The sequence below is a fragment of the Leptodactylus fuscus genome, chromosome 2 (assembly GCF_031893055.1).
Source record: "Leptodactylus fuscus isolate aLepFus1 chromosome 2, aLepFus1.hap2, whole genome shotgun sequence".
Lineage (NCBI taxonomy): Eukaryota > Metazoa > Chordata > Amphibia > Anura > Leptodactylidae > Leptodactylus > Leptodactylus fuscus.
Window position 1 is genome coordinate 180,064,008 of NC_134266.1, and position 123,092 is coordinate 180,187,099.

Below are 123,092 nucleotides of genomic sequence, written 5' to 3' on the forward strand. Positions count from 1 at the left end.
ATCAAAACATATTTAGGCCCTGCTACACACTACAATTTTTCAACAACATCTAACATTTTCTTTTTTTTTCACTTTCAATAAATATGCCAGTTCCATTGGTTCTTTTAGTCTATGTTCACATCTGTGCAAGTCTTCATCGTTCAGGTCCAATAAGGGACCCAAACAATGGAGAGCCAGGCCGCTAAAACAGTGGTTACTTGCAGACTCCAGAGTTGTGTTTCTGCCATTTTTATATTGAAACCAGCTGAGAGATAGGTCCTCTATGCAGGACTTGTCTATCCACTGATATTCTGTGGCTTCTGTGGCAGTACAACAGAGACTCTGGCGCAGATGTGAACCTGGCCTTATTCTGTTGTTTTAAGTGCAAGTTTGCTATGTATACTATAGGTTTTTACTATAGCATGGGCATGCAAATATACAGGTTAACATATACATATAACAGTTTACATACATATGTTATATACTATAGATATACAGTATACCCGTATATCATATTGAGAAATCAAAATAAAATTAAAATACAATATATGTACAGCATTGTTTAGAATAATGTTTTTTGGGTTTTTTTAAATCAGATCATTTTTATTCAAGAAAAACACAAACCATTTTCCAAAAATACTGAAAAAACAATAGCAACATGCAAAGCAGCAGTGCATAGAAACCAAAAAACCTACAATAAGGAGAAAATCAATTCTAAGTGTCTCTGGCACCAACATAGAGAGATAGAGAAACAAAAAAAATTTAATCCCAAAGTATTTCTCATAGTAGGGGTAAGGACAAGTGTACAGAAGGTCACCTCAAAACAGATGTCAGAGGGATATACATCTAACAGAAGCGCCCTACCTGGGCTCAGAGTAGACAGGGCTTGCTAGATGCAATGCGCCAGTATTGGTTTCTGGCCTGGTATAGTATTCTATATCACCTTCCACCAGCCTCTGTATGCATTATTTTAGATTCCATCAGAAACCTAATGCCTTATAAATGAAATCCAGCACACCTTTCGAGAAATGATCCAGGAAGGCGCACTGCCAGACCATATGGAGCAGATGTGGTGCCTCCAGCCCACATATGGGACATCTGTCAACAGACCAAAGCCTAATCTTCCACACAAGTTAGCTGACCTATATAATCTGCATACAAGTATGTGGTGAGACAAACACTGGGCCTCACACACTGCTAACCTAGGGGCAAGTGACAAATTGCTTTTCCATTGCTCCCCTGTGAGTGATACCAGGTCCTGCTCCCATTTATCTTTAACTGAGGATGGATGAGTGCTTTTGCAAATGCTCATGGAGACGTTACCTGCATAGGTATGAAATGAAACCCCTAGAGGTCTCCTGAGTCAGCAGCACCTCCAACATATCTCCTAAGCAAACTAGACAAAGACTTTTGAGCAGGGTCGGCATTTTAGTGTTGAATGTACCTGCAGAAGGAGGTATATGTTTTCCCCCTGGATGGAAACAACATTATGAATCCCACTTGTCTTCCAAAAGCCAGAGTCAGTACCTGAAATAAAGCCAAAGTGGGCTAAAAGAAATATGGCCCTCCAGGTCTATGATCTCCTTTTCCCACTCCCAAACCCTGTATATCAAGGAAAACGTTGGACATGAGGGTTCACCTTTCAACTCTGGTTTCGCCTCTGCAACACACACAGTAGCAGTTCAGTCAGATGAAAGCACTGGAAGTGACAGGATGGCAGTACAGTGCGGGTCTACAAAGAAAATGAGGGATTTGGAGTATCATTCTTAATGAAATTCGTTACCTAAAGAAGGATTGCTGTATACGGTGATGATGCACCTTCCTACTACTGAGTAAAGTTTTGGGCCAAGCAGTTTAACTCCTTAGGGACATGGCTAAAAGGTTCCTTTAGGACCAGGCATTTTTCACAACTGACGTGTTACTTTATATGCCAATAACTTTGAGGCTCTATATCTTATGAAAGTGATTTGGAGACTTTTTTTCACGACACATTGTTTGCCACTAAAATTAAGTACAATCAATATTTTTGTATCTATTTATAAAAAAAAATAGGAAATTTGATGGAAATTTGGAAAAATTAGCATTTTTCAAAATGTGAAATCTCTTTTTTTCAGACAGTCATATCACCAAAATACATTAATAAATATTATCTACCATATTCCTGCTTTATATTGGCATCATTTTTTAATCATTCTTTAATTTATTTTGGATGTTAGAAGGCTTACAACTGTAACTGTGACTTGTTAGGGAGCACTTCAGTTCTGAAGGGCGTTATAAAGCCTACTACACTTCTCAAAAAATTATCAAAGTGTATAGTGAGCGTTTTGACCCCACAACTGTTTCACAGATTGTATTAACATCAGGAAGTAAAAATTAAAAATTGCATTTTTTCCAACAATCAATAATTAAGCCCCAAATTTTTCATTTTCACAAGGTTAAATCTGACATAGCACCCCATAGTTTTCCTAAAAGTGGCAATACCCCAAATGTGGTCATAAACTATTATATGGGTATATGTCGGGGCTCAGATTGAAAAGATCGCTATTTGGTTGTTGGAGGGGCTATTTATTGGAGGTCATGTTGCACTTGCAGAATCCCTTAAGTACCAATACAATAGAAATCCCCCAAAAATTGACCGCTGTTTTGGAAACTACACCCCACAAGGAATTTCTCAAGGAGTAGGATCATTTGAGACCAAAATTGCTTCTCAAAAATTAGTGTGGAAAATGAAAATTTACATTTTCAAAGAAACATGCCATTTCAGTGCCCAATGTGTTCCGCCCACTTGTTATCAACAGAGACATGCACTTTTAAAACTTTTAAGTCGGTTGTCCTGGGTACAAAAAAAAATCTAAATGATGGCGTAAACTGCTTTTTGGGCACACAACAGGATTCAGAAGGGAAGAAGCACTGCGCATTTTGCTTTTGGAATATAGATTTGGAAGGACTGGTTTCTGGGTAGCATTTTTTTTTTTCAGGTCCCTGGAGGTGCCTTTAAGAAGAATTTTCCCAAGAAGTGACCCCATTTTGTAGGAACAATTTTAGGGTCTCAGCATGGTGTCCAAAAAACATTCTAAATATCCGCTCCAAAAGCACATAGCGCTCCTTTATATCTGTGCCCTGCTGTATGTCTGAAATGGCAGTTTATGCCCACATATACGATAGTTGTATCCAGAATAACGTACTTAATGTCATATGTGGGTATAAACTTCTGGGCATAAAAGGGAAGTAGTGCTGTTTTGGTTTTTGAAGCACAGATTTGGATGTTATGCCTCTTTTTCAAGAGCCCCTGAATTGTAAAGTGGAAGTTGAAAACACAAGACCCCATATTGGAAACTACACCCCTCAAGGGATTTATGAAGTCGTATAGCGATCATTTTTAACCATGGAGTACTGGATTAATTTAGTGTCTAGAAATGAATATGCAGCTGATAACCAAAAGTAAAAAGTGCAGTTTTTCCAAAGATATGCTATTTCATCGCTGTATGTATTGTGCCCAGCCTGTGTCAGCAGAGACACACACTCCAAGAACTGCTTAGTGGTTATTCTGGGCATAAAAGCTTTTGGAGTGTTCGTTTCTGACACAAGTTGGGCACAATATACTGCACACTAAAATGATGTATTCCTGGAACAAGTAAATTAATGCAGCACTTGGGGGTTACAAATGTTCACCACAGCGCCCTAAATAAATTCTTTAGTGGTTTAGTTTCCAAAATGGGGTGACAACAACACATGCATTATATGGAGTCTAAGTGAGCTGCTGAGATGCCGTAACAATTACAGGCACGGTGTGAAGAACAACTTCAGTGCCAGGCCAACTTGAGAGCTGCCAAACCGCCGGAGCAGGCGGATCATCAACGCCAACAACACACTTATTATATGGTGTCCCAGCAAGCTGCTGACATATCGCAACAATCACGGGCACAGCGGGAGGAACTTGTTTAGCAACAGGCCAGCTTGATAGCTGTCAAAACGCCGGAGCAGCTGGATCATCAACGCCAACAACGCGCTCACTATATGGCGTCCCAGCGAGCTGCTGAGATGCCGGAACAATCCCGGGCACAGCATGAGGAACGTGTTTAGCAACAGGCCAGCTTGATAGCTGTCAAAACGCCGGTCCCAGCGAGCGGCAGAGATGCCAGAACAATCACAGGCACAGTGCGAGGTACAAGTTCAGCAGCAGGACAGCTTAAGAGCTGCCAAAACGCGTACTTAGTGTAGGTGCGCCTTTTTAGGCCATGTGCACTTTGCCCCTTTAAAAAAAAAAAAAAAAAAAGGCACGATTGCCCCTTTTTAATCCTTTCTAACCTGACGGGTACTTTTACACTGCCCATAGACTGAAGCCCCTTTTTTTGCCCCTTTATAAAAAGGCACAAGTCATAAATACAGAGTGAAAAGGGTCTCCCATTTAGGCCATGCACCCTTGCCTCACCAAAAAGTGGCGAGAACAGCATAATATCTGGAAGAAAAAAAAAAAGGCACAAATGCTTCAAAAAAGCATAGGACAGAAAAGGCGGCGCAATGTAAACCACAAAAACGCACCGGTAGCTTGATAAATGTGCCCCATTTTGTATACCTTTGCCGTATGGCCAAGGAGCATACCCGTCTTATTAGGCTGTTCCCACCATGACGATTTTGGAAATCGCAGCATTTCCGCCGAGGGTATTATTCTGTAATGTCTGGATGGGATATGCTTGAATCCCAACCACTTTGCAGGGACTGTAAAACACCACATTTTGTGCTGTGGCGTTTCCACCCCATAGAGATTCAGCCTTAAAGGGAAATTTTTGTGACATGTTACCTCCTCTCCACTGGTTGGAGTCCAACCTTGGATCATCCATTGATTATGAGGAGTGTTTTTTTTTTTTTTGGAGTGGTACTAACACTCCATTAATTTCAAATGTGGGATATTACCAAAGTGCTCAGCTATCTCTGACAGTTCCCACTGAGATGAATGGTGGTGTGTATTGCCAACCTACTGCTCCATTCAAACTGGGTTGCAAGGCACACCAGTTCTCATGGTCAGTGGAAATAAACAAGTTACTTCCTTATTTTCTGTGACCATTAACAAAACAACATTAATGTTAATAAGTAGTATGACAAGGGATTCCTGAATGAATTATAGTTTCACTGACAGAAAAGTCATCCTATGAAACAGAACAGGTGAGGTCCTGCTTTACAATATATCAGCAAGCTGCAATCCTTGTAAATCATTAAGCGGATCTTATATGACACACAGAGCACAGTAATCCTATTACTTTGTTCAGAGAACCTGCTCCTTACTACTTGGGGTGTAGTTTATGCATTGGCAGCTGCAGAGGAAAAAAATACACATGACACACCAGGATGCAGAACATAATCTCTAGCTGTCAACTCTCACACAAGTAAATCTGAGCAAGAGAATTTCAAGCATTGCTGTATGATGGAAACCGGCTTGTTCTCGTTATTCAGAATGTCATTTTAGGCTGAGGCCCCACATTTAAAAAATGCAGCTTTTTTATTGCATATTTTGCTGGGGGTTTTTTTGTTTTTTTTAGTCAAAACCAAGAATAGCTACAAAAGGAAAGGGAAATGTAGCTTTTTTTGTTAAAAATTTTGCCGCTTTCTATACATTTCCACAACATGGGACCTCAGCCTAAAACTTACAAGGAACTGGACCAACCCCTATGGAGCCCATATATACCTGTCCCTGGTGTGCTTTTGTCCACTCTTTTGGTGCATCAGCGGTTGCTGGAAAGGAATCGGTGACATATGTGATGCTGGGTTCACACCAGCGTTTGGGTCTTCGTTTTCAGTTTCCGTCTTCTGCATGCTGAAGACGGAAAACTGTCATGCAGAGTGCGGGCGTGAGCGCCGGTAAGCGTTTTATGACTCTGCGGCTAAACTTTTTTTTTTTTTTTTTTAAACCAGACACAGAGTTCTGCATGTCCGACTCTGTGTCCGGTTATTAAAAAAAAAAAGAAAAAAAAAAAAAGAAGAGGTTTCGCTGCTGAGAGCATAAAACACTCACCGGCGCTCACGGCTGGACACTTTTCAAACCCATTCCGTCTCCTGCCCAGTTACGTGCAGGAAATGAAAATCTGCATAATGGAGGCCTGGGTGCAGATGTGAAGTAGCCCTGAGAGACGTCAAGTCAACAGTCCCTCTCCAGCGACTGTGACACTGAGATCACTGCAGATGGGTACATTAAACAAGAACACTTCTACTACTCCTAAACAAAAGAAAACTCCTTACATTATCAAATCTATCCAACAAAAGCCACCCAGAGCGTAATAATATTTTAAAAAAATAAATATTAGCAATAAATATAAATAGATCCTAAATACATATAAGCGACAAAAGCAACAGAAAAACCTCCCCACAGAAACAGTGTGACATCGGGTTCACATCTACACCCCGGCCTCCGCTTTCAGGTTTCCATCTTCTGCCAACAGAAGACGGAAACCTGGCAGACAGTGTCCTGCCGTGAGCACCTGTGAGTGTTTTTTCTTCTTTAACCCCTTGAAAAAATTTAAAATATGGTAGGAAAAGGGCAGTTTATTGGGGTGGAAAAGTAAAGTAATTTTTACAGCCCAATGCTAAAATGCCATTTCCATTCCAAGCCCCGTCATGTCCCATACGTTAGATTAGGACCACATATGGGGTATTGCTGCGTTCATGAGCAATTGCTTATCAAGCTGTCAGGTGCCTTTTCTCCTTTAACCCCTTGTGAAAATGAAAACTTTGGTTATAAAATTGTGAGAGACTTTTAGAAATTTTTCATTCACATAACCCAATGTTGATAAAAATTTGTGAAACAGCAGTGGAGTCGAAAAGCTCACAATACAACTCAAATTCTGTGAGGAGGTAGTATCCAAAATGTCACCTACAGGGGTTTCCATTATTTTGGTACTTTAGGTGCTCTGCAAATGAGACAAGGCAAGTGAAAACTAGCCCAACAAACCCTTCTTTTCAAACGCCGTCGCCTCTTCCCTTCCATGCGCTGCCATGTGCCCAAACATTAGTTTATACCTACATGTGCGGTATTTCTGTGCTCGGGAGAAATTGCATAACAAACTGTGATACATTTTCTCCTTTAACACTTTGTGAATGTTAAAGGTTAGCATTATGGCTGGGCAGTAAGGAACACATTTGCACCAAATATGAGTTTTCATTTTATATACCGTATATACTCAAGTATAAGCCGATCCGAATATAAGCCGAGTCCCCTAATTTTACCACAAAAATCTGGGAAAACTTATTGACTCGAGTATAAGCCGAGAAGTGCACCTTTTCTGCAGTGTTTTTTTTTTTTTTTTTTGTGTAATTCACTTTGCTTAGACAAAATGGCCATTTAAGATACTAGGAAGACATGAGAAAACCTATGGAAGTTCATCCAGAAGGGTCAACTTCTGACTTTGCACATAACCCAACTTCACCCACCAAAAAAAAAAAAATAAATAAACCAAGTCAAACAACACGAACCTTTGTATTAAGTATCGAAATTCTATAGTAAATTTTATATATATATATATATATATATATATATATATACATACATACACACACGCATATATATTGTGTGTGTGTGTGTGTGTGTGTGTGTGTGTGTGTGTGTGTGTGTGTGTGTGTGTGTGTGTGTGTGTGTGTGTGTGTATATATATATATATATATATATATATATATTTTGGAAGCCCCATGTATAAAGTTACACTGTGTATATATGAATGTGACTGGGCACGTTTAATAGCAAGTACAAGTAAACTTTACAAAAGCATAAAAAGTTCTAGAAACAATTTACATATTAGAATACCCCTTTGAAAGCAGTTTCTAAATAAATGACCATTACCAAATTTCTTTGAAATTAAATTCAAAAACAACTCTTTAATGCCCATGCACTTTTTATTAATAAAACTAACAGTGCCAAGTTAAACAAATCATTTATAAGTCTCTGTATAGTTAATAAAATTACATAAGTGTATGTATGCTCCAATAAAAAGAATATCGTATTTCAGCAGGCAGCTGACAGCATTTGTGCAGTTAACCATTTTGTGAATTTTTGTCGAAAAACCACTACAGCTTGCCTTTGAAATTTATCATATAAAATATGAACTGCTAAAAATGATTCACAAATCCAGAAGGGCAAGGGAGAGGAAAAAAAACAACTGCTTAAAACTCTATAATTTCAACATTATAATAGATTACAATGCAAGTTTAGGAAACAAATACAAAACATTTGCTTCAGAACACATTTAAATGATAATTATGTAAACTATATATAACAAAATAAAATCAAAGTTTACCTGGAAGAATTCAGGCAAATTATACTATAAGCAATATTTATATTTATATACTGTAAATAGCAACCTTCAAGACATTTCACATAGCTGCACCAGCATCGCAGAGAAATCCTTTGCCAGAAAACATCTGTCATTTCCCCCAAATGTATAATAGAAAGCAGAAAAAATGGCTAGAGTGAATTCCAGATGCAAATTGACAAGTGTCTTTGGATGTTGCATGATTTCACAAACCATACTTTACCCCACATTATTGAAGTACTGTAAAGAAAAGCCAATTGGAAATTTTTTTAATTTTTTTTTTTCCTTTTTTTTTTTAAACACAGAAGCTTAACGTTTTATTTTGCATTTAAGGTGGACAACACATCAGTAACAAAATGATGCAAACTTAAGGGACAGAAAAAAACCCATTTATAATAAAAATAAAGTGTATTCAAACATCCACTGCACAAAAATGGAAATAGGGGGAAAAAATTACCTAGCTCAGAAAAACCTTTGCTTTGTTACGATGAATTACCTCAACAATTTTTTTTCTCAGCAGTGATGTTAAACAAGAGGAAAGGAAACACACGAAACAAAGTTCCTGTAGATTTTTTCTTTACTAAATACATTTCACATCAGTCATCATCATCATTCTCATAGTCATCGTCATCATCGTCTTCCTCCTCACCAACATAAGAGACAGGTGTCTCCACCCTGGAACTGCTGTATTGTGATCCATTGGAACTTGTTGCCAACATGCCATCAGTGGTTAAGTCACTACAAAACAAAATTGAAGAATTATGTGCAAATATTCTATAGCAAATTTCTTGTGAGGTGCAGAAATAGTTGTGTAACGTTGTCAAAGTTGTAGTTTTAAATTTGTCATTTGATGCTCCTGTGATCATTAAAGGGGCTCTATCATTGGGAAAAGTCATTTTTAACTAATCACATCCTTGCATAGGCTTTAGAAATGCTATTCCACAGGTACCTTTTGTATGTAAATTGCCTGGTTTCTGAATAAGTCCGTTTTCATTCATATGCTAATCAAGACTGGTGCACAATGCATCGTGCACCCCCTTTGCTGTGGTTTCCTACGGGTGTATACAGCACAGGCTGCTGCTGCCTCAGCTTCCTATTTGCACACATAGGAGATAATAGAGACTAGTGCTGCTGGGAACTTAATGTGCTGGTTGGAAGCTAATTAGCATAGGAATAAAAACAGACTTATTCAGAAACCACTGAGACAATTTACATACTAAAGGTAGGTGTGGAATAGCCTTTCTAAAGCCTATGCAAGGATGTGAGTAGTTAAAAATGACTTTTCCCAGTGATAGAGCCCCTTTAAGTTTTTTTTTTTTCCTAGGTTGTCACAATTTAATGTATCAAAGTATGGAAACTTTTTGTGGGTTGAATTTGCAAAGCAAAACCCCACTTTTTTTGTTTTTAGTAAGATTACCATGAGGTAAAAAAATAAATAAATTGGTTTTAATATAGCACTACTGAACTGCGGAATAGTTTGTAAGGTTTTACTACTTTTACTTTATAAAAAGGAGTTTATTTTTCATTTTTAGTGTTTCTCTGTATTCTTGACACTCATAACTTAATTTTTTCCTTTAACCCCTTCCCGACATGCGCCGTAATAGTACGGTGCATGTCGGGTCTGTAACTGTGACAACCGGCTCTAATGCCTCCAATCGGTCCCCGGACCGATCGGAGGCATTAACCCCTCCGGCGCCGCGGTCAAAGGCGCCGGAGGCGCCATTTTCCCGGCGGCGCATGGGCGCCGCCATTTTGCCCGGGATTGCCGGCTCCTGGAGCATGCTCCAGGGCCGACCCCCCTGTTGCCATGACAGCCGGGAGCCTGAACAAGGCTCCCAGGCTTGTCTGCAAATCCTCTCTTTTGCAGGCTGGTCTATGCAGCCTGCAAAAGAAAGGCTGATTTTTTGCAATGCATTAGCATTGTAATGCATTGCATTAATGATCAGACCCCCTGGGGTTCAACACCCCTAGGGGGTCTAATAAATGCAAAAAAAAAAAAAAAAAAAAAAGTAAAAAAAATTATAAAAAAATATAAAAAGTATTAAACGTTCAAATCACCCCCCTTTCCCTAGAACACATATAAAAGTAGTTAAAAACTGTGAAACACATACATGTTAGGTATCCCCGTGTCCGAAATCGCCCGCTCTACAAATCTATAAAAATATTTTTCCTGTTCAGTAAACGCCGTAGCAGGAAAAATAGTCGAAAGTGCCAAACCGCCGTTTTTTCACTGTTTTGATTCTGATAAAAATTTGAATAAAAAGTGATCAAAGCAATAACATTTCCCGAAAATGGTAGAACTAAAAAGTACACCCGACCCCACAAAAAAAACCACCCTATGCATCCCCGTACACTTACGTATAAAAAAAAGTTACGGCCGTCGGAATATGGCGACTTTTAGAAAACTTTTTTTTTTTTTTTTTTTAAATGTAGATTGTGAGCCCCACATGGAGCTCACAATGTACATTTTTTCCCTATCAGTATGTCTTTTTTGGAATATGGGATGGAAATCCATGCAAACACGGGGAGAACATACAAACTCCTTGCAGATGGTTTTTTGCCCTTGGCAGGATTTGAACACCAGGACACCAGCGCTGCAGGGCTGCAGTGCTAACCACTGAGCCACCGTGTGGCCCCAGAAATTTTTTTTTTTTTAACACAGTTTTGGAATTTTTTTTAGGGGTCAAAATGTAAATAAAACCATATAAATTTGGTATCCCTAGAATCGTACCAAAACACAGAATATAGGGGACATGTCATTTTGGCTGCACAGTGAACGCCGTAAAACCAAAGCCCGTAAGAAAGTCGCAGAAATGCATTTTTTCTTCAAATCCACCCCATTCTGAATATTTTTCCTGCTTCCCAGTACATTATATAGAAAAATTAATGGTAGCATCATGAAGAAAAATTTGTCCCGCAAAAATTAAGACCTCATATGGCTCTGGGAGCGGAGAAATAAAAAAGTTATGGGGTTTAGAAGGAGAGGAGTCAAAAACGAAAAACGAAAATCAAAAAATGCCATTGGCGGGAAGGGGTTAAGGAAGAAAGGTGTCCCAAAAAACTGGACTTCTTGTGTTTTTTTTTTTTCCTCCCAAAATGCTAGCATGAAATTAGGTAACAGAGTTATCCACCAATGCATCTAAGGGTTTAAATTGCCAGAATTTTAGCTCTCCCCAACCCTGGCTGTTGCAGGGAAGAGTCATGTGAATAAGTAAGCCAGCACTTACAATGTATCTACTCTTCCACTAGGAGAAAAGCAGTGCTGCTATGACCGTGCCAAACACTCAGCACAAGAGGGATGGGAAGAGGTGAATTTGTATAAAGGGTTAACCTATTCAGAAGCAATACCTTATGCCGGGCAGGTAGATTTACGTATATCTATAAAAAGATCACTACCTTTGCATCACTTGTTTTTCTGGACACAAAAGCATGTTTCTGTTCCTATTAAAGGTCACTACACCGCACTATTCCTGATTTAGGAAGAATTCTGAAGAGAGATCTCTTTAAAGCTCAACTGAAAACTTTCAAACAAAATTTTAGATTGTGAAATTCCATTCTGAGATCCACTTAGTCTGATATTTACTCTTTTTTGTATTTCTATTGCCAGCAGAAATTCAAATCACTGGTTCTCATTGGATTATTGGGGAAGCAAGCTAAGCTACAATACACAGAAGTTGGAGCTGTAGGTGGGTCATTTGGGGTATTGCAAAACCTAGTGGTGCCTCCGGAAATATATGTAAAAATTGGATCTATTTTCATATGAAAAATTGAGATTCTCAAACTCCATATGGCAACAAGATCACATCTTCCAAATTATAGAGGGCTAAAAATATAACTGCATGACACACACTTTTCTCTCCACGTTTCATGCGGAAATCACACAGACCTCATTATAGTCTATGGGGTCCGTGTGGTTTCTTAGGGAACTGTTTTTTTTTATTGTGTATAGGTTTCCATTTGGGTGGTGCCATGGCAGACTCCCTGAAAGCTGATCTGAACTGGGCCTTAGGTAAATCCCTATACACAGCTCTCCCACCATCTGCTTTTCTGTCAGTAATAAGATACCTTAGCACTGGTAAAGTGGGAGAATTATAATGCAACCTGAAGTCAACTACTTAAAGGGGTTGGCCACTTTCAGACCAATATTGACAAACAAATGTACAATAAAAAGATATACAATTTTCCAGTATACTTTCTGTATCAATTCCTCACGGTTTTCTAGATCTCTGCTTGCTGTTATTCATTCTGTTACTTCTAGTGGATAAAACTCTGACCATGGTCATGTGATTTACGGTCCATGGTCATGTGATTTACGGTCTATGGTCATGTGATGAGCACACAGGTGCACAGCTGATTACCAGGCAGATGTCCGATTATTGTGCTGTGACTGTAACGAGCGACACCTGTGTGTACATCACATGACCATGGACCGTACATCACATGACCACGGACCGTAAATCACATGACCAGAGTTTTATCCACTAGAAGTAACAGAATGAATGACAACAAGCAGAGATCTAGAAAACTGTGAGGGATTGGTACAGAAAGTATATTGGAAAATTGTATATCTTTCTATTGTACATTTGTTTGTCAATATTGGTCTGAAAGTGGCCAAAACCTTTAACTAGTAGACCAGCAATCTTCTACACAAGAAGAATTTTATAAAATGCAAGCTGTTACCTGGCAGAAAACCTTCGGCCATTCGACACTGCAGTAGATGACACGTACACACTGCTGATGGATCCCTGAGCCATTTCTAAAAAAGGATAAAAATTAGTTTAATAAAAAAAACAACTGAAAACCGCTTTAAGCAGGATTCATATTTGTATAGATTATTTTGTCCTACACAGAGCAGAACCATTGAAAACAACAAGTGTCACATACAAAAGAAATCAGCTGGAGTGCGGCTCATTGGGAACTTCATAAAATGGGATTCTAAAGGTCCAGAAGATGAACAAAAGCTGCAATATAAAGCTGGAATGGTGTAAAGCAAACAAATGTCACGGTCGATAAAAGACATGATCACAAACGCTCTTTGGGCCCACTGAGCAAACATTTCCATACCGTGGAAAGCATTGCTAGAACAATGGAGGCTATTACAGCTGCAAAGGAAGGCCTCAACTTCATAATAACCCCAGTAGTATTGGAAAGGGATGGTCAACAAGTTCATACATATGTGAAGGCCATGTTAGATCACAGACTTCAGTGGTTTACGATTTTAAACAAAATAGTTTTGGAAAAAAATGGTTTTGCCTTGCAATCACCTTAACTATTTGGGGACTTTATAATATAATATAAAAAAAAAAAAAAAAAAAAAAAAAAAAAAAAAGATAGTCACAGTATTGGTTAAATAACTTCGGTATTCCTGAACCCATATTAATACAATACACCTTTATTCACCAGCCATTTAGAACAGCGATCACATGACCGATTCCAAACGACAGACTATGGGACTATGCACATGTCTTTTTCATGAACTATGTGAAAGGGCCCAGAAAACATAAAACATAGACCTGATTCTACGAGATGAGCCAGAATTAGGATCTGAGGAACCATGAAAAACTGGTAGCATGAAGATGAAAACAGTTTAATCTGTTTGCACAACCTCTTTATCACAGTCACAAAAATATAATCTAATTTATCAAAAGTGAAAAAATTGGTCGGCACTACTTATTGTGGATTTGATCGTGAAGTGCGTCGCTGATCACTCATACCGAGGTGCTCTGCCTTGTGACTCCACGGACAGTCCATCAAAACACACGAGGTAGAAAAAAAGCAAAATGGCACTCATGATTATATGGGTCCAATAGGTTATTTTTATTGGCATACTGCAATATGGCGTTTGTCCTTCTACGAGCCACCAACTGTGAAGATTTTGAGCATCACCGTGAGTGCGGTTTTGTTTTTTTCTACAATGTACAATTTCAGCCCAGGAGAACTTGGTTTACCTCATTGCAAAAGATGGCTGATAGATCCGTGGCTCCTTCCTGAGGTAAGAGATCTTCTCTTCCAGAGGCTCTTTAGTCATCTAGAGAGAGGCTGAGTTCAGATACTCCCCTCCTGACTAGGCCTATTCATTTGGGCCTAATCTGGAGCGGAATTCCACGACTGGATGTCAGTGCACTGCATCAGCATCCAGGCACGGCTAGCTGGTTTTTTTTTGGTCCGGAATCTGAGGCAGCCTCAGTGTCAAATTCCAGAACAAAAAACCCAGTCTGAACTCAGCCTTACACTCAGCTTGGATGCTAAAATGCTTATCTTGAAAAACAGAGGTCTCTCTGACAGGGTAGTTTCCACTTAATTGAAAGTAAGGAAGCCCATTACCTCAAGAATATATCTCAGGTCGGAAATGCTCTTCTTAGATTCCAAAATATATATGCTTCCAATCTTGACCTCAATGTTCCACAGGTTCAAGATTTTTTGCTGAAGATTTAGAAAGAGGGTTAACTCTCTCCACAGTGAAGGTCCACATTTCTGCACTGTTGAGTTCCAGGTTAAACTTGCTGAGGTTCCCTGAACAGTCAGGTTTGTTAGTAACTTAAGAGGAATGCAGTATTTCTGTTCCTTAAAATAGTCATCTTGGTTGACATTACATTGGCCCGCAGATTTGATGAAATTCATGCTTTATCCTGCTGCAATAACTCCTAGAGACCCCCAAAACTAATTTCTTCTAAAGGTATTTGGGGGACCCAACTATAAAAGGCACTAGCACATTTGTATTTAAATTCCACTTAAATGTTAAAGTTTCTACTGCGAGATTCCATGCCTGCTATTGTAGGTTTTAAGGTGTTAAGTGCCAGCGATTAGAATTTCCTTGGACATTGCAGCAGGAATGACAACTGTATGTTTAAGCCAAAAACTGCTGCTGATAGCAGCCGCTCTGGATCTTCAGGCTATAAATGTACTACATGGTGAAGGTAACGGCATCATACCGTATATTTAACTATTGGACTGCTGTAAATAGCAGATGGGACCTTAAGCTTTGAGTCACTTTACAGAAATGTCCCTATATAGAACAGATGGATTTTCAGCACAAATACAAGGACAGTTCTAAGTATAAGCACAATCACTATCAGCAATAGTAGCTACTTACCTGTAACATAAGGTTCTAGAGCCTTTGGTACCAAGCTCCTTGCAGTTTTTAAATCTTCTGCTGAACAGCTACCAGATTCCAACCCACACGCCATTCCCATTCTTTTTAGTACTTCTATATCATCATGTATTTCAAATGTGTTGTCAAAATTAAAGAGATATTCAAATCTGAAAAAGAGAAGGCATTAAAAGAGATCCATAGATATGGATGACAGACAAATAAGCAGCACATCACCACATATAGTGCATACATACATTATGGTGTGTCTCTAATTCTATCATAAGGGATAGCTCAAGTGCTCTCTTTAGCAGCCCCCCACACAGAGATCAGTAGGTACAGCACATACAAGACTACCACTTCATTTACACAAAGGAACTTGGGATCCCTATTTTTCATAAATGGTGTGTGTTTTCTCAGCAGTAAGCCTCTCATTGACTTCTACCCAACTCTGTGCATATGGGACAACTTTAATTCATAGTACAACCCCTTTAAGCAGTCTACTATTACAGATATTGTGATCTTAGCTTGAGAGCCACATGTTGCTACTGATTAACACACAAAAGACCTGGAGAAAAGACGTGCCTAAACTCCGAACTCCTCCTTTCTCAGAGAGGCTGGACCAGTAGTCTCCCAGTCATTTGAGATCCCATTAGCCAAAATATACTGGGGTAAATTTTTGAAAACTGTTATAGGAAAAGGTGCCTTTATTGACAAAAACCGAGGTGAAAGGGTCAAAACTGTACGGCCCCTCTACCTGACCCATCTATCAAAGTTAATGGAACCACATTTATCCATGTCCCACGGGTCCGTTGCCTTGGGATAAACTTAGACCCTGACCTGACCTTCAAGTCACACGTTCAAACCCTCAACACCTCCAACTCAAGAACATCCATCGAATCCGCTGCTTTCTCACCCCTGAAACTGTAAAGATGCTAGTCCATGCCTCATAATCTCCTGCTTAGATTACTGTAACACCCTCCCAGTGAATACTCTCGCCCACCTTAAACTATGCTGCTTGCTTAATATACCTCTCCTCTGCCAATCCCTTCACTGAGTACCCATTGCCCAGTGAATAGAGTTCAAGTTACTAGTACTGACATACAAAGTCATACACAACCTGTCCCCTCCATATATCTCTGACCTAATCTCCCACTACCTGTCCACATGTAACCTCCGATCCTCCAAAGACCTCCTACTCCGCTCTTATCTGCTCTTCACACAACAGTCTCCAAAATCTCTCCTGTGCATCCCCCATAGTCTGGAACTCCTTATCGAGGCACATAAGACTGATCCCTACAATCACAGGCTTCAAGAAGGCCCTGAAGACTCATCTATTCAGGAAGGCCTACAACCTCCAATAACACTATCACCGCACCCCATCTGTACAGTCTCTATCCTCACCTTCCGTCTCTATCCCTCTTCCCTCATAGACGGAAAGCCCTCACGGGCAGGGCCCTCTACCCCACTGTGCCAGTCAGTCATTGTTAGTATTAGAATTGTTTGTATATTTTGTGTAAACCCTCAAAAGTAAAGCACTATGGAATTAATGGTGCTATATAAACAATTTTATTAATGGCTTTCTATTCACTTACTTGTCATTAGAAATGCTACAATCAATCACAGTCTTCTTGCTGGTGTTCACTATTATGAAAGGTAAATGTATGACTGAATTGGCAGGAGGAGATCTATTTGCTTGCTGCTCTGCCTGGCGGTTTCTTTGAACTAGGTTTTTGAAGGCAATTTGCTGAAACACAAGAACAGATGCATTTACTAAATAGTTAGGACAGGATTTCTCTCATAAGGATTTCTTCAATAGTAAATGCTAAGTTCACCAAGACTTTACAATCGTCCAGTTTCATGTTCCAACTCTACATAAAAGTTGTGCGACTAAGTTGTTTGCCTTGCTTAAAAGAGAAGGCTACACCGCCTCCATTAGTCCAGTTCTTTACATCATTTAATAAGTGCTGCGCCACAGATTCTGGAACAGTTGGAATTTTTCTCAATGCTCTTAGTTTTGGTGCCTGATCCGCTATTTAGATTCTGTATGGTGAGAAGGACAGTGTCAGGCAAGGGGCGTGATTCTCTGACATGACACTGGCTGCTTCTGATTGGAGTTCTGAATCACACCCCCTGCCTGACACTGCCATTCTGACATTACAGAGCTTAAATTGTAGAACTTACTTGTTGCTAATAAAGATTTTGCAGGGCTATGAAGAAGATCTTATATTCATTTCAAAGAAAATAATTATACCAAGACCATCATGATAGCTCTTACAGATTCAGAGCGATCTGCTGCTAAAATTCCTGTGGGCAATGGACATCTGAAGATCTGAACAGCTTAAGGGCCATCATGATAATCATGAAAGATTTTAAAGAGGATATTCTCAATTAAAATGAATCCAAGATCATCTTCATAGTCCTACTGGATCCTGAGAAATTGGCATTAGTAGCAGAAATGTTTTACTGAAGTCCTTGGTTATTGAAGTGCCATGTCAGGATGTCTGACATACGTACTTGGCATGGAAAGGTCTTCTTCACAGCCCTAACAGATCCTGATGAATGTGGCTCTAAAGTGTACCCCCCCCCCCCCCCCAACATCCCCTTTAGAAGGCATCTCCGAGCAGCGCGGAGAATGAGGAGATGCAGAAAAGCAGAGTTGCAGACACAATGATAAAATCATTGTCTGTGCAAAGGGGTTGTTCTAGTTATCCAATCTGCTATCAGAGCGCATACTATACTTTTGCTCTCCAATTATCACAGAGGGATAATTTAATACCCCTGTGAGACTACTCCGAGGGGTATAATTAATATTACCAGGAAGTTTATTGGCTCTGGGACTACACATTAATCACCCAGGTCACAGAGCCAAAAGTTGCAACAGACACATAACACATACAAAGTCATCAATAAAGTTTACATTCGACACTGTGCCTATCCTGCCCATACCTGATCTTGCAGCGTAAAATACAATGACCACCTCTCTAGTGATATCCATTACATGCTAAAATAATAGCAGTAATGATTATCACTAGAGATTAACATATAAACCATTTCAAGTGTATAACACAGGTTCACTCATTGAATGGACACTTTTTTTTTTTTTAATAATATAAAGGTTTTTTTTTTGTTTTGCACCCACAGTACAGATGAGACGCCTGGACTTCCAGCAAGTCATCACACCTAGAATAATGGCTCTGCAGGAACTTCAGAAGAAGTTGCATTCATAATATACAGTCATGGCCAAAAGTTTTGAGAATGATACAAATATTACTTGCAAAGTCAATATTTGCCTAGAAAATGAACTTTATCCCCCAAAACACATTTCAACATCATTGCAGCCCTGCCTTAAAAGGACCAGCTAACATCGTCTCAGTGATTGTTTCATTAACACAGGTGTGGGTGTTGATGAGGACAGGGCTGGAGATCAATCTGTCATGATTAAGTAAGAATGACACCACTGGACACTTTAAAAGGAGGCTGGTGCTTGGCATCATTGTTTCTGTTCTGTTAACCATGGTTATCTCTAAAGAAACACATGCAGTCATCATTGCACTGCACAAAAATGGCCTAACAGGGAAGAGTATCGCAGCTAGAAAGATTGCACCTCAGTCAACAATCTATTGCATCATCAAGAACTTCAAGGAGAGAGGTTGTATTGTTGGCAAAAAGGCTCCAAGGCGCCCAAGAGAGACCAGCAAGCGCCAGCACCGTCTCTTAAAAGTGTTTCAGCTGTGGGATCGGGCTACCAGCAGTGCAGAGCTTGCTCAGGAATGGCATCAGGCAGGTGTGAGTGCATCTGCACGTACTGTGAGGCGTAGACTCTTGGAGCAAGGCCTGGTCTCAAGGAGGGCATCAAAGAAGCCAATTCTCTCCAGAAAAAACATCAGGGACAGACTGATATTCTGCAAAAAATACAGGGAGTGGACTGCGGAGGACTGGGGTTAAGTCATTTTCTCTGATGAATCCCCTTTTCAATTGTTTGGGACATCTGGAAAACAGCTTATTCGGAGAAGACGAGGTGAGCGCTACCACCAGTCTTGTCTCATGCCAACCGTAAAGCATAATGAAACCATTCATGTGTGGGGTTGCTTCTCAGCCAAGGGAATCGACTCTCTCACAGTCTTGCCTAAAAACACAGCCATGAGTAAAGAGTGGTACCAGAATATCCTCCAAGATCAACTTCTCCCAACCGTTCAAGAGCAGTTTGTCGATCAACAATGCCTTTTCCAGCATGATGGAGCACCTTGCCATAAAGCAAAGGTGATAACTAAATGGCTCAGGGAACAAAACAGATATGTTGGGTCCATGACCTGGAAACTCCCCAGATCTTAATCCCATTGAGAACTTGTGGTCAATCATCAAGAGACGGGTGGACAAACAAAAACTTACAAATTCTGACAAAATGCAAGCATTGATTGTGCAAGAATGGACTGCTATCAGTCAGGATTTGGTCCAGAAGTTGATTGAGAGAATGCCAGGGAGAATTGCAGAGGTCCTGAAGAAGAAGGGTCAACACTGCAAATATTGATTTGCTGCATTAACTCATTCTGTCAATATAAGCTTTTGTTACTCATAATATAATTGAAGAGCTCAACGGAAAAATGGCCTAAGTCCACATTTTGTCATATTTCAAATTATTACCTAGAAAGCTTCTTTGTACCTCGTTCTATGCATTGGGTTTACAAGGTACCTAGGATTAATGACCTAAGTCCATATATTTCAATGCAGAAGAATTTACACTCAATGGAATAATGGCCTAAGTCCAATACAAACTTACTTCACTCTCGTTGGTCATTTTTTTATTGAAATCGTGACTTCCGGTCTGTTTATATTAGTGTAAAAACTTTGTCTTATTGTTTAAAAGGCTCTAAATCGACTTTTGCACATATTTAGCGCCGAAAAGGGAGGCAGGTAATTATTCTTCATCGTTTAATAATAGTAGTAATTAATTAATAATATTAAATTAATATTTATACATGAAGCTGCAATTTTTTTAATAAATAATACAATTTATGATTAGGATTAACGGTGTTCATTAGCTGATTACATTGGATAGATATATTCCACAATAATGCCCGTTTGCTTTAGGCTAAAACTTTAAATTTCGTTTTTCTCACAATATTGATTTTTGGACTTAGGCCATTTTTCCGTTGAGCTCTTCAATTGCAATTATATTTCTGTATGCGATAAAAACATCTGACAAAAACACAAAAACCATAGGGCAGCAGATCATGTGAAAATATAAGATTTGTGTCATTCTCAAAACTTTTAGCCATGACTGTAGTTGTGCTAAAAAGTTTACATACCCCAGCAGATTTGTTTTTTTGGCCTTTCAGAGAATAGGAATGATAACACAAAAACTGTTTCTCCACTCATGGTTAGTGGTTGGCTGAAGCCATTTATTGTCAAGCGTCTGTGCTTTCTCTTTGTAAATCATAATGACAACCAAAAACATCAAAATGACCCTGATCAAAAGTTCACACACCCCAGTTCTTAATACCGTGTATTGCCCCCTCTAACATCAATGACAGCTTGAAGTCTTTTGTGGTAGTTGTGGATGAGGCTCTTTATTTTCTCATATGGTAAAGCTGCTCATTCTTCTTGGCAAAAAGTCTCCAGTTTCTGTAAATTCCTGGGCTGTCTTGCATGTACTGTGTGCTTGAGATCACCCCAAAGTGGCTCAGTGATATTGAGGTGACAGAGATGGCCACTCCAGAACCTTCACTTTCTTCAGCTGTAGCCAATGACTGGTAGACCTGGCCTTGTGTTTTGGATCATTATCATGATGGAATGTCCTAGTATGTCTGTCTTTTTAGAACAACTTTTTAGCATAACCGTATTTCTATCTGTGCCGGTAGGTAGAGACTTCTTGCCATATGCTATACACAAAATATTGAGAAATCTCCTCCATAATTCTCTCAAAACACACAAGAAGCACAGGACATGTATGGAGAGGTATTGACCTCTATTGTATGTGAACAAAGCGTTTTAGTTGTGATAGATCGTGCCTCTTTAGCTCCAGCATCACAATAAGACTCTCTGCTCACTTCTTACAGATACATATGTGATGGAAGTCATATGACTTGCAGTGTGATCAAAGACAGAATTTTCAGGGTTAAATATGGTATAGCAGAGGGAGGGATAGCAGGTATAAGCCTGATAAGAGTAGAAAGAAGCTGATTGTATCCATGTGAATTTATAGGACAGTCAGAAATTTCTACAAAAAACCTACTGCATATGAATATACTTAGCAGTACAAGACAAAATAAAGGCCTAACTGCACAATACATTACTATACATGTTATGGGCAAGGAGGCAGGTATGGCTAGACATTAGAGATGAGCGAACAGTAAAATATTCAATATTCGTTATTCGCTTCGAATAGCCCCGCTCAATATTCGAACGAATATCGAACCCTATTAAAGTCTATGGGGAAAAATGCTTCGTTTCAGGGGATCCCACCATTCAACTCAGGAGAGTCACCAAGTCCACTATGACACCCCAGGAAATGACGACACCACCTCTGGAATGCAACTGGGACAGCAGGTGAAGCATGTCTGGAGGAATCTAACAAGCCCAAGTCACAGTTTTACCCCACCATCACAGCCCATCAACTACATACTTTCCACACTCAAAAAAACCTCTATCCAAGTGGAAAAATACCTGGAAACCTTCTTTCTTCCCCAAATGGATGGACAGAAACCCAAATTTAAAGCTAAAGAAACATTAACAAGCACCCCTTTAAATCACGTTGCCCATGACAACCAGAGATGGAATAGGCAATGGGAAATCCAAAAGCCCCCACCCTTAACAGAGACAGAGAGAGTGTGTGTGTGTGTGTGTGTGTGTGTGTGTGTGAGAGAGATGCGGTAAGACCTTCAAAAATTCACTTTTCTGGCCCTTAACGTGAGCCCTTCCAAATTAAGTTAGAGGCCCTTAAGCTGAGCTACCAGCAGAGATTGAGGCCCTTCAGGTGACTTCAGCCTTTTACCTGCAGAGTTTTAGGCCCTTTCACTTAGTTCAGCCTTGCACCTGCAGAGATTTGTTGGTCCTTTGGAAGAGTTGAGCCTTTAAACAGCAGAGATTTAGTTTTTGGCCCTTGGAGTGAGTAGAGCCTTTAAATAGCATTGTTTTTGGCCCTTGGAGTGAGTAGAGCCTTGCACCGGCAGTGTTTTTGGCCCTTGGAGTGAGTAGAGCCTCTAACCAGTAGAGTTGGGGGAATCAGGGTGGATTGAGACTAGTAAGAGCAGAATTGTGCAACGCTGATGGTGGAGGAGTAGTAGTAGGAGGAATTGTAGAGGGTGAGCACACACATGAAACTTCATGTCGGGGTGCTTGACACCGGTGGACATGAAAATGATGGGTCTATCCAGTGGCTGTTCATTTTGATCAGCGTCAGACGGGCAGCACTGTCAGGTGACAGCCAGCTGCGTTTATCTGTAATTATGCCACCAGCTGCGCTGAAGACCCTTTCCAAAAGCACGCTGGCGGCAGGGCAGGAAAGGACCTCCAATGCGTACAGCGCAAGTTCCAGCCACAAATCCAACTTGGAGAACCAATAAGTATTGGGCGCAGAGGGATCGGAGAGGACAGGGCTGGGGTCGGCCAGGTACATGCGCTTATACTTATCCCTTCTGGTGACACTAGGCCCCTCAGTGGCGGTAGTTTGGCGAGTGGGTGCCATTAACATGTCCCAGACCCTGGAGAGTGTGCCCCTGCCGGGTGTAGACTGGATGGCAGTTGTTAGCCTGTTAGAGCAACTCTCCACTCTGCCGCCAACGAGAGTTGATGGAAACATCGCCATCATGTTCTGCACCAGTTGCTTGTGGCAATCACTGATGCGATTGGCCCTCCCCTCTACCGGACTAAAATTAGAAATATTTTTATACCAGGGGTCGAGGACTGCAAAAATCCAGTATTCGTTGCTCTCCAGGATTTTGACAATGCGTTTGTCAGTTGAAAAGCACTCCAACATGTATTCAGCCATGTGTGCCAGTGTTACTTGGCATGACTCCGCTGCCCCCACTGGAATGGTCACTCTACATTTCCTCCTCCTTCATTTCGCCCCAACCGCGCTGCAGCAATGGGACACACTGAACTTCCCCGCTAGCCACCTGTGTGACAATAAGATCTGCCACTTCGTCCTCCTCCTCCTCCCTCAATATACGCTGTGAAGCTGGGATGGTTCTGCTCCTATGCCCGACTCCTCAGCATACAATGAGTTATCCCTGAGGCGATGAGGGATTCTCGCATCACACACAGGAGCGGGATTGTGACACTCACAAGTGCGTCGTCACAGCTGACCTTCATGGTTGACTCCTCAAAGACACGCAAGATCTCGCATAAGTCTGCCATCCATGGCCACTCATGGTGCAAAAACTGCGGGAGCTGACTGAGGAACCCTTGGGTTTTGGAGATGGTACTCCATCAAGGGTCTCTGCTACTCACACACTACTCAACATGTGGTATGTCGAGTTCCAGCGTGTAGGGATGTCGCACATCAGCCGGTGTTCTGGCAGATGGTGGCATTGCTGGAGGCTTCGGAGGATAGCAGCAGCTACTGTGGGCTTGTGAAAGTGGGCGCACAAGCGCCGCACTTTCACCAGTAGCTCAGGTAAATCGGGGTATGTTTTTAAATCCGTTGCACCACTAAATTGAACACGTGGGCCAGGCATGGAACGTGTTGGAGGTTGGCAAGCTCCAGAGCCGCTACCAGGTTCCAGCCGTTAACACACACGACCATGCCTGGGCCCAGGTGCAGCAGTGAAAACCATGTCGACGTCTCATCGAGGAGGGCATCCCTCACCTCGGAGGCAGTGTGCTGTATGTCCCCCAAGTTGATGAGCTCGAGCACAGCCTGCTGACATCTCCCCACGCCAGTGCTACAGCGTTTCCAGCTGGTAGCTGGGGTCAATGTGATGGCGGAGGAGGGTGGTGGTTCAGAGCCCTTGCCAGGAATGTTGGGCGGGGAAATGAGGTAGACCGCCCCACTTTGTGACCCGACCCAGCCTCAACTACATTCACCCAGTGTGCCATTTCCGCATGCACTTGTCCATGCATCAGTGGTCAAGTGGACCTTTGTGCAAATCTCGGAACTTAGGGCCCGCCTGATATTGCGTGACACATGCTGGTGCAAGGCGGGGACGGCACAGCGGGAGAAGTAGTGACGGCTAAACGAGGTGCCGCACTTTCCATCAGGTCACGGAAGGCCTGAGTTTCCACAAGCCGGAACGGCAACATCTCCTGGGTCGGGAGTTTGGAGATGTGCGCGTTTAAGGCTTGTGCATGGGGGTGGGTAGCACTGTATTTTTGCCTGTGCTCAAAAGTCTGGGAGATGGTGGGTTGCTGTGAAGAGGCGCAAGATGGTGCAGGAGAAGGAGTGGATGAGTGAGAAGTCTCCAAAGTGGTGGAGGCAGATGTGGAGGTTTCCTGGCTGCTGGTCTGGACTGCAGCGCCAGCACTGGCAACAGTGGGAGAGGCAGTGGTGGCAGCGCCAGACGACGATTGTCCTGCGTTTGCTCTCTGCCACTGAGCACAGTGCTTGCCTTCCAAATGACGGCGCATGCCAGTGGTCGTGAGGATGATCTTTTCAGAGCCCCTACTCAGTTTCGAGTTGCAGAGTGTGCAAACCGCACTATATTTGTCCGCCGCACATACATTAAAAAAAATTCCATACCACTGAAGACCGTGGCCTCGATGTGGGAGTTTTTCTAGGCTGGCTACAAGAGGGAACTTCTTCGGCCCTGCTGGCTGTGGTGAAGCAGCTGTCCTCGGCCTCTGGACATGCCTCTGCCTCTAGCCACCCTCTTTGGTGCTGCACTTCCCTCCACATCTACACTGCTCTCCCCGCTTGACACCCGCCCTGTCCAGGTCAGGTCAGTGTCCTCGTCGTCCACCACCTCCTCTTCCAATTCCTCTGGCGGCTCCTCCTCCTCTTGCACACCAACGATGGCAACAGGCTGCCCTGATGGCAACTGTGTCTCGTCATCACTGAGGGTAGATTGCTGGTCAACAACAACAACAGGAGATAACGGAGACTCCAGTGTTTGGGCATCAGGCAACTCATCTGTTACCTCCGGTGATTCAGGACGTGGTGGGACAGAGAGACGGACAGTGAATGGACCTGAAAACAGGTCCTGGGAGGTAGGTAAGGTGGGATTACTTTGCTGGGAAGATTGGGCATGTTGTGAGGAAGGAGGAATAGACTGTTGGGGAGGAGGAGGAGTTGAGGTAGAGGCTGACTGGCTGGTGGAGAATGTGCTGGAAGCATTATCTGCCAGCCATTGTAACACCTCTTCCTGGTGCTCGGGCCTGGTTAGTCTTGTACCCTGCATCCTACTTAATGTGGCTATCAAGCCGGGGTCTGTGGGGAAGCGCAATGCTTGCTGCCGCAGAGCAGTAGGCACGGTAGACACTGTTGGTTGAGCACAACCTTGCTCCACATCTGCATTTCCACGCCCCCGTCCGCTTGTGCTAGCCTTACACATTTTTTGATGTATACTAAGGCCCTCTTTATGGTCTATACACTGAGAAAAGCTGGTTTGCATGTATATATAGCAGGCACTAACCGCTCTGTATTCCTGCTATTTTGTGGAGGGTCACCCCTTGAAAAGCTGGGTTGGACGTATATAGCAGGCACTAACTGCTCTGTATTCCTGCTATTTTGTGGGGTGGTCACCCCTTGAAAAGCTGGGCTGGATGTATATAGCAGGCACTAATTGCTCTGTATCCCTGTTTTGGGGGGCGGACACAGTCCATGGAAAGCTCGACTCCTCTCCCTGCAGTATATAGCTCTGAAAAGAGCTGGGTTTTTTTTCAGTTTTTCCCTGCCTACTAGAAGCTAATAGAATAAACAAATAATATGTCAGCTCACCTTCGTGTCCAGATACTTTGACGTAAAGGAAAATGTACACTGTTCTTGTTAATTTCAGGTGAAACTTTGCACGAAGGCATAAATGGTATGCACGGAGGTTGTATGCCTTTCAGCCCAGGGTGATAATATCCATTCTTGAAGTCACCATCCAGCACACATTTTTCAAGTTTAAATAAAACTCAGCCTTTATTTCTCCATTTTAGAGTAGGAAAACATCCATTACAAAGTTTAAAAAGCGCTCAGCATGGCCAGCATAGGAAGGAAAAACGGTGTGCTGGATGGTGACTTCAAGAATGGATACTAGAAGCTAATACCTATCTAGCCCTCAGCAGATCTCTCTCTCTCCCTATCTCTCACCGCAAATGTCACAAAGATGGCGCTGGCTATTCTTATAAATGGGAGGTCACATGTTTTCGGCAGCCAATGGGTTTTTTTCCATTTTTTTCAATGCCTCCGTTGTCATAGTTCCTGTCCCACCTCCCCTGCACAGTCATTGGTACAAAAAAATGCACCAGGGAAGGTGGGAGGGGATACGAATTTTTACTGCATATGCCGCGTGGTATTTGATTGGAAACGAATACCTGGAATGGCCTGATATTCGATCGAATACCTATTCGATCGAACGGTGTTCGCTCATCTCTACTAGACATCAAACATGCCTACAAATAGCATCCTATTACTTCAATGGAAAAGTACACTACATTTTTCAGTCGGAGAATAAGGGTATGTGCACATGCTATATTTCTCTAACAATGTAGCAGTAAAAAGTTAGGACAACAGATGAAAAGGTTGCCCTGTGTGTTCTCTGGCACCCACTTAATACACATAGAAGATCTTTCGTTTAGGAGAGTGTCTGCAAGTCCTGTTACATACAGGACGATTGTTTGTATGAACATTATGTTCCCGATCACTGCCCAGTGTAAACTTGCCCAGTGATCAAATGACAGAATCCTTCTTTCTAACCATCTTTTCTTTGGGAATAAGAATTAACATGTCAGCAGCACATCCTATCCTGTAACCAGGGATATGCTACCAAACATAAGTCTATTGTAGGAGAAGAGGGAGGTGTAGTTCCCTTTACAATCATCGGTACAGAAGATAAAAACAAAAGCCAAGAACCCCAACTGACTTCCTATTTTGTCAATCCGCACTTGTTACGCTGGGTTAACACCAGCGTTCGCTGTCCGTACTCAGGTTTCCCTGTCAGACCAGGTCCGGCCGTGGGCGCCGGGGAGCGTTTTATGCTCTCCGCAGCTAAAGAGTGTTTTTTTTAAACCGGACACAAAGTACTGCATGTCCGACTTTGTATCCAGTTAAAAAAAAAAAACCTGGTTTCGCCGTGGAGAGCATAAAACGCTCACTGGCGCTCAGAGCCGGACACTTTTTAAACCCATTCAAATGAATGGGTTTGAAAAATGCCTGCAGGTTTCCGTTTCCTGCCCAGTTTCGGGCAGAAAATGGAAACCTGTATAAACGGAGACCGGGTGCAGATGTGAACGAGCCCCATCAGGCCATTTATCTGCCCATGCAGAAATAACTAAAACTGAATCAACACATGCAGAATTGAGCCAAATGTAGTAATGGATACCAATCAGTAAATACTAAAGTTTAACATGAATGTCCCGGTATAAGGCCTCAAGCATAAGAACTGTTCTCAGGGACAGTGTTACAATTAGCAACAAATAAAATCTGTGCTTTCATGTTGGAACCTACAATGTAAAAATAAGAGCCCAAAAACTGACTGGTTGCAATAAGCATTGGTAACATTGTTAGTACAGGTACAGCCTATAAATTAGGCTATTACAGGCAAAAACAAACAGCTAATTCATATGGAGATTACCTGTAGTATAAGTTCCTGTAGTTGGGACTGTTTTTGTTTTATTCTTTCAAGACGTCTTTGTCTTTCAACCTAGGAAAAAAAAAAAATACTCAGTCACTTATAAAGACAAAAAAAAAATATCAGTATTACCAAATAAGGAAATCCCATTATAATTTTTAAAAAAAAGGGGGGGGGGGGAGTTTAAAAAGGGATCGTACCAAGTTTTGAAACTATCCACAGAATATGGGATAACTTACTGGAACTGGTAGGGGTCCAACCTATGCCATAAAGTTATCACCCATCCTATCAATATGGGATAACTTCAAAACTTGGTACAACCCAATTAAATATGTAATAAGTTAATCTACAAAGAAGTGGAGTGACCACCTACAGGGGTTGGACAAAATAGCTAGAACACCTAGTATTCTATGCAGTAAAGACATACAGCTAGAATTTTTTCCATGAATGAATAGTACTAATGAAGATTTAACATGGTGTCTTGTACAGCATAAAAGAGATCAGGCAGGAAACTTATTTCAGGCCAGAATAGTTCTGTTCATCTGAGTGATGGCTGTTCCAACATATGCAGCCTTTACATAGACTGTATTACTGGGGACCACAGAAAGCCTTTATAGATGGAGCCTACTGAGTGGAAAACTGGCATTTAAAAAAAAAAAAAAAAAAAAGTGATTATTAACCAGGACAACCGAGGTGATTTTATTCACAACCGACCACACCCGAACCAAAACTGCTATTACACTCTTGGGTCTTTTCGATCACAAGACAGACAAAACAAACCTCTAAGTTTTGACATTCCTGAGCAGAGTTTGTTGGTAGACCAATCCACTTTATCTCTTTTTTTTCTTTAGAAATAATGTTCATAGCCATGAGTACATTTAAGGCATCATAAACACGACGTCTTATGTTCTTCTGGTCATATGCCTGCTGTAAATGAGAAATTTACAACAGTTGAAATTTTTGCAGCTCAAATACAGAAATGAAGGGCATTTCTAATTAATGTTATACAACACAAATATCAACTTGGCATTTGACTACAAACAGTTATTGGGGACGTGCAATTACAGACACTTATACCATATTCATAGCAAAGGTAATCAGCCTTAATTTGCAGGTGGTCCAACCACCGAGACCACCCAGTGATCAATAAAACAGGGGCCTCAAAGTCCCCCTGAAGACTCCATGTGAATTAGGTTCCAAAATATGCTCCAAAAACTCTTGGTGAACCAAGAGGGTTGCTAAAGCATCTAGTGAGAAATTCACTGGGGAGTCTATCATTGCTCCAACCTACTTTTCACTGAACCCACATTTGAATAGGCTGAAAAGAGTTGAAAAGCGGCCCATGCACAGTCCGCTCTGCCCAAAGAAGTAGCAGCACATATGTGAGATCTCAATCCCGCTGAACGGAGCACTGGTTGCTTACGCAGTGCAGGCAGATACAGGAGATTGTTAGCTAACAGTTTAAATATGCACACAGCCCCATTACTGGCCTCTACATGGTATTATGTCCTATGGTAACTTCCACTCAATATAATGGAGCATTATACTGCGTGCTTGTTAAGGGAGCACTAAGAAGGCAATAGTTCCCTCATACACAGTATAATGCTCCTGAGTGCCCCCCTGTACGGCATTACCTTTTTTACCATTGACAGTGACCAGAAGAAACTATGTAACTTTTTCCTGCTGGCCATTACGATTATGGCATCATATTTATATTGTTTTCTGCATGGTTTACTGCTTTTACTAAACAAGATGCCACTTTGAGAAAACAAAATTTAATACTATTTTCTGGTAGGCACAATTTACATTTATTTTTATAGCTTTCTTAGGGAGACCGCAACTAAATGTTTCTCCCCTTCCCGCCAATGGCATTTTTGATTTTTGTTTTTGACTCCCCTCCTTTTAAACCCCATAACATTTTTATTTCTCCGCTCCCAGAGCCATATGAGGTCTTAATTTTTGCGGGACAAATTTTTCTTCATGATGCCGCCATTAATTATTCTGCATAATGTACTGGGAAACTGGAAAAAAAATCAGAATGAGGTGAATTTGAAGAAAAAGTGTATTTCTGCGACTTTACGGGCTTTGGTTTTACGGCGTTCACTGTGAAACCAAAGTGACATGTCCGCTGTATTCTGTGTTTCGTTACGATTCCGGGGATACCAAAATTATACGGTTTTATTTACATTTTAACCCCTTAAAAAAAAAATCCAAAACGGTGTTAAAAATTTTTTTTTTCTAGAATTCGCCATATTCTGACAGCCGTAACTTTTTTTTTACACGTCCGTGTACGGGGATGTATAGGGTATCTTTTTTTGCGGGGCCGGGTGTACTTTTTAGTTCTACCATGTTCAGGAAATGCTATTGCTTTGATCACTTTTTATTCAAATTTTTATCAGAATTCAAAATTTGGTACTTTTGACTATTTTTCCCGCTACGGCGTACAGGAAAAATATTTTTATAGAGCAGGCAAATTAGGACACAGGGATACCTAACATGTATGTGTTTCACAGTATTTAACTACTTTTATATGTGTTCTAGGGAAAGGGGGGTGATTTTAATTTTTAATACTTTAAATTTTTTTTTTTTTTACATTTTGTTGCATTTATTAGACCCCTAGAGGTCTTAAACCCCAGGGGGTCTGATAACTAATGCATTGCATTACAATGCTAATGCATTGCAAAAAATCATAATTTCTTTTGCAGGCTGCATAGACCAGCCTGCAAAAAAGTGAATGCAGACTAGTAGGGAGCCTTTACATGGAAACGTGATGTCGGCCCTGGAGCTTGCTCCAGGCGCCGGCGATCACCGGCAAAATGGCAGCGCCCATGCGTAAAGCAGTAGACACCCAGCAGCTATGAAGCCGCCCGGCTCGTCGCCATAGTTACACACCCGGCATGCGCCGCACTATTACGGCGGATGTCGGGAAAGGGTTAATCTGCTGGATTCAGTATTATTCAAAACTCTACTATAGTCAGTACAGATACAGCAGACAGCTCCTTTGTCTGTTACACCAAGCCACTGTACTGTTATGGTACGGAACATGAAGTGCTCCGCTCAATGTAAAAGTACAGTGAAGTGGGAAAGTGTTAAGGTAGAATGCCACCACAAGCCTGGCTTTCTCAATGCAAAGACCTAAATGAGTAAAGGCCTACAGTATATATCCCACTTAAAACTGGTGCCCCACGTGGTGTAAACCGTGGCTTTTACAGTCCCTGTAAAGTGGATTCTAGCGAATCCCATCCCATTGCAGAAAAATACATGCAGTGGACACGCTGCGATTTCCAAAACAGTTGCGGTTTTGGAAAATGCAGGATGTCAATTATATCTATGGAAATGCAAGCGGTTTCCCTATAGGGATAATGGAAGCAGAAAGTCCGCAGAGGAAACCTCTATGGATTGTGAAAAGCACTACAGGAAAAACTGCAATGTGTTGCCACCGTGGGGTCTTAACCTTAAACACTGTTTGCTACTGACACCTATGCCTTTATCCACTGAGACCCCTAGAGAACAATGAAATAGGGGGTTCCCTTGTGCGAATAGTGTTTGTATGGAGTTTTGATTACAGAAGTTTAGGGGCTAAGTGTCTGATCACTAGAGGTTTGCCTGCTGGAACTGTTCTGAGAACAGACACACTCCAGACCTGTATAAGCAGTAAATCTTAGCCACCACTTCAAAAACTCAGCAAATAATGCCGGTCCTGTCAGTCCCATAGAGGTGAATGGAACTATGGGCAAGCAGAAACGCTCTAGGCATCCCAGTAGTCAGTATCACAACAATAAGACACTTTACCCTAAACATCTGAGAGTAAAACACGAGGTCTGTACTGAGTTTTTAGACTATACAGTCAGACATTAGGGCAATTCAGTTATAGTTATATAGTTATGAGGGACTCAAACAAAAAAAAAAACTGAAAAATAGGTTTTTCATTATATAAATGACTACTCACTAACTTTCCATTTTACTTTATAAGTTACAGGACACATGCCTATGCCAAGCTTAAGTGTCAACTTACCGATTCATTAGGTGATATGTGGTTATCTGCTGAACTAAATTCTGCCACAAGTTCATCAGCCACCTCATTGTAAGACGTTGTGCCCTTTTTCTGTACTTTTTCACAAACCTTCATAGAAAAGTGACGCAAGCCCTTGCCATTTTTCTCTCCTTTTTTATTCCTTTTTCTATATAAAAACAAAGGGGGGGGGAAGCAGAGTATACAGTTACTATCCAGCTATAAGAATTTAAATTCACCAAATGAGTACAAATGTGATTTTCCATCATGGATTTTACACAGAACGGTGTTAAAGACTGAATGTGTTACATACAGACTTGATGCACATTTCCCCATTTGCATTGCTCTGTGACTTAGACTACCCTCATGTTCATGAGGGTACTGCTGTCCATTCCAGACTCTCCAGTAATTGACGGCCGAACGTTGGTGGCTTGATAAATGGCAACATTTCTTTTGTGACGTTTGAACTAATGGGGAGTAAGACTGGTCTTAAAGAGTAGCATAGTCAGTAATTCAATGTAAGAGCAGGCCTTTACAATAGTCAGACCCTGTGCCTGCGAGATCAGATGAGGGAGTAGAGCAGGGCAAACTGGGGTGTTTCTGATTATGTGACCCGGAGTCAGAAGGAGATTAGAACCCACAAGTCCATCATCCACTGTCTGTTGGATCAGTTAAGGTAATCCCAACTCCCCAGAAAACCCCTTTAACGGCGGATTCACATCTGCACCCTTTAAGCAATCCTGCTTGATTTCTGTCTTCTACCCCAAGAAATGGACAGGGGATGGAAACCCGGCAGTCAGTTTTCAAACCCATTCAAGTGAATGGGTTTGAAAAGTGAGCACCCGTGAGCGTTTTGTACCTGTCCACGATGAAACAGTTTTTGGTTTTTTTTTAACCGGACACAAAGTCCTGCGTGTCTGACTTTTTTGTTTGTTTTTTTAAACCAGTCACAAAGACAAAAAAAAAAAAAACCTAACTGTTTCACTGCGGACAGGAACAAAACGCTCATGGGCGCTCACTTTTCAAACCCATTCACTTGAAGGGCTTTGAAAACTGACTGCCAGGTTTCCGTCCCCTGTCCAGTTTCTCGGGGCAGCAGTCAGAAACCCAGCAGGATTGCATAAAGCACATAGGTGCAAATGTGAACCGGCCCTAACCAGTTAAAGTGTACCTCCACTTAGATCAACATGTCCTATTCATTTATGAAAAATTTGTAAGAAACTTTGTAAAATATTGTGGGGAAAGGTAGTTCGGTAAAAGCAGTGGTGCGGATCCAACCAGTCAGAGACAGGGACACAAATCTTGCAGCAAAGCGGTTTATTTGAGAAAGAGCAAAATAAAAAAAAAACCTTTACATCAGGCACAAAAATGAACAAAATAAAATACAGTATTAACTTCATGCAAAATGACAAACAAAATCCTGCTTGTCTGAGCGCTAAACAGAAAAGTACTAACTGTACATATGGCTTAATATCAGCCACACAAACAAAAAAAAAAAAACATCCAAACAAAAAACCAATGAAAACAAAAACACACCACTGTGATATATCATAAGGCTTTCAGTGTCAGGACAGACCCAGTCACTTCCTCTCGATTGAAGATAAATCAAAAACTGTTGAATAACAAAGTTGGCTTAGCTGCCCATAGCAACCAGAGTGCTGCTTTCATTTTACCAGAATAGTGTGAGATGTGAAATCTAACCTTTGATTGGTTTCTATAGATAATAGAGGCTAATTGCACACAATGTCATGTGTGTGACGCCCATGTATCCGTTGCCCCATTCATTCAATATATAAGGGCCCTCAAAGCATGGCCACAAAACCAGACAGTAATAGGACTGGCCCTGAGTTTTGCCAGACTATTGGCCCGCAATAACACACTTTGTAACACACAGTCATGTGTATGAGCAGATAAATGAATGGGTATGGTATGATTATCTCCCGCATTGTGTAAAGCATTGTTTTTAATTATTTTTTACTGATGCTGTATAATCAGTTTTTTTGTTTTTGTTTTTTTTTTTAATGTTCCCTGGCTAACTCCATCAGTTTTGAAAATCCTGGAAAAACCCTTTAATTCTTAGAGGTTGAAAACATGTAAAAAAAATTCTGAGTTATAAAAAGTACTTTAGGTCTATGCTACAAAAAAAAACAAAAAACCACAAACAAAAGACACAATGATAAACTAACAGCATTTCGCTTACCCAGCAGACCACGGAGAAGAGTCTGTAACTTGGTTCTGTGAAACAAAGTGCGTGTTGGGTGTATGTGGGCTTCCTAATAAGATAGTATTTGGTGCAGACTGTCTTTGTGGTGTGGTAATAACCTGCAAAGGAAGAAAAAGTAAGAAAAATTTAGTTACGTATCAATTGTGTAAAGTTGACTAGCGTTCATCGACATGTACAAATGAGACACCAAGTAGAAGAAGGCATGTACAATATAAGCAGGTCTCTTTATTGCATACAAACCCTCCAACTAGATAACCGCTTCAACACACTCCTTCCATAACTAGGTCATTCAAACAAACTAGAAAACGCATGTGGGCCTAAAGAAGGGAAGAATCAGCACTACTTTGGTCCTCAATTCCAGTGCTGGATTGGGAGATCCAACATTGGAACATATGAGCAAGGAAAGGTGAGTATTGTCCCTACCCCACCCTGAGCACCCTTTGAGAAAATTCAGGACTTTGTAAGTCAGTGGTCCATGAAAAACCATACCACATATATGGACAGTGCAAAGAATTTTACTAGTATTGGTGTACACAAGAACTTACATATGCAACTCAGATGTTCTGAACTACAGCGCACCTATGGTAGAAACGGGGGTTTTTATACAAGATAATAGACCCATCAGCCACAACTCCCTCTTCCTTTGAAGAGAACTGGAGCACCTGATCTCACCCCCCTCCCCAATTCTACAGGGCAAATGAACTAGCAGCAGCTATAGGCCAAATAGAGAGGTGGCTGCACATCTGCACAGAGCTCTCCCATGACATCTATGGGGCTTATGGAAGGAACAGAGTATGCGTATTTTGTATAATTGCTTAGTACTTAAACAGAGAAAGCCTTCAACATTCATGGCTCAGTCCCATTGTGTGAATCGACTTTCTTTGTAATGTATCTTCCTGTCTGTATTTGAACCCTACAAAATTGTACAGCGCTGCGGAATATGTTGGTGCTATATAAATAAAAATTATTATTATTATGGCTGATTTGCCACAAAGTGTGGAGGGTGTTTTCCCTTCCATGTTTCTGTGTTATTGGCCTATTTCAGGCCTTGTTGTACTTAAAACTTGCAATAAAACTGAATAAAAAAAAATAAAAAAAGTGTGGAGGGCCAGAGTAGGACCCTGCCTAACTCAAGTCCAGAATAATCAGAGATGTTTTCTGAAAACCATATATCTATCTTTTCAGATCTTACTACTCTATAAATGCAGCCTGAAGCTTGGACTGCAATTTTAATTTGAATAGGATCCTTAATAATTTTGTTTTTAATGTCGAGCTAAAACATGACTAGGCTACTTGCTACTGAATGATCTTTAGTAGTGAATACGCCACCAGATTGCTAAAGAAGCACTGTCCCATGTGTATGTATACAATGGAGATTGAGGCTCTCCTTGTGGAGGCTCAGAACTATCACTTCAGTGCTCATGCAGAAGCAAATAGTGTTATTATCATTATAACTTAAAGGGGCGAACCCTAGTAAGAGACAAGTTACTCACCAGTGAATGCCACATCCATGTGGTTACATCCACATGGTCTGACCATGAAGTCTAGACAATATGGTCACATAAAAACATGGCGGTGAAAGCACCAGGAAGGAATGGCGCCTTCCACACTACCTGTCAAAAGCTGAGAGTGTGATGAAGCCTGGTAAGTAACTACTTGACTTAAGGGAGTCATTTCATTCCTGCAGAAAACCGCTGAAACAAGGGGTGTCAAACATCATGGAAAGTGCAGATTGAATGTACAGATTACACAGCAACAAACAAGACATGGGGGCAAAACACAGAATAACCAAGAGCAAGGTTGATATGAAACTGAAGATAATATCAGGAGTTATTTTAAGCTAACCATCTCCTCCTTAACTGGATAAATGCACGACTTACCATGACCCTATTAGTTGCTGAGAGAGGATTTTATTTTTTTTTTTTTATTATCTGCCTTAAGTCCAGGTGACCTCGTTCAATGTTAGCTGCACAAACCAGGTTAACAGAGCATCCAGATCCAGACTTCAATACAAATTAGGAGGAGTACATTTCTTAATTATTTTATGTTTAATAGGCAAGATGCCAAATACTAGGTTTGCAGTTTAAGTATAATACTGTTTATGACAAGCAACATATTTTTTTATTTGTCCACCAAATATTCATACACTGAACTAAAAAAAATTACTTACCACTTGTTGAGAAATATTAACATTAGACTGTCCAAATGTTTTGGGCAATAGCTGTTTTCCGACAGAAGATGGATGAACAGTTAACAACGACACCACACCTAAAATTAAAGAAATAATAACTGCAGTTGACCTTACAGCAAATTATTTCAGGAGACATTTTGGTTTGAACGAATTAGGAGTAAAGGTCAATGCTTTCATAGAAAAGCACTGTTTGTATACACACACTGAACATCCCTAAAGGTATATTCATGCTCTACAAATCTGTTGAGAAATTGCTATCCTAGCTTGTAGAAATCAGACTGGAATCTGCTGCTGTGCTGCACATAAACAAACCCGAACAATCCAAAGCCAATTTTTTTTTTTTCCCTTTGAGGCCCCACATTGCAGAAATGCAGCTTTTTGTTGTTGAATTTGCTGTAGTCTTTTTGTGCCAAAGCCAAGAGCGGCTACAAGAGGAATAGAAAATATATAGGAAGCTCTTATACTTCTACCTTCTGCTCAGTCCCCTCCTGGTTTAGATACCAAAAACCGCAGTAAAATCTGTAACAAAAAAAAAGCTGCTTTTCCACAATGGGGGGGCATTAGCCTTAAAAAGGACCTTTTACGTCCTCATGCATATGCAGCTTTTTATACATTGCATGTCAGCTTTCCTGTTATGTGCCCCAGGACTGGAGATATCTGGGACGTTAATTTCGGCACAGATATCTCCCCACTGTCAGAAGGGCGTTCCTGACAGTCTAGAGTCATCATTAGGCTGTGAGGAACGCCCTCCTCCTTTTCCGGACAGTACTCCTCCATAGCCTTGTATAGTCAGAGGGGGCATTCCTTACCGCCCCAGCTGAGCTCTGAGGAAGGCTAGACTGTCAGGAATGCTACATATCTCCAGCCCCAGGGCACATAACGGGAAACCCAACAGAATACTGAATTCAGCGCACTGACTGCGTTCTAGCAGTATATAAAACTGCATATGCATGAGGACATGAGAGGTCCTCTTTACAGAGAGAACTCGAGCTGCCTATATTTTATGAAGATTATTAACAGCAGTCACATCATCCCTCTGCTGTGCCCTCAGAATTAGGTGAAACTTAGCCTATTACCGTATATTCTCGAGTACAAGCCGACCGGAACATAAGCAGAGGCCCCTAATTTTACCACAAAAAAACTGGGAAAACTTATTGACTCGAGTATAAGCCTGGGGGGGGGGGGGGTGGAGAATGCAGCAGCTACTGGAAAATTTCAAAAATTAAAATGGTTGGAGGTTTTGGCTACAGTAGATGCTGGGGAAGGGGAGGGGGTGTTTTGGTTTTCTGTGTGCCCCTTCCCTGAGCTTGAGGACTGCTTCCCCCCCCCCCCCCACTTGGAGTTCAGCCTGGCTGAATATAGCGTATCTGCAGTACTACTATTAACCCCTTTCCGCAGAAGAGGAGCACTGCAGATACCCTATATTCAGTAGACCGGGCACACTCAGACACATAGATACCTAATGTGTTTGTGTTTCACAGCAATTTTCTACTTTTGTGTCTATTGTAGGTAAAGGAGGGATTTAGAACTTAATTTTTTTTAAAGCTTCTTTTTTATGGGAGATTCTATACATTGATAGTTGATTCTATACATTGATTGCTGGTCAATGCAATCCGGCATGCAATTTTGAATGGGTTTGCAAAGTGCCGCCTATGAGCGCCTTCTGTCTCTCCATGGCAATACTTTTTTTTTTAACCGGGCACTAAGTCGGACATGCAGTACTTTGTGTCGGTTACAAAAAAAAAAAAAAAAAAAAAAAAAAAAAGTTTTACCGCAGAGAGTAGACGCCGCTCACCGGCGGACACTGAATGCCGGATTTCCGTCTCCTGTCGGCAGAAGACGGAAACCTCAAAACAGAGATCGGGCGCTAGTGTGAACCTGCCCTTAGGCTGCTTTCACACGTAGTTATGCTCCGCTCATTCAGACACGTAAACACGTGTCAAAGTGACCGCTTTAAAACAGAATCCCATAGACTTCAATGAGTGCTGGTCTTACGCACGCTACACATTGAAATCAATAGGTTTAAAAGCCTCCCATTCATTTCAATGTGTTGCACGCGTAAAACCGGCACACATTGAAGTCTATGGGATTCTGTTTTACAGTGGTCACTGACACATGTTTACATGTCTGAATGAGCGGAGCGTAACTTCGTGTAAACGCAGCCTTAGCCTACATTTGCACGATATAAGTGCAAACTTTTTGTGAAAAACATCCATTTGGCAGATTCCACAGATCCCTCATACATTACAGTGTATGGAGAGATCTGTGAAAATGGACAAAGATATATTTTGACGGCCCATGAAAAAAGACTGTCAAAATATCAGTCATGTGAAAAGCCTCCATTCGAAGACATTGAAAGTAATGTGGCCGTATGAAGGCTTTTTTCAACACAAAACATTATTTACACAGTCCAAAGCAAAACTGGGCAGTAGCAGCTGTCCCTCTCCATTCAGCTGCACATCAGTGTCCCCAATGCTTCAGTGTCCTCCTTGGGTCTCTTCCTGAGTTCCGCTTAAAGGAATCCTATCACTCACACAGAATTTTTTCTAAGTACCACGTCGGAATAGCCTTAAGCAAGGCTATTCTTCTCCGCGCTGCCGTTCGCCTACAATCCTGGTTTCTCTCGGTATGCAAATTAGCTCTATCACACCACTGGGGGCGGACCTCAGCGATTGAAACAGCACTGGGGTCATCCCCAATGCTGTGAGAGAACTCTCTCCAGAACAGCCTCCATCTTCATTAGCAGCGTCATTTTCTTGTGGCCTGTGGGCATGCGCAGTCTGCTCTGCCCAAGGCCTAGAAGTTACAAGCCACCGCCGCATGAAGAGGACGCGGCTGACGAAGGCGGTTCTGGAGAGAGTTCTCTCGCAGTATTGGGTACGCCCCCAGTGCTGTTTGAACGCTGGGGACCGCCCCCCAGTGCTGCGAGAGCTAATTTGCATACCGAGAGAAACCGGGATTGTAGGAGAACGGCGGTGCGGAGAAGACGACAAAAGGTAGAAGAATAGCCTTTCTTAAGGCTATTACGACGTGGTGAAAAAAAGTGAAAAAATGCGAACAGCCACAATACTGTCAGATATAAAGTACTGGTATAAAGGAAATAAATATAACTTACAATTCTGAGGTCCCGTGTTTTTGTGAAAAAATCTTGTAGTGGAAATACCTAATGTGTGAATCGGATCTAAGTCGTGGGGTGCACGGATAATCCCTTCTGGCTTGGGACGAACAATGAGTAATAAAAATATGAACAAATCCAGCACCCAGGCATACGATATGGTTTACAAATAAAACGTAGCTTTTATTACATGGGAGACATGCTCCAAGTAAAAATAAGCAGTGAGTCCAGAGTGCAGGATGGTACTATCGCATTATTACGACGTGGTACCTAGAAAAAAATTTCATGTGAGTGATAGGATCCCTTTAAGCCAGTGATTGGCCTCTGGAATAGAGGCACAGGACCGAGAAGACCAGGCCGCGCAGGGAGGCACTGGAGTACAGTGGAAAGGTGAGATTTTTATTTTTTCCCCTCACTGCCCTCGGCCTATTTAACACTTAAACAGTTTGTCCATTCCGCCTGGAAAATTCCGTTGAAGAATAGAACTGCAACAGCTAGCCGAGTGCTGTACTTCAGCAGTGTCCAATGATGTGAATAGAGTAGTGGCACACACATATTTTTGACATGCCACCACATTCACGTGGATGAAGAACACCACAGTTCTCATGATCAGTGGGCGTCTCACAGCAAGTGGATGGGAAATGCCTTGCTGTGACCCAAATATCCCCTTTAGGCTGCTTTCACATGGCAGTATTTGGTCAGTGATTTTGAGCCAAAATTAGGAGTGGAGACTACACAGAGATCAGCTATAATAGAAAGATTTGTACCTGTTCGGTGTTTTTAACCCACTCCTAGTTTGGGCACACACTCACTGATTAAAATTACTGACCAAACACTGACTGTGTGAAAGCAACCTAAGACTGTAGCAACAATTTTACTAGTGGAGGGCTCAGTTTTTCATATCTGACAATCCTCAGCCGCCCACTATGGCAGCCAACTTATCCATGTGATTGTAGACAGTGCCCCTGTGTGGACAGATTTATCATGGTTAGTAATCCAAACAAGCAACAGATTTTGAATATGCTGTGCCACAACGCTTGTTATGTGGCAAACAAAAACATTTTTTTCTTTTTTGTAAAAAGGGAGGGAGTCAGCTGTGGCACATGCTTTCTGGCAGGTTCATTATAACCAATATCCTAGCAATTGTCGATTAGATCTGCATGTTTAATGACAAGCACCAGAGCCAGTCAATTTTTTTTTATATCCGTTGCATTAAATTCATTGTATGCGAATGCAATATGACATTTTATTGATGGTCTGTTTAAAAAGGATTCCTTAATACATTCAAATTTATCAGGGATCAATGAAAAAAAGTGCCACTCGGGTGCAATAAAAGGCCATGAAAATTTTACATTCTTCACGGCAGTTTTGTACCATAGCATGTGAAGCCTCAAACAATGTTAAGATGACTAAGTGGCTAGAGCTACTTTGAGGCAGACAGTTAACAAAACTGTACCTAGCCACACAACTAGGATGTGTAAGTGAGCGAATAATAATAATAATTAATAATAAGTACAAAAGGGAAACTACATTTTTAACCTAACTTTCCCTTTAAAGAGTACCTTTTACCACTTCTAGTACCTTGTAACCATCTCCCGTCACATTTTTTATTTTTTTTTCCGTTTTTTGCTCCCAACCTTCCAAAGACTGTAACTTTATAGTTCTGCTCACAGAGCCTTAAGTGGGCTCATTTTTTGTGGGACAGCTGTACTTTGCAACTGTATTATACCACAGGATGTAATGGGAATCTTGTAAAAATTTCTCAATAATTAAATCAAGGAGGCAGCAAGGAGAGGAACTGAAGGGAGATCTGTGAGGGGAATGGCCACAAAAGGGTTACTGCCTGTGACCAGAAGAGACTATCTGCCCTTTCACAGAAATCGGCACAGTGAGCTTTTGTACGCTTGTAGGTTTTGTACTGTCAAATGTGTGGTTCAGAATCGAGCAGACAAGGGGGCACTTCAAGCTCTAACACCAAGTGTTTCTGATTGGAGCTCCTAATCACGCCCCTTGCCCGTTTTCTCCTGACACCGCCCACCAGATAGTACAGAGACGAATAGCATATCAGGTACCAAAACTAACTGTACTAAATGCTCAAGAATGTTCTATTTCTTGTATGAGAAAGTGGGAAAAGAAATCTGCATCTTACCTTTTCCTGGACTAAGATTCTGATCTACAAAAACTTTCAGCTCTCCATTTGCTTCAATTAATCCAGCCTAAGAAGAAAAAAGAACAAACAAAACCAGTTACTGAATATAAAATGAAAATTCTCCTATAAGGCTGTCTTCATCACTGCCATTTACGGTGATTGAGAACAGAAAGAGTGAGCTAGAAGCAGGCACCCTGGATGACAGCAAGATCCCCCTCAAAAGAGCTTTATATATATATATATATATATATATATATAAGATCTATATACACTCAGACAAACCCTTGAAAAACTGGTATAAAAGGTGTTATAAATGTATAGTCTTATGATTTATTCTAGTAGCTTTTGTCTCTGGGCTTGCTTCTCACTCAGGCTGGATTCAAACCTGCACTCATTGCTGTTTGGGGATTACGTCCATCATGACGCTTAAATAAAATGCAGAGTGAAAAGTGCTGCATTTTTCGGGCGGAAACCCGGCGGACCCCATTATAACCTATGGGATCAGAGGCTAACCGCTGTTTTAAGCGGATTAGGTTTCCATTTGTGGCCCCCACGAACAGAAACCCAAACGCAGGTGTGGTGAACCTAGTGTCACTGAAATCCTCCTTCAGCCCCCTCCCCATAGACCTCAATGTAATTTGAGCTGATTGAGCTAAACAGTCTTCACAGAGAAGACAGATTTCTCACTGATAACAGAAGAGAAGAGCACTTGCCTCTGTTAAGACTGTCAGGATTCCAAACACCCACTCACCACACCAAGCATGAGTGACCCTGACACTCGCCTATCACACCAAGCTACAAAGAAGTGAAGCAAGACAATACTAATATTCCCAGACCATACACACCTGCATCCTCTGGCGCACACACACAGGGAGCAAAGCATAATGATATTTACTCTTTGTCCGCGCCTCTAAAAAATTCTCACAGTTCCAATCGTTATTTTACTTGGTAAACACAAGACTACAGTCCATAAGTTAAAAAAGAAAATAAAATAAAAGAACACCCCTCTTATAAGACTTGCTGTGAGCTCAACAGGAAGAGTTGGACAGATCTACAAGCTGGACTGCATCTCCAAGAGTCTGACCAAGTGTCAAGCACCAATTTTTGAAGAAACTCTAATCCAGATCTCTTTCTGGAGCCTCCCACTTGACAGATGACATTTTGGAAATGTGCCCGATGGATACCTCGGGTATGATACGCCCAGTGAGTGGTGCCAAATGTTTTTACAAGTCCAAGCATAAAATACATGCAGATCAATCTCCCTTTTCACAGATCCCTAAATTTGTGGTGCCTAACACTGAGGGTCTAAACTTCAACAACACTGACTGGTCAGGGTTCCCTGGGTGTTTAATTGTTGTCAATGTAATTAACAATACTTTGTGCTACAACCCGAGATCTAGTTTTTTTTTGTTTTTTTTTGGGGGGGGTTTAATCGAAAAAGGGAGAAATACAAACTTCGCATCATAGAAAGATAACAGAAATCTGTTTCACTATTCGCATGCGCTACAATCCATTTCACCCTTATTTTAATTTGCCTCTTGAGATGTGGCTTTTAAAGGGGACGGCCTAAGAAATTCCATTAATCCTACTTGAGAAAATGCCCGATTAATTTTGATTTAAGGGATTGTCAGGATAAATTGATCCTCCCTAACGGTCAGCCATTTTAAAATGATGTGTACAGCATTTTCAACGAAAAGGAGTCTAGATTTATGGTCAAATCTGAATTCAAACTTAACACGCAGCATTCTGCTCTTGTCCAAGCACCATTCACACAGTATAAGGGCTAGTTCACACGTAATTATTTAGTCCGGATTTTGACGCGTGAAGCCGCGTCAGAATCCGAACCAAAATGGGCCTGCCGCGGCTAGCCGCGACTTTCCGCTCTGGACTAGTCCCAAATAAATGGGCCTAGTCCAGAGGGATTGTCTTGATGTGGAGGCCGCAGCAGTTTCCGCCACGGAATACGTGTCAAGATAGGGCAACACAGTGGCTAGCACTGCAGCACTGGAGTCCTGGGTTCGAATCACGCCAGGAACATCATCTGCAAGGAGTTTGTATGTTCTCCCCGTGTTTGCATGGATTTCCTCCCATTCTGCAAAGACATACTGATAGGAAAATTAAAAAAATAAAATAAAATAGGGCAGGTCACTTCCTTTTTTCCGTGAGTGGTAAAATACTACTCGCGGAAAAAGGAGATGACTGGCTTGCATTGAATTCAATGGGAGGCGGTTTTTTTACCTGGATTTTGACACGAACTCCTTGTCAAAATCCAGACCAAATAGCTAGGTGTGAACTAGCCCTAAGACTAAATTCACATCAGCTGTTACTACAGCAAACATACAGTTTCAGATTGACAGAATCTGCAACAGACACTGCCAACAAAACCTCTAGCAGAGATGTCAATGTAGTCCAACAATTATAGCAGCCCTAAGTATAGTTCATCCATATTTTAATCCCTGATAACCACCTTAAAGAGGACATTTCACCATTTCCACCAATTCAGATTCTTAAAATCTGTTCATAGTGGCTGCTCAACTGATATTAGCACAGTTGGAATTTTCCCTCTAGCCTCACCATTCAATAGCTGCAGTTAGTTTTGGTGCCCGATCTGTTATAGCAGCTCGGTAATGTCAAAAAAGCAGCGTCAGGCAGAGGATGTGATTCAGAGCTCCAATCTGAGGCAGCCAGTGTCAGAGCTCAGAATCCCTTGTCAGCTCCTGCCTGACACCACCCTTCTGAAAGCACAGAGCCTAAATAGAGCAGGACAGGCACCAAAACTAACAGCATTCATGGCTTAGGAAAGAAGGGGGTAGAGAAAAAATTCCAACCGGCCAGAATTAGTGGAGGAAGGCCCATTTATTGATGTGAGGAGCTGAACTTGGAGGTGGTGAAAAGTTCTCTCTAATAAGTATCTTTTACCACGACCAAGTTTCATCTTTAAATTGGTGCTGCTCCACTGATTCTGGCACAGTCGGAAGATTTACAAGGTCCTATCTGTCCTGAGCAACACGTTCTATTAGATTTGGCCGTCAAATGCCATTTAGTCTCTCTTTTATTAGGTGGGAGGAGTCACCTAGGAGAAGGCAAATTGTGTGATCTGAACTCCAACACGGATTGGAGCTCCAATTCAAACCTTGCCTCGTCCTAGGTGACAGCGACGATGACTGACTGATAGTATAGAGCTTAAAGAGGACCTTAAAGAGGCTTTCCCGATCTGTGCCCGGTGTAAAGCACTATCGGTCCCGGGACCGTAGCGCTTTAGTGTCAGAAGGGCGTTTCTGACACTTAGCCAGGGACGCCCTTCTGCCCAGCAGCGCCAATCGCGCTGTAGAGTGTGAGCAGGGAGGAACGCCCCCTCCCTCTGCTCACACAGCTCGTCCATAGACGAGTATTATCAGGAGCGGGAGGGGGGAGTTCCCCGCTCCACTGTACAGCGCGATAGGTGCTGCTGGGCAGAAGGACGTTCCTGGCTAAGTGTCAGAAACGCCCTTCTGACTGTAAAGCGCTACCGGGACCGATAGCGCTTTACACCGGGCACAGATCGGGAAAGCCGATAGTGCGCTGAATTCAGCGCACTGTCGGCTTTCCAGCAGTATATAAAACTGCCTGTGCCCGATCTGATGAAAGGGCCTCTTTAAGTAGCATATCACACACCAAAATTACTGTATTTTTCGGACTATAAGACGCACCAGACCATAAAACGCACCCAGGTTTAGAGGAGGAAAATTTTTAAAGCAAAAAAAAAAAAAAAAAAAAAAGTGCTAAAATATTTAATATAAATAACATATGAGAATTGTAGTTTTCTAACAGCTGCAAGGCCACATTGCATCTCCATACAGCTACAGAGCCACCTGCCATAGGGCACATTTGTTTGCAGAGGTCAGGTGTACTTTTTAGTTATACCATTGTGGATAATGTTAGTCTTGATCACTTTCTAATCAAATTAATAGTTTATTAGCAGTCTATGGGAAATTCTACACATTACTATTGAGGCTGCACACAATAGTAATTTTCCTATGACAGGCCTGGGAGCCTTGAGGGGGGCTTTTAAGTAGTAACGCAGGCATTAGCTCCGGGTCTCCGCTGTACATTACAGAGAAGACCCAGTTGCTATGGAGACCGCTCTGCAGCAGAGCAGCTGCTATCATCTTTACAGACCCGTCATCCGCTGTAATAGCACAGCGGAAGCCAAGAGGTTCACAACGCCGGGACACCGTGTCAGGGCCCGCGGCAGCATCCCACTCCTCCTGCTGCAGGAAGCCAGCAGCAGCAGGAGTGGGGCGATGCTGTCACCCTGCTCCTGAGCCCCCCACCAAAATACCCCACACTCGAATTATAAGACACACTCACTTTTTCCTCCCAAATTTTTTTAATCTGTCTTATAATCTGAAAAATACTGTAATTGCAATGACTGCTGAGGAGAAAAAAAACAAAAACAAAAAACAACAAAAACTGCACTGTAGTCTGCGGAGCAGCACCTATTAACAGATGTTAAGAACTGAAGTTGGAGGATGTGGTGAAAGGTCCTCTTCAAGCCACTACTAATCAGTTGTTGATGAATCAATACTTCTGTTTTCTCAATCTTCCTTCCTATTATTTTGTAATGCCTGTCTATGCCAGCATGTCTAACTATATTTAATTAAAAAAAAAAATCAAATAAAATCACAATACAAAGACCATTAGCTTGTTTCTGTAGTATTTGGAGATTCAGAGGGACAGGGTTACACCTCAATATGCAAATATTCCAAGCGTTTTCCCTTACAGATGTACTGCATTCATTAAACAGTAGAAACATTCAAGATATTCTTGACATGTTCTAACTTTGCCCCATGCACATAAAATCTGCTCTGCTGTAGTGCTTAAGAAACATCACATAACAAAACAATGCTGCCTTCTTCCAAAAACAGTGCTACACTGGCCCACAGGTTGTGTGGCACTGCAGTGCCCCCAGTGCTGCGAGAGAACTCATTTGCATAAAGACGGAAAACAGAATGTCTACCGAACAGCGGCGCAGAGAAGACATCTAAAGGTAGGAGTAGAATAGACTTTAAGGCTATTCCTGTGTGTTAATTAGTAAAAAAAAAAAAAAAAAAAAAAAAAAAAAAAGATTCTTTCTAATGATAGGATCCCTTTAAGGGAAGTTTCCAGGTCCACGTACTTGTGCTTTAGCAAAAAACTGTGACAAAAACCGCACCAAAAGTTTTTTAATTCCTGAAGCAAAAATTTTCAGCCTGCAAAAAACTCCATGTGAACATTTACTAAAATTATACTACAAAAATTTATTTATGACACAAATACTGCCAGAAAATAAAAAGTTGTCCAAAAGTTTAGTTGGCCTTTAACATTGGGACATGAAAATAAAAGATTTTTTTCCAATGAAGTGTCACTTCAGCCCCAAAATTTTCCTAAACTAAACATCCTCCCCCGTCTAACTTCTAATTTACTTCAATTAAAGAAAAATAAAAAAAATCTATAATTAACCATATCTCTCGAGTGGTCATGTGACCACCCCAGGGACACTTTATGATAAACCGGTGATGTTCAGTTTCACCGCTTCTGAAACAGAACGTCACCGTTACTCTCCCCTCCCACACTTATCAAGCCTTCCTGTGTCTGGGAACAGCTACTCCCCTCTATCTCTCTGCTAGTAGTGGGCAGAATAGGTTAGCTAGGGAGACAGGGGAGAGTGGGATTGCTAGGCTAGTGAGACGGGGAGGGGCAAGTAGTGGGCGGGATAGTTTATCGAGGTAAGTTGTTTGATGGGGATATGTTGAGCACCATGAACTGTTCACTATTAACACTGCACTGCAATGATGGCATTGTCCCATAGAAATGTTAGGACATCACATTCCACTATGAAACAAATAGTGTGAGATGGAAACCATAAAGGGTCATGGATTTTGTACAAGTGCCACAGCCCTTCAAACTGCTATTTAGTTGTGGTCAGAGTTGGTGGCTGCTGCCTTACTTTTTATGGATTAGTTATCTTGAGCATCTCTACTTCTTAGTATTAATACAGATTTATTGGCTGGAATTAACCCTTGAGCAACAGTAACCAAACCATTAACTACTGTTCTTCCCCCATTTTTTTTTTTTTTTTTAATCTTGACTGCCAGATAATAAGGTGATTGCATTGGTCATTACTAGCAGCCAGTGTCGGGGGAGGGAGCCACTAAGACTGCGGGTTGAGTACTCTCACTTGTGTACAGCTCTACCTGAAGGACAATCAGTTCAGCTAATTGTAGTCTGCTGATAAAGCCAAGTCTGTTATCTTTCCATGTAAAACACAAATATAACACTGAGTCAGTTCCCTAGAAGCATGGCAAGTGTTCTATACAAGCCTGTGTAACGTAATATACATTTACTGTACATATTATTTAATCTGCATTCATATTAGATTTCAGTTTCTAGTAATCATAAATCTCTCATGGTAAAGGCAAAGTCTATACCGCAATACTTCAAAGTGTCGTATTCAGTAAGCTTGGGGAGGTGGTGGCTTTCACTGCTTGATGAATACAGGAAGTGAGAAGTCAGCAGACAAAGCTGCTGAAACAGATCGGAAAAGCCCTTAGGGCTAGTTCACACGTGGACAAAGAGGCTGATTTTGACAGCGGATTTCGCTTCACAATCAACCCCTTTACAATGGAGCCCTATGTGAACAGCTAGCTTTTTTTTTTTTTCTTTGCTAGGTTTTTTCTGCTAGCAGAAAAAAGAAGCGACATGACCTTTCTTCAGGCCTTTCCCGCCTGAAGAAAGCAATAGAAGTGAATGGGAGGCGAAAACCGCGCGGAAAAAAAATGCGCGGTTTTCATCTCCCATTCACTTCTATTGCTTTCTTCAGGCGGAAAACGCCTGAAGAAAGGTCATGTCGCTTTTTTCTGCTAGCAGAAAAAAACCTAGCGGAAAAAAAAAACCTAGCTGTTCACATAGGGCTCCATTGTAAAGGGGCTGATTTTGAAGTGAAATCCGCTGTCAAAATCAGCCTCTTTGTCCACGTGTGAACTAGCCCTTGAGCAATAAGGGTCAATTCACATGTGAACCGTCCGCGCGGGTTTTGACACAGAGAGACGAGGCGAGACGCGTCTCTCTCTGGTCAAAACCCGCCTGCCGCTCAAATGAATGAGCCGACACAGGAGGGTGCTGCCGCTAGGCGAAAGCTGCGGCCCAGCGCGCCGCGGCTTCCGCCTGAAGATAGGACATGTCGCTTCTTTTCTCTGCTAGCAGCATCCCACCGCTAGCGGAGAAAAGAAGCCCGGTGGTCTGTCAAAATCCGCCCCTTTGCCCACGTGTGAACTAAAGTTTAATCCTGAGCAATCAATATATAGATTACCCAGAATTAACCCCAATCTCCCCTTCATCCTTACTGTTTCAACATTGACTGGCAGATAATAAGCATATGCATAGATGCTCCCCAATCTCCTCCTAATAGTGTTAAGATTTAGATCACACTGGTTACCTGCAATCACAGTCTGAACCCCGGAATAAGGAGTTCAGGAGAGATGATCTTTGGCAGTTCAAACTGTGATTGCCAAAAATCAACCACCAAATCTACCTCAATGTTTCAACATTGACTTCAATAAGCATATGTATAGAAGCTTTCCTGATCTCCTCCTTTGATCAATGTCTAAACCACCAGTGGAAGGAGATCGGGAGGGCCTCAGAGGTTAATGTTTGAACTGCTGGAGGAGGAGATTAGTAGAGTCTCTATAACAGGAGTAGGGAACCTTCGGCTCTCCAGCTGTTGTGAAACTACAACTCCCAACATGCTCCATTCACTTCCATGGAAGTTCCAATAACAGCAGAGCTAGTATGCATGCTGGGAGTTGTAGTTTTGCAACATCTGGAGAGCCGTACGTTCCCTACCCCTGCTCTATAACTATGCATAGCTAACAATCAATGTTGAAACAATGGGGGGGGGGGGAATCAGGGGTTGATTCTTGGCTATCAAGGGGTAATCAATAGGTAGAGTGCCCAGAATTAACCCCAATTCCCCCCTCTCCCCTATTTTCAACAATGAGTACCAGGTAAGCAAATGTAGAGGTTTCCGATCTGTCATGATGATCACAAGCCCAATAACCTGCTTAATTATTGTTAGACAAGTGACTGGAAACAAGAGGGAAAATTGCTGCAGTTGCTGAAGTAAATCATCATATCACTATCTCAGAGGGAATCACAGAACCACTTTTTAACAAAAAAAATGGAACCTTGACGGAAAATAGTTAAATAAATGCTAATAATGCTAAGAGGGTACTTACATCTTTTGCCATGTTACCAAAATATGAAGAATTAAATGAGCAGTTTGCCACCCAGTGGAATCTCCTGCAAGTGAAACAAACAAACAAACTGAGGTATGGTTAATAAAACAAGTGATGCTATAAATATGCTTAAAGAGGACCTTTCACTCCCTCCAACAACTCCAGTTCCTTAAAACTGTTAATAGTGGATGCTCCACTGATTCTGACAGTTGGAATTTTTTCTCTAGCTCCAACCCTTCATGAGCAATCAATGCTGTTAGTTATGGTGCCTGATGTGATGTTTAGGTTCTGTACTGTCAGGTGGGCGGTGTCAGGCAGGAGCAGACAAGGGGTGTGATTCTGAAATCTGACAGTGGCTGCCTCTGATTGGAGCACTGAATCACACCCCGTCTGACACCGCCCTTCTGACATTAGAGTTTAAGTTGCACATCAGGTAACTGCTCGTTACTCGGGAACAGTTGAGGCTAGAGAAAAAAAAAAAAATTCCAACAGCACTGAAAACAGCTAGGAGGACATTATGAGCCAACAGATGCTGATTAGAGATGAGCAAGTACTATTCGAAACGGCCGTTTCGAATAGTACTCGCTCATCTCTAATGCTGATCTGAAAAGGTCTTCCATGGAAAAAGGGCGCTTTTAATTACTTTAAATAAATCTTCAATCTGTACATTTTGGATGAATATTGAAACCATTGTTTTTTGGGGAAAATTTATCGGGCTACCAAGGATTTTTTTTTTAATGTATGGCCTATCTTAAGGACAGGCTATAAATAATTAAAAACTGAAAAAAATAAATAAAGCCATGTTCAAACCTGCACTAGAATCAGATTTTTGGGACTTTCTCAGCCAAGTAGTTTTAAACCAACAGACCCCCATTATAGTCAATGGAATACGCCAGGGCTTGGTGTGCAAGAGCTATTTTAACCAACCACCTCTCCATTCTTGTGGTCCTCTGATGGACCAGAACAACAGAGAGACTGCTTAGTGTGAACCTAGCTGAAATTGTAGGAAAAGCCCCACACAAGCATAATGTCATAGGATTCTCCACCATATATTGAGTTGCAACCAACCACAATCTTTTGCAGCACATTCTATGGAAAAGTACTGATGTAACATCTAGAGACAAGTCTGCTGCAGAAAAGTACAGCCATGTTTGACAAAAGCTTAGGCGTGCTCACAATGGCATTAGGTTCTGTCTCAAGGTTACCCAGTGTTTTTACAGATAGAATAACTAACAAACCCATTACACATACAAATCTATTACATCAGTGTGGTACAGGATTTTTAGACTATACCTCCAGCTACATACATCTAGAGCAGGACGCATGACACTTCTTTAGTATCTCTTCCTCCTTTGTTCTCACATACCACCACCATACCCATTGGTCTAAGCGGTACTCATGATAAAGTACTCATTGGGTCTCCTAGAAACTAGATTTCAGGTTTCTAATGTAATCAATAGCTTCAAAAGTTCCTATCCAGAAGGGAATAACAAATTGAAGGAGTCAGATAGCCAGGGCTCCTAAACATCTGCAACAAAAATCTATTTGCCGTCTTGTAAGGAACATTTGGCTATTTAATGAGCACCTCTTCACTTTGTAGACTTCTCTATATTAACCGTTTTAGACCACATGGTACTGGCTCAACTCTACTCACCTTTTCCAGTATGCCAATGGGCAGAAATTGTGGATCATATTTGGTACTTTTTTGGTACCACCTCCTTTGAGGTTCCAAGTGAGCTGAAGCGATAGCAAAAGGGCAAATGCAAACACTGCAGTCTAGAGAACTGTACTGTGTGTGCGACACAAGATGCACTGAACCAGTCAGTCATTTTAGGAAATATTGACATAATATGGCAATCCACAAAACCCTGTAGTGGTCAATTGAGGCGGTGTAGGATGCATTATTCCCCAAACGCTCCTTATTTTCAGTGGTCTTTAGTCTTGCTGCTTTCATCTTCTAAAAGAAATGTGTATCCTTACTGTGAGAAACAGCCACATACCAGGAATTAAGAACAGCATTCCTCCGACAAACTCCTTTGTTCCTGCGTCTTGCTGACATCACTGCAGTTTAATGCGGCAGGACTATGTGAGGTGGTACTAGATCTGCAGTGGAAAACAAAGTACCTGCTACTAAAAGTGAGTGGGGTCAAGCCTGTACCATGCAGTGCAAAAGAGGCTTCAGTAACGATTTGCTTCTCCCACATTATACCAATGCTGAGCCATCTTTCCTCATACCTCTGTTATACTGCCCCCCTTTTATTCCTCCCAGATATTTATGAATAAATCAACAAGTAAACAGTACCAATTAGGTGTATGTCCCCATATTATCCAATCAGCACTAGGAGTATTACTCTGATGACACACCCCTTTGTCAAAAGGAATAGCAACAATCAGTTGTCAACGTATTCATAAAGTTTCTAAGAGCAATAACAGAGGAACAGAGTTCAAATAAAAGAGGAACCAGAGCAAATACAAGTAGGTGACAGGTCCAAAGCTCCATAAAGGGTCCAACTAGTCCAAAGGTATAAATGGCTCCTCCCTGGCTCCTAGGACAGAGCCCACATTGCATTATGCAAGTAGTGGTAGGAACAACACTGGGAACTCTGTGCTGCAAATAAAGAAGGAAGAGATACTAAAGAATTGAGTCCTTTATGTTACTGGAGGTACACAGCAAAGAGAAAACAAGAATAGTGAAAAGGGCAAAATGGTCCAACATACTGCTTTACTTTCTTCACGTAAAGTACAGTAGGCCTTAAAGAGGATATATCGGGGGGAGGGGGGGGGGGGGGGTTCCACCATAACCTGACACCATCATGTGCAAGATCCAGTAGCTCTTTCCATTGGTGCCCTTCTAATCTTTCTGTTGTAGCAAAGTCAATTTCTAAATATTTGACTATTGAAATATTATATATTACCCTAAGTAGTCGCGGTGGGTGGAGCCTTGTCACATCGTCTAACTGTTAATCATGCCTCTGGACATGACTGACATCTCTCTCAGTCTCCTCACTCCCAGACATCAGTAGACGTCTTCCCTGCTGCCCACTCAGTGCTCTGTTGGGCTTGACGCTCAGAGTGTACAGAGTGCTCTTAGACTGATGGGTCCCAGAAGCAGGCGCATGTGCATTAGCCTCCTAAAGTAAGCCTGTCCAGGGAGTGAGAAGCAGATGTAATGGTGCATACATGAGTTTAGACTAGTAGTAGGGAGGGGGGTCTAATGACATCAGGAAGTGAGAAGACTGTCAATCACAACCAGAAGTGGACAGCAAATACCTTGAAGGTGCTCCTCACCCAACTTGACGACTTTGCTTTCAAGTATGTATAACTTCGCATTGCCGGAACAGAGGGGTATCAATAGAAGTGGAATTACTTGCACATGATGGGGCCAGTTTATGGTGGTAAAGTCTGACAGGATCCCTTTAATGTAAAAAAAAAACAACTTGTTTATAAAGCTAAATAGGAAATGAACTTCATAGCAGCCATAAAAGAAGGAGACACGGGATACAACTCACAATGATATAACAGCAATAACCACAAAACATCACACGACTGTCCATAGTGCATGCCATCCACTGCTGTGTAGTAGGCCTCACATTAGCAGTCATGAAAGGCCTTACAAACCAACATGAGGCTGCCCACATATGAAAATATATAATGCCAGCCTGGCACCCCCTCATGCAATGGCACGGGCACCTCCAGATCATAATTTATGCAGCACTGAGGTCATTCCAGGTCGAGGGATTTTGTGCTCCATTCCCCTCCCATCTAGCCACCTCCAAAATAAGCCGAAGGCACACAACGCACTTTCACGAAAAGATCAGGCATGCATCTGGGAGGGAGGATGGAGTTAATGGAAAAACACAACCCACATGTGCTGCAGCAGGCCACTGGCACAGATGAAGGAGGCTGAGGTGCAGCGTGTAACCCCCACACAGATATGCCCTTTACTTTCAAGTGGCAAGGATACCACCTCCTTACCAACTCTAGATTACCAAGTATACATGAGGAAGAGGAGGTCTAAGAAGTGAAGCCAACAGGAAACTAAGCCATGGTTTACAATACATAGGCCTGAAGTGAGGCAGTCCAGGAGCTCTCCACCCACACAGAGCAAGCTAGGAGGCCAGGGATGCCTGCTGGATCAGGCCCATACTCCCTGCACACACAGCTGACAGTTCCCCTACTCCTGCTCTAGTGCAGGGTATCTGCACATTCGGCCATCCCACCCAGCAGATGACCCCCCTCACGGCTGACCATACACTAGGCAAAGACCCACAGCACTGACAGCTGCCCCAGTCCCAGGCTGTGGCATGGAGTAGGCCTCTGCCTGCACACAACGCCACCGCTGCCTACACGGGGGATAAACGTGTCATCCAGGCCTCCTGGTTCACAGAACCCCCCAGCTCATCAACAAAGAGCCCGGGCCAGGAACAGGGCACAGATCCAAGACTATGCCCAGTAAGCTGCCCGTGTCCTGAGCTCAGGCCTCCTGCAGGACACCAACCTCCTGATCAGCTGTAAGGGCAAGCGCTCCAGGTCCGTCAGCAGAGGGGCTCTGATGCAGCAGGGGGTGCAGGCCGCTTCATGTGAGTGGGGGGAGGCGAGAAGGGCCAGCAGCTGCCGAGAACGCAGGACACAACAGAGCCGCGGTGACTGTGAGGCCTAGGCCTGTACGGGGATGCCCTGCGGGAGTGCAGGCTGTCACGGGGAGACGGGTACAGGAGCGGGCAGGAGCAGGGCGCGGGGATGCAGCATCCTCAGCTGTAGGGTTCCCCTACTTATCACCACAGCCCGGTGCTTGCTCCTCACCCCCGTCCACAGTGTGACCACACGCGGTATCCGTGCACCCTGCCGCTCTCCCCTATTGCCCCAGCCGTCAGGTGGTCGGACCCGGTGGCTATCTCCCCTTATGTCCGCGCACTGCCTCCTTCCTCCTAGGCCCGTCTTCTCTTCCTCCTCTCGCTGTATCCTCCCTTCCCGTCACCTCAAACAAAAAACCGAGCTTGGCGGCGTCTGGCCGACCTGCTCGCTGATTGGCTGGAAGCTCTTTCACGTCAGGGAACGTAACTCCGCCCCACGCCGGCTCCGGTGCGCAGTTCTCCATTCTGTTTGGGTAGAAATGCAGCTGGCCGTGACGTCACGACGAGCTCCAAGCCTTCGAGTGCTGATTGGTTGTCCTGAGCGTCAATGAGAGGGAAGAGGTGTGTTTGTAGGAACTCGTGCACGGGTCCATGACGTCATTAACTGCCTGAAATATTTACCTGGCTGCGGTCCAGTTCTTCCTGTGTGGCTGCAATTACAGTGTCCCCTGTGAGGCGCCTGCTCTGGACACCTGCTGCTACCTACACCAGCCCCACAGCAGCCATAGCACTCCAGCACAGCCATGGCACGCACAACAAAGTCACTTCTGCTGCTCTAGGGCTGAATTCACACAGGGGTGTTGTGGTTTAGTTTATGTTTAATTCATTAGTTTATTTTTTTCTGGCCAAAAATGCTGCATTCAGTCAACATAGGATTAGGAAATACACTACACTGAATTAATGGCAGGTCTTGCAAAGCATTTGTTTCAATGTTTCCTCCATACCCCACCACTGCTGGAGACCATTTACATTGCATTTTGAATATCAGTTTAATGTCAAAGTCTCCATTTGTCAGAAAGCACCAGCAGATGCAATACTGTCAGCCTGCTAGATGGGCACTATCACATACTATGGGCTCCATTCATATCTGCTATTTTCAAAGTCCATTTTCCATTCTTCTGATTCTCTGAAGGGACCAGACCAACAGACTACCCCAGCGCAGAAGCAAACGCAACGTAACTGATCAGTGTTACTGATGCCAAAAACTAATGGAAACTGATGAATTCATGTAAAAATAAAAACAAATTAGTTTGTTTTCTGTGTGGGACACAAAACTGTTGAATGTCCTACATTTCTGTCCTGTAGAAACCGATCTGCTTTTATTTCACATTGATTATGTAAATAAATGGTCATCGGTTTCCACACACACTTTTATATTTCTACCTTCTGCTCAATCTACTCCTGGCTTTGGCAAAAAAAAATAAAAAAATCCCACAACAAAATCTGCAGCAGGAAAAAAAAAACGATTTCCGCAACGTGGGGCCTTAGCCTTAAGCAACCTGGACTATAAATAAAAACTGGTACACTCCAAGCTGCTTAGCTCTCCGTCTGTAGCATGATAAAATGGACAGGACACTGGCTTCCTCTGGAGTGCTGTCTGTAAGCCACAGATTCAACACTTCAGCACTGTCTGTCACTTACAGACAAGTGCTTAGAGGAAGTCAGTGACCATTTTATAACACAACAGACAGGGAGACAAACAAAACAATGGAAGCAGAGACCAAAGCACAGCGGACACCAACTAAGGTTAGGTTCACACCAGCATTCAGACTCAGTTTGGCGATTCTGACGCCGAATCTGCTTGAAAAATGAGAGAAAAGTCCTATTTTTTTTTTTTTTTTTAGCAAAAAACCAGCGGACCCCATTACAGCTTATAGTTTCTGCAGGTAACCGCTTTTAAGCGGATTAGCTTTCCGTTTCCCGGTCCCCAAGCAGACGTGAAGATCAGAAAGTCAAACAGTAGTGTGAACCTAGCGTCAGGGTGCTTTCACACTTGAGTTACTCAAAGTGGTATTCCAGGCTAAAATATTGATGACCTATTCAAAGGATAGGTCATCAATATCAGATTGGGAGGTCCAGCATCTCCCCTCCCCCCCTTATCAGCTGTTTTCAGCAGCTGATGCGTTGTCCTCTATGTACAGGCCACACCAGGTTACTACAGCTTTTCTTATATTAAATTAAATGGAAGCTGATCTGCTGGTAACAGCAATTTCCTGCTCCATTTTCTGTGCATCAAAAATATCAATTTTTACAACATATGTTTTATATTGAAACAAAACTCTAGTGACTTTTCTGTCGCAAATCCCAGAAAGACAGGGTGTCCCACTCGGGAGCAGATCTTTAAAAATGCAAATTACTCGCGAACACGTGAAAGTAAAGGCGAGCTGTAAGAACTGAACATACCTGTATTTAGTGGAAAACAAGTCCACATTACAAAACGTGATGAAAACGTCCTCCCCCAACGTCCGCGCACAAGGAAAAACGACGCTCCATATTTGAGAATGTCCTCTGTAACATGTCACTGATAAGAATGCTAATCACCAGGCTTCCCATCGCCTCCAACTTTTGTGATGGATTTGAAGGTAGGCGGGTTTCTCCCTCCAAATATTCCCTCTGACACGGTTTTGCTGACCTGGTCACCCAGTAAGTCACAATGAACACTCTTTGTGGTACGGTATACCACATGCTTGCTTTCGCCACTCTGGGCCGCTGTAGCGGCGCCAGCTATAGTGCCCACCTCTTTATGACACAGAATCAATTCTTCATTAAATAAGGAATATTTTGAACCTTGTTGCATGATGATACATACACGCCTTGCAGAGTAATTTGCATTTTTAAAGTTGTACTCCCGAGTGGGATACCATTTATTTACTTTCCAACCTGTAGATGTGGAGCTTTTAAAAGGGATCCTATCACTCAGACACAATTTTTTCTAGTTACCACATCGGAATAGCCTGAAGAAAGGCTATTCTTCTCCTACCTTTTGTCGTCTTCTCCACGCCGCCGTTCGCCTACAATCCCGGTTCTTGTCGGTATCCAAAAGAGCTCTCTCGCAGCACTGGGGGCAGGCCCCAATGCTCAAACAGCACTGGGGGCATCTCCAATGCTGCGAGAGAACGCTCTCCAGCGCCGCCACCATCTTCTTCAGCAGCGTCATCTACAGCCTCTTCATCTGGCCGTGGCTTGTAACTTCTAGGCCTCGGGCAGAGCAGACTGCATACTGTGCAAGCAGCCATTTTCTCGTGGCCTGTGGGCATGCGCTCTGCCCAAGGCCCGAGGCCTAGAAGTTACAAGCCACTGCCGGAAGAAGAGACTGAAGATGACGCTGCTGAAGAAGATGGAAGTGGCACAGAATTCTCTTGCGGCATTGGGGACGCCCCAGTGCTGCGAGAAGCTCATTTGCATACCGGCAAGAACCAGGATTGTAGGCAAACGGCGGCGTGGAGAAGACTACGAAAGGTAGGAGAAGAATAGCCTTTGTTAAGGCTATTCTGACGTGGTAGCTTGAAAAAATTGTGTCTGAGTGATAGGATCCCTTAAGTGTTTGATAAGACAATACTAAATGACAAGGTATCAGCAAACAATATACTAATATTTACCTCATGTATCTTTTAAAGTATATTAATATTTTTCAAGTAGTTTGATTCATTCACAAGGAACTTGCCGCATATGTCCTGCTAACTATAGCAAAAGACCATAGGAAGGAAAGCGGAGAACTCTGATGGTTAGAATCAGGAATCACTGCTTCAGTACTTTATTAAAGACAAAACTTTGTTCATAGTTTCAGCAAGTGTATGAAAAGGTTTAGGCTAGTTTCACCAAGATATTTTTTGTTTTATTTGTTGGGTTTTTTTTAGTTTTCTTTTTTTAATGGCAGACAAAAGTTTAACAAAACACGCTGCAGCTGACGAAGTTATTCAATAAGAAATGCTGTATGAATTAAAAAAACAAAAACCCTTTTCCACATTTTGCAAAAAAAAAAACAATACTAGGTATTGCCACGTCTGAATATGCCAAACTATTAAAATATAAAAGTAAAAACAAAAAAGGTGTCAACTTAGACTAAGCAGTCTGATAATATGCAAGATTTATCAAATATCAGACACTTTGATAAATCTGGTGCAGTTTAAGACTGTCTAGTCTACGCTTACAACATCTAGCTGCTGAAAAATATCCAAAGTGGTCAGGCGGCGACTTCAAAAATCGGTGCGTTTTGGTAAATCGCAGCATATCAATTATTACTACAGAAACAATAGCATTTTCCATATAAAAGTATAAGTGAAGCAGAAAGTCTGCAGAATATTCCTCTGCGGATTTTCTGTGGAAAGTGCTGCAGGAAAAAACACAATGCGTTTCTGCTGCAGTTTTAACAGGAGTGCTTTTTGGCTGCGGTTCACAACATCAGACCTTGCCTCAAAGTTTACATAGGCAGAGCAGCTCTTTGTAAAGTTTCTGTTACTATATAGCTCAGTTACCAATATTTATCTCTTTACAGCAGATGGCTAGGGTGTGGGAGCATGAATTGCCAAAAGCTCAGAACAACAAGCAGGCAGTTGTTTGGTTCCCATAGCTTACTGCCTTAAAAGTGTTCATCTTCAATTTGTAAAAACGCGCAGTAAACCAAACATGGATCTAATTTACATTTGTTCTTCCTGTAACCAGTGTTTTCAGTCTGGAGCGAGAGTGACAGATGAATTCTTCAATTGGATTACTTTGGATTACTGAAAAAAGTACATCTCATGAATTTATATGATAACTCAGATTGCAAAAATAAAGCTGTCATTTTTCAGATTATTTTTTTTGAAGAGTATAGTGGATTGACTGCAATTCTGCAAAAAAATTAGTTTGATACAACCAGCATGGTCAGCAGACACATAATTCTGTATTTCCCGGTCTGTACTTATTGGGAGTTTGAAGGAATATTAGGATCCAAAATTGAAGGGGTAGTTTCTAGAGATGAGCGAGTACTGTTCGGATCATGAATGGACGTAGCCAGCACGCGGGGGGGTTAAGCGGCTGGCCGGCGTCAAAGCGGAAGTACCAGGTGCTTCCATTCATTTCAATGCGTGCGTGCTGTTCGGATCGGCTGATCCGAACAGTACTCGCTCATCTCTAGTAGTTTCATGAAAGTATACCTGTGCTTGAAGCAAGAGTGTCCTCTGCAAGCAAAATCGAATCCTATCAGTCATTCTTATTAATGACTGTCTGTGCAATGTATAGACCAGCTGGATAATGTGGGAGTCACTGACTCATTGCAGGGAAACCATCTATAGGCTAAGGTCCCACAGTGCAGAACAGCTGTTTTTTGTTGCAGATTTTGCTGTGTATTTTTTAGCCAAACCTACGAGTAGCTACAAAAGGAATAGGAAATATAAAAGAAACCCTTATAAGGGCTAGTTCACACGGGGACATGGAGGAGGATTTTGACAGTGGAATTCATGTCATAATCCTCCTCCATACAATGTTAGTCTATGTAGACTGCTAGCTTTTTTTTTCCTGCTAGCAGAGAAAAAGAAGCGACATGACCTTTCTTCAGGCGTTTTCCGCCTGAAGAAAGGAATAGAAGTGAATGGGAAGCATTTTTTACCGCACATTCTTTGCGGCCCCTTCTCTTAAAGAATGAGAAAACCACCTGGACGTGGTTTTTACAAAAAAAAAAATGCTCCACAAAAAGCGTGCCAAGGTCAAAAAAACGCTTCCTAATTAGGAAGCGTTTTTTCCGGTGCCAAAATAAGCCACACGTTATTTAAGTGTGAACTAAGCCTAATTCTCACTTTTGTTCAACCCACTCCAGACTTTGGCTCAAAAAAACTGCAACAAAATCTGCAACACGAAAAAAAACAAAACATGGGGCCTTAGAAATTATATGGCTATACCCGAAACAGGGTTTTAGAAAAGAGAAAAAACACATCAAAGTTTTTTCCACAATGATTTACACATAAGGTACGCAGTGTTTTCCTTTGCGGACTTTCTGTATCAATTATACCTATAGGGAAACCACTGGCATTTCCGTAGGTGTAATTGACATGCTGAACATCCAGAAAATGCAACAATTTTGGAAATCGCAGCAGGTATTTTTCAAGCAAATTCCATCCATTTTGCAGAGACTGTAAAACAAGGCGGTTTTTGCCATGGCCAAGCCGCAGTGTTCACACCACGTGGGGCCCCAGCCTTAAAGAAACCCCCCCCCCCCCTCAAATAGTTCCAGGATTTCAGAGGCCGATTTCTCTAGAAATCCAGTCTAGATTTTTTCAACCTGTAAAAAACATGTCATGTCAACATATCCTAATAGTTATAGCATAGTTATTCCAAAGTTATTTCTGTATTCTAAATTTGTGGATCCTATGTAAGAACGCCTCTTTGATACTGTTTTGGATATAAGGTCACTTGCCTTACATACTGAGCAGCCACGCCTTTACCACCATGTACTGCTGTTATCAGTGTATATGTATAATAACAAATGCAGCTGTGATCGCGTGAGAAAGAAAAGATCCAATCAACTATATGACTCAATGCAAGAGAACCAAAGTGCAAGAGAAGCATTTCTTGATCAGGGTACAACAGTCTTCTGAATTTCACCTCATATAGCCCTAAAATATGGTACTTCATTTAATAATTAGATGGTAAGGACAAAAAAACACGCCTGGACGCTTTAAGGCAAAGCTCTTGTATTAAATCAGTATATTTAGTCCTCTTTGGAGCTTAGAACAGTACACAGCAGAGCCATCAAATATATTTGATAAAGCTAATAAAAGATGTGAAGTGCACGAAAAGGTTTACATTATCTTTATTTTAACCTTCAAGTAATTCAACCATATACATTATCCCTGATAAAGCAACAATTCTTTCCATTTCATGTAGGGGTATTCCAAGGAGTATCCACTAAATGTCATGACTGATCGGTGGTGGTCTGATTGTCAGGACCACCACTAAGGCTCAAAATGAAGGACCACCGGCACTACTGCTCCTTCACAGGTTGGGAGAATGATTTCTATCCTAAAATGCTATTGCATACATTATCACTCTGGGATTTACACTGCAAGGAGCTATAAAACAGTGCCCTGTTCTCTGCAGGTAGGTGGCATCTCAGCCACACAAGGAGTTGGCAAAGGAACTTTGGCCCCGATGTAGGACCCAAAAGTGCGATCTTGACTTATCAGAATGTTAGCATATGCCATAACATTTTAAGATCAGACCTAAAACTTATACCAATACAGAATATTCACGCACTGAGACCAGTGACAAATTAGGTAAAAAAAAGAAAAATGAATGTGAAGTTTCTTTAAGACAGCAACAAAAACGTGGCCTGTATTTATCTCCAACGGAAAGAAATATTCATGATTCATTACATTATGTAAGGAGTAGCAGCGTTTCGAAGAATTTCAGTGTGCTCTAACAAATGAACAATCTGTTTTACCATTTGGTCGCTGTGAAACTGGAATGAGTTTCTAGTCAGTACTAAAAAATACCAACAACAAAATTGGTACTGATATGTGCAGCAAGAGCAGTACATTGTCTAAAAGGAAATACAGAAATCACATTACCCAAAAAAGGAACTGAGTGCACAACTTGGGACAACATTGCCAAAAATTATTCAAAGTACAGTCTAAAAAATTGCCAAGTCTTCTTTTGGCAAAACTTTGTGTAGCCTAAAATTGACCCCACACACATCGGAAAAGGGGTTGTCTCAGATTTGCTGGAATTTAGGCACAGACAGGTGCTGGTATAAAATAAAGCAAACATTACTTTTACTTACCAGTTGAATCACCTACTGCTCCCCGCTTGTCTTTGTTTACAGGGGTGCAGCTCTGATGTCATAGTGACAACACGCGACCGGTGTAGACAATATTGTAAAGAAAGGTGGGCGACTAAAGGCGCAGCAAGAATGGTGTATACTTACACCATCTCCTGCCTGTGCCATATGATTGCTAATCTTAGACAACCCCTTTAATGCTGTCAGATGTGGCAACAGTCTTACACATAAGGGGGTGCAGTTGAGATGTCACAACAGGTTAGATTTCAAATTGGACAGTCCTTTGTTTTCCTATGAGGTGAGCGCTGAACGAGCAAGCACATTTATATATGACAACTTTGCTCCGCTCATAAACTATAAATTCAAGTTTGACTGCAGTTAAATCCAATATCCCAACTGTCCAAAACACAAAAACAGGAAGATGAGATATTATCGACACTTTGGCGGACCTGGCATTTGCAAGTCATGTAACGGTAAGACAGAAAAATGTAGCCATGAACTAACAAAACAGATATCTTGGCAGAGTAACTGCCATAGACATAATGTATGTATGTGTATATATTTATCTATGTAGGTATGTTAACATACACCGTGTCTTTGGGAGTATCGGACAATCAATTGTCGTATTGTCAGGGAAAACACAAATTGATCAGGTTGTTTTTTTTAGCAGGTACCATTCTGTTGTAGTCCTGAGAGCTACCAGACAATTCTTCAGCCTTTCCGCTTTTACTACTGTATGAAGCAATATGGACGTTTAGCCAGAATACCAGCAACAGGGCCTTTCACACAACCGTACTGGAGCCAGGATATACTGGCCATGTATATCCGCCATATTTCCTGGTTCAGCCATGGCTCCTTTCAACTGAAATTATAGCATAATATGGAGTGCAGAATAATAGAGCCACAGCAATTGTGACCCTTACAGAACATTACCGTAATACAGTCTGGGTGCCAGGAAATACAGTGGGCACCCAGACTGTATTACTCAGCCCAAACATGGTCATGTGAAAGGGCTTATACGCTATATTAGCTTTGTGGGAGAACCAAAATGCTCTTTGTAGTTACCTTCAGCTCTGTGTATTAGTCCTGCGCAGGGGACCTGCTCCATTAACTCAACATGCCTTGACTGGGTATTGGAAAGTTGGTTCTTACAACTTATTTTAACTGCAGTCAATTCTGTATTTTCAAGTTTTGAGTGAAGGTTTTACATCGTTTAACTTTGTCCCTCACACTGACAGTAGGAGAAATTGTCAAGTAAATTATTTATGACAGTATAAAAGAGCCAGAACAACATTATGGTAGATTTTCTTCTCTTTATGGTCTCTGGTACTTTCCATATAAAGGGGTTGAAAGAAACACATTCCATACCTGTATTTATTTGTGTAGTGTGCTCAAATATCTGGAATATGTTGTACCCATCTATGATTAAATAAATAAAGCAATGCCTTGTACCTTCACTGAAGACATAAAATAATGTCCTTACCATTTGGTACATAAAAAGAAAAGCAAGTTCATACAAAAACAGGCAGGGGTAAACCCAGTACTGTATACAACTGTCCTTCATAAAAACATTTCCATGATACATTAGAACCCGCAAATGTGCTAGACTTAGGATACTGCAGAAGACCCGGTCTTACTGAAAAATAGAGACGCAGTATGCGTCTTAATGCTTTAACCATGAGCTTTACTTTCATTGCATGTGCTGTGACGCATGAACTGGAGCAAGACCCTCCCGTCCGCCTATTATGTAGATTTGTCACCTTGAACCATCAGTCCTAGCAAAGAGCAATAGTAGTGCAATAAAAATACTTCAAGATGATGCACAAACAAAAGAAAAAAAATAAGAATTAGATTAAAAGGCACATAGAGGAGAAATATTCAAGGTTATCTCCAGGAAGTTGTCGTAAATATTAGGTATGATGGAACATGACTAAGATCAAAAATGGTGAGGATTCCAGTAATCCCAAAGCATGACCCAAACCAGTTTTACCTTCTAAAAGTGTTCCAGTAGCAAAGAGCATTTTCTGTGACATACATGAGCTAAGAAATACTGGTGATGTTTGAAAGCTGGAGGTTATCAAGTGCTCAGTCATTTATCTGGTCTAGGAACACATTTGGTAATAGCTACTCTCCACAGGACAGGCGCTAGGAGAAGGCTTAGTGTTGTCACACTCAGAATAAGGAGGTAGACCTGAAAGGAAATAAAAGTTTATTCAAACAACACTATACCTTGCGGACATCTTTAAGAGATCATCACCACAGCACTATATTACATAGTATTCGCATTCCACTATTTATTAAAAGCCCAACAAGTGCGGTTTCACAAATTAAAAGGAGTCTGCCAGCAAGAAAATGGGTATCAAATTAATGACAGTACCTTGTGGGGAGGCTTCTACACTTTCCAAAGATGCCTTTCTTATTCTGCATTGCAGCTCCATTTTCATGAAAATTAATGTTTTATTCTTCTGCAAAGTAGCTGAAAAAAGAATTAGGGCGTTTCTTCTCCTGCCAGGCTTCAGTCTCCCCTCTAGATAAACATCCCTAACTGTATACAAATTGTGACAAAGTGGCACATATCATTCTTGCAATGAGGACAGAGCTGGGTGGCAGTTAGAGAATGGTTAAGCCACCACAGTTTTAGAAAAGCCCTAAAATGTTGATTTTCATGAAAATGGAGCTACAATGCAGAATAAGAAAGGCATATTTGGAAGCAACAACAAGCAACTCTACAAAGTACTGCCATTAGTTTGATACCCATTTTCCTGCCGAGACTCCCTTTAAAGGGACTACACCCCAAATTAAAATCTCCAGGACATTCCAGGTATCAGTTTTTCATCTATTCTTTTTCTAGCAGTTTCTATATCTAAATAAGAGACTGGCTTAACAGTGTGAACCAAGCTTTAATTACACCATGTTTTATTTATTTAAATAATATCAAGAGGGCATTGTAAAATAACATTTAAAAAAAACAAAAAAAAAAAATACCCTTTAAATAAGAGTCAGTCTTCAGGAAACTTGAAGTCAGGTCAGCCACAGTACATAGTGTTTATGTTCCATAACAGCTTTCCAAGTTAAAGTAATTCAGTAAGTTCAGTGCTTCACAAGGGAGCTGGAGCCTGTGCAATAGACCGCCGGCAGAAGAGAAGCAGAGTTCTATTGTGCATGCGTGGCTGCTTCTCTTCGCTTCTCCCGCCATTCTATTGCGCAGGCGCCAGCTCCAACTCCCAGGTGTGGGCAGAAGAGGGGACAGCGGAACAAAAGTCATCTCCAGGGCGAGAAGACAGGCAAGTATGATGAGGTGGGGAGAGGGATTGGGGGGCTAAGTTATTTAGCTAAATAGGTAGGGCTAGTAGTCTGCGGGCTAAGCTAGGCAAAAGGGGAGGGGGGTTGTGTGGGAGGAAGTGAGAGGGGGAATCTGTGTGAACTGCAATGCATTTTGGTAGTTAAAAGCTAAGACAGCAGGAAGCTACCCATATAAACAAATGCAGAGGATACCATGAGCTCTCAGAGAAAGCCAGAAATCACTCAAAACACTCCTAAAGGTATTTGGATGCACTAATTAAAGGGGGTCTATTATTGGGAAAAGTCATTTTTAACTAATCACATCCTTGCATAGCCTTTAGAAAGGCTATTCCACACGTATCTTATGTATGTAAATCGCCTCAGTGGTTTTTGAATGAGCCAGCTTTTATTCATATGCTAATTAGCCTCTTGGTGCACCCCGTAAGTCTCATTGTTCACTCCTCTCTGCTATTCTTTCCTATGTATGTGTACAGCACAGGCTGCTTCTGGTGATGATGATGACGACTCAGTTTCCTGCTTGCACATACAGATAGGAGAGAATAGCAGAGACGAGTGCTGCTAGGAACTTCCTGCGCTGGCTGGAAGCTAATTAGCATATGAATAAAAATGGGCTCATTCAAAAACCACTGAGTCAATCTACATACAAAAGGTAGGTGTGGAATAGCCTTTCTAAAGCCTATGCAAGGATGTGCTTAGTTAAAAATGACTTTTCCCAATGATAGAGCCCCTTTAACCCATTGATAGCACTAACAGACTTTTTTTTTTTTAATTTTTTTTTTTTGCCCAGAAAACCCCTTTAACCTTAAAGGTCCACCATTGTGAAACACAGCTAAAAATGTGGTGATAAAAACCTTACGAAAAACACGTTGCTTATTTTCCCACAGGGTTTCTCGTTCAGTTTTGGCTGCGTATTTAACATTCCCAATAAATATATAGGGAAACACTTATGATTCTGAGGCTACAATTAACATTTTGAAAATGCAGCTTTTCCTCAGATTTTTTTTTTCCCTGCAATTGGTGGATGAGATTAAAAAGGAGTTTTTCCTTCTCAAGGATCCTAACTATACTGCTAGCTTATCACTAGCTATGTAAATTCAAGAGCCCTCTGAAATACATTGCTTTAGCAATGCTACTTCATTTTCCTGCTATGTGAAATCATTCCTCCCATTGTTAACATATGGTTTCCATGGTCCACTTCCAGAATCTCATATGATAACAAGTGAAAGGATGACTCAATGTTCTCTTCAGGGGTGAGGGGGTTGTTGGGGGGTCAGAACAATCGGTTTAGCAAATTGCAATTTCTGTTACAGTGCAGGAGTCCAGATATACGAGTCCCAGGTTTCTGACATATGTGTGGTCCAGGGCAGATATGGAGTAGGCCTCAGCTCCAAGTGTAAATCCCTGGCTCATTACTGGGCCAGAAAAAAGGCTGCAGCTCCTGCATTCCAGTGCAGTTCCATGAGGTGAAAGGAGGTGTATGGTTTTGTCCTGTAACCCTGAGTCTGGTGAGACAATATTGCGCTTGTTTTGTTTGTGTGGCTGTAAGTAAGCGACACGTATGGTTAAGCTATCAGTTCTGTTTAGTTAGTTGCTCAGACTAGCAGGTTTTTATTCTGTTTTTGCCTGAAGTTACGGCTGTATTTTGTTTTGCTCATTTTGTGCCTAAAGTCAAGGTTTATTTAGTTTCCTGTTTTTTTCTAAATAAACCAGTTTGTTGCATATTTTGTGTCTCTTTCTTGACTGTTTGGGTCCGCATCACTACTTCTACCGAGCTAACGTCCCCACAAAACACAAAGATAACATTGAGTTTACTCCAAGTCCATTCTCTTCTCTGCAGAACGTAAGATTTCTTTCTCTCTAAAACTGTGTAATTTAATCCACATTTGCTGTGCATGTTATTTGATCTGCATTTAAATGAGATTTCTAGAAACCATAATAAATAATCTCTCTTGGTAAAGGCAATGTATATATCTAGTGAGGTACTTCACAATGCCCTGTCCATCCAACAGTCAAAGCCAACCAGCTTTCTGAAGAATACAGGAAGTGAGAAGAAGAGAAAGTAAGCAAACTGCAGAGAAAGGGAGATCGAAAAAAAACTCCTTTAAACAAAATCTCGTTCATTTTTGCTTGTACTATAAAAAGCAATAGCCAAAAACGCTGCATTTCTGCAATATGGGGCCTTAGCCCCACCCCCCACCTTATTTGGAAAAGCAAACACCTACATCACAAGGTGGCAGATTTAAGAAAGAACTTAAGTCTACAAGAATTTAAAACTCACCTCTCGTGAAATGATCCCCGACCTGCGGGCTCTACTGCCTAAAACAAATGAGAACTCACTGACTTGAGCCAGCCCTGCAGACACGATCCACTTAATATACTGACTGCTTTTTGGCAGAATTAAAGACAGTACAAGTACTGCCAAGACAAACTGAAAGAAAAAAAAAACGAAAAAAAACAAACAAACATGGAATTATGAACACAAAACTTATTTTCAATGTTTTTGTTTTTACATAACTTTTTTTCTGAATTTTATGTGCAGTTTAATAACCTATTGGTCCAAGTGATGGCCCATCTGTGTTTTGCCAGTATAGCAGCCTTTGCAGCGGTTTTGGGTTAGTTAATCTAATTTTATGATATAAAGACATTTGAGTTTTCCTTGGCTGAAAACCATAATCATCAACATTAACAGAAATAAACACTTGAAAAAGTTAACTCCGTTTCTTATGACTCAATTTAATATACGTGTTTCACTTTTTCAATTGAATTACTATAAAAAAAATCTTTTTGATATTCTAATTTATTGGGATACACTTGTATATGCAGTCTTCTGTCACTAAATAGAAAACAGGATTTTCAATAGCACCCTTAACGTGTATTTCCACCTAAAATCATCAGTAAAAAAAAAAAAAAAAGTGGTTAAACTGTGGTATTGTCAAGTTATTTATAAAATATTATTAATTATTATTATTATATAATCTATTTAGTCAGTAGAATACTTACTATAAAATTGACATGTGATTATTATTGGATCTGTGATGGGAAGGGGAAGAGAATTGAACTTCTACAGTAGGTCTAAATCTTATAGGGTTTGTCCCCTTATGGACACTTATTCCCTAACCACAGGACAGGAGATAATTCTCTGATCACCGGGTTCCCCAATGATTAGGAGGAAAGGGGACCGAACGTCTCCCTCAGGCCTCCTTGTGAATGGACCGCCAGTGAGCTTGCATGACCAGTGCTCTGTTCATTACTATGAGGCTGCAGAGACTGTTCTCTCCAGTAGAACCCACAGCCCTATATAAGTGAATAGAGGGCTGGTCACGCAAGGAGGCCTTAGGGGGCCTAGCAATCGGACACTGTCTCTCTGATAATCACGATTTGATCATTTGATAATCTGGTACTTGTGTCAGAATAAAAGGAATTTTATATGTGGCTGACTAACAAAAAATTTCAATAATTAGGCATAGGATTTGCCACGTGTCCTTTCCACGCCAACCTACACTCAGATTCAAATACAAACATGAATGTATGTATATACTTGGCTTCTGAATGCTAGTAATGTCTACCGCGTATTGTAAAGGTCTGATTGCTGCTGATAGGGTTCATAGATGGATTGCCTTTGTATGACCTATAAATTGCAAAGGCCAATAAAAGTTCCCCACCCTTCAGAAGAGTAGGCCATCCTCTGCCACAGGACACCACCAGCTAGGTTATCAAGTCATTTTCCCAATAATCTGTCATGTGACTCTTTCTTGCAGGTCAGATTAGAATTTACATTTCTTTTTTACTTTTAAAGTAGAAATGCAAAACAGAAAAACTGCTAAACATACAAATATGATATACAAAGTCATGTTATCATTGATGAGACGAACAAAACCCCATTCAGATTAGAGGCACTACCAGTGATCAGCCATTAGAAAAACTAATGAGTTTTCTTAGGGGGAGTCAACATCCTAGTTATTCAGATACATGACCATTTATGTAATGATATATTTCAAGGTAGTCAAAGCAGCTGCTTTGAGTCATGGGGTAGGGGACAACAGTATATGGTGTCCCTATAACTTAATAGCCAACCCCTTTAACTATCTGCTCTTACATAAAGCGTATACATTACCTTCATTATCACCAGTGTCAACGTCAAGGATAACAGAATTGTTAGCTCATAAATTACAAATGTTGGGAATACATGAAGTCCTGTAATAAATTAATAAATAAAACATGTATTAAAATTTATGCATGAACAAAATCAAATTCCCAGAGGGAAAAAAATAGATGCTTGGAGGTCCAGCATATACCATGATACATTCAGTCCTGAATATATATACAGTATGCTTAAGGCTAGGATGACATCTGTGTTGGATGGAGTATGTACATGACTCCGCCGCAGAGTCCGCTTAAAATCAGCAGAGAGAAAAGTCCTGCAGGGATGTGCAAGTCTCTCTTCACTGTATCATGATGTCAGTAGGGGAAGCTTGCACTCAGAATTTCCATCACTAATACATTCGGAAACCCAGTGGACCCCATTATAGTCTGTGGCATCTGAGATTTCCACGTGTAACCACTTTTTAAGCAGGCAGGGTTTCCTTCTGTCAGGCCCCATATGGACCCAAAGGACGGAAACCTGAGCACTAGTGTGAACCAAGCGTAACTTCTTTCTAAAACAAAGACTAGAAACTATAATGAATTGACAAAATTAGTCCTGAAACACTATCGCTATCAGTATCATTTTCAACCACTGCAGTCATTTACTGTGAGATCCAGAAGCTACACTGCAGCGAATGGGCTTTATTACACTCATCGTAGTTGAAGAGCTGCAGTCCTTTCATTACCTTCTGCACAGTGCCACCGATAAAGTGCAACTGTGCTGAAATAGCAGTTATGTGGCCCCTTTATTCTAGAAAAAGTTGGATACCCCTGCAGTCAGATCCTCACCAATTAGGAGGTTATGGAATATCCTAATGATATGCCATCACAGACAATTTTACTTTTATAAAAAGGGTATTTTTATTTATTTATATTCAGTATTTCTTATCTACAATGCTGTACAGAGACTGCCACCATACACATATCCTTGTCTCAAATCTAATTTCCCCAATACACAAAGAATAGGACCAATATCATGGGAATTTAATTTAAAGAGGATCTGTCACCAAGTAGAAGATACTGAATAAAATACACCATATGATTCTTGCCATCCCCTGATCAATCTGGTGTTTTTCTTATTAAAATCCGTCCACCCATTCAAAAGATATGGCCCCTGTAAGATTATATGTATATTCGCTCCGATTCTCCAATGGCACGGGAACCTTATGTTTTTCTATGAGTAAACGGTTCCTGCTCACACGGAGAATTAGAGATAGTTTATGTATAATCTTACAGGAGCCATATTTTTCGAAGGAGGGATGGAGTTTAAAACAAAAAAACAAACACCAAATCATGGGGATGACAAGAATCAAATAATGTATTGAATGAAGTATTTTCTATTTGGTGACATGTCCTCTTTAACCTAGTAGGCTCGGGCCATATGGGCAGGGATAGCAGTGAGTTAGCCAACTCAAATCTGCCAACTGCTAGTCTGTTTAACTCTACTTTAGTCATATTGGTTACCATATTATACAAATGTCATCCATGTTCTGCAGCTACAAACCTGCAGTGCAAACGGACTTGTGCTATGGGTTTTATTCCTGCAGCGTTTTGGCTTTCAGAGTATTGTGCAACGGAAGATTCTGCAGTGTATCTGCTGTAGGAGGCCCGAGCCCTAGTATGGTATTGGATATATTTATTTCAGAAGGTGCAAACTCTGTATTTTGCATGCTTCTATTTTCTGTGATTCTCCATTTATGCCTCAAGCCAATTTCCAGAACTGGTTTTAGATAATTACCTTACATATTCCTATTCCATGAGCAAAACTTTCCAAGTGCTAATAAGACAAGTAATATCTTCTGGTATTTAGAGCACATAAGGTCAGACAAGCAGGTAATGGTGATTTAGTAACAGCCCATGTCACAAAAGTAAGCACTTATTATTCAGGTGTAATCTAGTTTAATGGCAGACCTCATTTTGGCAATACTTACCTATGGAAGCAAAGAAAATAATAGCCAAGAAATCTCGTATAGGCTCAATACATGACATAATTTCCTCAGTAACCATGTGTCCTTGGGAAGAAATGAGAGCGCCAGCTAGGAAACAGCCTAATTCCATTGACACGTCCAGCAGTTCTGTTAGCTGCCAGGAAAAAAAAAACCATTCATCAAATAAAAGTAAAATAAATTAACTGCTTAAAGCCTTCTAATATACAGGTCATCATACTGTAAGCGGCATTGCACATCTAGAGCAAACTATGGCATTTATTGCAATACACAAGATACAATTACACATTCAAAGCGTAGGGTCTTCTGAATGAACTTGTGGACAGTTTCATGAGTCTAGGGTCCAAGTACTAGAGTGAAAAGATGTCAGAAAATGTGCATGTAACTCTCTTCACTGCGTTCATGGATGTCAGTGTGGGAAGCTTGCACTCACAATTTCCATCACTAATACATTCTGAAATGCTGTATGAAGATGTATTCATCACGCTCATACAAAGACACCATTATACTGCATATAAACCAGCATTCAAAATGTATCACAAGGCTGTCAATGTTCATATCCCTAATCTATTACATATTGCAAACGTCCTCCATCTACTAAACAATTTACATTAAAGAAAATAATCAATTACCGTCAGCATAAGAAAAACGAAAGCAGAGATTCCCATGACTAGAATTTCTTTATTTCCTTTGCTTTCATTGTGTAGTTTTCGATAATAAGGCCCTATGAGATAGGTCTTCATAATAAGACAGATGAGAAATACCGCAACCAAAGAGAAGACGATTTGTCCAATCAGCGCCAATATCCGAAAAGTTTCCAAGACGACACTAGACAGAAACAGGTTATTCATTTATCTATAAATATTCTAGACAACATCTGAGATATCACAAAAATAACAGATTCCTTAAAGGGAATGACCACTTTTAGACCAATATTGAGAGACAAATGTTATTCTTTATATGTTAATTATATATACAATTTTCCAATATACTTTCTGTATCAATTCCTCAGTTTTCTAGATTTCGGCTTGCTGTCATTCATTTTGTTACTTCTAGCAGATAAAACTCTGACTATGGTCATGTGATATACAGTTCATGGTCATGTGATGAGTACACAGATACAAGGCTCGTTACAGTCACAGCACAGTAATCTTTTTGCTTCCTGATGAAGCCACGCTAAGGCGAAACGCGTGTCGGGGTGTTTTGGTTTCCTCACCGCTGATGTCCCGAAGTTAACCTTCTACTATTGTTCTGTTCACACTGCTCAACAATGTCTGTAGGTATGTACTATCACTTGACTTAGGTTACCTACTAGTGTATTCCTTTGATATGCATTGTTTACACACGTTGTATATATTCATTGCAGATTCTTTTTGGGGTTGGTTCCTATTATAAATATATTATAAATCTGATAAAGTGACTTTTGCTATATGGGATATTATCCCCTGAAGTCTGTTACTTAGACTAATTCCTAGGTGCATTCTTTATCTGCAGCAGTGTTTACATCTATATTTAATGTGATCTTGTTATTTGGGTTGTTACTTCGGGTACATCACCGGTGAGAGGGTTACGGTTTTTGTCTGACTGTTATATTACAGCCAGACCCCACTTGTGCTGCCCTCTAGAATTTCTGTTATGTATGTTTTGTATATGTTTATATATTATTCCTTAATAAATATTTGTTGATATTTTTATAATTTGTTATGACCCCTAGTTTTTGTTCTGCTACAGCTCAGTAATCTGCCTGGTAATGAGCTGTGCACTCATCACATAGACTATACATCACATGACCATGGACACTGAAAGTAAACAGAATGAATAACAACAAGCAGAGATCTAGCAAACTGAAGAATTGATACAGAAAGTATATTGGAAAATTGTATTACTTTTTATTATACAAATAACAACTTTGTCTCTCAATATTGGTCTGCAAGTGGCCAACCCCTTTAAAAACAGAAAAGTACACTAACATGGTTTTAAGACAGCATAACAGGACCAGCCAGGTGTCATAGCAAAGATTTTGACTTAGACCAAATTTTGAGATTCTGTTCAGAACCTCTATAAACAATACCAGCAGGGATTGTTTTCTTGTCAAATGGACAGAACCTGGAGATGGTGATATCCAAAGTATAAGACATCTGGCTATGTGTTATAAGGAGACATGGGAAGATTTTCCTTCACCTCTTCAATCATATTATGCTTGTGTGAAACTGATCTATGAATGTTTAAAGGCATTTATCAAGTTCAAACAGCAAATATTAACCCCTTAACGACCAAAGGCAAAATAGTACATCCTTGGTCGCATGGGGGATATATGGAGAGGGCTCAGGCGCTAAACTTTCCATACACAGCGGATGACGGCTGTATAATACAGTCAGGACCTGCTAACAGCTGCGATTAGTGCAGGCATTGATCGCAGCTGTCAATACTTCAGATGGAGTTGTTGAACGCGACTGCTGCATCTAAAGTGGAAATTGCCACACTCCAGATGGTTGCCATGACAGCTGTGGGCCTACTGAAGGCTCCCAGAATTGTTATTAGTATGGTTGTATTATTCAATGCCATAGGCAGCGTGTAACAGAAGTCAAGGGATTTTACTATTCACACCTTAGGGTTCAAGGACCCTAGGGGGTCTGAACATGAAGGTAAAAAAAAACAAAAAAAAAAAACAAAAACATTTTTTAAAAAAGTAAAAAATTTATAAATAAATAAACAAAAGTAAGCAAACAGTTTAGGTATCCCAGTGCTCAAAGATGCCCAAACTATTAAAATATTATAATATTATCCCACATACTGTGAATGGCATAGCGGGGGGGGGGGGGAGATCTAAACTGCCAAATGGTGTGTTTTTCAACACTTTGCTCTTAAAAAAATTTAATAAAAGGTGATCAAACCATCAGACTTTCCCCAAATTGTATGAACAAAAAAATCTTGTCCTACATAAAAAGATGCCATATCCAGCTCCATACTGCATAAATTTGGCATCGCCATGATCGTACTGACCTACGTAATACAGGTAACACGCCATTTTTACTAGCATCCCAGTACATTGTACAGAATATTGCATGGTGCCATTACAAATGACAATTTTTTTCCACAAACAATAAACCATCATGTGACTCTTGGAACTGAAAATGAAAAAGGTATGTGTGAAGCATGGGATTTTTTCAAAAAAACAATCGGACCTTGATTGATGAAAAGAATCCAAGGAGTTTATTTCAGGAAGTCCAGTTTTAACAAAAAAAATTATTCTTCAGAAAATTTCCATAATGTATACAACAAACACCTTGTACCTCAGGCTGCTGTAGTCTCACAAACAATTCATCATGTGAACTTCACCAACACACCCCAGCTTTCTGGGAATTGGAATCATTTTATACCTTAGACATTTCCCATAATCCTCTGCAGTTTTCCCTATAAAACCCTGGAGTTGCTGCAGACTTGCCTCTTATAAGATCAGGGGAGACACACCCAGTGCAACTCCACTCATGCAGGTAAATATGCAAAAACACTTTATAAATCCATGTTAATGTGAACAGTTCCTTAGTGTTAGTATATGGTTCCCAGATGGTAAGACAAGAAATAGTAGGAAAATAGAGCATTAGGTGGCCAGCCTAATGAGGAAAGAAAGAAATAAGAAGCAGTAATAGAACATTCACACAGAGATATTACCAGATCTGGGGTCTTATGTACCACCACTAAGGTTACAAAGAAGAAATCACATGGAAACATAACACAAAATAGTTTACCTCTTCACATTCCTCCCCCCTTAAGAAGAAGCTTGTCCTTCTTCAGACAGCTTTCACTTCAGCACCATACCTGGACAAATGATCGGCATTTTGGTGCTTGGACCCTGACCGATGTTGTATCTCAAATTTAAATGGCTGTAATGCTAAATACCACCTAGTTATTCTGGCATTTTTGTCCTTCATGGTATGAATCCAAGTGAGGGGATGATGATCCGTCACTAAAGTAAACTCTCTTCCTAATAAATAATAGCGTAATGCCTCCAATGCCCACTTTATCGCCAGCCCTTCCTTCTCGATTGTAGAATACTTTTGTTCACGGGGAAAAAGTTTCCTACTTAAATAAAGAATAGGGTGTTCCTCACCATTAATCTCTTGACTCAGGACTGCCCCAAGTCCCACCTCAGATGCATCCGTCTGTACAATAAATGGTTTGTCAAAGTTTGGGCTTTGTAAGACTGGTTCTTTACACAAAATTTCTTTTATTTGTTCAAAAGCTAAATCACATTCTCTTGTCCATATCACGTCCTCTCTACTGTTCTTTTTAGTTAGGTCGGTTAAGGGAGCAACGATAGTAGCAAAGTTTGGAATAAAACGTCTATAATAGCCAACAAGACCTAAAAAGGATCTGACCTCTTTCTTTGTGGCTGGAATAGTCGCAGATTGAATGGCTTGTACTTTGGATATCTCTGGCCTTACTTTACCACTACCCACAATAAACCCAAGGTACTTTGTTTCTTGGAATCCCAAAGCACATTTACGTGGATTAATTGTAAATCCTGCTTTCCCAATTTCAGTTATCACCTTTTCCAAGTGATACAAGTGCTCTTCCCATGATTTGCTAAAGATTACCACATCATCTAAATAAGCAGCACTGTACTCTGTATGATCCTTCAAGAGTAAGTCCATGGCTCTTTGAAACGTGGCTGGAGCACCATGAAGACCAAATGGCATGTTTCTGAACTGATACAAACCATTAGGCATCACAAAGGCAGTTTTTTCTTTTGATTTCTCATCAAGTGGAATTTGCCAGTACCCCTTACTTAAATCTAGGGTAGAAATATATTCTGCACACCCCAATCTATCTATGAGCTCATCAATACGCGGCATTGGGTAATTGTCAAAACTAGATATAGCATTAATTTTACGAAAATCTATGCAAAATCTTATTGTCCCATCTTTTTTCCCAACCATCACTACAGGTGATGACCAAGGACTTTTAGAGGGTTCAATAACGCCCAATTTAAGCATTTCCTGAACCTCATTTTCAGCCTTACCCTTTAATTTTTCAGGTATACGATAAGGTCTCTGTCTGATAGGTGGATGATCTCCAGTATTTATTGTATGAGAAACTAACGATACACGGCCAGGCTTACTTCCAAAAATATGTGAACTGGACCCTATAATCTTCCTCAAGTCACAATGTTGCTCTTTAGATAACTTTGGATTCCATGTTACCTCTGACCAGTGAGCACAATGTTTCAACAAATCATAAATTTCTTCAGACACATCTTGTGAAGACTCTGCTACAATAGTACACGTAGTGTTATCTTTAGGACCAACCTCTGGTTCAATCCAACGTTTTAATAAATTTACATGGTAAACCTTATTTTTTTGTTTTTTATCTGGGGTTTCAATTTCAAAGTCAACAGGACCTGTTTGTCTAACCACTTTATATGGCCCTTGCCATCTGGCCAACAACTTATTCTCACTGCTGGGAAGCAAGAGAAGAACCTTATCCCCAACTTTAATCGATTTATTTTTGGCATGTTGATCATACCATTTCTTTTGGTAAACTTTTGCCTTGTGGACATTATCATGAGCTACCTTAATCAATTTCATTAATCTTTCTCTCATTTCCAATACATGTTCCACCACATTCTTCTGATGACCATCTTTACCTTCCCATACCTCTTTAATAACATCCAAGAGTCCCCTGGGTCGTCTCCCATATAACAATTCAAAAGGGCTAAACCCTGTAGACTCTTGTGGAACCTCACGATAGGCAAATAATAGAAAGGGCAACCATTTGTCCCACAGTTTTGGATCGTTATGTGCAAATTTCCTAAGCATGTTTTTCAAGGTTTGGTTATACCGTTCAGTCAACCCATCAGTTTGTGGATGATAAGGGGTAGTCCTGAGAGGCTGTATACCAAGAAGCTTATAAACTTCTAACAGAAAGGAAGATGTAAAGTTACTCCCCTGATCAGTAAGGATTTGCTTAGGTAATCCAACCCTGCTAAACACCTTCAAAATTTCCTCTGCAACTCTTTTAGCAGTAACTGTGCGCATAGGTATGGCTTCAGGATACTTGGTACAGTAATCAACAATTGTAAGAATGAAACGGTTACCTTTGGAACTTCTTTCTAGTGGACCGATAATATCCATACCCACAGTATTAAATGGTTCATCAATTATTGGTAAGGGTATAAGCTCTGCTTTGGGAGGAGCTGAAGCAGTGTACTGACATATTGGGCAACTACGACAGTAAGTAGTGATCTCATCATAAACTCCAGGCCAATAGAACCGATAGAGTACTCTGGCCAAAGTTCTTTTATAACCCAAATGTCCAGCAAAAGGAATATCATGCGCTAATTTCAAAATTTCTGGTCTAAACTTTTTTGGCACAACTAACTGTTGCACTTGTTCTCCTGTTTTTGGGTGACTACACACTCTATATAAAATATTGTTTTCCACCAGATAATAGGGTGTAACAAGCTGCTTACCACTTTCTGCAACCACTTTACTGTTAGTTAAACCTTGTTCATACAAAGCATATAAGTCAATGTCCTGTTTTTGTTCAAATGTAATATCAGTGTCCCACAAGTCAGCATTTTTATACTTGCCATCCAGGGAAACTCTTCTCCTAGAGACATCCTGCTGTCCTGGAACTCTCAGAGGCTTTGATGATGGCGGCTCCATGATGTCCTCATGGAATGGGAAAATGTCCTCCAAAGTCTCACCTCTCTTGTGTGCCTTTGCTTTAGCTCTGGTAGTCACAGCAGACAGCTGGCTTTTCCCCACTAGCAAATCTTTGAATCCGGGTGTGGTTCTTCCAAGGATCACTGGTACTTGTAGTTCTGGAACAACAACTACTGGCATGGTAAAACATTTTTCATCCAACTGCAGGTCAATATTTGATGTGGAGTATTTTTTTGTATCTCCATGAACACAAGTAATTGGCACTTTGGGAGAGTCCATCTTCTGAGTTATTAGGTTCTCCTTTACCAAGCTTAATTTACTGCCAGAATCAAGCAAAGCATCCACGTTCTGTCCATTAACTTGGATTGGCAGCATGAAGTCACTGCTAGCAAAAAACAATCCAGACTTTGTGCCTTTAGAGCTTTTCCTGGGGCAAAATTTAGCTATGTGTCCCTTTTCTTGGCAAATATAGCACATTTTTTCACTGGTGACAGTTTTTAATGGACTTCTAGCTTCTTGACTTCTCCCTCCAGAGAAAGTTCTGAATGGTTTGGCTGGGCCAGTTGCAGACCTGCTTAAGTCTCTCTTTGCTAGGATAAAGTCCTCTGCCAAAGAAATAGCTTTGTCAGCATTTTTGGGCCGATGTTTTTTAACCCAAGCAAGAACATCAGCTGGAAGAATTTGTAGAAACTGTTCAAGTATGATCGCTTCACTAATCTGCTCAGTCGTCTTGTTGTCTGGTTTCATCCATTTCATGTATAAGTCTTGCAGGCGAGTAAAGACTTCCCTTGGACCATCAGTGTAGCTGTACTTGAGTTCTCTGAACCTCTGTCTATAGGTTTCCTCACTGATGTCATATCGCCTTAGAATAGTCTCTTTAACCAAGTCATAGTTATTTGCATCATTCATGTTCATGTGGCTATATGCCAGTTGGGCTTGTCCAGTAAGATATGACGCCAGTCTTACCACCCACTGTTCCTTAGGCCACTGACAGGTATGTGCAATTCTTTCAAATGTGGTTAAATATGCTTCAATATCATCTTCTGGAGAAAGTTTAGTCATGCGAGGGTCTTTCCAAGCAACAGGCGGTCTCAGGGTTTGAAACAGCTCCCTCCAGCGTTCATCCTGACGTCGCAATTCCTCGCAATTTCTCCTGGCTTCCTCCATTTGCCTTTTTTCTGCATTGATCTGCTGCACAGTTAACCATTTCATAAGGTCAGCAATGCTCTCTGGTAAAGTCTTTTCAGAAGGCTCAGCAACACTTGGAGTTAATGGAGCAGCTGTGGCTCCTTGCACTTCTGCATCCTCCTCTAGCAGTGCTCTCTGTCTGACACCTTGACTTTCCATATTCACCAGTTTCCTTGCAACAGTTCGCTTTGCAGACTTAGTTGGTGGCTTTGCATTAATACGCCAGGAACGTGTCTTGTACATAACTCCCTTGTTTCTTTAGGCTTGAGTACTTACAGCAATACTCCAAAAATCATCCCGTTTCTGACACCATATGTGAAGCATGGGATTTTTTCAAAAAAACAATCGGACCTTGATTGATGAAAAGAATCCAAGGAGTTTATTTCAGGAAGTCCAGTTTTAACAAAAAAAATTATTCTTCAGAAAATTTCCATAATGTATACAACAAACACCTTGTACCTCAGGCTGCTGTAGTCTCACAAACAATTCATCATGTGAACTTCACCAACACACCCCAGCTTTCTGGGAATTGGAATCATTTTATACCTTAGACATTTCCCATAATCCTCTGCAGTTTTCCCTATAAAACCCTGGAGTTGCTGCAGACTTGCCTCTTATAAGATCAGGGGAGACACACCCAGTGCAACTCCACTCATGCAGGTAAATATGCAAAAACACTTTATAAATCCATGTTAATGTGAACAGTTCCTTAGTGTTAGTATATGGTTCCCAGATGGTAAGACAAGAAATAGTAGGAAAATAGAGCATTAGGTGGCCAGCCTAATGAGGAAAGAAAGAAATAAGAAGCAGTAATAGAACATTCACACAGAGATATTACCAGATCTGGGGTCTTATGTACCACCACTAAGGTTACAAAGAAGAAATCACATGGAAACATAACACAAAATAGTTTACCTCTTCACAGTATGGCTCTTGGAATGTAGGGAGGGAAAAATGGAAATGCAAAAATGAAAATTGTCCTGGTCATTAAGAGGTTAATGGTTTTCCCAATGAAGGTAACTAGAGCATAGATTTCTTGTTGTATTCTTGCCTGTGGTCTAGCATGAATTTATAAAAAAAAATAAAAATAAAAAAGCGCCTGCCAAGAAAGAAAGATCACATAAAAGCTGAGGATTTGTCATTTTATTGTAGGTAACATATTCTTGTTTTAACTCAACTTTACTTCCAAGTGTTCAGTGGGAAGCTGATACGCCCTATCTTACAGCTTGCAATGAAACAGAGAGGTCTGTGCAACACGAGTTTGCTAAGAACCCAGGCAGTGTGACTCCACATTATACGGATACCACCATCTGCAACACGCTGTAAAGAGTAGCAATATCCTTGCCATTAGAAAAAGCTTAAACTATATCTCGGTCCCACTTGCTCTCTCCTGTAAGCTAAGAGATTGCACAAACGAACAGTGGCCTACAAGTAGGCAGCGGTGTGTGAGCAAGCCCACAACACAGATATAAACAGAGTCATAATGGATGGTCATATTGTGCTGGACATTGACAATGGGATGATCTAAAAGTAAGCCACCACTTTTACAGTGCATAGCTCTTAAAAAATGCTAATAGAATATGCATCAGGCCTGTTTATTTGTATTATTAGGTCACAGTATTAACATAAACACTACAATTAAATATGTTATTTATTGGTTTTTACTTATAGTCCAATACATAGTATTTAGTTGTAGGAGACATTCCATCTATTAATAGTATTTGCTCAAAGGGAGAATTATATTTCAAGCGTCAGACATCTAAAAAACACATCCATTGATGCCTGCTTGTATCAGTCTTTCACATAAAGTATGAAGAGAAGGAAAAAAAAAAACTTGGAAATTGATAGAGTGTTGTTTGACCAATAAGGATGAAAACTTTAAATAAAAGTGAAGCACACTTTATTGGTTCCAATACGACAAAATAGATATAAATACAAGGGCAATACGTATCGATACCGTGATGGCGTCTTCACGGCCGGATACTTTTCAAACCCATTCCAATGGGCAGGAAACGGAAACCTGTATAAACAGAGACAGGGCGCAGACGTGAACGAGCCCATAGCTTTTATGGTTAAAGAAACAATTACCTGGAATAAGTGCTTCCTCCTGCTTGAATAAGAGTTGGCATAGCGGCTATGAAGAGACTAAGCTGTACATCCTGCATCACCAGCATACCCAACAACACGCCACTATAATCAATGTCACCTGCACAGACAAAGAGGAATCTGGTTAATGTTCACTGCAGAAACAAACATTCGATCAGTATGCTATAAAAACTAATTCTAACCAAGACTGTGAAGTCAGTAGGGAAAACCACCGAATTCTATATTTCAACAACCTGAAGTTGACTCCTTCATAAATAGCAGCCAAACTACTTACAGCCATTGTCAAACAAGAGCAGTAAAGCTGCTCTAATTCACCAAAAAAAAAACAAAAAAAAAAACTGATCAAGTTCCTATGAAAGTAAATGTGTACAAGCTATGCATATACCGTATTTTACGGACTATAAGGCGCACTGGACTATAAGGCGCATTGCCCATGAGCACCTTATAGTCAGTCTCGGTTCATATATAAGGCGCACCGGACTATAAGCCGCAGTCCGGTGCGCATTATATGTTATTGAAAGCGGCGGCAGGCAGACTTTGCCAGCGGCCGCTTAACCCCCCGCGTGCCAGCCGCTTCTATTGGAAGCGCTCGGCAGGCGAGGAGGGGCTCTATCAGCAAAATCATGCTGATAGAGCCCAACCGTAAAAGTTATATTAAACTACCCCCCCCGTTTTAAAATAAAACCCTGAAACAGAATGTGAAACTTACCGAGCGGTGCAGGGTGGGCAGGCATTCAGGCCTCCTCTTCCTCCGATGTTCCGTCCTCCTCCTCCGGCGCTCGCTAACTGATAATGGCCTATGGATATTGCGCATGCGCCCAGGCCATTATCAATTCGCGAGCGCCGGAGGAAGTGGTCAGGACATCAGAGGAAGAGGAGGCCTGAATGCCCGCCCGCCCTGCACAGCTCGGTAAGTTTCACGTTCTGTTTCAGGCCGGCGTGACAGCAGGGCTGCCGGACACTTCCCATTCATTTCTATGGGAGCCGGCATGCGAGCGCTCCCAATAGAAATGAATGGACTGCTTTTTTCCATTCATTTCTATGGGGAGCGCTCGCATGCCGGCTCCCATAGAAATGAATGGGAAGTGTCTGTCCATTCATTTCTATGGGGAGCGCTCGCATGCCGGCTCCAATAGAAATGAATAGGAAGTGTCCGGCAGCCCTGCTCCGTAGTGTGAATGCACCCTTACGGTGCCTTTTATGTATGTATGGAAGCGGCACGCAGACTTTGCCGCCGCTTCCATCCATATATAAGGCGCACCGGACTATAAGCCGCACTTACGATTTTTGAGGAAATCGTAGGTTTTTATGTGCGCCTTATAGTCCGGAAAATACGGTATATAAAAAGAGGCATATGTCTATAGCCGAATTTATATGGTCATGTCATAGGTGTACAGCACACGCTTCTGTATGATCCTGCTGTATATTTCATCTGTTGCATTCATTAAAGTGTACCTCCAATTAAAAAAAAAAAAAAATCAAATGAATATAACAGGTAAATATAAGAAACTTTATAATATAGCTTGTTAAAGAAATAAGTTTCCTTCTCAGGTTATCAAACTGAACTATTTTTAAGTGGAAATCTATGGAAAGGTGAGGTAGGAGGAAGAGGCTGCTGAAAAAAGACACATAAATAGATACAGATGTTAATCTATGCTACACTGCGAGTCAGAAAGCTCTTTTAACAGTGCTATGTTTCAAGACTGCACCAATGAACAGAATCAGACCATAAATCAATATAAATAAATCAGCCCCTCCTCTCATCTCCATAGACTTCTATATGTAAGGTGAATATGGAGACGGTATGTAAACTAACATTCTGAGTGAAGATAAGGAAGAAGAGAGTAGCCCAATAAGTGAAGAAGCAAACAGATTTCTTAAATAAGATATATTACAATATTTCATTCGTGAAAGGATTATGGGGATGTACTTTAGCCATTTTTATATAACATATACTAGCCATTTCATACTAGATGATGTGAAGGATTGCTTATAAACTGAATTTGAAAGCATAAAAAAAAGAAAACTTACCGTACTTATCTTCATCAGATTCATTACAACTAAACAAAGTTAATTTCATTTCTTTACTCATGTAAATGTTTATGACATTTGATATGAAACAAATTAGGAGCAAACGCAGCACATTTCATTTATTTACTTAACCATGAGACCTTCCCCCCCAAAAAAAAAAAAAAGTACCGTAAATAAGGCTGTTTAGTGTATCTTCAAAACGCAAAAAGCAAATTAAATTAATGTTTAAAGTTATAGGCTAAAAGTCTAGTATGTTCACATACCGTATACAGAATACACTGAATTTTATGCCCAGATTTGAAGACAGAAAATCTGCACTGTACTACTATAGACACAAACTGGTCAAGATTGATTTTTTAATATCTTATCCAGGTGCTACGGAAACTACCAAGCAGTATACACTGTAAAACAACTGGAATTCTTTCTGCAGATTTTCACAGCGGATTTACCATTTGCAATTCGTAGGGTAAAACAGATGGCAAGTCAGTGTCAAAATATGCAGTCACATATGAAGCGGAAAATATACACTGCAGTACAAGATCCCAGGCTAGAACAAGGCTAGGGTGGTGTAAAAATGCCACTTGCACAGATTTTTGTTGCATGTAGCATTTAAAAATTCTCAAATCTTCGGTTTTTATGTCACAAGAGTGGCATAGGGGCTTGATGAAGCTGATCCCTGTCTGTCTCTCAAAGTCAATAAGCAGGTCTTTCCATACAACCAGGACACCATATTATTTATTGTAACCCACTTGATGTTTGTAGGTTTCATGTAATCTATCAAATAACTGGTCTTATTAGGTATCAAGAAAGACTTAGCTCTTATGTGTAGGAGAACCAGCATGTTTCTAGAAAAACAATTAGAATAATTTTTATACTTAAGTAGGTAGTAACAAAGGCAAAGTTCATTTACCATCTTTATCTCCTCGAGAGCTGCCTGCTAGGAACCTTGATACCAACGGAGTACTGGACAATGACAAACATGTAGAAATGAAGACACTCTGAGTAGGTCGAATTTGCAGGAAGTGCCCCCACAGTAAGCCAAATGCAATCATTAAAATAGTCATGAAGCATGGCCCTTGCACTGCAATTTTCCATACCTAAAGAGTAAAAAATAAAGAATGTTTAATATTTTTGATAAGCATTTTCATGTGTGCAACTATTTTTTTATCCTACTGTTTTAAGTCTACAGTCTATAGGTTAATACAAGTGTCTCCATGGTAACAATCTAAAAACACATCGTATGTGGCCTGATCCTGCAATGCACATTGCAAGCTGTCCCATGCCAAGTTATCCAGCCTAAAAAGCAGGATGATTACAGGATCAGACTACAAAAGGTTTATTTGTCGTCTGTTGCCATAGAGAACTCCCAAGCGGACCCCACAAATGGAAACCAGAACACAGGTGTGAACCTAGTGCAAGGTATATGGTCACTTTCTATCCTACTGCAAGTAGCAATTGGTTTTTACAATTATTATTTATCCAATATGTAGAGTACACCAACCTTTCTCAGCTTTTCTGGGGAAAATTCCAACCCGACAAGAAAAAGTGTGAAAAACACACCAAATTCTCCTAGAGTTTCCACTTGTACAATGGACTTCATGGGAAAAAAAAAAGGGGGGGGGGAGATAGACAATAATCAGTTAATCGGCTTTATCACAAGCTGTAATTCCAAATCTTTTTGGAACTGATTGGTTTACCAATCAACTCCATATAGTTGGGAAACCCTAGAGCAGGGGTACTCAACATCCAGTATTTACAGTATTTTTTTGGACAAAAAGATGCGTCTGACTAGAAGGTGCAACTCCGGTTTTGACAAGAAAAACTAGGAAAAACATTTCCTAATGTGGCATTATACTGTACGCAGAGGGGCACTAAAGTGGCATGATACTGTGTGTGGGGGCATTAAGAAGAATTATACTGTGGTTGAGGGCACTAAAAAGCTTTATACTGTGAGTAGTGGCATTAAGGAGCATCATATGGTGGGGGCATTAAGGAGCATTATATGGTTGGTGGGGGCACTAAGAAGCTTTATACTGTGAGTAGTGGCATTAAGGAGCATTATACGGTGGGTGGGTTTCATTAAGGAGCATTATACGGTGGGTGGGGGCATTAAGGAGCATTATACAGTTGGTGGGGGCACTAAGAAGCTTTATACTGTGAGTAGTGGCATTAAGGAGCATTATATGGTGGGTGGGGGCATTAGGGAGCGTTATATAGTGGGGGGTCATTCATTTGAGTATCCCTGCTCTAGAGTAGACTGGTTTCCCTGCAGTCACAGATAAAGATCCCTCTGTAAACCATTTCTGCAACCCTCATTTTCTGATGGTAAGAGTTGCTGTATTGATCACAGTTATAATGTACCCCTATATCTACATCAAAAAACTAAGTTTCAACCACAGACATTTTCCCAACATTCCTCAACTAAGTGTCGGGAGAGGCTGCCCAACTCTATTCAAAGCCTGAGAATCTGCTAAAAGTATATAGGTGTACTTTTAACCCATTAATAGCACTAACGGACCTTTTAAAAATATATTTTTTTTGCCAGGAAACCCCCTTTAGTGTTAAAGCCTATTTATCTAAAGTGCTGCCTAGCCATCACTTCAATGTGCTCCTAAATGTCCCTTTTCTGCACAGTAGGTCCACTCTGCTCCATGTCTGCTCTTCCATTCATTAGATATTTGGTGTCCAATGCCATGTATTTTGACAGGATCCACCAGTCTCTCCATGCTTCTAGGTTTATGAATCCATAGGGCAGTTGTTGCTGAGATAGTTCTCTCAGTATGCACAGGGAAATCAACAAACTCAAATCCATAAGTCAGAATTCCCAGAACTTTACATCAATCTGCTCAGCTAATCCTACTCCTGGACTGTATGGACAATATATGATGGAACTAAAAACCTGTCACAGGAAATCTAGTGTGGATAAGGAAGTTTTGGAGAGGATTCAGTGTAATACCAAGTTATGTGTCAACAGGGTGTGGCTTTAATTATAAGAGGACACTAATGTGTGTTTTTTCCACCAGCAATGGACATTTTAAAAAGGTGTTTAGAAATATGCAACCTAAAGTCAAAGGCTGTTTTAAAGGGAGTCTGTCAGCAATAAAATCATTAGAAACCTAATCACGGGATCTTGTAGATGCAAATCTACAGTTTCTAATTATATCTGTTATTCAACTTTAAATCACAGTTGTAGTTACATGTAAATTAGGGGAAAGTGCGTTGAGGGTGGGTCTTAGCTTGCCCTGGTTTTAGTCTCAGTTCCACATTCCCAGGTAAGCGAAGACACTTTCCCCCCGATATACAAATGAATAAAACTGCATACACATTTCTACAAGATACTGAGATTAGGTTCATTAGGAATTTACTGCTGATAGACTGTCTTTAATTAAAATGTAATACAAAATAATATATTACCTTTATACTGTTTAATCCAGATGGCCCTAGAAGGACGCCACAGACGATATAGCCAAACATTGTTGGCAGTCCAATCATAGTACACACCCAGCCACAAGGCAGAGACACCATTACTATGGTCACAATATCCTAAAGAAGAAAATATTGTGTATTAGTTAAAGCAGCAGCAGTTTATGCCACTCAATGGATTACACACAATTACTTCATATACTGAGAAATAATAATCACCTCCCATAGGATAATGTACACATGTAACAGACTGTATCACATATGACCTCCATTACCTTGTGAATAGCAATGAAGAATTATTGTTACAAAGCAGGACATTGATGTGGTGCAAAATACAGCAGGCAGTACCTTGATGAAATGGTGGTCAGCACGAGGTATAGTAGAATCCCTGGGTTTGGTCAAAATGTACTGGTTATTTTGAGAGTCGATCAGCATACTGAGCCCCAAGTCATCCTCTACTTGGTGCTGGGATGTATTTCTTTTTACTTCATCTTCTTCTACTCGCAGGACAGCCTCAACATTTACACCACGCACCTATCGCCAATGAAAACTTTGTCAAGACTGGACCCTCTCAAGTCACATTAAGTAACTATTCTAAAATATATATATATATATATATATATATATATATATATATATATATATATATATATATATATATATATATATATATATATATATTGTATATATATTCTGTAAAACCAATAATTTTGGCTTACAGTAAACATTTATGCACATATTGCTCATAGGAAAAACACATAACTAAGCATAAAGTGATATGACTGGTGCTAAGGTCGCAACTTGGAAAATCAAGAATATAAAGCATTAAAGTTATTAAAAGGAACAAAAAAACACTGCAGTATTCAGCTCTACCTGAAAATATTTTTCTACTGCTGTTGGCAGCTGGTAGTGTTGGTTTAGAAACACACCAATACAAAGTGCTAGTATATTGTTTAGTACATGACTGTTGACTAAGCAAACACCAGACAAGCCAAAATATCCCATGCGTTTTGTATTTACTTTTTCGATTTACAGCTAGGGTAGGTTCACACTATTGTCATGATAGTCAGTTACAGTCATCGGATGAGATGTCACAGGATGAGAGCAATGGACTTGCAGCCATAGATTAACTGATGCAGCTCCCTTCGTCTGCATGTAATGTAAAAACTTTCTGCTGTCAAATTTGTATGCTTTTCGAGAGAAAAAAAGAGGTACCTGCAGATAAAAGTAAACAAACATGAAGGCTTCTGTCATATTTTTTTACATTAGAGTGAATGCAGATAAAGGCTCTGAATCAGTAGTTCTATTGCCATTGAAGTCCATTGCTCTCACCCTATAATGGATGAGAACTGATAAAGATGTAGAGTGCACCAACCCTTAGCTGTAGGTACGCAGAAGATAAACCTGGTGGGGACAATGCAACCAAAAAAAATGTCGACCTACAATACTTTTCAAACTGATTGTTAAAGCGCACCTGCAATTATAAAATAACTTTCCATCAGTTAATAGCACGGATGAATAAAGGAAATGTAATATAATACATATTAATAAAGTAATAGGACTCCTTCCCTCTTATGAGCTTGAGCTATTTTTTTTTTTTTATCTACTTAGAGGAGAGGAAGAGGATGAACTGGAAAAGACACCCGAATAACAAGAGCTGCTAAACTCTGCGAGTGTCACTGTGAGTTAGGGAGCTTAACACATTTCAAGATTAGGCTCAATCACTGCAATGACACATGAATGAATGAGGCAATAAATCAATTAACCGCTTCCACCTCTCTTTAGTCTACTGACCGTGAGCTGGATAGGAGAACTACATACACAGTCTGAGTGAACATAAGAAGGAATAGAGCAGCCTAATAAGTAAGGAAACAAATTTCTTTACATTTCTTATATTCCCATGAACTATTCATTTATAAAAAGTTGCTTTAAAATTAAAAGCATGCTATATAAAAATGTTTGTTAATGTTGAGTAGTTAACATGGCCACGGGCAATCGAAGACATCAATTTTTAACTATTTGAAAAGCATACCAGATTTGAAAGTCGGCTGCATCGCAGCCATGTCTCTGCCATCTAGCTTCCACTTCATGGGATATACCCGTGGTTAGACAGCTTAAAAACAGATATGCCAAATTTATCACAGAGGCTCACACTGTATAAAAATGTGGCAAATCTTTACTCACTCCTGTCAACTTAATGCACAACTTGTTTGGCTTACTGTAGACCATTTTAGGCAATGTGGCACATTTAACCCCCCCATTCCCCCCCCCCCTAACACACACACACACACACACACTTTTTCTTCACGCAACACACCAGGTAGATAAATCATAGGCATAAATACCAGCGTAGAGGCACAGAAGTGGCCATGTGGCTTATCTCTGGAAAAGAGGTACAGTGCAGTTAGTGATGACTCCGAATGACTGAAGAGGAAGTGGAAACTAGAACTTGGGCTCATTCTAGATTTTACTTTGGAGCTTACTAATGCATACTTTAACCCTTTTCTGCGGCGTTACTTTTTGCGGTGTTCCTTTGCCATACAATATGTTTAATTGTACAGTATGCTTTTATCCTGTTCTCTGTATGCAATATTACTGTGCAATGACATCACTAAGTTTACTGTCATGCCCACACCGTGGCATCATTATGTTCACGTTCATGCCTGCACAGGGCATCACTGTTTATTATCCTCACACTATGACAACACTGTTTATCATCATTGCAAAGATATCACTGAGCTTATTATGACATCACTGCATTTATAGTGCAGGGATAATGAACAGTGACATCACAGTACAAAGACAATAAACACAATGATGACACTGTATTTCTTATCCCTGTACTGTGACATCACGGTGTTTGTTATCCAAGGGAATGGAAAGGGAAGCTTTAGGGAGCCTTCACATGGAGTTACGGTGCACTCATTCTGATCGTAAAAACACGTTCAGAATGAGCGCGTAAAAAGCAGCTCCCATTGACTTGAATGGGAGCTGGCATACGTGCGCTCCCCATTGAAATCAATGGGAGGCTTTTTTCCCTCTTTCAATGTATTACGCGCGTATCACATTGAAAGCAATAGGGAAAAAAGCCTCCCATTGATTTCAATGGGGAGCGCACGTATGCCGACTCCCATTCAAGTCAATGGGAGCTGCTTTTTACGCGCTCATTCTGAACGTGTTTTTACGATCAGAATGAGCGCACCGTAACTCCGTGTGAAGGCTCCCTTAAAAGTAAACAGACAAATCCAAAATAAAATATAAAAATACAGGATGAAAAAAAGAACTAGAAATGAATCAAGCATAACCAGTATCATTATTTGTCGCTTTGCTCACTCCTAATGTCAGGAACTATTCATTAGATAAATGCTTACCGACTTATTGTCATCAAAAGCATGGTCTTCTATTTCTTCCTCCAGTCTATCTGCTGCTTTCCTGACATCTTCAAGGATCTCATCAAGCATGGACAAGCTTTTATTCTGATGCTGCATATTCTTCATTGCTTCCACTTGATGTTTCTCAGCTGCCAAAAGCTCTACATATTCCTTTTCTTCCTATAAAAATAACTCACTTTAGATTTAGGCTATGGCTGCATGTTACAGAAAAGATTGGGGGGGGGGGGGGGTGCTGCAGAAAACATGGGATAACACCGCACAGGAATGAAAATGCTTGCTATGAGGTTAGGTGACAAGAAAACTGCAATAGAAAAGCAACTTTATTTTCCACAGCACCTCTCTCCACAATGTGTGGTTGAGATTAAAGCAAAACTCATTCACTTTGCTAGTGTTGGGGATTGTAAACCACAGCATTTTTTGCTTGCACTTGTGCTTCTATAACGCCCAGAAACACTGCATATCCATCAAGTGGACTTAGACTTAGAGATGTTATGCGTCTTTGAATAAAGTGGACTCACCCAGTCAGATTTCTTTGTACCTTGCCCTCCCTCTCCCTGCTAACACGCAGCTTCAAGTGAAAGTCGAGAGGGAGAGAAGAGGGAGAGAAGAGGGAGAGAAGAGGGAGAGAAGAGGGAGAGAAGAGGGAGAGAAGAGGGAGAGAAGAGGGAGAGAAGAGGGAGAGAAGAGGGAGAGAAGAGGGAGAGAAGAGGGAGAGAAGAGGGAGAGAAGAGGGAGAGAAGAGGGAGAGAAGAGGGAGAGAAGAGGGAGAGAAGAGGGAGAGAAGAGGGAGAGAAGAGGGAGAGAAGAGGGAGAGAAGAGGGAGAGAAGAGGGAGAGAAGAGGGAGAGAAGAGGGAGAGAAGAGGGAGAGAAGAGGGAGAGAAGAGGGAGAGAAGAGGGAGAGAAGAGGGAGAGAAGAGGGAGAGAAGAGGGAGAGAAGAGGGAGAGAACAGTTTACCTGCCACACAATAGGTGACTCCAATTCTGTTTTTCATTTTTACTTTGACTACTTTTTGGGTAGCGTCTATTTAAATATGCTTAAACTTTCAAACAACTTTTGTGTTTCTGGCGGCGTTTGTGTAATTAATACATTCTATAATATACGTTAAAGGATATTGGCTCCTTCCCATACTGAAATACACTTTCTGTTCCTTTCTCCTGTTGCTCTCACTACTTCTCAAAGGAATTGGACCTCTTGTATAAGGCAGGGAAGCAAATGCAAGAGGTGGGGGTTACTTCTAATAGTTATATACTGACCATTATAAAACGTAGAACTGATCAAATTAAATTATCATTTTTCACAAGACAATAAAATTTCAGCTCTACTTATTATTTCTGGAGATATCCCCAGTTGAAAACAGTCAGAATTGGAAGGAGCTGCATATAAATATGCCAATCCCAGTTTTCAACTGGGAATCTCTCTAGACATAAATGTAAAAATGTGATTTTGGTGTCATATAAATACTGAACACTGTCCAGGCAGTCACTCTCACTGAATCAGTCATACTGAATTTCCCCATGGTGGGACTATGAAAGGATTATTTTATTTATAATTTATGATGATGTGAGGCAGGACTCACCACAGGACTTTCCCATTCTGTAAGTCATGCTTTCAGTACTGGACAGATAACTATGATTCTGTGAGGCCAGATTCCTGGACAGTCGCCAAATTGACAACTGCCTATAATAATCTCTTTCAGAATACAACCCTTGAAGAAATCAGCTAATTGTTTTCTGATGGTCTTCATTCATTCTGCTTACTTCAAGTGGTCATATGATATATAGTCCATGGCCATGTGATGAATACGTGCCCAGGTCATTATAGACACAGAACAGTAATTAGATATCTGACTGGTAATGAGCTGTGCACCTGTGTGCCCATCACATGACCATGGACTGTACATCACATGACCATGGACTATACATCACATGACCATGGACTGTACATCACATGACAACGGACTGATTTGTATCCATTGGAGTAGGCAGATTGAACAACAGAAAACAGAAATCTAGAAAACAATGAGGAATTAACAAAGAAAGTATGTTGGAGAATTGTATAACTTTTCATTATACAAACATCTGCCTTGCAATTATCTTAATGGTCCATGGGTTGTCTGTTTCCCATCTGAACTCCATTTTCTGTTGTTTCCCAACACCAATTTCTGGCAGAGGCAGGTCACCACAAGGTAACCTTTTCTTATTTTAACATACCCTTATAAAGCTGTGGACACACACTGCAGAAAAACTCAGCTCTTCAGCAACATGTGGCCTCAGCCTTACACTCAGATTTCCAGGGCTGGAAAATCTCTTTAAAGTTTTTTGAGGCAATATTAGTGAAAATGCAAGGAATTATGGAATTCTAAGATGCAAACCTTTATGGCGGCTTCTCGTAAGGCTTCCAGCCTCTGCCTACTGCTTTCCTTCATGTTCACCACATCTTTGTAGTCTCCCTGCAATGCTCTACGCAGTCCATTAACGGCTTGAAACACAGAGTTCTCACTTTCATTCAGCTCCTTCTGAAAGATTTCAAAGGTATGGACTTGAAAGAGCTTCTCTTCTGGGGACAGTGCTGGGTCCTTCTCCACTGCTTTGATGGCGTTCTTCAGCTTGTTTAGCACTACATACTTCTGATGGATGAGACCAGACAGTTTCCGACAGTTGTTCAGCAACCACTCTTTTCTCTGACTGGCAGTGGCTCCCTTACCTCTGTGCAATTTAATGGCATGTTTTGCTACACCTTCATGCTCTGCTGCATGCAATACAGGATATAGCAAAGTTAACAGCCACAATATGGAGGCCTTCATGGTTGCCTAGCAGTTAAATCATACGCCCAAACACTAGTTTTCCAGCCGACTTGGTGATGTAGCTGCTCATGGTTGATTCTCTAAAAGACAATTTTCAAGATATCAAAAAACAAGAAAGTCCAGTTTAGTTAGTCCATGGGATCATTGACAGGTTCTATCAAATTAAAACTGTCATGTAATTTATGCCTCCCTATCTGACAGCAGGATATGAAGTAGAAAAGCTAAAATCTGTGATATATGATATGCAACAGGACTCCTAGAAAGGACATTGAGAATCCAGACTAGGAGACCTACACATCAGCAGAAATCACCTGACAGGTTCGCTTTAGTCTCATATAGCTTCAACAGATTGCAGTGAGTAATTGTATACATAGAAACTAAACTTTTGACTTTCTGGCAGTATTTGTGACATTACTAAATATATTAAAGAGGACCTTGCACCGATTTTGGCACAGGCAGTTCTATATACTGCTGGAAAGCTGACAGTGAAAGCTGAATTCAACGCACTGTCTGCTTTCCCGATCTGTGCCCCGGGTAAAGAGCTATCGGTTCCAGTACCGTAGCGCTTTACAGTCAGTCAGGAACGTCCTTCTCCACAGCAGCACCTATCGCGTTGTACAGTGTGAGCAGGGAGGAACGCCCCTCACTCTGCTCACAGTGCTCATCCATAGACGAGTATTATAAGGAGGAAGGGGGCGTTCCTCCCCGCTCACACTGTACAGAACGATAGGCTCTGCTGTGAAGAAGGACGTTCCTGACGGTCAGAAACACCCTTCTGACTGTAAAGCGCTACAGTACCGGGACCGATAGCGCTTTACCCGGGGCACAGATCGGGAAAGCCGATAGTGCACTGAATTCAGCGCACTGTCGGCTTTCCAGCAGTATATAAAACTGCCTGTGCCCAATCTGATGAAAGGTCCTCTTTAATTGCTTACTTGTGAATTATTGCTACTTACTTATAAATACTTTATTAACAATTTTTAACTCTTTCTGTGGAATGAGGTGCTGAAATCCACTCTTTCCCATATTTATCAATAGCAGCATTTATCAATGTAGTGGTGAGCATGCTCTTGTATACTGCAGGGAAAAATAAGCCGGGGCTAGCAATTCAAAGAAAACAGTGATTCTAGTGTCATATAAAAGTTGTGATTCTCAGCTTTCATATGACACCATGCTCACAGATACAGTCGTTATTTCTAGAAATATTAGTTGAAAACACAGTTGGAATTGAGGGCAGCTGCATCTAAAAAGCCCAATACTAACTGTATTTACTGATGGTATCTCTGGAATTAGCACAGGGAGCATTGTGACCTTGATATCATATGAAAGCTAAGAATCTCATCTTTTCTATGTTCTGTGTTATAAAATGCCAAGCTATAACTGTTGAAGTGGCCCTTAACCTTAGCATCCCTACATTATACATGAGCCTGTCCACCCATGTAATTTTTGCAGATTTCAAACAGCAATGAACAAGAAAAAAAAAAAGCTGAGTTCAGCACAGAATTTCCCATAAAGTAACCTGTTAATAATGTATATTACAATATTTATTAATGGCACAATCAATGTCAAAATCTAACATTCTTTGCAAATTCTTTATTCTTTAATAGGCCGCACCAAGACCACGTCCTGCTCTCAAAGTGGGGAAGAAATACTGGCATGTACAGCGTGCTAAGCAAATCCTTTTGCTTGTGGCAGATAAAAGTTCTGAGGGTCTTTTAGCTTTACACTCATCAGATCATAGATTGGAATCTTTTCAGGACTGAGTGCTGACTACATCTGCCACTTCTAGAGCAGTGGTTGTCAGACAGAGCGTACCCCATGAGGATACACGTACCACAGGCTGAGGACCACTGGTTTAGAGAAACTTGTGAAGTATAGTTATGTGTCATTTCCGGATGTCAGTAGACAGAGTTACCAGGTGTTATTTATGGCGCACCAGAAAAGTATGTGCCAAACAGGAAATATCTATATCAATAATAAAAGAAAACCTCAGAAGACATGTCAGCTCCTTCCCTATGAACTTACCTTAGCAGTTCTCCTCCACCAGCTGCTGCTACCTAGAATACCTTGTGACTATACCACTGGGAGGTCAGAGCATCTCACCCATCTTTTTGTTATTGGGGGACATCTATAAGACTCTCCAATGAGGAGTGTAACTTTATCTATGCACTGTGTATATCTGAAGCTAGGTCATACTGACTAGTAGATGATGGCTCCTACTGTACTATGGAGCTCCACACTAGTAGAAACACTACAGGCTACAGTCTGGTCAATGCACTGGACAGACAGACAATTCCCCGCCAAGAGGACCCTACTCCTACCTGGGAATGGTGTGCGCGGCGCCGGATCGCAGCTGTCTCATTGCTGGGAGGTGACAATCACTGCCAGCGTCACCAGGCGGCACTAGTCACACTGCAATGCCCCGGGCCATAAACACAGCCACAACATCCAGCCATCATGTCATCACAGCGCGCCGCGCAGGGGGCTCTGGGAACTGTAGGCCAACAATGACGTCATTCCTAGCTATGTTTTGCACATTACCATACGTCATGACCGGACAGGTCCCGCTCTCCAGTATGTCATTCCCGGGAATATCTCCCAGTACTGAGAACACCTCACAGCCATCTCCTCGGCCCGGCCGGCAGGATAACTACATGTACAGGGCAGCTTTATACGTTCTGTCAAACGTCACCTGTCTCACCGACTACGTGATAGGCCAAGTGTAATAACCAGGGCAATGAATATTCACTTCCCTCCTCCCCCTGCTAGCTGCACGTAGCAGACTACAACTCCCGGTATTCCTTGTAAAAGTGGGCGGCATTATCCTGAAACAACTACGCATGCGCGTCCCCCCTCCTCCGAGTCGTGGAGTTAGGTGATCCGGTGGAGATAAAATGGTAGGTGGGGGCTGGAGAGAGGTTGTGTGTGATGAGGGGGCATCAGTGGAGCCTTCTCAGGTTACGGAAGAGATTGTCGTGTGAAGGAAGGGGCTGCTGACGGTGACCAGGGGGAAGGTCACTGCTGGGGTAGTTAGCTTACACCCGGGGTGGGGGTGCTCTACATGTAAATACTGCTGGGTGCACTGCAACCGGATAGCTGGAGCATACCATTTACGTCCAGGGGGAGGTCACCTCGGTTAGCTCTCTCCCCGGTGCAGGAGCAGCCGCCACTCGTAGTGGGCGGACGTGACACTGCCACTGCCTGCCGCGGAGAGGAGAGGGGCGCTGACTACACACGTGTGTGAACTTGCTGGGAAGTTAGAGTGAGCGGCAGGGCTCTGACAGCAGGAGGTGGGGGGCTGCTGGTATTTTGGGAGCTGCCAGGCAGCGCTCTGCTTTCCCTTATTTGGGGCGGGTGTAGCAGTGACAGCACAGGCCGGGGACTCGGGGCACAAGCCGGCGCTCAGGTAGGGCTCCTGGATGTCAGGGCTGGGGCTGTTTGGTTTCTATTTGTGGCCAGTCATTCCTGCTATGGAGACCACACCTAATAATCTGCTGTACTTGTACATGACATCCAGGTCACCACAGTCCTTCTCACGTACAGCTGGCTGCTCTGTTGTCTCCTGGTATCAGCCTTTACAGGCTAGACGTGGTGAATTATCTATGCAAACCTCCATATGCCATCAGGTTAGAGAGTAAGGGCTACAGGTGCACTCTGTATATACTGGAGAGCAGCCGAATACATTAGTGAGCATATACTTTATTATTATTGTTTATATGGCACCATTAATTCCATGGTGCTTTACATTTGGGGGTTACATACAGTACACAGAATATACAGGTAGATATAATACTAACAATGACCGACTGGCACAGTGGGATAGAGGGCCCTGCACGCGAGGGCTTACAATCCATGAGGGAAGGGGGTACTTGCATAACACTAACATATTCCACATTGCTGTAGAGCAGGGGTAGGGAACGTACGGCTCTCCAGCTGTTGCAAAACTACAACTCCCAGCATGCATACTGGCTCTGCTGTTCTGGGAACTCCCATGGAAGTGAATGGAGCATGCTGGGAGTTGTAGTTTCACAGCAGCTGGAGAGCCAAAGGTTCCCTACCCCTGCTGTAGAGAGACTGTCCTAAGTAGGGAGTCACTATCTAAATTCCCTATCAGTAAGTCTTTGGAGTGAGGGAAGAAATTGACTCAAACATGGTGAGAACATACAAACTCCTTGGCTGGATTCAAACCCAAAACCCCAGTGCTGTGGTATTGCGTACCACTAGAAAGCTGACAGTTCGCTAAATTCAGTACAGAGTCAGCGTCTCTATCTCCCACTGACAGTTCATGTCTATGGAAGAATACTGTTGCAGGGGGCCTTCCTCAAAACACACTGAGCAGAAAGGCCAGTGTAGAGATATCGGTGCTCAAACTAATGGCACCGATATCTCCAGTACAAGAGTACACAACGGTAAAGCAGACTCTGACCTGAATGCAGTGCCCTGCCTTCTAGCAGTATGTAATGCCGCACATCTATGAGAATGTGAAAGGTCTTCTTTAATGGGAGTCTTCTACCTCCCCCCAAGTATATTCACCTGCTACTGTTGTATTATAAAGTACATTATAGCACTAAACAACATACCTCTATAATGTTACATGTTAGGTTTGCAGAAAAACAATTTATGCAGGTCTCATGCAAATGTTGCAGTTGGTACCCTGGGGGTGGGCCTTCAGCCTTAGGAACTCGGCTCAAGTAGTTTTGGATGGTGCAGGCAGAAGTGTCGAGTAGTGCTCCAGGGAGCTGAAGGCCCACCGCCAGTGCACCAAATGCCCCATTTTACTAAGATTTCAAAGTTTTTATCTAAATCTACAAAAGTGCCATATGTAACAGAGGTATGATGTTCATCACTGTAATGTGCTCTATAACTTGGCAGTTGGCTGAATATGCTTGAAGAAGGTGGTAGACTCCCTTTATTGATGAACTGTCCAGTAGGGTGGGTCACTGTTATGTGACCTGTGTGGGTATGATATTAGTTGGTTGAAAAGACCAGGGTTTAGGTGAGTGCTGCGGTCTCTTCACTAATACGCTGTATGCTAGTATACAAAATATAAATATGACCCTGAGCGTGGAGTTTAAGAGGAAATCTTAGTACCAGCTGCCCTTTTTGGATTATGGATCTGTGATGGAATTATGGCGAAAAATAGGTAGTCCTGGTTTTGATGGTCCATCAAACTGACAGCGAAGGAAAAAAAAAAAAAGCAGAGGAATAAGGCAGGACGGCGCTCACAGGTCCAATAGATTTTATTAATAAGGAGAATTGCACAACGCAAATAATCACAGCGTTTCGGGCTGGACGCCCTTTCTCAAGTGCGTATCTAATTAAAAACACACAAATCCATATATAAGGTAACATATAGAATCTATAACATATAAAATCACAAGCAGTTAAAATTGTAATGTCGCCAAACTCAGATATAACACTTCAAAGCTGATATACAACATAAAGATATATTAAAAAAAAAAAAAAAAAAAAAAAAATAGCACATTGGGAGCATATATAGCTTATCCATATACTCATTGTGTAACTGGCATCCTTAAAAATAGATATACAATGAGCTGGAAGCTCATATTGTTCACTATATACATAGATCTTTTATCCTAAACACCTTAGTAAATGAGCAGCCTTATTAGACATACTGAGAACTCTGATCTTTATAATAGAAGTCTCCAAGAGACAGGACAGCTTCTTACCTTGCAGGAAAAAGATCTGTAGATACCAAGGATCAGCTATTCTGTTTGGAGAGTGCTGTCTGATCTGTATATATGGTTCACAAGGTTCACTTCCTCCCGGTCGTCCAAGCACTTCCAGGGGAAGTGTGCGGTTCACCCTGGAATGCACGTGCGCACAAGGCGCTCACTCATACTTTGTGATCTTTGTCTTAGGGCAGTCATATAGTTTCACTAAGGATATCGTCAGTGTACTTATAGTCAGTCAGATGCACTAGTATATGTCTATTGACTATTTTGAAAAAAAAAAAAAGACTTGGTTAGCCACATTGTAAATAATGTGCTCTGGGTGGTCATGCGATGGTCATTTTTGACATTTGTGTGAATAAGGCATTACCTCAAGGGCCCATAGATTTTTTTTTTTTTCCAGCCAACAGCAGAATGGTTCTTATCATTTGCAGATCTGGGGTTTTCACAGTGTTACTTTCCAATGTTAAAAATGGTAAGGAAGCTTTCATGTGACCATCACATAAGTGGTGGGCGATCACTATAAAGTAAATGCGAATATTGATGCTAGAATTGCTGTTTCTCCGTTAAATAGCTTAGGTATGTGTACGAGGCTCTGCTGACAAGGGTACAGCAATGCTGAGTACAGTCTTTTTGCTGACATAATATTTTGTTTGTCTTCCTAGTTGCAGCAATATATGTGAGTCGATGGGAAACATGAATTGCTTATCATGCTGAGTTAGCCATTTCACAATGCACTATTACTGCTGCTTAATAAATAATATAGCTTACTATCAACTGTGTGGGCATAGAAGGAAAGAGAATAAAAAGTGCATTACAGAGCACATCACTGACTTTCTATAGTCATTAAACTGCTCTAAGGGGGCATTCACACGCAGTAAAGTGGCGCTGATTCTGGCACAATAACTTGCGGCAGAATCAGCGCTGAAAAAAAGACTCCCATTAACTTCAGTGGGTTCCGTTTTCCCACGCGGAACACATTGTAGTCAATGGGAGGCTTTTTAACCCATTGATTTCAATGTGTTCGCGTGGAAAACAGAACCCATTGAAGTTAATGGGAGACTTTTTTTTTTTTTTTCAGCTCTGATTCTGCCGCAAGTTATCGTGCCAGAATCAGCGCCACTTTACTCCGTGTGAATGCCCCCTAAGTTACTGTATACCATATTGTTATGATCAGTGAAGGGGGAGTCATCTTAAGCCGTGCATCCATCCAGTCAACCACAAACAAGAGCTCTGTACTATAGTACATAGGAATTCCCCATAAAGCATACCCACACCTAGAAACAACATTTGATTTTCTGACAGCATTGTTATTGTAAATAAATATTGTAATACACATTAATTAATGAATTTTGGCTCCTTTTTGTGAAATCCTGCCCTGAAATCCACTTCTTTCCCTTCTATACTTTTCCCTTGTCTCTCTCACTAGAGTACAGGCAGGAAAGCTAAGCCAATGAGGTCACTTTGAACAGTTATATCTCAACAATTATAGAACTAGAATTCTGCTTTTGGTGTCATTAAAGATGAAATTCACAGCCGGGATTGGCATATGTACAATGCATTTGAAAAGTATTCAGGCCCTTTCACATGTCCACATGTCACATTTTGGTATGTTGAATCCTTGTGCTAAATAAATATATATGGCCCATAATTCTGTACAGTACCGCGTACTACAAAGTGGAGACAGAATGTTAGAAATCCTTGCTAATTTGTTAAAAATGAAAATATAAAAATATTTCATTATGGTAAATAAATATTCAGACACTTTCTTCAATATTTAGTTGAAGCACCTTTGAGAACAATTAGGGCTAGTTCACACAGGGACATGCAGGAGGATTTTGACAGCGGAATCCATGTCATAATCCTTCTCCATACAATGTTAGTCTATGTAGACTGCTAGCTTTTTTTTTCTGCTAGCAGAGAAAAAGAAGCGACATGAGTAGAAGTGAATGGGAAGCGTTTTTTACCGCACAACGCATTTTTTTCGACCCGTTCTCTTAAAGGATGGGGAAACTGCCTGGAAGCGTTTTTTACAAAAAAAAAAAAAAACCCTCCACAAAAAGCGTACCAAGGTCAAAAACACGCTTCCTAATTTGGAAGCGTTTTTTTCCGGTGCCAAAATAAGCCACACGTTATTTACGTGTGAACTAAGCCTTACAGCATCCAATCTTCTTGGGTATGATGTTACAAAGTTTGCACATTCAAATTTGAGAGTTCTCTGCAGTTCCTCTTAAGCTTTGTCCGATTGGATGAGGACCGTCAGTGGACAGTCATTTTCAGGTTTCTGAAAAAAATTTTGATTGGTTTCAAGCCAGGTCTCTGGCTGGGCAACTCAAAGATATTCACAGAAGTTGTTCCTAAGCCACTCCTGTGTTGTGCTGGATATGTGCTTACGGACAATGACCTGGAAGGTAAACATTCGGCTCAGTCTGAGGTCCAGAGCACTGTGGATCAGGTTTTCATTGTGAATATCTCAAATTTGTTTCAAGCTATGATCCAGCGTGGCACCCCACAGCAAAAATCCATGGTGGCAGCACATCGCAGTTCTTCACACAGAGCTCGACAGAAAGTTTGCAGAGTTTTCCTCTGCACACTTTCTGCTTCAATTATACCTATGGAGAAACAGCCGATGTTTCTGCGCCAGTTTTGGAAATCGCGACTTGTCCACAGTGCAGTTTTTACCGCAAAATGGACATGGGATTTGCCCTGACTTTAAAGAGAAAAAAATCTTTTTTCTTTTTCTAGTTAACACGTCAGAATAGCCTTTAGGAAGACTATTCATCTCTTTCCTTTAGAAGTCGTCTCCGGCCCGCCGTTCTGTAGAAATACCGCTTTTTACCGGTATGCAAATGAGTTCTCTCGCAGCACTGGGGGCGGGCCTCAGCGCTCAAACAGCACTGAGGGCGTCCCCAATGCTGCTGGAGAACTCTCTCCAACGACGTCTCCATCTTCAACAGCAGCCGCATCTTCTTCCGGCTTGGGTCACACTCTGCTCTTGCACAGTACGCTCCTGTAGTTCTCCGTAGAAATACAGGAGCGTAATGCGCATGCGCGCAAGAGCAGAGTGTGACTCCAGCCGGTAGAAGATGCGGCTGCTGTTGAAGATGGAGACGTCGTTGGAGAGAGTTCTCTAGCAGCATTGGGGACGCCCCCAGTGCTGTTTGAGAGCTGGGGCCCGCCCCCAGTACTGCAAGAGAACTCATTTGCATACCGGTAAATAACGGTATTTCTACCGGCTATTCTGACGTGTTAGCTAGAAAAATAAAAATGTTTAATGGTAGAATCCCTGTAAAACACTGCGCTTTACACTACGTGGGGCCCTGGCCTCAATCAGCTTTACTTCAACCCTGACCAGTCTCCCTGACCAAACTGCTGACAATCTGCCCCATAGCTTTGATTCTGCCAATAACATTCTTCACTGCAGAGGTGGTTTTAATCTGGTTTCCTCCAGACATGATGCTTGGAAGTTCAAAAGTTTTAGTTTTATTAGAGCAGACAATCTTGTTTCTCACAGACTTGAGTCCTTTAGGTGTTTAAAGGGATGTTCCAAGTCCATTTTTTATTATACAATTGTGGTAAACAGCATGTATCTCCATGTCCCTCAGTTTCCAGTGGTGGCTGGATCATTCTTAATTTTACAATTCTGCCTGCTTGGCTGCAGCCGTCACCTGATGCAATCACAAGCCTCAGTGGCCACATTGTCACACATGGCATGTCAAAGCAGTCAGTGGCATTTGAGAACAGGACACCACTGAGGCATGTGATTGGCAGTAGTAGTACCCTTGCACAATGATGACATCAGCACAGGGGACCAGTATTCAGAAAAAGGGATCTGCTGCTGCAGGAAACCGAGGCACAGGGAGAGGTAAGCACTGTTTTTATAGCAGGAGCAGTATTAAATGAAACAAAAAAAAAAGCACAGACTAGTGGAGTACTGCAGAGTTGGTTGACCTCCTGGAAGTTTCTAGGATCAGTGACCATTGGGATTTTGATCACCTCTCTTACCAAGGCCCCTCTTCTCCAAGTCCTTAGTTTAGTTGAGTGACCATAGTAAAATGACCTTAACTGACTACAGGTGGTTTCCAACCAAGGTGTAGAAACATCTCAAAGATGATCAAGAGTTAAATTTCAAATGTCATAGGAAAGGGTCTGAATACTGATGTTCATATGAAATTTAAATTTGCAAAAATTTTCATTATGTGGTACTGAATGCAGATTGATGAGGTTTAGCTTTTGGTTTCAGTACAACTTAATGTGAAAAAGTGTAAGGATCTGAAGACTTTCTGAATGCATGGTATATGCAGCTGCTCCCAATCCCAAACTTTTATGTGATAATATCTATGAAAATAATGCAGATAAAACTGCAGGCTTAATGTTGGGAAAGATGAATTTCAACTGTCATCTGACACCAGAAGCACTGTCCTATGTTTTATAATGGCCTAGAAATAACAGTTCAAAATGACCACCCAGGCAGAAAGCAAAGAATTCCTAGTGGGCAGTGAGCGGATTTCACTGAAAGGAGCCACTATCCATTAATAAAGCATATTACAATATGTGACATTCATAAATATTGTCATCAGTTTTTCACATCATTAGAGGTTTGGATAGATGGTTCATAGTGGCCACCATCCCTCTGCTCATTTACATATAAAGCCATTATATTGGACAAACAAGCTTATATAGTGAAAGTTTCTGGATAAAGGGTACATCATTAGTCCCATAGGTATCAGCACAACTACTTTGTGTGCAATGTATTTACTGTAATATTTACCATTATACAGTAAAATTCCTTTAATCCCATTCTGGGTAGACTGACAGTAGCTGATACAATAGTATAGTTGTAGCCCTCCGAATAGCTTGCAGTATGTTTTCACACAGGGTTTTTTTGGTTTTTTTTTAACACTATTTTAATCCTACAAGCAAATGAATTGGGTTCCTACTGAACCTGCTACTAGTTCACAAAAATCAGTGTAGAGGTAGCATGAGATTGTGATGGTTTTCCACTATTTTGGACCTACCACCAGATGTTTCAGGTTCCTAATGAACCTGCTATGAGTTCCCGAAGATCAGTATAGAGGTAGCATGAGATTGTAGCGGGTTCAACCAGTATAATGTGTTCGACACCCTTCCTCCTTGTGCTTCCCTTTAATCAACATACATATCTGTCATTGGTGTATGGTCCCATCACTAACTCATTTGACCTTATCACAGTGTGTAGTGATAAGTTCTCTTTCAAGACTTTTTCGATTCCTGTCGTGTTAAATTTTCCTTTGTGGACCGATGCCTTCATTTTTCTCAATATTCAAATGAGCTCATTGCAGCAATGAGGTTGCTGTTGCTCCAAAGAGTTAAGCCTCCCAAATGATCAGCCCCCTCTTTTACCTCTGATGGTCTGCACAGCAGAACTCAGGACCAGGCCGGATTACGTATACACTACTTGCCTTGTCAGTCAGAGGAAGAGTTGAGGGCGCCATAGAGATGTGGAAGGCTTACTGCTTTGGAGCAACGACAACACCCTCAATGCTCCACAGAGCTAATATTACAAAAACAGCAATATCTCTGCAAGAGTCATCAATTCACAAGGGGAAAACACAGTTGGGTTAGGGTCACCTGAACCAGGCTTAGTTTGAAGTAACAAGTAATGGACAATAATGCAGCATCTTATGAGTCCCTGTGATGGCAGATTAAAAGAATTTTCCCATACTAACAGTATTATAATGGACGAAGTTTGTGTTCCTGTCTATAATTTTATTTAAGATGTTTTTTCCATTGGACAAGGTTGACTGTGTAGAGAGCCATGGGCCCTGCCCTTTAGATTAATAATGCCGTCAGTCTTAGAATGTTTTATAAAAGTCTGGTTTGTCTTTAATAGAGATATATAGATGCTGTCCTTTGAGTTTACAGATAAGACATTTTAAGCTCAGAAGAACAAGTTTTTGACGTATAATGCTGAAATGAAGCATGCGCACATGAAGAGACTAAAATCTTTATAATGAATAACATAAGTACCATGCTGAAACCACTTCTGCTGCTTCTTTTGCATCCCAAAGCATAAACTTAAGTCGTCTCAGAAGGACAAGGTGCGCCAGTTTATGGCATTTACCCAGGCTGGGGAAAGGACTGCAATATACTGTTTAACACAGAATGACTGGAAACTAGAACTGGCAACCGACAACTACTTCCAGAATACAGCCTTGTACTGCAAAGAGTCAATGAAAAGTACAGTAGACAAAAAGAAATTAGAACAGTTGTATAATCGCTACAAAGGTAAGGAGCACCACGTAATTGTCTATTTTATGCATAGCATTTATATATTGAAGGGTTTAAAGGGGTTGTCTAAGACTACATATTTGTGGCCATCTATAAGAGATCGGTGGGGGTCTGACACCCAGCATCGTTCAACTTAAATCTGCACAGTGTACAGACCCCAAAGCAGATTGCTCCATACACTGTGTAGAGGCTGTCCCGTGCTCTTGCAGCTTAGCTCTTCTCAATTTATTATCCTCACTGTGGTTGTGCAGTAAGGATCATAATATACTGTGATATTCTGGGGGCCAAAAATATTGCTGATCTATCCTTACGATAATATTAAACCAGTGGTCATCTGGCATAAGGAGATCAGCTGAACAAAGTGGCAGCGGTGCTCTGGTGAGCACTCTTATTGCTTCACAAGCCATGAGTCGTCACATGGCCCGTTTTCAGCTTAAGCCCTTCAATTGAATGGGGCTCAGCTGCAATTCCAAGCACAGCCACTGCACAATGTATGGCACTGTCCTAGGTAAGTAAGTCATTTAGCTGATTGGTTTGGGTGCTGGGTGTGAAACCCCTACTGATCTGATATTGACAACTTCCTCCTAAGGAAAACCCCTCTAATGATGAGTGGAGTACTGTAGTGTAACAGACTGCAGGGCTTTTTGCCAACTGATAAAATTCCCATTAAAATCAATGGTGGTGTTAAAAGGGTTGTAGAACATTAGACAAAAATATCTTTTTTATTGTTTAGAAACAGCACCACGCCTGTTTATATGTTATATTTGGTATTGCAACTCTTTTTCATTCAAGTGTGGTATGGTCTGTGGATTAAAAGCAGATCAGTCGTTATAAGTAATTACTGTAGAAATGTGTAACAGTGTAAATAAGAGCAGTTTTATATAATGCAGCATATTATATAATGTGCCACTGTTGTGGCTTATCCAAAAAGGAAAAGAGGTGTCCTGTATAACAGGTGGTAACAAGTATTGATGTCCCACCATGTAGTTTTTTGTCATACAATATCTTAGTGCTGTTTGATCTATTAAATGGGGAGATTTATCATGTGGAAATCTCCGTTTTGCTGGAGATTGTGTTGGTGCAGTTTGTGGCAAACTTATTAAATGTAGCACAATGAGGGAGATTTACTAAGCAGAAAGCCTGAAAATTCTGGCATAAGTTACGAAAAACTGTCTACAATGCTTTGTGTTACATTTATCAAGTGTTTGACAATTTTACGATTTGTATGAAAAGGGGGCGTGTCCAGAACTAAACCAACTAAAGCTAAGTTCACATGGGGTTTTTTGGACCTGCAGTGCACTGGCATCCAGTCGCGCACTCCACTCCGGATTAGGCCCAATGAATGGGCCTAATCAGGAGGAGGGAGTGTCTTCAGGCCAAATCTCGAGGCGAAACAGCCTGAAGAATGAGCATCTCACTTCTATTTCTGGGAGCCGGTTTGCTCCCGTTGGTCAAGATGTTGAGGCCATATCCTGACCAAAAAACCCCGTGTGAACTTACCCTAATAGGAGGTGTAACGTTAGACTAGACAATCTAATAATTCAACAGATTTATCATCAAGCATTGCCATTATAATAAGTCTAGCACATATTACAACCATCATGTTTTACTTGGCACAGGCTAGGTTTTAGACGGTATTCGTAAATCTGCCCCACAGTTTGATACATTTTGCACATCTATATACTTATGTCCTGAGATTTTACTCCATTTTTCGCTCCGCACACTCACTGAAATAAGACAATTTGTGTGACTTTAAAAAATTTCAGTTTATGAATCTGCAATTCAGACAGCTAGCCCGGCTAACCACACCCACCTACCTGAAAAACTGAAAAAGTCACAAACGTTTTGTACAGAAGAGTTCAAAACTGTATGAATTTCATAACCAGAGCATAAAGATACGATTCGTCACTATGTACCGTTACACATGAGACATACAAGCTTTGGGTTACTCACTAGCAGTGATGTACAGTACTAGCACAGGGGATGTACTTTTACCAAATCTCTTCCACTTACGTTAGGTTCACACCTGCGTTCGGGTCTCCATTCTGTGGTTTCCATCTTCTGCATGCAAGAAAACGGAAACCACAGACCGGGTCCGGCCGTAAGTGGCGGTGCGCGTTTTATGCTCTCCGCCGCAAAACCGTTTTTTTTAAAACCGGACACAGAGTACTGCATGTTCGACTCTGTGTCCAGATTTAAAAAAACGCTCACAGCCGGACAGCTTTCAAACCCATTCAAATGAATGGGGGAGAAAGAGTCCTGCAGCTTTCCGTCTCCTGCCTCTGTTTTGTGCAGGAAACGGAAACCTGCAGAACGGAGACCGGGCGCAGATGTGAACGAGCCCTTACTGTGAAGACTAAAACCTGCAGCACAAACTGACCTGCACTGCGCTGTCCTGAACCGCAGAAAAAAAGAAAACCAATCCGACCCTTTTCTGGCTTTTTTGGTGACAGTGGCTTTCATTGAGTGCCTGCTGCTCAGTATCTGTCTAGGTTAATTTGTAACTAATCTATTGCTTCTTATCCTCAATTCCAGATCCTCAAGATGAAAATAAAATAGGTATAGACGGAATCCAATTGTTTTGCGATGACTTACATTTGGATCCAGCAAGTACCAGTGTGTTGGTCATTGCATGGAAGTTCAGAGCTGCTACACAATGTGAATTTAGTAAAAAAGAATTCATAGATGGCATGACAGAACTTGGGTATGTATTGTATATTATACTGATATATGTCATAAAATATATGTGTTGCATCCCTTCAACCTATCACCAGTAATGAAACCCTAACATAAAATGGGTTGTAAACAAGGACTAAGTGGGTTTCCTGGCTTCTAGTTAGTAATCATTCTAGACTGAAAACCTACTAATGGAGTGACTCAGTTGAGGAAACTGTATGAGCAGAGCATCACTCCTAGTATCCTTCTGTATGGGTGTTGTACACATTATCTCTCACAGACATATGTACTGTGCGCCCATGTTGGGAGATTAATGTATACGCTCTAAAGCGCAGTCATCATCTTAGCAGAGACGTATTTGTGTACTTGTAACTTAGGGGACGGTAGTATATTTGCAACCTATGCTGTTTTTTTGTGGGTCAACCATTATGAGAGTTAAAAAGATTGTAACTTGAGACCAAACCTCTATTGAAAATTAGAAATTTGTATAGAAGCCATTAAATTGTAAATTAAAAATTAAGAAAAATAAGGATTCAAAGTCTGTTGATCTGTCTGAGTAATGCATTGAGACAGTGATCCAATATGGCTTTTGTGCAATACTGGGATGGACACTGGCAGCAATGATGTACTGCACATGCTGTATCCCAGTATCACACTGCACGTGTCAATAGGAGATGGTTGACACAGATCTCCACATTAATGAAAAATATATACCCGTGTGTCTGCACTTCCTCCCATAGTTGTTGTAATGAATGTAAATATGGGGGCATCCACAAAGAAATAGTACAAAAAGATGGATGCAACAGCACAAAAGAACATTTACATTTTCTTTTATTGTTACAAAGTGGAAAAAAAAAGTGGTGACGCGTTTCAGAGCTATGGCACCTTCAGATCAAACTGACTCAAGGAGGAAGACGGAGCCATAGCTCTGAAACACCTCACAGGTAATGACGTCATTAGCCTTTCAGTGGGGCTGCTGATTGGCCTCAGCGACCATGTGACCCCCTGAGGCCAATTGGCATCTTCAGCATTAGGCATCTGAGCTGCCACAGCCGGCGAACAGTTAATATTGCTGGGAGGACACCGGAGCACCTGGACAGGTGAATATTTTTTTTCCCCACTTTCTCCAGCCTTTTTTTAAAACTTTTTTTTTTTTTGTTCCCAGACAACCCCTTTAAGGTTCCACACATGGTTGCGTGCCTTTTTGTCATTTTTTGTTTTTCAGCATCATTTCTGCACACGTCTGCAATGGAACCTTCAGTTGGGAGGGGTTTAAATGAAAGCTTGAGCACTGAGCTGCTCTGGTTCCCCCACTGGGCACTTTTTTCCAGGCTTACAAAGATATATTTTGCAAAACTGTCTAATTTTATTCATTTATTTGTGTATTTTGATGGGCATAATGGGATTGACAGACACCCTTTAAAGAAAAATAAGTTGTGTATTAGAAACTTTTAGATCACTTTCTATATTGAGGACAGTAGTTTTATTCTCATACAGTACATGCAGTGTACCAAAAAATTAAAAGGGAGCTACCATCACTTCATGGCAGTAGCAGTAGCATCTAGCACTATGCTGGAAGTCGCTTCTAGACAATAGTTCATACAGTACCACAATATTTACATCTGCGCCGGGAAGTCCGTTCTTCTGTCTGTCGAAGATTAGAAAAACGGACAATAACAGATCCTGAAAGTAGCAGACGCAAATAGAATACAATGGACCCCCATTTACTATAAGGGGTTATTAGGTGTTTTATAACTGAAATCTCCAGGCAAAAAAAATCTGGCTTGCAGCAATTATTTGTGATATTTGACAGCTCTGCGCCAGATGGACGCCTGATGTAGATGTGAGCATAGCCTAACATGACCATCTCTGTATATTTAGGTCCTTGTTTAGTAGAGCTTCATTCAATGTTTGCAAGTTGTGCATGTGGAAGAAGGTCTCTCTGCTGCATCTCAATACATGGAAGAAATTAAGCAGGATTCCTTGCAATTGATAGATTTGTTGAACACTTTGCTTAGACACTGGCGAGATCATCATTGTACAGAAAACAGCAGTTATGTGTATAAGAACCCTACTGAGCCTTATTTTATTGCCAAAATTGACAAGTAGAGGTTGGAGTCAATTGTAGGTTTATTATTCAAGGCCAGAATGAGACTTGAATTTATTTTTTTTTACTTGTTCTTCATTTGTAGGTGTGACAGTACCGACAAACTAAGAGCCCAGCTCCCGAGGCTAGAACAAGAGCTCAAAGACCCTCTCAAATTTAAAGACTTCTATCAGTTTACATTTAACTTTGCAAAAAATCCTGGACAAAAAGGGCTTGGTCGGTATTTAAGAATTTGTACTTTGAATTTGTATTGGCTGAATGATTTTCTGTATCTCTAGCACTAACATCAGATAGGTGGGAAGTAGTGAGTTAAAAATTATTGGTGCAAAAGATGATTAGTCCTGATCTGTGAGGGTGCTTCCACATAATGTACCAGCACCACACCCGTGGACAGTGCTTTTACTTATGTGAGAGCTCAATCTGTTTATCAGCTTTTCCTCATTATGGGTTAATGCAGTTTTGCAGGTTACCACATAGCCAATAATAAGAGAAAACAGACTTATCATTCAGTGCTTTCACCTACTTAAGTGTTGTAACAACTACTGTTAAACCGAAACAATCCCAATACTAGATGCTAAAAACAAAGATACCAAACAACTAATCAATATACCATATATACTCCAGTATAAGCCGAGTTTTTCAGCACAGTTTTTGTGCTGAAAAAGTCCGCTTTGGCTTATATTTGAGTCATTACGGTAATACCGTAGTTACAGACCTGGCATACAGACACGGGGGCGGGTGCCGGGCCGCAGCATCGCCACGCTCCTGGCAGAAGTACTGGGGCCTTCTAGCAGAAGTACCGTAAGTACTTCTGTAGTTTGAAATGAACAGCATTACCATGGCGATGCTGCGAGCCCGGCACCGCCCCAGTGTCTGTATGCCGGGTCTGTAACTACAGTAGCTGTAGTCTGTAGTGGTCTGTAGAGCGGTTGCCATTAGAATCGGCACCTCCACTGTAACTCTTACAGTGGTAATGCCGGAATTCCTGAGCACAGGAGTTACAGTGGAGATGCCCTCCGCTGTGGGGAAGTGGCAGTTGGCGCCATGCCCCTGGAGAGAGGAGGGAGCGGGCGCGACCGGTCTCTCAAATGCGGCACTGAGGGAGATCCCCGGCCACCGGAGCTGAAGGGGGGTTCCCCAGCCGCCGGCAGGAGCGTGACCCTTCAGGTCCGGGGGCCGAGGTTCTCCTTCAGGGCCGTCCCTCAGTGTTCCTGCCAGGGATTCCCCTCAGAGCTCCTGTAAAGGCTCCCCGGCTGCAGTGCTTTTCTTTTGCAGGCTGCTCTATGCAGCCTACAAAATAAATGACGATTTTTGCAATGTATTACAATGCATTAGCATTGTAATGCATTGCATTAGTGATCAGACCCCCTGGAGTTCAAGACCCCCTAGGGGGTCTAATAAATGAAAAATAAATAAAGTATAAAAAATTCAAAACACCCCCCCTCCCTTTCCCTAGAACACATATAAAACTAATAATGTGAAACACATGCACGTTAGGTATCCCTGTGTCCGAAAACGCCCGCTCTACAAATCTATAAAAATATTCTTCCTGCACGGTAAACGCTGTAGCGGGAAAACAAAAGTTGTCTAACTGCCCCTTCGCTGAGACTGGGTTCTTTCCCCCCCACACACTTGTAATTCAGTCTGACTTAGCCAGGCTTAATATAGGGTATCTGCAGTGCTCCTGTTCCGGCGGGAAGGGGTTAATTGGAGCACTGCAGATACCCTATATTCAGCCAGGCTGAATTCCAAGTGGAGGAAAAAACCCAGTCCTCAAGCTCAGGGAAGGGGCAGACAGACAATCAAAACACCCCCTCCCCTTTCCCAGCACCCAGCATCTACTGCACCCAAAAACTCCGACCATTTTTATTTTTGAAATTTTCCAGTAGCTGTTGCATTCCCCCCCGGCTTATATTCGAGTCAATAAGTTTTCCCAGTTTTTTGTGGTAAAATTAGGGGCCTCGGCTTATACTCGGGTTGGCTTATACTCGAGTATATACGGTACTCCAACCCAGTATCAATGTTAGAATCATGAATAATGCAAAAACATGTGTATCAAAAATAATTTATTAACATAATTATTAAAGGGAAGACAAGAAATTTAAAAACAACACATATTACAAGAGAGTGGAGGTCTCACAAACACTTGCTCACCAACTGTGACCTCCACTCTGAGCCCCGACGAAGCAGGGGTGCGCAACGTACGTCAGGGCTTAGAGTGGAGGTCGCAGTTGGTGAGCAAATGTTTGTGTATAATCTCATGCTTATTTATGGCATATTTATATTGATTGCTTTGCATAGTCACTCTGCTGAACTTTTCTTGTAGGGCCAATAACCTGTGATAGGAACAATGTTCTATTGTTGCAGTCCGTATTTTTATTAGTATAATTTGGATACAGTAAACCATTTATATATAGCACTATCTTCTTTAATATATATAGACATAGACTGCATTTGAACTTGAGTCCCTCATCACAGTCTGCTATATTTCATTTGTATGTCCATCAGCATGAGATAGGAATAAAGCTTTATTGTTGCAGTCCATATTTGGACTAGCACACTTTGGGTACAACCCTTTACTTTCCATCTCAATATATTGAGCTTAATTCCTTGACTACAGTCAATATATATTTTTGGATTCATGTGATCTATGTCTATGCTATATTGGCTTAACCTTTCCACTGAGACCTCCAGTCTCTTGCAATGTGTGTTTTTAATGTTTTTAAATGTCTTGTCTTCCCTCTTTAACCACTTCCGGACCGCTCATAGACTATAAACCTCCGGGAAGTGGTTGCCTAATTCTGACAGGACGTACCGGTACGTCCAATCAGAACACAGCAGCTGCACAGAGATCGTGCAGCTGCTTTCACTGGGAGCCGGCTGTAACTTCAGCCGGAGCTCCCAGAGAGATGGCAGGGAAGGTTTATTCCCTTCCCTGCCTTCTCGATCACTGTGTATACAGCGCTCAATGAGCCCTGTAAACAAGGCTGTGGGCGCCGCCATGATGCGGCCGCCCTCTGACCCAGCGGTCATGTGATCTGCCGGGCTTAGTGTCTTACAAGAGTTGCTGGGTCCTACAGGACCCAGATCAGCTCTGGATACTGTGTATACAGCATGCGGGAGGCTGGATTCCTCCTGCAACTGAGGCTAAATGTAGCAGCTTCAGTTATAGGGGAAATCAGCCTCCCTAACATAAAAAAGTGATCAGATGTCCCCAAAGGTCTCTTATCACCTTATGGGGACACAATCTGAAAAAAAAAAAAAAAAATATATATATATATATATATATATATATATATATTAAAGTAAAAAAGAAAAGAATTTAAAAAAAATAAATAAAATAATACGTTAATAAAACGCTGTTATTAAAGGTTATAGCCCCACCCCTGACATCACCATACAAAATAAAAATTACCATAACGGAGAGAAAAAACTATTTTAGAAAGTCTTTCAGTAGCACTTTGTGTTATTAAATTACAAAAAAAAAAAATTGAAAACCAGACACAATTTCCCTCATATTATTATATTTTCCTGGATATAAAAAAAAATTAAAACACATTCGAAAATAAAAACAACATAAAAATAAAGCCCTATGTGTCCCCAAAAAAAGACGTAAAAATTAGTTGAATGAGACATACGAGAAAAATGTTACAGCACTCAAAACCGCACATACAAAAAAAACAAAAATGTGTCTTGTCCTGGACCACAAATTGGCCTGGTACTGAAGTGGTTAATAATTATGTTAATAAATTATTTTTGATACACTCCTGCTTTTACATTATTCATGATTCTGACATTGATACTGGGTTGGAGTATATTAAGTGTTGTAACACCCTGAGAATCTGCTTCATCATTCGCACCTCATGTCCTTCATGCCTTTATATTGAGAATGGTAGTGTTTACTATGATAAAGGAAAGAAAAAATATATGTGACAATGACAATACATAGATGCATTTCCATGGTAAAATACACTTCAACTTAAACTTACTAAAACCCTCCCCAAAAAAAGTCATTTTTTTTATTGCAGATTTTGAATTTGTCTCAAGTAGATATTGCTGGCCCATTACTATGGTAACTTATATGCATTTTAACCCTTTAGCAATCTAATGCATTTTAACCTTAAACCGATAACCTTTTATCTTTCTCTGCATTCCCGCTTTAAATGTTATTTCAGTGTAGCTTTGCAAGACCTTATATTTGTAGGCGCATATGAGTTTTTCATAATTTTTTTTTTTTATTTTATTTTATTTATTCGTTTTTGAGAGGTGAGATGAACAGACAATATGAATTCTGGCATCTGAATTTTAAGGATTATGGCTTAAAATAAATAAAGATTATATTTCAGATATGTCAATACCAATTGTGGGGGGAGGTTTCATTAACAAGGGGAAAAAATTGTCTTTTTTACTATTTTTCTGTAAAACCACTTAGATGCTGCGGTCAGCATTGACATCAGCATCTAATGGATTAAATGGCAAGTATGCTTTCTGAATGATAGTGCTCAGGGAGACCCTTTCCCATTATCAGTTGCACATGTTCCCCTGGATTGAAAGCTGAGGGTATTTGCAGCTCCACTTCATATTCATATAGTGATATAATGGAATCTGCTGGGGTTACTTGGCCTTAAAACAAGACCAAAGTCGCAGCTCTAGTCTCTGCTCTACCACGTCCCTCAATGATATTGAACTGCCAGCACTATGTTAAGGTATGTTCACACAGAGTTTTTTGCAGGCTGATTTTGAGGCTGAATCCTTCTAAAAAAAAAAAACGCCTCCCATTCGCTTCAATGGGAGTCACTAGCAGTTTTTTTTTTACTCTAGCTGAAAAAATCAAATTAAAAAAAAAAAAGACATGATCTATCTTCAGGCAGATTCCATCTTGAAAAAAACATGGAATTCAGTGGGAGGCAGCAAGTATTTTTTTAAAGGGAAGTTTTAAGGTCCATACAGTGTGCTGGAGCAAAAAAAAAAAAACTTGTCAAAAAATGCAACAAAAAACGCATCATGTAAAAAAAAAAGTGTCAAAAAAGTTTCCTAATACCTGAAGCTGATATTTTTAGCCTGCAAAAAAACTTTGTGAACATACCCTTGCCATATCCTTGCAGAGCACATTACAATGATAAAGAACATGGTATTGTTATGTGTGTCACTTTTGTAGATTTGGACAAAACAATGTTGAAGCTTTATGCAAATGTGGCAATTGGTGCACTGGGGGGGCGGGCCTTTAGTTCCCTGGAGCACTGTTTTTGCAACTTAGACCTCCCACTGTTCTGACATCACCAATCCTGCAGTGCTTCCAGGGCTGATGTCATGTGAGCAGCGTGGCTCCCAGCATGTAAACATTACCGGGAGCTGTGCTGCCCAAATCCACAGATCTAATATTGGCTTGCCAATACTTTACCACTACCAAGAGTAAAAAATGAACTTGCGCAACCAAAGTCATTGCACAGCCGTATACTAATCCTTTTATCCCTGTCGGATCATGTTACAGGCATCATAGAGTAGCTGATAACTTACTTGTTTCCTTTATAACATGCTTTCATTAACCTATCTGTATAAATATATCTATATCTGCACCCTCTAACTACATTCTCATTTATTGGTGTGTTTTCAGATTTGGATATGGCAATTGCATACTGGAATTTAGTATTGTCAGGAAGGTTCAAATTTTTAGAACTATGGAATAAGTTTTTGTTGGTAAGTATCGCTGATCTTCACAAAGCCAGTAAGAAGTATATTTTATGGTTTCAATGATACAATATTACACACCTTAGAAAGATAAGCTGACCTAAATCTAGCTATATACATAAGATATTTACATGACCATTGTCTGATCCAGGTACATATCATGAGTTGTGCTGAAAGCCTGATATGAGACATGAGATTCATAGCAGATGCTACTAAAATAAGCAGGATCTACCTGTATATAATGTGCAGAAATATTTATATATCTTGTTCATAGGCAGCTGTAGATAAAATGTCTTCAGTAGCCCATATACATTAGATTTGTAGCTGCCAAACTCGCCAATTTCGACCTGCCTGGCTGGCCATCTGATACGTATGATGGCCTCTCAGCTATACAATCCTTTGGTTCTCAGGAGGTAAGCTGCTGCAGGGGGAGTCTGTCAGTGGGTTTCTCTCTGCTCTTTGCTTGGCTGAGCATGCGTGTATTGTCAATAGGAAGTTGAAGTAAGACACCACCTCTTGCAACGGATTATCTTCATTTAGAACAAAGGCTTTCAGTGTACTCCATTTTCTCTGACCTAAGACACTCCTCATTCACAACATCTTTCATTAGGGGTAAGCTGAGACCCTGGAATATGTGGTTCAACCAATGTGAACATAAACATTAGAGGAACATTGCATTCAGATGCTGCAACTTTGAAATAGCGGAATTTTACAGTAATACAAATAATATTACTATTTATTATGGAGCTGCCGTTTAATGTTCTATCTTGATATTGACACAGGTGATCACAGGTTATGTGATCACCAGACAAGAAAAGCACTGGAATCCAGAGCGAGGGTCAGACGTGCCTTATGAAAGGAAAGTGACTTGATAGCAGCAATGGTGCGGACGCAACCAGTTAGAGTCAGGGACACAAAACTGTAGCAAACAGGTTTATTTAAAAAAAAAACAAAAAAAAACCCAGCAAAATAAATAAACCTTCATGTCAGGCACAAAAATGAGCAGAATAAAATACAGCCTTAATTTCAGGCAAAACAAGTGTGAAACAAAATCCTGCTCATTTGAGCACTAACTAAACAATAAATACTAACTGTACATGGGGCTTACTACCGGCCACAAGCATCAACCAAAAAGAGCACAATACCAACTCAGTGTCAGAACAGACCCAGGCACTTCCTTTTGCTCCCAAGATCTGCCCTGAAGTGCAGGCTCTGGAGCCTTTTATGGCCCAGTAACAAGCCTATGACCCACACCTGAGGCCTACTTACGACCTGCACTGGACAACACATACGTTAGAAACCTGGAAGAGATATACTGTGACTCCAGCACTCTGCCTGTCATCTTCTCACGCTTATTAACATGTTTGAAATCTTCATGTGTTAATAGTCAGAATACCTCTAAGCTTAAAAAGATTTTCACGTAATCAAAACTTTTCACTTGTGTAATCGATGGGGATTCCAGCAGTTGGGACAAGAAAGGGGGTCCTGTATCCCACTATTTAAATGGAGACCTGGTTGAGAAGGCGCACTGAAGCTCCATTTTAAGTGTATGGAACAACTGGGTATAGCTTCATTCGGCTTTCTCCATTAGGCCCATAGATTTAAAAAGTAGTACACAGGGCCAGCCGTTACTCCAGCTTAAAAAAGATACTGGACCAGTGACAAGAGAACCAGCAGTATTAGACCCCATAAAACAGCAGGGCACTATTCACTTATCACATAGTCTAAAGCAGGGGTGCTCACACTTTTTCAGCATGCGAGCTACTTATAAAATGACCAAGTCAAAAGATCTACTACCCACTTCTTGTGGGCGGGGCCTGGGCCGCAGCATTGTCAGATTGACATCAGATCCCGGAGAGGTAAGTAACATTCTTTATTATGTTCTCTCACCTCCCCTGGGGCTCCGATTATTATACACGGGGGGGTGTCTGAAAAGACCCCCGAATATCATAATAGCGGTAGTGGGATCGCGGCCTGGCCTATTCACTACCGCCCGCCGCGGCCTATAGTACCAACAGCAGCCTTACAGTTTTACAATATAATCTAACTTATTCAGTTATCATCTTTGCAGTTCTCAATTCTGGATATTTATGATTTCTATTCCAATCTTTTAGGAGCACCATAAGAGATCAATCCCAAAAGACACATGGAACCTTCTATTGGATTTTGGTAATATGATTGCAGATGACATGTCGAACTATGATGAAGAAGGTATTGACTGTAATGTGTTTAATATTACATATTGAATTCCTATGTGCCTCTGTTTTGTGCAGGAAACGGAAACCTGCAGAACGGAGTCCCAGGCGCAGATGTGAACGAGCCTTTATGTGTTATTGTTTTGACCTGTAGGTTATGTTCACATGTATTTTGGAGCTGATTTAAAGAGGATCTTTCACCTCTTGCGGCACATGCGGTTTTATACACTACAAGAAAGCCAACAGAGCACAGTGCACTATTGGCTTTCCCGTTCTGTGCCCCCAGTGAAGAGTTATCGGTGCCCGTACCATGGCTCTTCACTATCAGGAGGGTGTTTCTGACATGTCAGTCAGGAAAGCCCTTCTTCATAATAGCGTCAATTGTGCTGTACTGTGAGAGGGGGCGTTGCTTACCACCCAGCGATGACGCTGAGCAGTGAGGAACGTCCCCCCCTTTCTAGCGTTATATAAAACCACTTGTGCCCCAAATGGTGAAAGGTCCTCTTTAAAAGACATCTTGGATCTGCCTTTCTTTCATTTCAATGGGAGGCAGCTAGCAGAAGAAAGAATGTGTATTCCGTCTGAAACTCCCATAGAAATGAATGGGATCTTGTGCCCATCCATAGCAGGCAAGATATATTTTGGCACGTAAGCTTTATGAACTTGGCAGCAGAATTGTAGAAATTTCTAGTTCTATTCATCAGAATGGGGCTTGCAGAAAATGTCTGCAACAAATCTGTATGGAAATGTAACCTTACTTGGCTATATTATGGTTCTTGTTTTGTTACAAACAGGGAGTGGTGTCCTCAAAGAGGAAAGTATGACATTTCATCCTAATTGTGACTATGTAAAGAGCTTTTCACTTTAATGAAAATAAAACCTCATGTTATTAGAGCGCTTCATCGGTTCAATGCGGTTTTGTGGCACATGACATACACACAATGCACAGTATTAAAATCCTGGAAGACTAAAAATGAAGAACATCTATTTTTATTGAATATTAAATGCACATATGTAACCTACAATGCTGTACACCAGTATAACATGCGAATAATTGTTTTCTCTTTTAGGAGCATGGCCCGTTCTTATAGATGATTTTGTGGAGTATGCAAGACCATTAGTGACAAGTGGAAAACGCAAACCTCTTTAACTATAGACTTAAAAAGAACTAGTGATGCTTTTTTGCCATTTCATTAGATAATGAAGACTGTTTTTGGCCAATAACTGAGCGGCAGAGTCATCTGGACACATGGACATGGAAAATGCTACTGTCTGAATTCTGCCTTAGAACATCGCGGTGGACAGCTCTTGAGCAAGAGATGAAATGGATGAACTTGCTGGCAGTGGGAGCACTGGCTGTTTGTAGGATGCTGGCTTCATATCTTATATTGGTTGTATCATATAGGATGTAGATATTGCATGATTTTATACTTTGGATCTATTGAAATAGAGGCCATTTTATTAAAGAAAATCTGAGGAAAAAGAAATTTAAAAGCATGCCATTCAGTTTATGAGCCAGAATAAACACCAGCAGTTACCGAACAGCTGTATTATATTGTATCTATATCAAAAGCAGTATTTGTGTTATAAATTAAATCTTTAATGGAACCTTACATGGCATCTTGTATCTTATTATGAACCTTCTAGAAATGAATGGGCTTGAGGACTGGTTCTTGTGAATGCAGACTCTCATACCTTCAACTTGATATAAAAGAAGCTGTTTAAAGGACTGTTCATATTACATTCATCTCTGACCTATGGGACGGTTTCCTGACGTATACCTATGACTACAAAAGGCATACAGCACCATAGACTATATTCCCCTAGGGACACATTGTAAAATAACATATCGCAAAGACAGCCTGACCTAGGGATATGTTCAGCTTTCCTGGCACATAATTCTGGATGCACTTCACAAATGTGAACAGGCCCTCATAGGAATTGCTCTCTTTTACAAGTATAAATCAGCTATGGCTACTGATTTTTATTCACACATGTGAACGGTTACTTTGTGAGTGCCATAGTAAACAGAATTGTTTCTACGCAGAGGAATAAAGAGATTTTTCTACAGTTTCCTTCCATCTAACCCAAGGATGTGCACCACCCATCAGGTGAGCATGCATGTTTTCTGCAGTAAGGAGAGGCCAATAATCTTCTGCCAGACACATGAATCCAGTTTTAGGTTGGGGCCCCACATTACATTAAAAAATGCAATGTGGAAATGCTGCTACTTCAAAAACACTCATCGCAGCATGTCAATTACACCTAAGGAAACACCAGCATTTTCTGGATTACTATAATAAGAGACAGAATATCCACAGAGGACAACGGTCTTTTCTGCAGTGTATTTTTGTAGTGATTCGCTGTGTCGGGGCCTTAGCCTTAGTGTATAAGCCTCACAAGTAACTAGGTGGGAATCTCTGCTACTAGGAAAACTAGGTTTTCAATATCCTACTATATCAAGAATGCTTTACCATAGCGTCAGTATGTTACTATCTTAGGGGTCAGTTCACACAGAATTTTTTGGCAAGGATTTTGACGCTGAATCTGCCTCAAAATCAGCGTCCATAAAAAGCCTCCCAATAGAACTCTATTGGGAGGCTTTTTTTGGAGGCTGATTTTGAGGCGGATTCAGCGTCAAAATTGAAGCCAAAAAACTGTGTGTGCACTGACCCTAGAGGTGAAGCAGTGTACATTAAGGTGTAAAATTATGTCATCTACACAATCTAAGACTAGGTTCATATCTGTGCCGGTCTCCGCCTGGGGATTCCATTCACCATTCCACTTTAAAAATGCAGACAGAAAAGTCCAGCAAGCAGCGCTTCTTTCCCTGCATTTTCTGCCCCTTTTGGGTGGAAACCCAGCGGATCCCATTATAGTGGGGGCCGCGGGTTTCTGAAGGTAACCATTTTTTAAGTGGATTAGGTTTCCGGTCAGGAGGTCCCATAGCAGACCCCCCGAATGGAAACCCAAACGTAGGTGTGAACCAGGCATAAACAAAACTGCCAGCTCCTTAGATGTTTGCATTGTGTTTTTGTTTCTTGCTATAAAAATCAATGGTTAACAGACCATAATAAAGAGGCCAGTAGTAAAATATGGCACAGCTTTTGTTTACTGGACACAACAATGGCCCTCTAAGGGCTTATTTACATGACAGTGAAAAAACAGACATCCATCATCCATTTTGTAACGTTCGTCAGAGACGTTTTTAGAACACATTGGTGTCAATGTGTCTGTACACTTGAAATTCATCTTTTTTTTTTTCACTGACCATTAAAAATGAATGTAAAATCGATTGCACTCGACCATCAAAAACGGACATTAAAAAACATTATTGTGTATATAAGGCCTTATAGAACAGAATCCAGACTGATTCTGCTTTTCTCTTTATATCACATTGAAAGCAGTAGCTAAAAAAAAGCCTCCCATTGATTTCAATGGGTAGTGCGTGTAAACCGGCGCCCATTGAAGTCAATGGGATCTGTTTCACGCCGCTCACTCTGAAGTAGCTTACGGGTCAGAATGAGCGGAACGTAAACTCTGTGTGAAGGCAGCCTATATGTAGATATTTCCTTCTTTTTTTGATTCAGTTACAAGTCCACTTATGTACCCCACAAACGGAAACCCAATTCTGCAGACTCCATAGACTATAATGGGGTCTGCCGGGTTACCACGCATTTTTTAATTGGATTCAGAGACGGAAACCCAAAATGGAGACTGGCTGCAGGTGTGAAGCTAGCCTTAGTGAGTACATTCCTCAACCAAAATAAAATGTCTTCCTGTTAGGGAGAATACACCAGCAGATGTCCCCCTTTCTCTTCAGATATATAACTCTGCAGGTCAACACAATTACTTACATCTAGCTCTATTAAAAAGTAGTATTTTATTCAGTTCTGGGAAATGTAAAACTCCCATTTACTGTATGGTAGAGAACTTACTGCATATTCACTAAACATCTACATTTAACCCTTTAACGACAGAGTAGTTTGTACATTCATGCTTGGCGACTTTTTCATATTTTCCTTCCACACTCTCCCAAAGTTCATTCTTTTTTATATTTTTGTTGACTTAGTTTTCTTACATGGCAAATTGTACTTTTCATTTGGCACCATTGTGGGGTACATATAAGATTTTGATTTTTCCCATTTTGTTTTTACAGAATTCACTCTGCATTAAAAATGACATGGCAGCTTTGTCCGGCAGGTCATCATTATCATTATGGCAATATAATATTTATACTTATACTGATTTTATTATGTTTTACTGCTTTTGCAAACAAAATGTCACTTTTTGAATCTGTAGTGTAGCCTTCCAGTGTGGGCATATTCTAGCTTTGGTACTAGGCTTTTTTTTTCTTTTTTTTTTGCAATATTACTTTTCATTTGATGCCTGGTTCATATGGCCATGGCAATATTACAAGAACATATAAAGCGTAACTAAACTTGGGGACTACTTTTGATTTACTGTCAGTATTTGATTCATTAATAAATTATTTAATCTGCTTTATTAACAAATTTTGGATTCTTTCTGTGAAATCCTGTATACCTGATATACCTGGAATTAATGTACCTGTATGTAGGACTTTAAAGGGATCTTATCATTGGATACACTTTTTTTCTGACTAACATGTAGGAATATGATTCATTGATGGGTTGTTACTTCACTGGCAACTAATTCACTGAAAAAAGTAACTAAAATAATAACTTTTATTTGATACATTAAAATTGATTTGTAGATGACTAGTCCAATAACAAAAGTGTGTACTGTACAGGCTATATTATAGTATGCATGTGGCATCAATCCTATAGCCACCTAAATATAGTAGCTAGTCTGTACAATTGCACACAGTATAAAAATGACACAAAGTGAGGCCACTATAACTCACTTGTAATATACACCCAAAGGGGTATCAGTCCTGTGAGATAAACAGGACTATTGAATTTAGGGCAAGGGATTCAGGAGCTGGGCATGATTGAAAGCCCCTGAGATCTACTCTGCTTCAGTTACGTGCCTAGTACAAGCTTGCCCCAATCAAAGATAAAGTTC

General features: G+C 41.1%; 3 protein-coding genes across 10 annotated transcripts; 1 reads left to right on the forward strand and 2 right to left on the reverse strand.

Moving 5' to 3' along the window:
• Nucleotides 1–7,852: 7,852 nt before the first annotated feature.
• On the reverse strand, nucleotides 7,853–55,203 carry TFDP1 (transcription factor Dp-1). Of its 4 annotated transcripts, none has more exons than XM_075265252.1 (12): nucleotides 55,042–55,203; nucleotides 50,026–50,089; nucleotides 41,771–41,837; nucleotides 36,486–36,583; nucleotides 34,292–34,413; nucleotides 32,095–32,260; nucleotides 28,860–29,006; nucleotides 28,083–28,151; nucleotides 16,962–17,113; nucleotides 15,370–15,536; nucleotides 12,957–13,032; nucleotides 7,853–9,014 (listed from the first exon to the last, which is right to left on the reverse strand). In XM_075265252.1, exons 2-12 carry the CDS (start codon nucleotides 50,035–50,037, stop codon nucleotides 8,873–8,875), a joined length of 1,218 nt encoding a protein of 405 aa, XP_075121353.1. In that variant the 5' UTR covers nucleotides 50,038–50,089; nucleotides 55,042–55,203; the 3' UTR covers nucleotides 7,853–8,872. The 4 variants fall into 4 exon arrangements, with proteins under 4 accessions (XP_075121353.1, XP_075121352.1, XP_075121350.1 ...); XM_075265251.1 differs by having other exon boundaries at nucleotides 54,524–55,203; XM_075265249.1 differs by lacking the exon at nucleotides 55,042–55,203 and adding an exon at nucleotides 52,026–52,446.
• Nucleotides 55,204–61,430: 6,227 nt separating this feature from the next.
• On the reverse strand, nucleotides 61,431–95,869 carry SLC9D1 (solute carrier family 9 member D1). Its single transcript, XM_075265243.1, has 13 exons — nucleotides 95,739–95,869; nucleotides 92,986–93,497; nucleotides 90,592–90,771; nucleotides 87,569–87,754; nucleotides 87,212–87,340; nucleotides 85,299–85,391; nucleotides 84,708–84,894; nucleotides 81,749–81,866; nucleotides 72,437–72,632; nucleotides 71,790–71,940; nucleotides 69,830–69,909; nucleotides 67,994–68,143; nucleotides 61,431–64,603 (listed from the first exon to the last, which is right to left on the reverse strand). Exons 2-13 carry the CDS (start codon nucleotides 93,415–93,417, stop codon nucleotides 64,502–64,504), a joined length of 2,004 nt encoding a protein of 667 aa, XP_075121344.1. The 5' UTR covers nucleotides 93,418–93,497; nucleotides 95,739–95,869; the 3' UTR covers nucleotides 61,431–64,501.
• A 334-nt stretch (nucleotides 95,870–96,203) lies between these two features.
• DCUN1D2 (defective in cullin neddylation 1 domain containing 2) lies at nucleotides 96,204–119,659 on the forward strand. Of its 5 annotated transcripts, none has more exons than XM_075265266.1 (7): nucleotides 96,204–96,314; nucleotides 105,161–105,377; nucleotides 107,916–108,084; nucleotides 110,249–110,379; nucleotides 115,778–115,860; nucleotides 117,966–118,062; nucleotides 119,117–119,659. In XM_075265266.1, exons 1-7 carry the CDS (start codon nucleotides 96,312–96,314, stop codon nucleotides 119,194–119,196), a joined length of 780 nt encoding a protein of 259 aa, XP_075121367.1. In that variant the 5' UTR covers nucleotides 96,204–96,311; the 3' UTR covers nucleotides 119,197–119,659. The 5 variants fall into 5 exon arrangements, with proteins under 5 accessions (XP_075121367.1, XP_075121369.1, XP_075121370.1 ...); XM_075265268.1 differs by having other exon boundaries at nucleotides 96,234–96,314; nucleotides 105,015–105,377; XM_075265269.1 differs by lacking the exon at nucleotides 96,204–96,314 and adding an exon at nucleotides 96,500–96,653.
• Nucleotides 119,660–123,092: the final 3,433 nt, after the last annotated feature.

Excerpts from the sequence above, each read along its gene's own strand:
- TFDP1 (XM_075265249.1), bottom strand. The coding sequence starts at position 52,084 with ATGTCAGCAAGACGCAGGAACAAAGGAGTTTGTCGGAGGAATGCTGTT. Across the intron at positions 32,261-34,291 it reads TCTTCTCCGTGGTCTGCTGG|AAAAAGGAATAAAAAAGGAG; the intron begins GTAAGCGAAATG and ends GTTTTTATATAG. Across the intron at positions 28,152-28,859 it reads AGGAATGTCAAAACTTAGAG|GTTGAAAGACAAAGACGTCT; the intron begins GTTTGTTTTGTC and ends TTTTTTTCCTAG.
- SLC9D1 (XM_075265243.1), bottom strand. The coding sequence starts at position 93,417 with ATGAAGGCCTCCATATTGTGGCTGTTAACTTTGCTATATCCTGTATTG. Across the intron at positions 87,755-90,591 it reads CTTTTGATGACAATAAGTCG|GTGCGTGGTGTAAATGTTGA; the intron begins GTAAGCATTTAT and ends CATTGGCGATAG. Across the intron at positions 87,341-87,568 it reads CTGACCACCATTTCATCAAG|GATATTGTGACCATAGTAAT; the intron begins GTACTGCCTGCT and ends TTTCTTCTTTAG.
- DCUN1D2 (XM_075265265.1), top strand. Across the intron at positions 115,861-117,965 it reads TATGGAATAAGTTTTTGTTG|GAGCACCATAAGAGATCAAT; the intron begins GTAAGTATCGCT and ends CCAATCTTTTAG. Across the intron at positions 118,063-119,116 it reads GTCGAACTATGATGAAGAAG|GAGCATGGCCCGTTCTTATA; the intron begins GTATTGACTGTA and ends TTTCTCTTTTAG.